Raw genomic sequence first — 144,179 nt, forward strand, 5'->3', positions numbered from 1 at the left:
TGTAGCATGCAGAAATGAGTACATAAAAATTAAAGTGCACAAATAAATTAGAGTCACTTCAACTCATCAAGCCAACAGTTTTTCAAAACTGACAGCATTTGTACAAACTCAATGATTGCAGGTACATCATAGGTTTAAGATAAAGATAAGATTGAGTCACTTATGTAGCACCAACTGATTTATGCTCTGCCTTTCCATTCACTCACTTTCCATGATAGACTTGCAAGTATGACAGTACATGTTTGCTTCTATTCCATAAGGAGAGTTTTACACCACTGTATTTTACCTTGACATCTCACCTGTTACCGTATCTGTACCCAACTGTGACCACTAAACTCTCAATTATTATCTATCAAAACCAAGTTCCATGGATAGCTTGGGTAGCTGTAGCCTTGGAAAGGCTCTTGAGTATTATTCTAGACAATGGGACTCACTGTCTTTGTCCACTAGACAAGCATCAATCCTCCTGCCTTCTCTCCTTTGAGTCTTCTTTTGACCTGAGCCTTAACAATCTCTTCCAACCCATAAAGCAGGCAAGGTGCTGAATCCCAGCATTTTACATTACAGTAACCCATCTCCACTACTCAGATCATCAGTTCTTGACTTTCATGCTGTCCATCCCTGGCCTTCCTTTCCTCACCAATCCTACATACATCTACCCACTCACCTCAGTCTCTGCTCCATTCCTGCTCTCTTGCTCTGACCATGTTGACTACTCTGACACACCTTGACTCAAAATTTCCACTCTACACTAATGCCAGCCACCAATCACTAACAGCTCTCCTTTCTTTCCTTTCAAACAGCCTTTAAGGTTCTGTTTACAATCAGATGTCTCTTTTTCACTCAGAACCAGAATTTATTTTTTCAATAAGTACCTGAATGAACACTAAATATGGACATTTACAAATACTGTATTACTTGCAGTTTTGTGTATGTATTTACTTATATACATTATATGGCCAAAGGTTTGTGGACACCTGGCCACCACACTCATCTGTGCTTTTTAAACATCCCATTCCATATTTAGTCCCCACTTTGCCATTATATTAACCACTGCTCTTCTGGAAAGACTTCCCACTAGATTTTGGAGTGGGTTTCCTCTCATCTCCCAAAAACATGCCAATAGGTGGATTGGCCATGCTAAATCGCCCTAGGTGTGAATGTGTGTATGCATGATGCCCTGCAATGGACTGGCATCCCATCCAGCGTGTATTCCTGCCTCACGCTCAGTGTTCCCAGGACAGGCTTCTAATCCATGGAGACACTGACCAGGATAAAGATAAATTAATGATCTACACTAGCAGGATGTTTTCCAAGTAGGCAGCTAACTACTATTCCAGTCATTCTAAACCCAGGAAGAATCTGTTTTAAATGTTGTTGAAAGGTGATCAGTTCTTGCATGCTGGGTTTTTGAATATTTCAAGAATGCAAATGGCTTACTGTAAAGATGTATAGTGACTTTAGTGCTTTGGTTGACACATGAATCAGCAAGTTAATACGTTAAAAACAATCTAATGCGGTGCTGAGCGTAACAGAATTTAAAAGGATAGACTGTGATTGACTAAATTAGCTCAGCATGTCCTTTTTATCTTACTTCACTGGATCTTTATAGCTGCTTGAATTCTTTGATGCTTACCAACGAATTACAGAACTTCACCCACCTACATGAAATTTGTCAGTAGGACCTAGTTTGTACAACCTGGGCAAATTAGCAGTATCAACTTGCAAGTAAATGGCACATGGTGCTACTGCCACCGTGTGGTCTAAAATCTGTCTCTTTTCACCAGTCATTCCATAACTAATTTCCCACTTGCAATCACAGTGAAGATTTTCTCGTAATGTCCAAAGAAGAATTGTAAGGAAACTCAGCACTTAGTTCTGCAGTAGTTCTGCAGCACTTGTCTTGCTGTCAGCTTCTTTAACAGCTCTGTGCTTGAATTGTATTGTGCCCAACCTAATTTTATGTAAAAATGTCTGCAAAATGAATCAATATATGTGTTTTGCTTTCATTGCCATTTTATCAAATGGCCTCTAGGTCCTTTCATATAACTGTTATAGGGCAATTGATGGGATTTTTTTTTTTTTTTTTTTTTTTTTTGCGTATGACCATTTAAACACAAATAAGGCCACAATTTGATTTCTACACCAAAAAATATGTTGAGCGCATTCACTGACAGTGAAATTTTGTGAAAACACTATACATAATCTAAAACAGAACATCATTCTAAATCTAAAAGTTTTATTACCAAACAACATAACAGTTGAGTGTTTTCCTTGTTGTAACACATTTGATTCAACTAATTTTCTAATTATCAAGCTGAGCATTCTTGTAGTCTTCCACCACTTGTCTGGGTAATTGGTTTATGCCATTGTGTGCAAGTGTTCATTGCGTGTTGGAGCTGAAATATCCAAATACATTTTCAATGACCTATAAAAAAAAAAATACAAAAAAAAAAAAAAAAACATGCTGATATCTAAATTCCATCTTACATGTTTTTTTTTTCTTTTTCATAAAATATGCACTTTTGTAGATACACTTTTCAGTTCTTCAAGCCTTTTAAGTCTCCTGGATTTTAGCAAATCCTTTCAATCATGCAATTGAGAAAATGACATTGTGTTTATGTATCTTGAAGGAATTTGAGCACAGTTTGGAATGTAGGGAGGATTATAGCAGGAAATCAACAGGTTATTTTAAGTTCATATTGGTGTGTGAAGACGGTTTTCTGCATTGTGTGCGTGATCAGAGAGGTCAGGTGGTGAATCATGCTAAGCACGGAACGTTATCATCTTGGGGGTAATGGCACGGATGGTTTTAGTGCCTTGACGTCTATCCTCTCAGAATGTCAAGAATTTTTCTGTTTATCTTTATAGTGTGAGGGGAAATAAATTTTAGACTTTCCCAATTTCCAACATGTGATTTGAATTTGTCCCCTGTATAAACACCTGATGTATTATATTCAAACCTACCCCACTATGCATGACCAAATGATTTGCTGCATAACACATAATGACTAAGACCATGTTTAGTCTAGGTTTTTACTCATATCCTAGGTGTGTTGAACTTGGACAAAAATCCTGTCTTTGGATATTCTGTGGTAGTGGACTCTTCTTCTGTTGAGCTGTTGTCCCTCTGAAGGACTTGACACAGTACAGTAAATAATCAGATGAAACAGAAAGACGGTGTTTATGTGTATTTCCTGGGTATTTAGACTTGTTTATTTTTGGGGGTTTTAAATCAGGTCATTTGCTATTGCCATTGTATTGATGCTGTATTTGTCAATACTGTCACTAATGTGTATGATGGCCACTGTGAAACGCATCCTTCCCCTCCCAGCTGTAGTGAAGATGGCATGGATTAATGTGGATTAGTTACTTGTAGCAAAACAGGCTGTTGTTTTCAGAGTCTGCTTTGTGTTAACTGTCCTTACACTCTTTCTCACACTTCATATTTTATCACATTCCTTGTGAACATCTTGACCTAATCCAAATCAGTCCATTATTTATGGTCTGTGACTGAATTCAGTGTTCCAGATGAGTTTTGACTCAGCACGTCAGGTTTTAAACTGTCATTTATACAGCTGCTATTCAAAACAGGGATGGAATTGTATTATCTTAAAAATCCTGCTCACAATTGGATGTGCAACACAAGCAGTGTTTGGGCTAAACCATTAGCCAAAGGATTCTCAATACTAGATGCGTAAAAAATTCCTAAAATTAAAAATAACATAAACCTATTATGCAGACAGGTGAACTTTATTACACACCCAAACACACTGCACATGTTTTCTGTAAATCAGGCCTTAAATCTTAAGCCTTAAAATCACCCAAAACTTATATCTATAACCCATAAAAACAAATTTTATTGTAAACAAGAAATTGCTTGATGCATCAGTTCATTAAATGGGTGAAGAAGGAACGGAATGCATACATTTTAACTCCCATCAAGAAATCCAATGTTTTTTATTTATTCATTCATTTTCAGTCACCTCTTTATCCTGGTCAGGGTAGCAGTGGATCCAGAGCCTATCCCAGTAACACTGTGTGCAAGTTGCGAGAATTAACCCCTGATGGGACGCTAGTCCATCAAAATGCACTATGTACACAAACAAATGGAAAGTAGGCCACAAACATTCAACAGGGCATCTAAATATATTTAATGTACATAAAATATTTGACATTAAAGACACTTTGTTGCCAAAAGGGGTGGTCAAAATATTTCGTATTGAAACATGATTGATTCTTATATTTGATGATGCATTAGCACCTGCCTGTTAGTCTGTACATTAAAACATGTTATGAAGTTTAACATGACTGTTATTGTATATCCTGTTAATGATTATATGTATCTAATATGCTTTTCCTCACTGTAGTAGACTGGCAACCCATCCAGATTGTATTCCTGTGCCAAGTGTTTCTGGCACAGGCTCTGGTCCAACACATTCCTGACCAGGATAAAACAGTTAAGATGGATGAATGAATTAATGAATAAATGCTTTTCAATAGACAAAATAGACAAAACTGCTAATTAACTATAAAAGGAAAATCTTGCAGTAATGTGTCATGTAAGATGGAGCTTTAGTAAATATGTACATATGATATATTACATGTACTCTGGACCTGTATTTCTGGACCTGTACTGTTTCTGATTAGAGCTAAATGAAGATCAATATTAAAAAACTGCTGTTTAGCCTTCATCCGTCCTAGAATAAAATCGGCTTTGAAGTGTTTATGGAGCCATGTGGGGTCCTTTTGTAATTAAAGAGCTGCTTTCCACATGTGACTTGTTCAATTCAAAACATGTGTTTTGTGCTTATTTTTGTCATTACACTAATTTACAGTGATTGTCTTGGAATGCATAACGTAGCTGTCATGTAGATGCATTTTGCTATCTCCAAAATATCACTTGGCTGAAATGAGACAGCATTACACTCTGAACATGTGCATCCAATCGAGAATGACGTAATGTGTGTGGAATGTGCGGTATTAGTTTTATGGTGACTCTAGTGTCAAGTGAAATGGCAAGCAGGGCGGTGATCAGTGTATGCAACAAGAAGCACTTGTAGCTTCACTTAGAAAAGATGTGCTTTTCTGGAAATAATGCATGGTAGTGTGTTGTCTTGTTCAGTGTCTAAGTTGAGTGACATGAACAACTTCACCTAAACCTCTGTCTATAAATCCGCCCAGAGACACAATTAAAACAATTTATATTCAACTTAAGGTTAATAAAAATATTGCAAAATTCAATTTATATTGTAAGGATACTCTGACTGCACTAGAATACTGGAGTCAAACCACATCAGACAATTAAATTATTTTAATTGTGCTGCATTTGTTTGCGCTTATTCACTTTTTGAAAAATGAAACTTAAACATTTGTGCAGGCCATAAAACAAAATAGCACAATGTTGCTTCTGACTGAACAAACACCACCAATATACCAAGGAACCAGACTATTTTAGGGTGATTGCAAGACTGTGGTGCCATTTATACCTTGTAATTTTAAATTAAACTTATTTTAATTTTTGAAAATTATTTTTAATAATTTCTTAGATTCAAAGATCTAAGTAAGTGCTGTAATTTTTTTAAAAATAAACATTTTTTATATGAAATATACACACAGGTTGTTGTGAAGGACACTTTACCCATCTTTAAAATATCTATTACCTTTACATCCATATTTGTAAATGTATTATGTGTGGGACACAAATGGCACTCCAATTGTGGAATCACTGTCTGCGTTTTTCTGTGTATTTTGTGTGTATAATGACAGATGATACATAATGCAGTATACACAACCAATTTAACAGTTAATAGTGCTGCTTGCCTCACCCCTGAGTTCCATTAGTTTACTGTTGGCACAAATCTTGAGCAGATACCAAACAGACTGGTGGCTGATGGCAAGTTCAGAGTTCCTGTTTTCTTGTGCCAAGTTCTGATACTTTGCACAGCAGGAGAAACACCTTCAGTATTTTTAGCCTGAACATATCATGTATTAATTTGAGATTCTGTGCATCTGATGTTTTGTATCTTCATTTAGTTTTTTTTTTTTTTTTGATGTACTGTTTTGGTTTTCAATTTTAGGCAACAATGCTAACTAATATTCAGTAAATATAATTCATATATTTTCATATTACTATATTCAGTAAAAGCTTTGAATCCACTGTTGTTGCCTTGAATACATGAATAGTTGCAGTTTAGTATTTTGGGAGAAAAATGACAGGCGTCTACAGCTTGAAGCAGTTCAGGCTTGTGCCAGTTGCTTACTTTCAGCCTGAGATGCAGTTGAAGAGATACAGCTTCACTGCCTCAGCTCTCTGCATCTGCAGCCAAGCAATCTGTGACTCCAACAGCCCTGCGTCATGTCTGAGGCATCCGTACACAATGGAGGGGGCATTAGAGGGCTGTAAAAATAGAAAATGAATCATTCAGATTTGCACATCCAAGATGCCAAGTTCTGCAATCCATGTCTTTCCGTAGGATAAATCTGACATCCCTTACTATTTAATTCGGTTTGTTAGAGGTTAGTTAGATCACAAAACAAGTCATTGTGGCACAAGTGGACCTGTTGTGTCTTGCTTGTGTGAAACTCCTTTGCATTATAAGAAACAGAGGAAAGTTGTTTTTTTTTCAGAGAGGCATGTGCAATATCAAAAGTACCTGGCCTACTGTAAAACAAAAGCAATGCTGTAGGTGTTGCTACTGATTTTGATTAAACATCATGCTCAAAACTATTGAATTATATTTTGTATGAAAATCTTGTAGACTTTCATATACACCTTATCCAGCCTGGATGTGCTTTTCAAGCGATGATTCATTCAGGCTTATGCACTCTCCATGGTCACGCCATCAAATATGCACAGACAAACAGAGATGAGAACATGAACAGTGTTAGACTTGCACAATCTTGAACTCAACATGAGCTGGGCAGGTTTCTTAAAATTTTCCACAACAGTGCTGATATTGTTGTATGAGACAAATATGTTGATCTAATCGCTGAAATGGCACTAAATTGATGAACGTAGCAAGCAATAAACAATTTATGATAATAACGACTATTCAAGGGTTGGTAAAAAATCAGGAAGACACGTTAGGCAGTTAGTACATCTGACACGCTACAACATCTCCTCTGGTTTGAATTAGACTTCCATTCCTCAGAGCCCATGGGGTATCTTAAACACAAATTACATGATGCCAGAAATAGTCCTAGGAATGTTATCCGTCTTTAAATCTGTTGCTGAAGTTGTGTGAGGGCATGAGTGATTAAAAGCAATGTCTTCCTTCATTCTGGACTCTATGGGTATACAGCTGGACACTGGATGAGAGGAAAGGGAGAGTCTTAGTATTAGAACACTGCTGGATGTAAATGGCTATGGAAATGCTGGGGTTTAAAAGGATTAAAAGGAGTAAGCAAATCTCAAATGAGATACTTTATTCAAATGAAATTTTTAAATCAGAGAAATAAATACAAAAAATAAGTAAAATATAGTAAATAAGTAAAGTAACCACATACAGACATTTAAGATGCTATTCTAATGGTCTCCAACAGTTAGAATCAAAGAATACATTTTGTAGTTTCTTTTTAATTTGTTCTTTTTGGCATAGTTTTAGTATTTTTACAGATACCATAAGCTTTTTGTGCACCCTGACAAAATGTTGCAGTTTCTGAATTACCCCGATAAAATAAACATTTCCTATATTCTTTATATTCAGATGGAATGGCTGCCTTTCTTTTCATGTTTATCACATATTCTCCACACATGCTGAATTAATTCACAACAGCCCCCTGCAATCTTAGGACATCATTTCTTCACCCGCTGCAATCAAAAAGGTAATTGTAGTTGATTTACATCCATTTTGAGGCAATATTAAAAACACAATTGGAATCTGAGAACAAGCCTGTGGCTGCATGCTATTATGTTTCTCTCTTTTTTTTTTTTTTTTTTTTTTGTTCTGCTAAAGTGATATTTCATTTTATTGATGATACTCATTGTGGGTCATTTTAGGTCTCACTTTGGACGCACGCTAATCTCATTAGCCTTTAGAAGCCCTATAGTCAAGAAGCCCTATAGTCAACACGTAATCTCGTAGTGATACAAATAGTATTATCTTTATTCCCTATTAAAATATAAAGGTTTACAATTTAGTTTCAATAATTATGTCTAAAAAATACACCATCAGGTATATTTTTACTTCCATTTATCTCATTCTCTCTCTCATTCTCTACTTCTTCTTTTTCTTCTTCTTCCACCTCTCCAGACTATTTTGGTGATCCAAGCGACATAAGCTATTCAAGCAATCTGACCCAGATTCAATCAGGTATTCACAGGTAACACCCTTAGATGCAACATATGCTTGATATCCAGCAACCTTATATTACAAAAGAAAACAAATATATAACAGTAAATTGCATTAGATAGTAAAGCCTGAATCCTAATGTTATCAGGAATGTACAATGCCTTGCATATGTTTTCAGCCCCTTTGAACTTTTCCCCATTCATTTATAAATATGTAACATAAAAGCAAACAGCTGTAATTGTATACATTTTCACCCTTATTGCTGGGAAACCCCTAAATTACTAGGTTGCAATTACTTCTGGTGCAACCTGTTGCCATCAGAGGTCCCATAATTAGTTGAATCCACCCGTGTACAAAGAAAGTGTTACATGATCTCAATATAAATACACCTGTTACTGGAAAGCCCCAGAGTTTTTAGAGAAGATACTAAACAAACAGTATCCTGAAGACCAAGGAGCTATCAGAAAAGTCTTTTGAAAGTTGAAATTTGAAACCCAACACTGCTCTTCACCCTGAGAACATCATCCCCACAGTGAAGCATGATGGTAGCAGCATCATATTGAGATTTACCCTTGGTGTCATGGTTGTTTCTCTGTCTGATACCCTCCTTACATGGTCACTGATTTTTGGTCTACAGCCTACTCTACAGTCACATTGGTGCCATATTCTTTTAATTTTTTTTTAAATAATGGATTTAATGATGATCTGTGGGATAGTCAAGTTTTGGGGTTTTTTTTTGTTTTGTTTTGTTTTGTTTTGTTTTGTTTTTTACAACCAAACCCTGATTGATACTTTTCTCCCAGAACTTTCTCCCAGACTTATTTTGATAGCTCCCTAGTGTTCATAATGCTGTTTGTTTAGGTATGTTCTCTAACAAACACACAGGTGGACTCCATTCAACTAATTATGTGACTTCTGATCATAATTGGTTGCACCAGAAATAATTTAGGGGTTTCACAGTAACTGGGGTAAATACATGTTAGCGTTGCAAACACAGCTCCTAATATTTTTATTTATAAATAATTTTGCAACCCAAGGGAGATATGGTAGGGTGGCACAGTGGGTAGCATTGCTAACTCACAGCACCATGGTCCTGGGTTCTGCACTTGGGTTACTGTTTGTGCAGTTTTACATATTCTCCCAGTGTTCACGTAGGTTTGTTCCAGGTTCTTTGGTTTCCTCCCACTGTCAAAAACATGCAAAAAAAAACTGGCTACTCTAAATTGCCCCTAGGTGTGAATGAGTGTATAAATATGTTTGTGGATATGTGTGTGTATGTATGCTTTGTCCTTGCTCAGCACAAAGAGTTTCTATATATCATGTAGATTCATGACATATAATCCCAATTAAGTCCATTTTAATTCCAGGCTGTAACACTACAAAATGTGCAAAAGTTCAGCGAACTCCAGCGAAACAACTTTCCAGCTCTTGAGCCTGATTAGATCATGGTTTGCAATCTCATGCAATATCACAATTGAAATTTTTTAAGAATTCACTCATCAACCTGTAATCTTGTGTTAGAGTTCATGTTGACATCACAGCTTTGCTTTGAATGAATGTTTCCTAATTCTGAACCCATGAATAACATTTTCCTGTTATTCATTTTTTAACCAAAGTATTTTGCATCCTTACAGCAACATCCAGCTCAAGCATGTGTTTTATGCTAACTTCAAGAAGAATATGTAGTTGTGATGCGCTTTGTTTTCTTCCCCTTCAGACCACAAGACTCTTTTTTCACCATTTGATTAATGCTGAGTTAGTGACCCCCCACAGACCACAGAACCAGGCAAAAATGCAAAATATTTTAAACTAGTGCAGCTTCTCTGCTTAAATTGTTTATGGGACAGGATTACATGCTGTAAACACAAGACAAGAGCCAGCAGTGGAAAAGTCCACTATGGAATGCACATTATAGCAACACAAAGGGTTGTTTTGGTTTACAAAGAGACAATTCTCATTTTATAAAATCAGTTATTCATATTGGGGACATAAAATCAGCAGTAGGTCAGTAGGACAAACTGCATGCCTTTGAGATTCCTCTCAGCCACCTCTGGAATAACTTAACTCTGTGTAAAGTTGGTGGTAGAGGCATCATATTTTTGGGTTGTCCATATTTCCGGCTGTATGTCTGTCCATCCATCCGTCTGTCTGTCTGTCTGTCTATGCATCCATACATGATATCTCAAGAATGAGTGGTTGAATGTTTGTAGGATTTAGAAGGAATTATCATTGTAACGAAAAGATTAACTGATTCCGTTTTGGAATTAAGTCAGACAGGGTCAAGGTCACAGTAAGCTTAAATGTTAAATAAAATAGATTTTTCAATAGTTTCCTTCCTGTTTGTTATACATTTACTTACACATTACTTACATGTTTGTGTTCAGAAACTCAGTCCATTTGTCAGTCCGTTGGTAGGAAATTCTTGTTAGTGCAATATTTCAAAAATAAGTAGTTAAATGTTTTGTGTGGACTTATCCTTGCTACCACCAGATGAACTGTTTACATTTAGGCATTGATCCAAACATGGTCAAGATATATTTTAAGGGTATTTGAGGCATACAAATTAGTAGCAAGAAGGACTAGACTAGTTAGCGGTGGTGGCATCCCTTGAGGATGTGGGTGGGAGATGGGCTTTCCTCAGCCTTTGCAGAAAGTAGAGATGATGCTGGGCCTTCTTGGTCATGGTGCTTGTGTTGAGGGACCAGGTGAGGTTCTCTGCCAGGTGAACACCAAGGAATTTGGTGCTCTTGATGATCTCCACTTAGGAGTCGTCGATGTTCAGCAGAGAGTGGTCGCTCCGTGCTCTCCTGAAGTCAACGACCATCTCTTTAGTTTTGTGACATTCAAAGACAGGTTGCTGGCTCTGCACCAGTTCGTTAGCCACTGCACCTCCTTTCTGTATGCTGACTCATCATTCTTGGTGATGAGACCCACCACGGTCATGTCATCTGCGAACTTGATGTGATTTGAACTGTGCATTGCTACACAGTTGTGAGTCAGCAGAGTGAACAGCAGTGGACTGAGCACACAGCCCTGGGGGGCCCCAGTGCTCAGTATGGTGGTGTTGGAGATGCTGTTCCCAATCCAGACTGTCTGAGGTCTCCCAGTCAGGATGTCCAGGATCCTGTTCCAGAGGGAGGTGTTCAGGCCCAGCAGGTTCAGCGTTCTAATCAGATGCTGAGGAATGATTATGTTGAATGCTGAATAGCATTTGAACATATGTGTCCTTTTTGTCAAGTTGACTGAGGGTCAGATGAAGGCTGGTGGTGATGGCGTCAGCTGTTGAGCAGTTGGGATGATACACGAATTGCAGGGGGTCCAGTGAGGCGGGTAGCAGGGTCTTGATGTGCCTCATGACGAGCCTCTCGAGGCATTTCATGATGAAGGAAGTCATTGAGGCAGGACACTGAAGACTTCTTCGGCATGGGGATGATGTTGGTGGCCTTGAAGCACGTTGGAACGACGGCGCTGTTCAGGTGGATGTTGAAGAGGTCAATGAGAACATCCACCAGCTGGTCTGCACCAGTCTGGTCCAGCAGCCTTCTGTGGGTTAACTCTGTGTAGAGCTTTCCTCACATCAGCTGTGGTTAGACACAGCACCTGGTCATTGAGAGGAGGGGTGGTCTTCCTCGCCATCCCATCATTCTGTGCTTCAAACCAAGCATAGAAGTTGTTTTTCCTGGAAGGGAGGCATCACTGTCAGAGGCAGGTGATGTTGTCCTGTAGTTGGTGATGGCCTGGATGTCCTGCCACATGCACCACATATCACCGATGTCCTTGAAGTGGCTGTGGATTCTTTGGGCGTATGCGCACTTTGCCTCTCTGATGGCCCGGAACAGTTTGGCCCTCGCTGTTCTTTGGGCCACCTTGTCGCCTGCTCTGAAATCAGAATCTCGGATCCTCAGCAACACACACACCACTGCAGTCATCCACGGCTTCTGGCTGGAGCGTGTGGTGATGATTTTGGAGACAGTGATGTCATCAATGCATTTGCTGATGTATCTGGTCACTGATGCTGTGTTTTCCTCCAAGTTGGTGAAGTTGCTTCCCTGAACGTCTGCCAGTCAGTGTGCTCAAATCATTAAAGAACAAGTGCATACTTAACAAACTGTGTTCTCTCTCTCTCTCTCTCTCTCTCTGTCATGCTTCACATTACTCTTCCTGCCTGATGAAATGCCTGCCCTTCCAGACCTGCCTGAACCATCTTAATGCTCTACTTCTGTTTGGACTCTCATTCAACGGAGAATCACTCACTGCTGCTGAGGATGGCCCCTCATGGCCAGCCCAAAGTTTGCGGAGAGGTGTGGATGGTACCACACAGTTACCCTAAAGTTGGCTGTGGATGTCCTTACTTGGATAGCCTAAAGACTGCACTTCCTAAAAACAGTTTACACTCAAGTGCTAATCATTGAACAGTGGATAACTTCACTTTGATATCATAGACTAATGAAGTCAAAATGACCCTGATGCCCATGAGTTGTTTGAGTCAGCTTTTGAGTCTGGTTCCTCTCAAGCTTTCTTCCTCATGTTGTTCTCAATTTTTCCTTGCCACTGTTGTCTCCAGCTTGCTCATTATGTAAAAATTTAAATCTATATCCAGATTTCTGTAAAGCTGCTTGGTGACAGTATCCACTGTTAAAAGCACTATATAAATAAATTTAATTTAATTAGAATATTCACAAGTTCCCACCCTTAAAATTCATCCCTATAAAATCCATTCTCTTTTGAGTTCCCTCTAAGCAGCATCATTTGTCACAAACAAACTGAAAAATACATCTGCTTCCTGTCCACAAAGAGGTTTGTTTACAATAAAAAAAAATTGCAGATCAATCATGCAGTGCAATGCCACATGACATTATTCCCCAAGCCTTATATCAAATAGTTTTAGTAATGAACACTAGACTCTTCTAAGTTACTCAGGAACATACACACTGGTTTCAAAAAAAATTGTTGTGGGCTGTCTGCTCCAAATACCAAGGTCACTGGTTGTTTAGAGGTTGAAAATTATTTGTACCTTAAGTATACAAGAAGAGATTTAGATAGAAGATGACAAAGCTGCCCCTTCCATCCAAAGAGTAAGAGCATTTTTCACTCTCATCCCTTCTCTTCCTTCCTTATGAGTATCACAGGATGAGTCATACTTTTTTTGCTTGTTATCTAACACTCAGTGCTCCTTAATGTAGGCTGACACCTGACTCCTTCTGTTTTCTATCCTTAGTGTTTGTTGCTGTAGCACTGTTTCTCATCAGTGTTTATAGGGAATGATTGTAGGCTTGCTCTCCCATCATGTTTAATGGAAAGCACCAGGCCAGGACGCAGCACTAAAGTGAAAACAAAAGGTAGTGTAAGACAGCTTGGCCCTAATCTGTGCTGAGTGTGTCTGCTCAGACAGAACAAGAGGAAGCACCTGTCTGTGGGTAGCAATCACAGCCGTTCTCTGAAGACAGAGAGGGAGGATAGAGGCACAGCACACACAGATCCAAGATGACACAGAGGACAAAGACCTTCTCCCCTTCACCTGATTTAGAAGAATAGTATTACCAACTAAGGGATTTTCCTGCTTACCTTTATTAAGATTGGCAGTAATTCATAGCACACACATTGTTGTGTAGAAGTCAGTAACTTTACAATGAAGAGTTTAAAAAAGCAGTGTGTGGTGATTTCATTGGATTTAGAGCTTAAAAGGCTTAGCAGTCTTCAGAAATGGTTTTATGCACTTTATGTAACCACATAATTAACTTACTTACTACATCATTATTTTGCACATTAAAATGTGGAATAAATAAATATGCATATATACACTCACCATCCACTTTAATAGGAACACCTGTACACCTGCTTGTTTATGCAGTAATCCAATCAGCCAATCATGTTGCAGCAGCACAATGCATAAAACCATGCAAATGCAGGTCAAATGCTCACATCAAACATCAGAATAAGGAAAAAGTGTGATTCGAGTGACTTTATCTGTGGCACAGTTGTTGGTGCAAGATGCGCTGGTTTGAATATTTCAGAAACTACTGATAAGAGAAGTCAGAGAAAAATGGCCAGATTGGTTCAAGCTGCCAGGAAGGATATACAATATATAATGACTCTTTACAAACGTGAGCAGAAAAGCATCTCAGTATGCACAAAATATCGAACCTCATTCAATGTTTTTTTCTCACAAACTTGTGAGAGTACATTTCTGTTTCAAACACTCAATAATATATCATTGTTTGTAAGGTTATATTTGAGAAGGATGCCAGAAGGGCATTGTCAGAGTTCAACAAGACTTCAAGAGACAACTTCATTTTATAATGAAAGCTGTGCTTTATTAACAAAAGCCAATATGAGAAAAATGGTTCAAAATAGGAAAAAGCAAAGCCAAAAACTAGATAAAGATGTCCAAAACTATATGAGAAGCAGAGCCAAAACAGCAATATAAAAGTGGTAGATTAGAGAGGTAAACAACAAGAGATGATAGCAAGTCGAACCAAAACAATATTATAAAAGTGGTAGATCAGAGAGGTAAAAACCAAGAGACGATAGAGTCAAACATGAGAAAAAAGTTGGCTCAGTGTTCAGAGTTCAAAACCCAGCACTTCCAAGCTGCTACAGTTGGGTCCTTCATCATAATGCTTAATCTTCTAATGCTCAGTTGTATCCTCTATTATAAGTTTCTTTGGATAGAGTAAGTCTAATAAAATGTGCAGATGTTAAGGTAAGCCAAAATAAATGAACAAATCAGATAAACGTGATCAGAATTCCATTAAACTTGTAGGAGAGTTTGGCTGTGGTTATAGGACAGAGGATTCTGGGAGTCTGAGTTCAGGGAGATCTGAGTGTTCATGACAGTATCTCTCCCCCAAAGAGTCCAGGCAGGGAGTGGAATGCAACCAGCCATGAAGACAACCATGAAGAGGAACAGGCTTTTTTGGGATGAGTGTGATGGAGATCCCTGACAAGACCTGGGTCAAGCATGTCCTTAGCCAATACCCAACTACCCAACTGATATAAAGAGTTTTAATAGAGACACATGAGAAGGTTTGATACTGAGGTGGTTACACATTACACATCAATGGATTTCTTTCTCCATGCCCTGATGTGCGTATCCCTATACCCATTCTTCTAATCCATTTAACCAGGGACATCAGTGGTAAAGAGTCCCAGGTAACAATGTGTGGTTGGAAATCTAAAAATACACTGAAAAGGTCAAAACAGTTCAGATAGAATGTTCATATACACATAGAACAGTTCATAGAACATATAGAATGTTCATATATAGAACAGTTCATAATAAAATGTTGGCCAATTTTTGCTCAAGGAAAGTATCTAGACCATTGATGATCGTGGCAAACAATTCTTTAAAAAATTCCCCAGTTCTTGGTTTAATCACCCACACTGACCATTCAATTGTGGGTGAACACTAAAGCTGAGACTGATATTGATACCACCCTCAGGTCATGAGCTTGGTTTTGGTGGCCAGAGTACTGCTGGCCAGAGTCATTGGTCTTGATGGACAGAGTCATGGGCCCAGATTATGATCTTATCTCTTTGATGGGGTAGCACAAATGTTTTATTATCAGGACAGTTCTCGTGGATAGGATAGTTCTGAGAGGCTTGAATGATCTTTTCATTAATTTCCCATTGGATAGTATTAGAGAAGTGATAGTTGGGTGGGCTCTGGTAGTGAAGTGCCTTCTGCGTTCTCAGAGGAATATCATCAGGACTTCAGGACATCAGCCTTAGTGTTCTTCTCACCAGGTCTATACAAGATCACGAAGCCGAATTGGTTAAAGAATAAGGACCAGAAAGCTTGATGGGGTTTAATCTCTTGGTATTATTTATGTACTCAGGATTTTTATGATGATGTATGACTAAAAAGAGATGTTAGGCCACTTCTGGACTGTCTGTGCCTTTCTGTGATAAACTCCTCAGAATTGAAGATGCACCCCCAAAAAGGATATATTGTGCATGTGGAATTCACACTTCATTAAAGAAAATATTATTTTCTAAGAGTATCTTAGGGAATAAATCTAAAAAATTTTCAACACGTTTGAACAAATTTGTCAATACATCATTATTCCTTATCTACCAAACCACAGGGTTTGACCAACTATTTGTAGTGACTGGAATTGATATTGACAATAGGGTTTAAATTAGTTGCTTAATTGAATTAGAAAGTGAAAGGTGGGGTGGGAGGTTCACCATCATATAACCAGGCAGAGCTAAAGGGGGGGCATTGAAGGGGTGATTTATGAGATACCAGTCAGAGTCTGGCTATTAGATGGGCAAGTTTCTTCCTGCATGAGGTCTTGTTATCATATATTTCCTGTGTTAAGTCAATTAGGGTATCTACTTTAGCTCTGTGAGAGATAATTTCAAAACAATTGCTAAAAGACAGGTTTATTTCAGCTTTACTATATAATAGATTTTAATTGGGTCAAAAGTTACACTTATACTTGTTAGTATATGGTGGCATTGCCTTTTAATTGCTTAACTTGAATCAAATTCTTGGGGTAGTCTTCCACAAGCTTCTCACAATACTTTGCCAGAATATTTGCTCATTCCTGCTGACAGAACTGAACTAAACTCATTCAGGTTTGTGGGCATCCTTGTTTGAACAGGCCTTTTCAGTTTTGTCCACATATTTTTTTATGAGATTCAGATGAGTTCTTTGTGATTGTGCCACTCCAGTACTTTCACTTCAATGTCTTTCAGCCATTTTTTTACAACTGGGGTTATGCTTAAGTTCATTGTCCTGCTGGAAGACCCAATTGTGGCCAAACTTACTGGCTGATATGTCTTGAGGTTTTGCATCAGTATTTCTAGATACTCCTCATGGTACAGTCTATTTTCCGAAGTGCACCACTAGGTGAGCGTATGGACATTTTCACTATTTAAGCTACAGCTTTGCTAGCATACGAAGAAGTAAATGTTTAGTGGTAATGTATAACCTTACCTGCTGATACTAATTAAAAATGAGTTTATCAGTTACCCATGAATGACTCAGTAGTGTTTGTAAGGAAACATTACAATCATTATGGCCAAAGAGTCCCATTTTTGTTTGAACACTCCTCTAAAATGCTAGGTCTTTGTCCTGGTGATCACCTGCAAACTTCAGTCTGGCTTTTTTATGCTAGTCTCAGAGTAGTGGCTTCTTCCTTGCATGACAGCCATTCAGGCCAAGGTCATGTAGGACTCCCTTAATGGTGGATGTACAGATGCTCAAGGTACCTTCAGTTGTTTGGAAATTGTTCGTAAGGAGGAATTGGACTTATGGAGATCCACCATTTTTTCTGAGGTCTTGGCTGAGTTGCTTGGATTTTCCCATGGTTCAATGAGGATGTGACAGCCTCTGGAAATGAGAGCTCAACCATAGGTACAGTGTCAGGGAAAACAAAGAAGTACAGAACAAGCAATAAAAACAAGATAAAAGATGGTCAATTGTTCAGTTGTAAGAAATGTGGCAATCAACACAGGCCAAAAAAATGTCCAGCTTATGGCATTGTATGCGCAAAGGACAGAATCATTTTGCAAACCATTATTTTTCAAAAACGAAACAAAGCAAATGTGAACAAGAGCATACAGTGGAAGAAGCAGTACTTCGAGACACATTCTTTGTGGGCATGGTAGCTTAGGAAGATCCTAAACAAAGACATATTAAACAGTCCTATGTGAACAGCATTGCTCAGGACAAGTGGGTCACTCCAAATAAATGGAGCTTTGGTTATATTCAAGTTGGACACCGGGGCAAAAGACAATTTAGTATGTGAGTGGGACATGAGGGCAATGAAAATTAAGCCATGTATCAATATGAAATCTGTGTAGCTCAAAGCCTACAATGGACATGACACTGAAACCAAAGGTATGTGCAGACTCAAGGTAAATGTGAAAAAGAAAGAACGTCAGTTTATGTTTGTTGTGGTTCCAGATGGCCACCACTCACTTTTAGAAGACAAAGCATGAGCTTTGCCACTCTCCCATTCACTTATAAGATTCATTTAAAGAAAGATACTCAGCCTACAGAGTGAGTAAATTCTATGGTGGTGTAAAAAAAAAAAAAGCCAGTGGTGATCTTTGCATATGCATGGATCCAAAAGACTTAGGGAAATATCAAAAGAGAATATGATCAGATCCCAACAAGAGATGAAATCACCTGTGAGATTAACATTCAGCACCTTCAATACACCATTGGGCAGATAATCCTCTTTACAGTCGCCTTTCAGAATATGCTCAGCACCCAAAGACATAGATGAAGTGCAGGTTTATGTGTATGATATTGTGCTATGGGGGTCAACATTCGAGCAGCACAATGAAAGGCTCACCAATGTCCTACAGAGGTATGGATGAAGCTGAACAAGGCAAAATGTCAGATTGGTGCAAAGAAAATAATGTTTCTGGGTGATAAGCTGTCAGAAGAAGGTATAGAGCCAGACAAAAATAAGGTACAAGCAATCCTCAACATGCCTAGGCCCACTGACAGATAAGCTGTACTGAGAGGGATAGGGATGATTAATTTCACTGGAAAGTTCATACCAAATCTGTCTTCAGATTTAGAAGATCTGAGAGGGCTGTTAAGATAAGATAAGATAAGATAAGACAAACTTTATTGATCCCACAGTGGGGAAATTCACTTATCACAGCAGCTCACAGACAGTTAAAGTGCAGGAAGAAAGAAAAGGAAGGAAGAAAGAAAAGTTAAAACTATAACTATATATGCACCCTTAGGAATAATAAAAGAAATAAAATTATATAAAATTATATAAAATTTCTAAAAATATTGCACAGATGACTATCACAGTAATGCAGTGTTGTAAGAAATAAAATTATATAAAATTATAAAATATTGCACATTTGAACGATACAGTAATGCGGTGTTGTAAAATCTGACAGCCACTGGTATGAATGACCTGCGGTAGCGCTCCTTCCTACACTGGGGGTGTAGCAGTCTGCTGCCGAAAGAGCTACACAGGGTCTCCACAGTCCTATACAGGGGGTGAGAGGTGTTGTTCATAATAGACGTCAGCTTGGCTAACATCCTCCTCTCACCCACCACCTCCACAGAGTCCAGTGGGCAGCCCGGGACAGAGCTGGCTCTCCTAACCAGCTTGTTCAGTCTCTTCCTGTCCCGCTCTGCACTGCCTCCCACCCAGCAGACTACAGCGTACAGAATTGCGGAGGCCACCACAGTGTCGTAAAATGTCCTTAATAATGTCCTGCACACTCCAAAGGACCCTAGTCTCCTCAGCAGGTGGAGGCGACTCTGGCCCTTCTTGTACAGAGCATCAGTGTTATCCAGCCAGTCCAGTCTATTGTTTAGGTGGACACCTAGGTACTTGAACCTATCCACCAACTCAATGTCCAAGCCCTGGATGGTCACTGGTATGTGGTGCTATGTTCTCACTCTACGGAAGTCAATCACCATCTCCTTTGTCTTACTGGTGTTCAAGTGCAAGTGGTTACACTCACACCAGTCCTTGATGACGTCCCTGTATTCCTGTTCATTCCCATCAGATACACATCCAACAATGGCTGTATCATCTGAGAACTTTTGGAGGTGGCAAGTGTTGGTGTTATAACTGAAGTCCGAGGTGTACAGTGTGAAAAGGAACGGGGAGAGCACCGTGCCCTGTGGAGCCCCGGTGTTGCAGACTACCATCTCAGACACACAGTCACGCAATCTTACATACTGTGATCTGTTGGTAAGGTAGTCAATTGTCCATGCAGCCAGGTGATCATCCACCCCCGACCGCTCCAGTTTCCCACGCAGCAGTTCTGGCTGTATCGTGTTGAAAGCACTGGAGAAGTCAAAGAATATGACTCTCACAGTGCTCCCGGTGGTCTCCAGGTGAGTCAGTGCCCGGTGCAGCAGGTAGATCACTGCGTCGTCCACACCGATGCCAGGCCGATATGCAAACTGCAGTGGGTCGAGCACTGTGCTCACTAAGGAACGGAGGTGACAGAGGATGATCCTCTCCATGGTCTTCATCAGGTGGGAGGTTAAGGCAACAGGTCTGAAGTGGTTCAGCTCCTTGGGGTATGCAGTCTTTGGTACTGGAACCACACAGGAAGTTTTCCACAGGATTGGGACCTTCTCCAGGCTGAGGCTCAGATTAAACATGTACCTGACCACCCCACATAGCTGGTCCGCACAGTCCCTGAGCAGTCTGGGGCTGATTCCATCTGGCCCTGCAGCCTTCCTTGCCTTTATCTTCCTTAGTTCACACTTCACCTGATTCGTTGTTAAGGAGAGGGGGGTGAGGGAAGACTGAGATGAGTGTACAGGGGTGAAAGGTTGTGAAAGACTAGGGGGGGCAGTGAGGGGAAGTGTAGTTAGGTGTAAGTGAGGTGGAGGTGAAGACAGTCCGGAGGGGGGGTGGTTGCTGGTCTGGAGTAGGGTGGAGAGGGAGAGCGCTGGGTGGGAGAGGAAGTGGGAACAGAGTCAAATCTGTTAAAAAACAGATTCAACTCATTTGCCCAGAGCTGATCACCATTTACTGATCCTCTCCCGCCACACTGACCATGCCCTGAGATGTTTTTCAGTCCTCTCCACACATCACGGACATTGTTTTGCGTTAGCCGCTCCTCCAGTTTTCTCCTGTAGCTGTCCTTACACCGTCTCATCCTGTATTTGAGTTCCTTCTGAACTCTCTTAAGCTCCTCTTTGTCCCCTGAAGCACAAGCCCTTTTCTTCTCATTTAGCAGGTCTTTGAGCTCAGTGGTCATCCAGGGTTTGTTATTAGAGAAACACTGTGCCCTCCTGGATGGTACAGTATTCTCCACACAGAAATTTATGTAATCTGTAATGCAGTGGGTGAGACCATCAATGTCCTCGCCATGAGAGCTGCAGAGTGTCTCCCAGTCTGTAGTATCGAAACAGTCTCTCAGTCTCTCACTGGCCTCCTCGGACCAGATCTGCACAGACTTTTTCTGTGGTCGTTCTCTCATCACCTTGGGTGTGTATTCAGGAAGCAGACGGACGAGGTTGTGATCCGAACGGCCCAGTGGGGGTAGGGGAAAGGAAGGAGCTGTATGCGCCCTTTACATTTGCATATAGCAGGTCTAGTGTTTTATTGTCTCTGGTGTGGCATTGAACGTATTGTGTGAATGTGGGAAGAGTGGAAGATAGACAGGCATGGTTGAAGTCACCAGAGATGAGAAGGAGAGACTGCGGGTGCCGAGTCTGAAACTGAGTTACAACACTGTGTAATAGCTCGCATGCAGCGGTGGCATCGGCTGAAGGAGGTACGTACACATTTATTGCGATGACGTGTGAAAACTCCCTCGGAAGATAATATGGCCGAATGCTGACAGCGAGTAACTCAATGTCCTTGGTACAGCGTTGTTCCTTAACACTGATGTGCGCTGGGTTGCACCACTTCTCATTTAAAAACACCGCCAGGCCCCCTCCTTTCTTCTTACTGCTCTCCGCAACTTTCCTGTCCGCCCGTACAGTTTTAAAACCATCCAGAGTTACCAGTGAGTCCGATGTGAGATCAGTCAGCCACGTCTCAGTAAAAAACATAAGACTGCACTCCCGGTATTCTCTCTGCAGCCGGGCTAGCGCTGTTAGCTCATCCATCTTATTGGAGAGGGAGCGGACATTTCCCATGATAATAGATGGTAAACATGGTTTATACCTCCATTTCCTCTCCTTGCGTCTCAGTCCTGCTCTGCAGCCTCTTCTCCTTCTCCGTATCTCTGAAGGAATCTCCGGTTTCTGCTCATAGAGAAGTCCGGCGCGACTTAGAGCTAACAGCTGATCCCGGGTGTAAACAATGGAGCTGTGACTGAAGGGGTCTCCCGAGGCAATTCCAAACAGTCCAAAAAAGAGTACAAGGCATACTGCAAAAGTAGCCAGCTTGGACCCCTTAGTTGTGTAGTTGCATAGGGGTTTGATAAAGTGCATAAAATACAAAAAACATGCCAAGAAACATTATAAGAAACCAAAAAAAGCAGAAAGGAAAGCAGAGCTACTGTGACTGGCTGCCACACGTGCGGCGCCATCTTGGATAATTCCAATGTAAGTGGACAACCAGCCATGAGCAATAATGGCAACAAGTGAAGACCTTTCTAACTACAGCACTTGTACTGATGTTCTGTGACCCATCTAAAAGAACAAAAATATATACTAATGCTTTCAAAGATGGATTAGGTGCAGTTCTACTACAGGCTGAGGGAGAAGACTGGAGGCCAGTTGCGTATACATCAAGGACAATGACAGGAAGGAATATGTCCTTATGCTCAAATAGAAAAGGAGTGCCTAGGTCTAATGTATGGACTTGAGAAATTCCACTGCTACTTGTATGATCTACCAACATTTGTGGTAGAGACAGACCAAAAGCCTATGGTAGCCATCATCAAGAAAAATCTCAGTGAGTTATCTCCAAGAATATAGTGACTTATGATGAACATACAGCTCTATTATCTTGAAATGATCTACACACCAGTGACTTCAAGCAAGTTGGTATCAAGAGCAAAAAGGCACTAGCCCTTAAATACAGCCACAGGTGCACTCACAATTAATGCTAATTATGACAGTAGGCCAGTCAGAAGCTTCTAAAAGTAAATGCATCAATTTCATACATCTTCCAACTTGTTTAAAGAGACAGAAACTTGGTGTATGTAAACTTTTGACCCACTAGAATTTTGATATAGTGAATTAATGCTGAAATAAATTTGTCTCTAATCGATCGTTTTTAATTTACCTCTGATGTGAACAAAGTAGTTGCCCTAATTGACATGCCAAAAGAAATGTATGGCAACATGAAATGTGTGGAGTTGTGAAAAACTGTGATTGAACAAAACTGTGATTAGCCTAGGTGTATGTAAACATTTGGCCTCAACTGTATATACAATGCTGTGAAAATGTATTTGCCCCCTTTTTGATTTCTTCTATTTTTGCATAGTTTTCACACTTATTGATCACTGACTGCAAAGGGTATGCATCCAAGTGTTAAAATTCATCCTTACATTTATAATTATGTTAGTTTGTCCAATTAGTTATGAGCCTGTAAAAATGGAGGGACTATGTAAAAAAAATGGCTGTAATTTCTGAACTTTTAATGCAATATTTTTGTTAATCCCCACATCCTGATTGCTTCATTTCAAATCCATTGTGGTGGTGTACAGAGGTAATGTCCCTGTCCAAATACTTATGGACCCCACTGTAGGTGTACAAGTGTACTGTCTGTAGACATTTATGTGTCTAACAGTGCCTGCTACTAAAGGTCTGCATGACACCTGTACCTCTTGGCATCCCATTTTTGAGGGAGGCTGCATAGATTTCGGGTATGCTACTGCTACTAAATAATACGAACATTGTCTAAACTGAGACTGTAACAAAGAGACACTATACAGCACTGTATAGAGACAAGTGCTGCACTGACACTTCTAACAAAATCAAGTGTGTCATCTGTGGCTGAAAATCCAACATATTCTCATGTTGAGTCAATATTCTTCCAAAGTTCCACAAGCCAAGTTGTAAAACAAGATTACAGTAATGGCTGACTTCCTTTGTATGCAATTCAGTGAAATATCTTTTACTATTTTGTAGTGAGATCTCTACAAAACTGGTGTGAGTTTTGGCTGGTTTTGAATTTGCATTGTGATTTATTAAATTGAATAGGTTGTTTCCCTCAAAATTCACTGCTTCATAGTTAGTGGCCCAATTGGTTGAGATGTACAATAAGTGAAAATTATTATAAATGTGGTGCTCAGCAAATAGATAAATGCTGTTATAGTCTAAATTATTGATTATGTTGTTCTCGTAGTGAAACAAGAATACTCATGATTGAACAGGCATGGATTAATGCTGATGTGAAAGGTTTTATTAATTGTCATTGTTTTTTCATCTGCTCTTGTTCACCACAGTGGATCAATGGTCGGCATATTTTGATTTGGCAAAAATAAAAAAAATAATAAAAAATTTTTTTAAAAAAAAGACACCAGATGCCTTTCCTGACGCAACTCTCCCATTTATATCTGGGCTTAGGACCAGCACTGAGAGTGCACTCCTAGTGGCTGGGTTGGTTCCTTGCCCGGGAATTGACCTCAGGCCACGGCAGCGAGAGTGCAGGATGCTTAGCCGCTAGACCACCAGGGACTGGAAAGGTTTTGTTAATTAAATAGCCTAAATAGCCACATGATGTGTGTATGTGTAAGTTGAGTGTTTGAATATGCATTTATTTGCTTTTGATGTGATTTTATGTTGCACTTATAGCTGGATATCCTGATTGTAAGGCCAAAAGATCTGCCTTTTTGTGCATTAGGAAATGTGTCAATTGTGGAAATGGCACCAGAATATTGTGGCCCAGCTGATATAATAGAACTGAGCAGGGGAACAGCAACCCCAGGGACAACTTCCTCAATTGATACAGGGGCAGGCAAATCTGATTGCCAAAATAAATCTTCTGCATTTTGATGCATACCTCCATTACAGTCATTAATGTCAAGTTAATCAGGGCCTGTTGAGATGCCCAGTGCTGCTCAACTGCTGCCAGCTTTGCCATCTGAAGACTGCTAAGGGGCTTGTTGTCAGTATAAATATTAAACTTGGCCCCTAACAAAATTCCTCCTGGAATTTTTCAGTGATGACTCATTTCAAGCTAAAGAGCTCCAATCTTATCAAACTATAATTTGCCATGTTCCACTCGATGAAGGCATTGACTTGGAATATGCCACTGGCCATTTCTTCTCCTCATATTCCTGGGACAGAACTGCCTCAAGCCCAGTTTGTCTTGTGTCAATTTCTAAGACAAAAGGCTTTGTAAAATCAGCATATGCAGGCAGAGGAGCAGTCACCAACATGTCTTTTAATGTGATAAAACCTCTTTCACCTGTTTCATCCCATTTACCTGCTAGTGTATGCACCCCTGGTTTCTTCTTGCTGTATGCAGGAGAGCAACCAACTTGTGCAATGGGGTAGCATGCTTAGCAACAAATCGATGGTAATAGGATGCAAACCCAAGAAAGGATTAAAGTTTTTTGACTGTTGTAGGACATTTATACTTAGATACTGCACAGACTTTCTCAGAATCAGTTCCCACTCCAGCAGTGAAGATGACACGGCCCAAGAAATGCACTTCAGTCTGAAATAAATGACATTTTTCGAACTTGAACTTTAAATTACGTTGTTGTGGTCTTCCCAATACCCTTTGAAGGTGGTCTAGGTGAGTGTCAAATGTAGGGGAAAGATCACTAGATCCTTTAAAGAGAGTAACAAAGCATGGAAGTGCTTATCCCTGAAAATGCGCTATATAAAACCATTGGAATGTGCTGGGAGCAAGGCTGAACGGCATTTGATTGAATTCAAATTTAAAAAATGGTGTACAAAAGGAAGTCTTTTGCTTGACTTTGGCTGCCATGGGGACCTGGTCATAGTCTCTGGTCAGGTCTTGGAAACAATCTGGCTTTCTTCTATACATGGTAAGGGATAAGTATCTTTTCTTGTCTTTTTTTAATTCAGCTGCTCGTAGTCTACACATAAGCGTATGGTACCATTCTTCTTCAAGACAATCAGAGAGGGGTTACAGCTCACCTGCTCAAACTCCCTCTCCAACAGCTCTTGAATGTGTGGCTTAACCTGCTCATACTGTGAACCTGGAACATGGCAATAATGCTGAAGAACTGCGATATCATCTAACAAGGGAAATTCATGGTGCAGTAAGTCAGTACACCCAAGATCGCCATCACTCTAACTAAACACTACACTACTCTACTGTACCTGTTCTTGTTTGAGTGTCAAAGTAGGCCATGAAAAGCCTGACAAATCAATTAATAAATTGCGACCATCCACTCTCCACTTTCTCTTATCACATCTTATCATCACATCTAACCCCCTGACAATTTGTCTGCAGCTTCATACAGAATAGGCTTCCCAGCACAGTGTGAGGATGGATCCACACCTCTCTAGTTTTGACAATAATAAATGGCACTGAAATCTGTCCACAAAAAGGCTCTAGAAAGTAGAATACCTGCTGGCAGCCTACAATGTACAGGCTTAATTAGGGAATGAATTTTCATTTTTTGGGAAAAAAAAATATTTAACCCCATTTTTTGGGAGCTTAGGGGTCCCTGATATCATATCCATCATAAAATGTGTCGTCGTCCCCCACCCCCCTGAACATTGGTTTGTTGTCTCAGGGCAACAATGTGCTATGAGGGTACTGAAACACCAAGGTTTTCTATATAAATAGAATAAGGACAACAGGTAATATATGTACTAGAAAAAGTTATATTTTGACAAACATTAACCACAAATGGTTCTAAACAATCTCAAACATCAAACAATCAAATAAACAAACTATTACTTATTATAACTAACACCTCTTGTATAATGGTTTCTAACATTTCATTTGTTCATTCTAACATTTCATTTCAACATATAAACCAATGTCCAAATGACTGTGTGTGTGTGTGTGTGTGTGTGTGTGTGTGTTCATGTGGGTTATTGGTGGTTGTTTGAATCAGTGCTTATCTTCTCTAGTGAAAAAAAAATATGCTAAGTATACTTGCAGCCAGACTAATTGTCAGTATACTTTAAGTGTGTTAATGATTAGTTAACTTGAAGTGTGCTATTTTGGAACAACTAATTTTGTGCTAAGTATAGTTTAGTAATTAAATTAGTAATTAGTATAGTAATTAGTAATTAAATTAGTAATTAAATTGTAGTAAAGCATAACTTTAAGTGTATTTAGTGTACTTTTATGTGCTAAATTGGAACAACTTCAAGTATACTTAGTACACTTTAAGTATATGCCTTTGTAAGATAATTTAATGTTTGATTAGTGATATTAAAGTGTACTTTTTTGTATTACAAGTATAATGTTGTAATTAATACAAATTAATTAATGTTGTAATTAATACAAATTAATTAAGAGTGTCTTCAAAACACACAAGCAATATACAATAAATATATTATTTTTGAGTAAAAATATGCTAATACTTCTTGTCAGGGTCATTACAATAAATAACATGTAGCTTCAATAACAGACATCCGTATTTCAACACAGGGGCATGACAACACCGGCCCCCCGGGAATCCTCCCGCTGCTCCCGATTAGCCAATCCAGGCCTGCTACCACCCGTCACTTACCGTGCTCGGCAAGAACTGTTACTGTTGCCGTTGGAAGTAAAACTTTTTGTCGGGTTGTTCACCGAGTTTCTGCCTTTTCTTTTCCCTGAAATCTCCGTCGTACCCTTCTCCAACATCGCGGGCATCTCGAGGCACAGCACCGAACTTTAGCAACGTGCCTCTCTCTCTCCCCCTCTCTCTCTCTCTCTCACTCACTCACACGACTAGCTAGCTAACTAACAGGCTAAGCTAACTGGAGACTGAGATGATGGCTAATTCGCGGCCTCGTTGTCAAAAACAAGAAGTGTGAATAGCAACTTTAAATAATGCACAAATCCCCTCAGACAAGAGCACAAACAGTTAAACATCAACTACCAAGTCTGTAAACTGCAACGCTGCCTTTATAAATAGCTAGCTCTATGAAGTTAGCAATACCAAGCCACCTAAGTTCCCCGAACAATATTAAGTCTATCGGATTGAAATAAGTATACTTTCAATGCATTCTTACAATGGTCATTTTCAGCACACAGTTAAAAATAATACTAAAATATAATTACATAAAGTGCAAATAAATATACTTTAAAAAAAATAAACAAAACTTTCAATTCAAGTATATTTTTGTAAAATATATTTTTAGAAAATATACTAAATTACAATTATTTTAAAGTGTGTTAAAAGTTGTATGGTAAAAATAGGTAAAAGCATGGTGGTAATACACTTTTATATATATTTAAAGTTAGTACAATTTTTTGTTAGTAAATTTGCAATGTACTATTGAAACAGGAAATATATTACAAATACAATAAAGTATACTTTTTTCACTAGGGTTTTTGATCTTCTCCTCTGATCTTCTCTGATTTCCTATTCTGTGTGAAATCTCAGAAAGCAGTTGCTGGTGAATGTAAAACAGAGGTGGACATCACATTTCTGGCACTTGGCTTTTGGTGTACCTTTGCACCCTGGTACCTTGCATCTCCCCTTCTTTTCAACCATAATCATCCAGTGGGCTGTGGCATCCAGGCGCACATCAGGGACTGGAATTGGAGCAGCGGGTCCTTTTCTGCCCACCAGCAATTGTGAAACAGGGACGACCTTTCTTGCGCTCCAGGCTCTTTCCACTTTTGCAAAGGCATTCAGCGATGTATGACTTGAAGGTATACATCTTCATATGTTCATTCTTTCTCATGCCAGTGCCTTCACAATCTCTTCGGTAGAGTAGCCAGGTGGTCATGATGATCATATCCAGTAAGTGGAACACCAGCCGGTGGTACCACTTCTTTGATCTGATTTTGTTCCAGTACAGTGCAATCAGTGAATCAAGCAGATCAACCCCACCCATATTCCTGTTGTATTCTTTCACCACAGCAAGGCAAGGGACTTTGGTGATCATCTTTCACTTGTGATCCCACCTGTCAACCTCAATGACTGGGTGGGCTCCAGCGTAATCACTGAGAAGGGTCACTGAGCGATTATCGTACCACTTTACAACATGCAAAGTGGTTTCTCCAAACATGGCCATCTTCTGTTCAAAAGATCCACGTCCTGCTCTCTTCAGCTCAGCATCACACATTAAGTTGACACCTGGTAGTCTGTTGCCACGAACAGTACCAGTGCAGTGAATTCCCTGCTGAGCCAGTGTAAGCACGAGAGGGACACTGGTAAACCAATTGTCAAAAAAAAGCTTGTAGTTCATTTGCTTGGGTATAGGCTGGGCCAGGCGGAGGACAACGTTGCCACTTGCTCCTACATCTGCTAGCTCGGGGGGTTGTACAACTCTCCTGAGTAGATTTCTATGTTGTGCAGGACACCATCAGAGCCAGCCAAGATGAATATCTTGTAGCCCCATTTCTTTGGGTTTAATGGCAGGTATTGTTTCAGTCTATTTCTTTCCTTGAATGGGACCATCTGCTCATCGACAGCCAGCTTCTCACTCATTGGGATTGACGTCAGTTTTGAGGTTAGATGAGTAACCAGTGGGCGGATCTTGTAGAGTGGATCATCATTATCCTCCTGTCTCTCTTCATTGTTAGTGAAGTGCAGGTATTTTTTGATGGCCTCCCATCTATTCAGTGTCATGGTGTCAGCTACTTGGGAAACTCGGCAGGCTTTGTTCCAAAACATGCGGGTGCCTGGTAAACCAAACAATGACATGTACACCACAATACCCAGGAATTGCTCTAATTCTTTTACATTGAGGTTAAGCGGCTTGTTTGCATCACATTGTATTGCATAAAGATTTGTCTGCTCTACAATAACTTCCAGAATGTCTTCAGAGAAAAACTGCTTGAAGTACTGGAGGGGGGACATGATATTTTCAGATCTTGGAACCAGGCCATGCCATTCTGGGTAAGCAGAGAAGCATGCATTGTGGGGTGTTCTCCACCGGGGTAGGCGTGGAACATTGACCTCTGCTACATCTTCATCCTCAGACTCAGTCTCATTGGCAACAGACAGGCATTCTCCTAAAAAAAGAAAGCCGGAAGCTTGTATGTGTCATACACCCTTCATCATATGACACGTATGCAAACAAACACACACACACCACACATACACACGTACACACATTACTTTGCTGACTGACCTCCCTAACTGACCCCTGACCTCCAAACTGTCTCTCAAACCTGATTCAGGGATCCAGACTTCCTGACTGTCCTCAAGCTCACTCTCCTCATTGTCACTCTCCTCAAACTCACTATCTTCACTGTCAGAGAGAATGACCCTAACTGCTCGATCTTGTTCCTTCCACCCATAAAATGTTCTTGTGTCCATTTCCTGTAAGTATCAGTAGATAGTAAAAACACTGGTGTGACTATCATTGTGTTCAAGTCATGTCAGAAAGATTGTATTTACACACGTGAGTTGAACACACATGAACACCACCACACAGTCATTATTATTTGTGGGAAGCAATGGTGGATGCAAAATGTTTTCAGTCATGATAAATTTATTTCTGAATGCTGATAGTACAATGTAGTTTATATGCATTATGTGTACTGTTAATGAAGAAGAGAGATAAAGTTTGCCAGAAAGCAGTACTCATTTAGACCATTTATGAGCTGATAGGCTTGAATGACCAAACTACTTTTCCCATCATTCTCTATGGCAGAATAATAATAATAATAAATATATCTGCAAGCAGCAATGAAGGGGCCAAGCATGTCAAGGCCACCAAGCAGACAAAATCAAGTACAGTGGATGGATCACTCAAATTCAACATGAGGCAGAGATTCAGGGGAAATTAACATCACAACTCTAGGAGACAGTTAAAAGGTTATAAAAATACACTTCAAAATTTGACCTGTTGGTGGCGCTACAGGGATTCATTGACTCCAAGTTTGGTGGCTGGATACCTTGGACTGTGCTCCAAGAAAATACCAGATTCCACCAACAACCACCACGAAGGGATTCTATGGGCTGCCATAGACTTCCATTGGCAGAAAGTATAATAATAATAATAATAATAATAATAATAATAATAGTGATATTGTCTGGAAAAAAGTGGTCTAACTGCAAAATGTTGCTCTGAGGCAACAAACAAAAAAACACAGTTTTAGTATATAAATAAAAACCAAATAAGTCTTTAAATAATCAAACATATTTTTTTACATAGTAATGAACATGAATATATTTTTTATATAAAGTTATTTCAATTTAAACATGTTAAAAAGTGATATTTACCTTACCAATTGGTGGCACTCTGTCCCATGCAGCTTTGCTTCGTGAAAGGACTGCTCCACCCCCAAACAAAAGGCAACACCCACTTCAGCCCTTCATTTTATTGGATAGACATGTCAGGTGATATCACATATACATATTTTTTAGAAAAAAAATTAAAGGGGTGTTGTAAGGTCCAAAAAGGTAGTTTGTTGCCTGAGGGCAACACCATGCCATAGAGGGATAAGATTGAAAACAGCCATAAATATCTGCTAAAATTTTCAAAATTTTCTCTGGGTCATGTCTTTCACTTGCAGGACAAAATTTTATTTCAGCTTTAGCCTCACTATCTAGTAATCATATATAAATAAAGCCTGTCCCCCAGGGAACATGTGATGGCTCTCCAAGGCCCTACAGACCTCCTTAACCCAATCTCCCTTGTGTTGCGCTTTATTCGAGAACCTGAAGCTTTACCCAAGAACCTTTGGCATTCCCTCTCCCTAGACACATACAGTACACATAGCGGTCAACCTTGGTATTTCGAATTTCCAGAATGGTACTATCACTGGCATTTTCAGTGTTACTAATGCCAGTGCTAACCCATTTAGTTGCCCTTAGTCATCATTCGATAGTTAGTCGTCATTATCGGCTTGTAGCTATTGCACACATTCTGTCAAAGCCCAAAGCTGGTCTTCCATATCAGAAGCAGAAAGAGATATATTAATATGAAAAGAGAAAAACAAAACAACCAAAACAAAAACAATATCACCCAAGAAACAAGTTGACAATAAAAGATACCCTGCAGACTTCTCCAGAGGCTTGGTTCTGGGCGGGTCTTCAGATAACAGCCACTGTTTTTTTTTTGTTTTTTTTTTTTTTGCTTTTTTATCTCTTCTAACCTTTTTTTTCTTTACTAACTTTTAGAGGGCCACCAATCCACCACAGCTAACAGATAATGCCCTCAGTGCAAGTAATGCTGCTACAGTCTTTATTATTAATTATTAATTACGTTGTGCTTTTCTCATAGTGGAACAGGAGCACTCATGGTAAAACAAAGCACACAGGAAAGTACTGAGGCTGATGCAATTGAAAGGTTATTTAATAAATGGCCTAAATAGCCAAACCAGTTGTTCACGAATAAGGCTGAACTCTGGAATTCAGTGGTCACTTGGTATAGTCAGAGCCAGGATGCCGTCGAATGCACTCGAAAACACAACTCTGAATCTGAAGAAAGAATATGTGATATCACCAACATGACAAGAAATGCATGAGAAACTCAACCCTTTAGATGTGACTCTGGATTAAACTCAAATTCAGTCACACATCACACCTTCTGCCTTCCTTGTTTTCTCTTTTATTGATTGATTTAGACTAAAATTTCCTTTCACATTAAACTTAAATCACCAACTACAACCACTTGTTTTAAAAATAAACTTGGGATATAAAATTGCCCGCACATGCACAGCCACTCGAATACCAAATGAGGCCAACATGATAGTTTCCCAATTTGCGTGAGACTATGTTTCAGTGGCAGCTGCCTTAAAGGCACTCTCTACTGCATCTTTTGGTCACCAGCTGCTGCGAACTATTTTGTCTGTCAGATGGAATGATACTGATTTTATTTTCCATGAAAGCATCCAGACCAGTTTAGTCACAGGCATGCACAGTTTTCTTCACATAATATGCACTGGTATAATACAATCAGCAACCCATTCCTACTTTTTTCCATTGTGCATAAAACTGCAACTCTATGAAATACCAATGTTCTTTGTGCATTGACACTGGCATATGCTTTCAATGCACCAAACCACAGAAGTGAATTATTGCTGTCTTTCATGAGCAGCCAAACTGCCACAAAATGAAAGTACAGGAGTAAATGTTTATATTGTATGTTGTTTATGCGTACTTTTAGTTTTTGGTTTTTACTTACTGAAGTGTTTAACTGATTTGTACGGAATAAGGAAACTTCCATGTGTTTTTAAGTGATGCAGGTGTACTGTAACAAAGGAATTCACATAAATAACAATAATAACATTCCAGGGACAGTTTGAATAAAGCCTCTGCTGTAAGATAAAGCCAATCTTCATCCGTTAGGTCGTGTTTGACTGTTCACATTCTCCAAATATTAATCCCAGTATGGCACTCCATTTATGTGTCATATAATCACACTTCTAATAGTGTCCTGTGGTTCTCTTATGCTCTGCCCTGATCTGTTCCATTCAGACACCACAAGTTACTAAAAATAATCTAGCTTGAAACAAAACATATGTGTTCAGTTGTGTAAGTGTACACACTGTAATTGAAAACATGATGTAGAGTAGGAGAGAGCGGCTGTCATTTGCCATTACAAATGTGGCCTTTAGGTTCTGCTCAGCGGTGACGTGGAACAAAAGTTGTTATGAAGGTATGATAGCAAGACCCGTAGAATGTGAAGAATGTAATGCACTTTGGGATAATGCATTATAAATAAGGATATTTTTCCACATTTGTTTGTTGTGAATAGAGGAGCTGATTAATGTAATTGTTCTATATCTACAGCGAACAAACACCGAAAACCTGCATATACGTGTGTGTGTGTGTGTGTGTGTGTGTGTGTGTTCAGCATTTGGCAGAAGCTTCAGTGTGTGGTGTTTTCAAAGATCTGCACAGCCTCTTACAATTCTCTTTATACAGAATCTCTTTTCACCTTATATTTTGAATTTAATGGTTAAAGCGACATATGTGTTCACAAATGTGTGAACAAATATACAAATGTGTTCACAACCAATGGTTTTAATCATTATGCAGTTCAGATATATTGTTTTTTTTTTTTATATAATGCTCTAGTATTATATGTAATGTGTTCAATATACAATCATCTGTCTCTCACAATTGTCTTCAGGCACAAACAGGTCTAACTGTAAAGTGTTCACCAATATGTTTATTATATTTCATTATTTTTTATTACTTTGTTGAATTCCATCTTTTACATAATAATAAAGTCACAGTAATGAATAATGCTGTATATAATAATCAAACCTTTTTTCAGAAATTCAATCATAAAAAGTGCTCAGCATATTATACCTTTTTCATAAAACCTACTATTGCAGATTTTGAAGTATGCTTTATCTCAGTATTATTATTAAATAAAGAGTCTCTGATTAGCACAAAGGTACAAAATTGTACTTTGTCTGCTCTTTGAAAAGTTTGTGAAAACACCTATTTAAACATGATTAAATGGCTGTGCATCAGTGCATCATCATACATCAGTAATGCGTCATATGATACAGTGTGTGCTGATTTGTAAAGTGAATGCTATCTGCTGATTCCAGTTGAAATGTGGTTAATGCTAAAAATGTGTGATTTTATAAGAGCGTGATACAAGAGTTATTGCTTTTGCAGGAACATTTTATTGGTTAAATTATGCTATCCACATGGCGAATCCCCTACAATTTTTCTAGGAATTAAACTTTATGAGAATATGTCAGTGATCTTCTTTTATTATACTAATCTTTTTTTCAGACTACACAAATTTTGTGCTTTGCACTACATGCACAGTTTTTGCTCTACGGCCATGTTTAGAATGTTGTGAATGTTGTATGATTTAATTCTGAAAAAATATATATATACATATATATATATTCCAATACATGAGGACTGTGATGTAATATTATGTTATATATTGCACATTACAGACTACATAAAGCTGGCTTTATCTGGCCCTATTCTGTCAGTATAAGAATGATCAATAACATGATTGATTCTTTTTTAACAAAAAGACTTGAATGATTTTTGTGATATTACCTGTAAATGTTTTGTATTAAACACATAATAAGGTCACAGCGACCTTGACCAGGATAAAGGTGAGCGAATGAATAAATGAATGTATTGTTTTTGTAAGCTTTTTTAGAATGGCTTTACTGTCTATGTTTTAATCAGCTCCACACTAGACATTGAGGGTTATCTGTGAGGTTGTGGAAGAGAGCAGTTTTTCAGCTGCCCCATGGCACTGCAGGAGTAGGATTTTTAAAAAATGCAGTGGCTGGCTTTGTATGTTACCCCTTTCCCTCCCCAGCTGATAGCTGTCATGTGATAGAGTAAAACTAGTAATTTCCTCAATTAATAGAAAAAGCTACTGAGCTCTTTTTCCCTTGTGGGACAAGTGGCAGTTAACCAAGCATTTCCTCATCAACTATCATTTTCAGAACCTTACACATTACATTAAACTCTTAGACAAAGTGTTTTAGATGCCAGTTCACTTGGCTAATTTAGCACATTTTCAGGTTATGTATGTAACCATAATTCTAAACTATATGGAGGACCTACAGGACACCTTGTTCACTTTAAAGGATAAGAATACCCAGAGAACAAATGTGGCCTAGCAGGGATATTTTATAGGCTGCCTATGTGAGGTCAGTGTCCTGAGGTGGTGACATTGATATTTGCATTCAGCAAGGAATCAAGCAAAGTATAATACTCCACTAGTTCTGAAGGAAACCACCCAGGTGGTCCTCCACTCACAGATCCGCGTGTGCATACAGAGTTTTCTATTCTCTTATTTCACTGGGCCAATTTTAAACATTCATTAATAAACTTATTATGAAGTTTGTAATTCTTCTCTTACTTTCAGTCTCTTATGGCATTAATTCAATTAAACTAAATTCATTTCATGTTTTGAGACCATGCCATAAACCAGTAAATGAAATGAGTAACCATGTAGGAATATTTAATTTGATCTCAATGCTTTAGTGTTTTCTTAAGACATATAGTACCCAGTGCTTTACTAGAAGCTCTGGTATGAGTTTCCATAAAAGCAGTGAAGCACAAAGAACATTGTTAAATGGTAGAACAAGCATCACAGTGAACACTCTCTGTACCATTTAAAATTATCACAACTTTATGATTCTTTCACAAATCTGGGTGCTGATCATTTGAAAAAAAAAAAAAAAACAGGACTTGTGAGTCCACTCAATAAATAGCACCATGGACAGGGTCTATGACTGTTCACTATATATTATTTTGAATGAGAATGAGAATAAAGACGTATTCTGAGATAATGTTAAAACTCAGTTATAAGAACTACTATTTGATATGTACTAGAGAGCTGCCTTTGGAATTTACTTGGGGTACAAACTGAGAGAAGATATGTATCAGAGCCACATGAAGAGTCTCTCATAAATCAAAAACACAGGGTGAAATCTTTCATGAGTATAAAGATGCTATGACATTTTCTGGCTCATTTATAAATCTCACATTTTTTCTCTCTTTCTGCCTCTCCGTTTCTCACTCTATCTGAACAAAACAGTGCAAATCTGCACCAGATTTTACAAATATTGGTTTATGATTTGGAGCTCTGTACTACAGCAAAGGGAGATGATATTTCTCAAACAGGTCATAAAAACAAGCCCAAAATAGCAAGCTATGATAAGATGCTTATAGTATTACTCACAGACTTCTTCACAATCAAGACACAACACAAACCAGACCTGAACCACATTTCAAGATGATTTCAACACATTATCATCATTACAACTGGCCAATTGCGGAACAGGGGATGAGGGTATAATTTCCTTTTCAACAGTAACACATTTCCAGTTAGTACAAAGCAGAATGGAAGCAGTCCACTTTACAGTGAGCAGGTCCTTATTAGATCACCTCAGGCTAATTAATATTTGTTTCTTAGTCTAACCAAAGATAAAACTTGCATAAACTAAGACACGCTTTCAGCAAGCAAAGTACCAACACTGAACAGCTGTATACAAAGTAGCAAGCTAGAAAAAAATCTAACTTTAATGTACTAACTTAAGGTATTTATTGTTCTGCTTTTTTCATCATTTTCGCATTGTGTTGAAAGCTGTTTCAAATCACATCACTTTCTTGGCAGGTTCTGCATCTGAAGTTGATGGTCATGTGGACATAAACCCTTTGCTTCCAAATAGTCATCTAACCAACTTAACTTCATAAAGCAACAGGGATTCCACCAAGGGGAACTGGAAATGGAAAAGGCACATTACTAAAGAGTATTATAATAGCATTTTGTAGTGACTCCCCTCAGTGTCTTTCCTCATGTGGCTGCGAGAACAATTTCTCTATGAAATGTCACTGAAAACACTGTATGCCACAAACACATAAAAGCAAAGATAGTTAGAGCAATTGGCATTGTAGTAGAGGCATTGTTTTGATTACAAACTCATAAAGTAGCAAGCACAGAGAAAACATTCAATTTTTGCTGCACATGAATTTATTCTATTTGTAACAAATAAATGGCACCAAATATTTAATGGGCTGAGATTTATAATTGTTGTAAAATACTGTAGGTCCATTTCTTTTTGTGACAATTCAAAGAAATAGTTTGTGAAGGATGTTCTTGCACTATCATACTCTATCCTCTTTACTGGGGCACATGCTGTGCCCAGAATTCTATTGTCCCCCAGTGAAACCTGTGAAAATAAAGTAGTGAACATTTATCTCAGTTTTGCATCTGCTCAGCTCCAACCAGCGCAAACCAGCATATTCCAGAACTGCTCGAATCACCGCTCTGTCTATGTGTGCATCTGGCCGAGACCACTCCAATACAACAGCACCCCCTCATATATCACTCAGAATTCCGGCTCCGTTGCAAACATGCAATAGTGAGAGGGATAGATGAGTTCTTGTTAGGAGTGTAACTCAATGCAACTATCTGTATCTGTTTAGTGCTCCAAATATCTGCATCTGCTCTAAATTTTTAAAACCTAGTCAGCTTTAAACACTAATTATGAACCCTACCACTGTGTCCCCCGAAAGAATGTAAAACACTGAATAGATAGATAGATAGATAGATAGATAGATAGATAGATCACTTTATTCATCCCAGAAGGAAAGCAGCAGCAATCCAAAAAGTAGAGTGTGTGAGCAAGAGTATTCAAATAATAATAATTTAAAAAAAAAAAACATACTCAGTAAAAAAAATTATAAAATATAGTATAGAATATAAAGTGAATATAGACTTATATACGCAAGTCCTCTGAGTGAATGTGAATGTGTCAGTGCAATACTGGAGCATAAACCCAAGGAAAGATGAATGTGTAATGAAGTGTAAGTGTAATGAATGGGGCAAATGGAGCAAAACAGCAGGTATGGAACCACGGATGTTCAGCAAAGTAGCTGTGATCAACAGAGTGTCCACAGTTGTACAGTTGTACAGTGCAATAATATGATAACTAGCATCAGTGCTGTGATCAGAATGCAACCCAGTGCATTGTACATATGCTACATTTTTTGCACTGGGTTGCATTCTGCTTACTGCACTGATGCTACTCATCATGCTACTCAGCTTATCCTAGGAATAGGCTGTTATAATGATGTCCCATACAATAATGCACAATACTGTCCAGGCACAGTGATAAATTGTTGTACAGGGTATTTGCTGTTGGTAAAAACCGTACTGTTTCTTGCTGCAGTGGACCTGAATGAGTTTTTTACTTAAGGTGCTCTGCTGTTTGACCACTAGGGCCTGGAGCAGAAGGGATACATTGTCCAGGATGGATAATAGTTTGAAGACAGGACTTGCAACATCTGACTCGTAGGAGATCTTGCAAAAAAGAACATCTTGCAGCAAACTTTGAAGGACCTGAGCCTTCTCAGAAAATAGAGTCTACTCATCCCTTTATTGTACACAGCCTCCGTGTTGACATTCCAGTCTAGACTGATGTCTGAAGTGAACACCAATGTATTTGTAGGTTTCATCCAGCTCAATATCCTGTCACATGATTTTTATCAGCCTGGGTGTGGTCTTTTTCCTCCTAAAATCGATCAATATCTCCTTGGTCTTTGCCACATTAAGGAGTAAGATGGCTCCTCCCACACCACTCAACAAAGCTGTTTACCAGGTGTCTATACTCAGCTTCCTTCCATCCCTAATGCACCCGACCACCACAGAGTTGTCAGAGAATTTCTGCAGGTAACAGAGATTTGGCTTGTAATGGAAGTCAGTTGTGTACAGGGTGAAAAGGAATGGGGATAGCACAGTTCCCTGTGATGCTCCAGTGCTGCTGATTTTTGTTTGTATTGTCCCAGGATATATTCTAACAAATGCTCATTCCAAATAATGTATCTGTATTCAGTTACATCCCTAGTTCTTATAGTTCTATATGTTTAGATTGATACTCTGTAGTATAATATTGTTTACTAAAGTATAATGAACTCATAAAAACTCAGAAGTATTACAGAATACTTTGTGCCAAATCAACAGGGTAACGAAAGGAGAGGAAAGGGAGCATGAAAAAAGCAGAACATTAAATGATAAAGAATTATGCTTCAGGTTAAAGCATTGCGATTCACTCAAATGAAGTTCCTGGAATATTTTGAAAGTGGTGCTGTGTCACGGTGTTATGGGCACCAGCAAACCATTTGGGGGGAAAAAGCTGTGCCTTTTTACACAGGATGACTCAGAATTCACTGAAGCATTAATAAAAGACCAGAAATAGAAACCCTGACTTTCCACTTTGCAAAGGCCAAATTAATAAAAGGTTTCTACAGAAAAACAAAAATCAGGCTACTAATGTTCAGAAGTTGAGAAACAGAAACCCCAGGCTCAAAGTTTAAAAGGTTGAGGATCGGTTCCAAGTTTAAATAAAACACATCTAATAAGGTGTTTTCATTAAGCTTTGGGAGGAAAATTTTGATCTACACTATATGGCCAAAAGTATGTGGACACTTGATCATCACACCCATATGTGGGCCTTCCCCGAACTGTTGCCCCAAAAGTTGGAAGCAGAGAAATTTCTAGAATGCCTTAGTATATTGTAGCATAAAGATCTCCCTTCACTTTAACTAAGAGGCCTAGCCCAAACCTGTTCCAGTATGACAATGCCCCTGTGCACAAAGGGAGGTCCATTAAGACATGGTTTGCCATGGTTGGTATGAAAGAATTCAAGTGGCCTGCAAAAAGCCCTGACCTCAACCACACCCCATACTTTCTCACCTGATCAGTGGTCAGTTACTACCTTACTAACGCTCTTGTGGCTGAATGGGAGAATCTAGTGGGAAACCTGAAGAGTAGAGATTATTATAACAGAAAAGGGGAGACTAAATCTGGAATGGGATGTTCAACAAGCACATATGAATGTGATGGTCAGATGTCCACATACTTTTGGCCATATAGTGTATATGAATAAGGAATATTTTGGACTATGTCACCAAGAAAATTATTTTAGTACAAAGAACATTAAATGAGTGTGTTACAGTTTTCTTTTTGATATGATTAGACAACATTATGGGAGTCAAAATTTAAAAAAAAAATGCTCCAGTTTAGCTAACCTATTTATATTACATTTTTTAATTTACAGGAACCAAAAATATTTACTTGAACTGAAAAACAAGTGTGATTTGAGTAAATGCAATTTATTTTTGCATACAAACAAAATGTATGTAAGGGGAATTTACTTGGGTGTTTTAATGATACATTGCTTTAGTAAAAATATGAGTCTGTAATGAGTCTATAGTCCACCATGAAATTAAATGTGAGCACATAGCACCAGTGAAGTTTTACTATGTAAACTCTTGCACTTGAGTAGTCTAGAAATGTGCATACTTGCACTGTACCCTGTCTCTGTCATGCTGTTCTGTATTAGACTTCATTTGTCCTAGCTTATACGCATTCCTGTCTGGTCTTATGAACCCTGAGGGCTCAGAACATTCACATAAGGATGATGAGTCAGACATCCTCACACCTTACATCCTGTGCTTTACTGAACTAGAGCACTTTTACCCCAGTACTATTAAGTGCTTGTAACAGACAAATTCGGTTAACCTTCTTTTTATCTCTTGCTCTCTGTGTTTCTCTTTTGTGCTATTTTCAGGTGGTTTATAACGGATGCTGATAAACAATGTGCTGATTGAGCTCCAAAGCTGTGTGCCAGACAAGACCCCTCTCAGCCAGAGGAATTCTATGGAGACCCAGATTGCAGAGAGTTGGCAAGGGAGACATGAGATCCATGGGGGGTGGTTAACATTTTTTGCTGAGGCACTGGTGTTTTATATTTGCTCATTTCCACACATTCCTTAGTGTTAGAGGAGGAACAGGGATGAGGAAGGACTGCAGCTAATAAAATCCTTCCCCCTTATTAACACGCACACCATTCTTCAGAGATCCACCCTGTCTCACTCATGTTAGGTTTCCACAGGACTGATGAAGCAGAGGCAGATTGATTAGCATTAGGGCTGTAGTGCACTTTTTTCTCATTATGAAACCCTTCCTCTGCCCTATTTTTGTCAGTCTCACCAGCACCCTTAAATAAACTATTAGAAAGGTCAGACTGGTCACTGAACATATTTATAACCAAAGAGAACAATTGAAACAGGGTGGGTTTGATATCCTGCAGGTTTTCCTTTAAAAAATGGCTCAGATTTGTAAAACATGAGGTATCGGAACACCAAGGGAGAGGTGATCCAGCAAGTGAACATGGAGGGAAAAGGTTCCCAAAAACCTTTTCCAAAACCTGAGTGTAGTACAGTAGTGTATAGTGGAATGCCATCATAGACCTAGGGCCAATATTGTAGGTATGATGACTGCAGAACAATGAGGGATAGAAACTATACCATTTCAGCCACAGGACTAGAGGAGCCGAATGAACATTTCCTATGTGTTAAGCTTCGCATTGTGTTCAACCTCACAACAAACATTTTCGTTTCAGAACAGTAGGTCTTACAAAAGTACATTATGCCATTTAAACAACGTAACACGAATATAACAGAATAATTGATATCAATGAAAAAATCTTAGCTAATTATCCAAATTACTTTTGCTTATTTCTACAGGAAGATACCAATTGGTCATAATGTAAATGAGGTGACACAGAAAAAGTGTTTCATTTAAATTATTTTATTATTAATACTTTACTCAATTTTATTTTTACTAAAAGAAAAAAAGCTGCACATGTGCCTGATCCACGTAAATAAGTTCCAGAATGCAGGCCCTTCAAATCCGAGAGGTGCCAGATCCTAGGTCATTTTGAGCTTGGCATGTTCATGCTACAAAGTGGGGAAGAACATGAATGCCTCTATGACATTGTGTGTTTTGTTAGCAACAATCTAATCAGCTCACATTAGTGATCATATTTACTTACTCAAAACTGCAAACTGTTTGCTCAGTGTTATAGATTTAATTAGTGTGCATATGATTGTTCTAAAGTAAATACTAGTATAAACTCATTTAAAGTACCAAAGTAATATTTTATTTGCTGTTGAAGTGTGAGCAGACATTTTGACATTATGTCATATGCAGAATTTGCAGTTGAAGACATCTTTCCAGGAAGGACTTTCAAGCTGAGGAGACGTTTTCTTCGTTTTTTTCCAAGATGGAGGTCGGAAATTCAGAGATACAAGCTTTAGTCAAACACAACATTGGTTCTTGTTAGGGAGTAGTGAGCCGATGTGGCAAAATGACTACACCTTTCTGGTCCTTAGCTATCTATATGTGACACCACCACATAAAGTTGATTTTTTTCACAGCTTGTTATATCCCGTGGTCATAAAATCACTTTAAATTAAGTGAAACAACTCTTAGCATCCTAACTATTCATTGCCCAGATGTTTATGAGAGGGAGACACTGTTTGTTTCAGCTGCACTCAGACAGGAAATGCCAACTCAAGGAGATCAAGTGTTTGTGTGTGTGTGTGTGTGTGTGTGTGTGTGTTTCAGTCACAAATTGCAGCAATTAATCCATTCTGTCGTTGGCAGAGGCGTCTTTAATACTGCACCACATTCCATAGGCGTTCAAATTTAGGACATTGCTCCTCAGAGGCACCAGCTAACCCCTCACACACCACAGCTGTGTAACCCGTCTGTGCAACAGCGTGGAGCGCCCTATTTTTACAGTACGACGTCCACAACTCAGCGATGGATTCCAGATCAGGAATTGAATGCATTTCTGTTTCACATCATTTCTCTGGAATGTTGTGCTGGTGCACAAGGCCCCAAGCGGAGCCGATGAATTCAAGGGAGTTTTGAAGGAGAAATGATGGGATGCAGGCGCTGCTGGGGAGCGGGGTGCATCCGGAGCGCCGTGCGAGCCCTGCCGTTAATGACCCTCCATCAGGTTGCGTAAAGAGCTAGCTTAGCTCAGCTGGAACACTGTGCATCTGGTGCACACATTTCAGCCTCTCCGCACTCTGTCACTCACGCACTGTCCACATAGCTGCGTGATTATTTGTTGTTGTATAAATAATTGTTTTTGAGGGTCAGTGAAAGGAAATTTCAGAGGGTGATTTCCAAGCCCAATGTGTTCTAAATTAGAAGAGAGTTACGTGAACTTTCAGATGAAAAAATATAGTGATTAATGCATTCATTAATAGCCTACCTACAATGTGGAACAGTGTGTGTTTTTTTCTATTATTCTGCTGTTTGTTAATGAGTAGGCCACAGTGCTTTTGGACATACATCAAAGAAGCACTTTTTTCGGAATGTACAGAATCTTCCATTTACATCACCGTTGACGTCTTTGGCCTTTGCTATGCAATCAACCAATTGCAACCTTGACATTGTTGCATGAAATAGATGTGGATTTTGTTATTCGTCTAATTGCATGATTTGTGGCTTGATACACGATGAACTCTAAACTAGTTAAAAACACACAAGAGTGCCAAAAATCAGGTCATGACGTACCCTCTGTTGTGTTAACCTCTAAGTGTTATGATTATAAGTTGTGTACTACTTGTTTTGACCAGTCTAGTAGACTGTAAATCAAGGGAACAATACCAACCAATTTTAAACACTATAATATATTTTGTGACTCTAACTGCATCATGAATATTTATACAACAGCGCTGTGGAATTCTCGATTCTGATTGGTCAAAAGGTGATTAATTTTCTATAACTGCAGCTATGAATGTAGTTCTGGCTATAAGGCAAATCACAGGTTTATATTAATCATTCTAATATGTCATCATTTTTTAAAATGACAATTAATCCTCAGGGACTTGCATGACAAAGTATAACTGCCCATAAAGACATGTGTAATCATTGATATGATGAAGTTTTCTGTTTTTCTTTGCATATTTGGAAGGAGTCTTCAGTGTCAGTGCTTTTTAACAGTCTGAAGTAGCTGTAATTTTAGATTCTCTGACACAGGAGGGTCTTCAGGACAGAGGATTTTGTGATTTGCAGTTTCTCAGCAAAATTACAAACTGCAGTTTGCGGTCTTATTAACAACCGGACAAAGTGAGGGTACTATTATTTATAGCTGTTATAACGTAAGTGGTAATAAGTACTGACTTGTCTCATAGAGGTTCCATAACATTAAACATAAACAAATAAAAAGTATAATGTGTTGTTCATACAGTAAATAACAAATTGCAGTTGTTTTTAAACTGCTGTGGTATAAAGGAATCAAACACTTCATGTTGTTATTGGAAAATAATCCACCTTGCGGTACAGTTTCACATCCAGCCCTATCACACTACCCTGACACTGATTATTTTTCTGTAACAGCATGCAACTTGTTTTATTCCTTATTTACTAAATGTGCACTCTTTGATAGACTGGCATCCCATTGTTCCCAGGCTCAGATCCCTTGAAGAACACTTATTTCTAAGGATGTACATATGTAGCCCATTTGAGATGTATTTGGAAATGATGAAATAGATAATATAAATACATGAGATTTATTAATAAACCCACACCCATTCTTAAATCTAGTTCTTCTGGTGTGCGATTTTAATTTATTTAATATAAATGCTCCATCACCTTAGAGCATCTTCCACAACACATATGTGCAAACTATTTGTTTATTCATAATTGTATGACATTTCACCTATTTCAATCTGAACATCAAATTTAATTTCCTCATGTTATCTTAGAAATTAACCTCAATCTGTATTTGCTCTCCAAGGTTGTGAGTCTAAATGTGTGTTGATTGTATTTAGATTTGGAGCATTTTAGTCTCTAATAGACACAATGTGTTTATGGAAAATATGAGTGTAAGAGGAATGCAGTCATGTTTTTGAAGTACAATGGCAAGGTGTGAGATGTCCAACTATTAGCAGCTCTCACTCTCACTTGATTAGTAACACATTTATTCACGCTTACACACTAACCCCAAGTTTAAAGGTTGTTAGAGTTTCAACAATCTAAGCCATAAATCATGTATTTAGAGCAGGTCTCAAGAGAGCTAGAAAAGTGGGGGAAAAAAACATAAATAAATAAATTTTAAAAATTCCAAGAACAGCTATAAGTAACAGGTGTTTTTCACAGCTTGCCATAAATGTCATTAACAAATACCGTAAACACATGATAAACATGACAGACACTGAAAAATTACACCATTAAATTATTTCTGCAAGTGAATTACAAGAGCTTACTTTTTCTTCATGTGGGCAATGGTTATATCTTTAAGCTGTTTCAATATCTATTCTGCAAAAATTTAATTCTAATATGATCCCAATGTAATATGATCCAAAATGTAAAATACTGAAAATTGTAAAATTTCTTTTGCATTCTGCCAATATTAATAATACAATTTTATATTCATTGCCATTCTACGTGCACCAGAACCTCTTCTCTCACTGGTGTATGGAGACATCTGCTGGTAGTAATTGCAATATCCTTGGAGAGTGGTTTTAAAACTAATCATTTAATCACGAAACACTTAGTAAAAAGGTACATGCAGGGCACTAGAGCTGCAAGAGCAGAGCTGGGAAACTGTGCTTTACACCAAATATGCACGTTAGAGGTCTTTACTGCAAAACAAATTAGTTAAATAGTAATAATTAGTTGCAAAATTCTAATAGCTATAATAACCAGTATTACAGGCTACAGTGGTGCTACATTTAATCTATAACTCCTCAGAACTAATGATTTCAGACACTTAAACATAACGTAACGTTTTATTCTAATTTTCAATAAATCTTCATAAAGAAAAAAAAGGTCTCAAGTCTGAACTTTATGTTAGTTTGATACAAACATGCAGAATACTGTTTGTGACAAAAAGAAAATTCAAAGACATTGATATCTTGTAAAACTTTCAATTATAGAACTACTCTGGTGTTATAACAGCTTAATACTGTAGCCATGTCTCCATAAACAAAACTGAATCTATAATGTATTTTGTTTGTGTCAGTGTTGTTAAAAAAAATGCCATTCTACACAAAGTACAAAAACATATTTCTACACAGTACTTCATTCATCCCTTCAATGCATTTTGCTGTTCATGGTGCCCCAATTCCATTTTAACAATACTAAGTTAGGTCACAAAAACTGATAAGGTTACAGGTTAGATATTTTTTTTAGATGTTTTTGACATTACTTGGTGAATGACAGTTTTTTCCACTTTAAATTGAACAATCTTTGACATTTTATTTATTTCTGTGCAAAATCTGTCACCACTTTGGCAGAAAATACAACTAAATCAACATATCCATGGAGAATATTGTACTTTATAAAAACAAGAATATAAATCCCTTCAAAAGAGCCACAAAAGTGACACAATGCCCTGCAATGTTACAGTATGACTGGAGTGATAACAGATACAGCGAAATTAGAGTCTACTACACAGTCACACAAGGTGTTTCAAAGGTCCGTTTGAGTGGAACGCAGCCCACTTGGCCAGTGTTTCCCCATTCAGTAGTGGTTAAGAATGCTTTGCAGTAACGCAGGCAGAACAGCAATGCCTTACTGAGTCTGAGCAGGCCTGTTTTTCTTCTCCTGCCAGTCCTTCTCTCTCAGACTCAGTTCTGTTTCTGTGAAGGCTGCAGGACCCCAGTTGGTGATCTTCTGAGGGCCTTTTGGGCCTGAACAAACAAAACAAACACACACACACATGCAAATAAGAAGGCAATGTGTGAACATTCAAGAAATACCATGTGGAACTGAAGAAAAACACACCAGGGCATGGATTAAAGAAGAGTACAGAAAAGGAAAGAAGAAAGGTGGCGTTATAATAAAAATTAAATACTTTAGAGGTACAGTAAGGGTCGCAAGGTGAGAAAAATACAGATCATTACCTGGCTGTATAAGACGTATGAGTCCCTCATGTTGGGCCACCTTGTCTTTCCAGCTTTTTGTGTTATTAGCAGCATCCTCCAGTTTCTTCATTACTTCCTGTTCATTAGGACACACAGGATCAAAGCAGTCTAAAGTCAGACATTTAACTAGATCAGGCCACTTGAGGGCGTTCTACACCAAAAATAAAGATAATACCTTAAGACAATGCAGATGTTCTGAGACTGAAATTCCACAACTGACTTCAAATGTATTGAATGTTATCAAAGACTTGATCTACAAACAAGCTACTGTTTCATTTCAACACATTTCATCATCCAAGCAGAACTGTCAGGAACAGGAACAGGAAAAATGTTGGCAGGGGAATCATTGCCACTCTGTATAACCTGGGATAACTGCAAGTGATGGTATTTTATAGCGATGTCCCTTGATCCTCAGGCTCTGAGGCTCACACTTTACTGTAGCATTGTATCAGTGCTTGATTTGTTCTGCCATAAACATGTGACCAGACAAGTCCAAAGCTTTGTTTCCACACACAACCATGTGACTGCTTTGGAAACTGATTACAAAGAAACACAAACATAGCTTGTGTTTTGTGTTTTAAGAAAGTGAATTAGAGGTATAGAGAATTTTCTCTCATATCAACTCGTATCAGCATACCAACAAACTCATATCAACAAAGGAATATCTGCACTTCATCACTGTGACCACCAGGTTCCACTAGCCTGCACCTTGTTGTGTTAACTTTTCTACAAAAGAGTAGGGAGGAAAGCGTTGTTGCTTCAGAAAGCACAATTTTGCCATCACTGATATTTAACAGGTGATCAGCATAAGATTTTTAAAATCATACAGTGCCTGCCTGGACTAAAGATTGAGAAGACAGTAGTCCATAGATTTTTAAATATGTAGAAGGATAAACCACTGGAGCAATCAGTATAAAACAGTGAGTGAGCCAATAAAATGAAATAGCATGCTAGTAAACTCTAGGAGCCAACTAGCTCCTTGTCCAAGGAACAGTGCAGGAATATTACATGAATTTTCATCTCATGTCTATGTGCATACCATTCTGCCCCTTTAAACAACAATACTACTAATGATGTCAAAAAGGTGTGACACTGTACTAAGTAAACGGACAAAACAACGATAGGGACAGATAAAAACTTGTGCAGCACCTCATACTGCTCCAGTGCGCTCTGCCTCTCTGTCTCCAGCCTCTGTAGCTGCTGCATGGCGTCCTCCAGCGCACTCTCCTTTTCCAGTCGTGCTTTCTCCAGCTCCTCCTTCTCGGCCTTCGTCTGAGAGATAGCCTGCTGTTGCTGCAGGTGGATCTGCTCCAGCTCTGAGCGCTTTGCTGCCTCCTCCTCCAGCAATCTGCATCACACATGCCACACACAGACCTGCTTTAGGGTCTACTAGGTTTATTGTTTTGCTTTTGTTCTGCAAAGTCTGGCTTTAAATCACATGAGTGAACCTATTCATCTGTACCTTGTTCAAAAGCTTAGAAAATGCTAGCTGTGGGTAGCAGGTAATTCTGAGAAAACTTCTGATAAATATTATTCCGGTAACCAATAAAATCCCAGAAAACAGTTAAGATTTTAGCATGAATTTAAGGAAATCTATGGAAATTACTATACATGGACTACATTATGTTTTAGGAAATAAAGTTTAAAGTTTTTACACATGGCAAACCTTTTCAAAGGTTGATTCATAATTAAAACTTTTATTGGTTCCATGTATGAAAAGAGTTGAAAACCAAAATTAAATTTCTGCGAACAATTTTGATGTATTCAATTTATACTTAAGGCTTTTAGAGCCATTATTTTGCTCTGTACAAAATTGGGCTTCATCAACTGTGCATATGCATATCATACACACACATACACACAATTAAGCTTCATAAATGTGCATGTATGTCAGTGGGATAGGGCCCTGAAGTCCTGAACTGTTCAGGACAAACAAGGGACTCTTGAACAACTATCAGTAAACAAAAAAACACAGCTGTGGATCATTCAGGTAACAACACAGTATTAAGAATCAAGGGTATGTAAACTTTTGAACGGGGTCATTTTTATAAATTCAACTATTATTTTCTCTTGTGGACTATATGTAAACATCTTTTATGTGAAATATCTTATTCAGGTCAGCACTAAATAAACAATAACATGCATTTTGTATGATCCCTCTTATTTTGGTAAAATAATAAACATTTTGCAGATTCTGAAAGGGGAATGTAAACTTTTGACCTCAACTGTACATTAAATATATGAACAGTGTTGTTTGCCAACCTGTGAAATCTGAAGAGACAGATTCTGGTTGAATATATATTAGCACATGAGTGCAGGGGGAAAAAAACAAATAAAAAAGATTTGTGCCCCAGTGTTTTAAAATATTCCTTCTGTCACATTCTTAAAATGTATAATAAAACTAGGCTGTAGTGGGGTCTGGTAAAGTGCTGAGCTGGTAATAAGTCAGCACAAAGGCAGGAAGACAAGAAGTCTGTGCAGGTCAGACTGGGAACAGCCAGAAATCGCAGGATTCTACCTCACATCACTGTCTCTGTTACTTTCCCCTCCACTGAAAAGGACTGTGTATAATCTGTACTGGTGCTTAACATCACTATTCAAAGTTCTTTATTGGCGTGTCTTAGTATTTGCTTACTTGGGTGTGTATTTCTGAGGCAAATAGCACAAATTAATTGATACTTGATTAAAAATTCATTGTATGAAAGAGACATTTACAAGTATGTTATTTTTAAGGAATGGGAGATCACATCTCTTTCACTGGGATTGATAATAAGATATCCATACAGGATTTGTGTCTCTATGTGTCTATGTGACAATAACATCACCCAGTAATAAATTATGATAAATTATGATAAAACTTGCATCCAGACAGCAATTAGACGGATTAGAATGAGGGAATTTTTTCAGGCTTGTTTTTTGCTATATGTTTTTGTTACACAAGTCTGCTTTGGACAATGTCCATTATTAAAAGCGCTATTTTTAAAAGCGAATTGAATTGAACAAGATCATATGTTTTATGCGGGTTATCGGTTTGAACATAAAGAACATATTTTGTCTATGGATACACTCATTAGGCAACCAAAATACAGTGAATAGCAACAACTTTTTCCCAAAACAAGAAGCAGCATCTAGAGGGGACTAAAATTAAAAGGACATCGCCGAGGTTGTCCAAAAAAAAAAAAAAAAAAAAAAGTACATTTGGTGTGTAATTTTCTCAAGGGAGTGGGGAAAAAAACACCTACATGACTGATCTGGAATTAAATAAAACCACAGAGTAGCACCTGCAAATGATGGTATTGCCCCAGGTCCCCATGCAAAGAGGACTCATGACTGAAGAGAGAGCTAAAAAAAAACTGACACTGTGAAAGAAAATGTGTCTGATAGTTTATATACATTATAGTGTGCTAGCTACACATAGGGATTGTTTGTGTGGTATTGGACCTAATCAACAGAAAGAAGACAACATACATTTGCCCAATACGCTCTGATTTGAATAGTTGCACCTATTCAAATCTTCAGATCTTCACACCCATACTACCCTATCTGTGTATAAATTGTGTGTGGTGTGGATACCTGGCCTGCAGTTTGCGAACAGTCTCTTCATCCTGCCTGGCCTGCCTCTCTTCCTCCAGTGCTTCCTCCAGACGATGGTACATATCCTCCAGCTCCCGGACACGCTGCAGATACTGCTCTAGCTCACTGGACTTTTGCGCCACCTGCTCCTCCATCTGCAGCCTCACCTAATACATGCACATAAATGTTACTACAGTTTACCTGCTAAAAACATTCAGCTGTTGAAGGTCTAGTTCGAAATAACTGACCTCATGATGAACAGATACTGTTCTAGAACTTCAGCACAAGTTTGTAATGCTTTTACAGTTAGTTTTCATAGCAGTTTATCTATTTCTGTAATCTTTCCTACTTTCAATCCATATAGAGTTTGGAATTTATTTTCTTATATTGCGCACCAACAGATAATTGTGTGGACAACTTAGTAAAGCCATAAGATACTAACTTGAGGTAATGAAAATATAATGTGTGTGCAGGATATAGTTTTTGTTAATTCGATGTGCTCTGCTATAAAGAAAACATGCTCACATTTTGAAGGATAAACTGACTGAGCACTCATCGGTTAAGCTTATGGCTCACTTTAAGCAATGCCTCCGATTAAGATGCTGTCTATTCCAAAAAATGTGTTCATTGACTTACAAGGGACAATACTATTACTTAATTAATAGTGTCATATTTATGTATTTAATATTGGCCTATATTTAATATAAGTGTCTCAGACAGTGTCACTACTCGCTCTAGCCCACATCACGCAAGCTCTGAGACACACCTTTGCAAACTCCACCCCATGTGTGTAACTCCTGTGTAACTTGAATAGTGCTTAATTCTGTATTAATGTATAAATACCGTTGTGTGCAACTTCAGTAAAAAAAAAATCTTCACTATCTGTAAGTAAGTCTGAATATGACCCAAAGTGTGTAGGTAATTGTACAGTTAGACAATGTTTTTTTTTTTTTTTTTTGCTTTGAACTTGATTTTTTTTTTTTTTTTTTTTTTGCTTTGCACATTGAATTTGAAACAAATCCGTGTCTGTCAGATGAAACACAATTGACTTTAATATGGGGATATTTACATCTTGAACTACATATGAATCTACGAACTACATATGTGAACTACATATGAATCTCCATTTCAGGGGCCAAGTATTTGACGGATGATTTTGGTTTGTTTTCTGGGAAGTGTCCAAAACAAACTTTGCGAGACCCTAAGTGGTCATCACATTTCAATACAGTATGACTGTAGCTGTTCATCAAACAAAGAGGAGGGGGGAGTTAGTAAACAGCACAGACAGGAACTCCCACCATTTTCCACCCCCATCCATTCACACCTCAATACTGGCTAATAGCTGCGGAGGAGGGTGGGCTTCTGGGATATTTCAGCTTCAGAGAGAGACTTTTGTAAACTGTAGCACTCTGAGCTTGACTAAAAGAGAATATTTTTATTTTCCCCTATTATCTATTTTTAAAATGTAGTTGTTTGTTAAGTTACAATGTAATCTACGTCCCTAAATACTGATTCCAGTAGAAAAAGCTCCATTAATCTGACTTGAAAGAGAAAATTGGCTCCAACCAGCCAACTTGCTAAACTAGTAGAGGAAATAAACACTCCATCATATTATTCACTGCAGTCAAGGTTTGTGCATTTGGATTTCCTTATTTAAACCACAGGTTTTCAACAGAGTTCAGATTGGGTGACTGTGTTTTGTTAAACAATTCTGCAAATATATTTAGTTCATCATCTTGTTAAATGCTTTAGCTATAGCCAAGCAAAATTTCAAATGTGCCAGAAACTTTTTCTTATGGCCCAAATTTTGGTATTTTTAACTTCTTGTGTATTTTCATATCCATTACTTGACATGTGCATGTCAGCAATCATCCGTCTCTTTTGTGCTGTAGCGTGTCTTTGTTTTTAAACACAGTAATATATAACAAAGGGATTTTGTATGTGTGAAACATCATATTTATACCCTAGGTTAACTTATTCTTTAGGGGTGTCAATAATTTTGGCACAAATAAATTTTAAAAAACTATTATTTTTAGAACAAATATAAATAGTTTTTCCTATTGTTTGAATGGGAAATTTGAATTATTGTATGTAATGTGTATATTATATTACATTCATTTTTAGTCATTTTTAGGAATAATTTTATTTACTAGTTTCCATAAAACTGCCGTGATTCACCCAATGTAAATCTGTGTTTTAATCTGATACTCATTGTGTGTGTATGTATGTGTGCATGTGAGTGAGGGTGTGAGTGCCTGTGTTTCTGGGCTGTTGCTGTTATTAATCAGATCTGCATGGCTGTGTGTGCTTCCACATTTCAGAGAATAACAGTAGAAAAGAGAAGTTACGCTTAAATTAACTTCCTAAACTTTTGCAAATATAGCTGAAAGTAGCTGAAGTCACCGCAGTTCGCAACTGCTCATTTATGCACACCTCTCTATTAGGGTGTGCCAATAGACAAAGTACAGTCCTAGACTAAGAAGGGGCTTTTTCATTGGGGAATTTCCAGTAACACGGTTTTTAGCAAAACTAGGCCATAGCCAGACAATAAAATGAGCAGCAGTGAAAAGACTGAAGATGAAGTATAATGTGATGTGGTTATTCCACTTTAGCTCCATTCAGCTGTGTGAATACTAATATTATGGTGTAAAAATTAGTAAAAAACCATTTTCTCCTTCTCTACTTCAGCTCCATTCAGCTGTGTGAATACTAATATTATGGTGTAAGAATTAGTAAAAAAACCATTTTCTCCTTCTCCATTTCAGCTCTGTAAAGGTCCTCCAATTGGTTCTGGGTCTGCAGACGCCTATGTTCCTCCTCAGCTGCCGTGGCTGCTGCCTCCTCCAGTTTCTGGCCAACATTGACAGATAATGACAAACATGTTTAATTCATCTCGTTATTAAGGTGATAGGAATACAAGAGATGCAATTTTAATATTAAATATAATCAATGTTTTTATAAGTCACACTGCATAAGATGATAAAATAAGTGAAACATGTAAACATAAGTAAGGAATAAAATACGACAGTGCATATTGTTATAGGAAAATGGTAGTATAAATGTTATTAATCCACAGCACTGTGAACTCTGTGCTGACCTGCACTCTGACCCCAACTTCCTAACAAGCTGGGATACGTGAAGAAAAGAATTTCACTGTGCCGTAATGTATATGTGACAAATAAAGGCTTCTTCTTCTAGTGTTTCTATACTAACAACTTACACAGGGAGCTGCATGACAGATGCTCCACATAAATAGAACATGTACTTTTTGATATGGTGTTTATTTAGCATTTATAGTCTCAGGTGTCAGCGTTCCATAACAGTCACATATAAAGCTGTTTCTTTTCGTTTCTGTCGTGGAATGTTTTCAGGACAAAGGACTATGCGTTTTGTGGTTAAGATGCATTTTTGTCTTATTAACTTCAAAAAGACAAAAAGAGGAGGATGGTGACAGAGCAACTGTTTATAGCTGCTAGAACATAAGTCATAACAGGAACTAACATTTTGTGGACGATCCATAATATTAAATGTAATCATTTAATCATTGAGTGGAGAAAAAGGATGTCATTCTTTAATAAATAAAAAAAAAAAGGTTAGTGTTGGCAAACTGCTGCAGTACATGTAGAATAAAATATGTAGAATGGTGTTATTGGAATTAACTCTGGGCTAGTAACAGTACCATCATTGATTATTTTCCTGTAAAATCACACCCTGTAGTGTTTTATTCCTTACATAATAGACTGCTTTCCATTCTTCATGTCCTTGTCATTGGAACATTGAAGTCAAGTTGTTTTGGTTAAATATGCAGACTGATTTTGAATTAACCCCTTAAACTCCCAGGATCCGTTGTGAGGTCAAGACTTGCATCACACTTATGTATCTATATTCTGTTCCTCACCCCCAGTTTATATCAGCATGAGTACTGGTTTTTAAAACTGTAGTGATATTCAAAGACACAATATGTGTAAGTGCTATTATCTTCTATGCAGAAGGGTAGAAGGGTAAGACTCTAGCAATATACTTTTATACAAGGGCTGGGATATGGTTGTTATAAATTTGTATTATGTCTTGTATACAATTTGGCAGGCTGATAGGAGCTCCCCCAATGAATTTCTTAAATTACCATCCAGGCTTTTAACTCAGTGTTTTTCTCTACAGTAAAAATATAAATCATGACCTCAGATGCACTCTATGTATTGGAATTACTATGAGTACAGATTGTATCTTTTATATTGCTGAAAAAGGACACTGTAATATGCTTATCTTGTTTACGTAAGTGTCAAGTAAGTAAGTCGACAATCTGCTATCTTACAAGTACCGGCAATTAAGAAAGGCACCCCAGCAGTTTGCTCCTAAGAGATGATCATTAGACCTTTACAAATCATAAAGCACAACAGTGATGGGCATTAAAAGTGGGCAGGGGAAAACCACAACAGTAATAAACCAGCATGCAACAGACAGCTTGGCCAGCAATAAATCCCAACACAGTAGGTCTTCTCACTAAACCAGACAGACACAACCCAACCCAAGATAGTTTATTTCCACAGAGTTTTTCCTGTTAAATTGACCACTCTTTTGTGCAAGTGTTAAAAAAAACACATCTGCAAAGCTGTAACTCCACTACTGCTTGTTCTGCCGCAGTATACAGTAAGCAGGACACATTATCTATCAATAACACTTAACAGTTCAAGATATTGTACAATCATATAGCCACTATAACCACATCTGTTCTTTAATTTAGTGTTACTTTTCGAACTGCAACAATCGAAGCTATGCTCAGTAACACCATTCAACTTAATGCAGCTGTCACTACTTTCTCACCTCTCATTATTCACGAGCACGTGTCAGGGTGAGACTCGTCCTGCCAGTGCCATTTGCAGTATCTCAGGGTAGTGTGAGATATCTCAGGTGGGACAGCTGAGATACAAGGCAGGTACTGTGTATCAGAATGAGCTCTGCAGGCATGCATTGAGCCTGGATAGCTCTCTCCTAGTACACTTATTGTTCTGATCTCTGTAAGGGGCAAGTGGGGCAGGCAGTAGAGATCAATGGCAAATTGTTCTCCATTCACACTATAGCCCAGTGCCAGACAAAGGGAACTTGTTATCAGAGTAAGTCACACTGTCTGCACAGTAGCAGTCTACTAGAATTCTTAAATGTTATGTAATGCTGCTAGCATGTATATAAGCTAACATGGTTCAGATGAATAACAATAACATTGTACAGTCATTTATTACAGCTCTAGTGATTAGGTATTAACTTCACCCTGCAAATCCATGAGCAAAATTTAGTTCACTTGCCAGTGAACCAAGAGATAACAAAAGAATTTGCTACCATTGCCCAAATAATAATCTATGACCTACTTTGGGCCTTGCACATTTTGCTAACCTAAAACCCACACATAACAGCTTACCTAATGTACTAGCTCTTCATTTTGACTGGAAAATACAGTCAGAATAACAAGAGCTACCAGAAACATTGGTTAAGTAGAGTTAATATTTTTTTCTTCCTCTACACCCACAATTAACCCTTTCTCATGCCCTCTCTCTTGTACATCAAGTCTTCTTCAGGTCTCTCTCGTACATCAAGTCTCTCTTGTACATCAAGTCTTCTACTTCTTCTTCTATATCAAGACTCAACAATTCTTCTTAATGCTTAAGCTTGTTTTGTGTAAATGTTTAGCGAGTTTATTCAAGTAAGAATAAATGAAGGAGTGAAAAACGCAGTTAGATTCATACTCAAATCTGACTGGATGAACAATATACCTGACAAAAGTGCCTAAGGGTGGTACATGTATTGCATCATGAATGAAAGTGCCCTACTTCAGAGACAGCAACCAGTATCTAAAACAGGAACAACCACTTTCTTGCGCATATTCACCAGACAGTAATGTATAATTTCAACAGAAACTCTCAGTGGTTTACTAGTGCATTTACATGCACACTAAAATTCCAATCAATATCTGACTTTGGTAGTTACTAGACCTTTCAAATGGTCATGTAAATAGTGTAATATAATACTTTAAACAGATAAAAGACATTATAACATTTCAAGGGATCAAATAAACACACTCGGATTTTAGCCCAATAATCATATTATTCAGTGCATGTATGCCATTAACTTGCAAAGTCAGATGTACTTCCAAACAACAAACAAGAAATATATATGGTCATATTCAACAAGTAGAACTTGACACCAATAGAGTTGACGGGGATGCCTCAGACACAAATCTAGTCTCTCTTGTTACTAATTTGTATGCCTGAAATACCCTTAAAATATACTTCAAGCAGGAAATAATCTATTGTAGAAAAAACTATTTCAGACATTTGACTTTGCTGTGACCTTGATCGAATCTGTTCATCTGCTGCTTACAGTGATAATTCTACATAAATCATACAAACTTTCAACCACTTTTTTTTGAGATTTCTTGCTAACAACAATCTCAGGCAGATGGGTACATGGACAGTCAACCCGAAAACATAATGCTTCCACCATTCAGTGGTGGAGGCATAATAAAATAGTTTAACTACTTACAAGCTACGAGCTCACCACACTACTAGAGTTATCTAATTTATCTAGTTATCTAGTAGTTATCAGATTATGTTGTATATGTAAATACACTCATAGTCACTTCCATTTGTTATTCACTAATTTAACTAAAACCTTGAAACCTTCAACAATTCTTTAGAGCCTCTTCAGCATAAGTGTGTTCCGTATTTAGCTATACATGAGCTTAAATCCGATTAGGCTCAGTCCGTGGTTTTACTCTCTCAAGAGAGATGTACATTGTGTTTAGAGATGTTTGTGTCTTGAAGGTGGGTGTGGGAAGGAAGTGTTTGGAAGGATGTGTTTCACTTGCTTACTTAATAGGATTTATAATGAGAGAGGCTTACAGACCTTTCTCATGGCCTCAAGCTCTCTCTGCTTGTTCTCGTTGGCTGTCTGGAGTTCTTTCATCCTAAGCTCCAACTGTTCCTGCTCAGCTTGCTGCTTCTGCCGCAGCTCTCGCCGCTTTTGCCGAGCTTCATGATGTGGTGCTGGACGGCCTATCTTCAGCAGAGAGATACATGTCTGTATGGCTGAGAGTCAAAGAGAAAAGAGAAAAGGCAGAAAAGAGAATATTATGTACATTATATAATATTGCTGATATATTGTAATATTATTTATATAAAGTAATGAAGCAAAGTTTACAAGCATCAATATCAGTGGTAGTTTCTATATGCATAATTAGAGTAACTTGTTCATTTTCCAACCTTGGATCCATTCCTGTTTCTTCTTTTTATCAGAGGCACTGATCTCATAACTCTTGTCTGAGCACTTGACAAAGAAAAGGCATTTCTTCCCCTCCTTATCTGGTAAAGACTGAAGAAATGGCAGGGAAGTGATTCATCACATCATGCCGGAAATGGAAGGAAATTGAGTACATAACATACAGGAATTATATCAACATACTGCAGCAGCTTCATCACCCATGCACTCTTTCACATTCAACTTTATTAAAATAATAAGTGGCTGGATAAACTTAAAATGAGGTTTATATTGGTGTTATCACTTTGTGGTAAGGTTAGATTTAAGTTAATGATAAACCAAAAAAGTTACCTTTAGGCTTAAGGCCAGTACTCAAATATTAGGTAATCATCTATTTAAATAAAGTTGTAATCTATATCTGCATTACCAAACCATCTACAGAGTGCTACTGAAATAAGGAGATTCCTGAGTTTCTAGGCTACCATAACGCAAGACACAGGATTGTTTTAGAAATATATTGCTTGCCTCAACACAGCAGTTTCCATCCAGCAGTATGTCTCCTTTTTTCTCTGCTAGATCTTCACTCACATAGTATGCGATTGAATTGGGGCGGAGCAGAAACCACCGCTCAGTCCAGTTTTTCCGTTTGTGGCCTTTTTTCATCATATAACCCTAAAAATAGAGTAGATTTTACCTAACCATCAGTGGGTTCCACTTTGAAAGTGGCAGTCAACTATAAAGAGCATGGGCAATTTTGTGTTACTTTGTAATTCTGTATCTAGTCTCTGTCTGTGGTGGTGCATCTGGCCTTGGCAATGGTCTCTTCCCCCTCTTCTGTGCATACAAATTTAAAACCAAAAGAGAAAACACCACTGGTATCAGAGAGTTCCATTGATACCACCTGCATTTTCCAAAACATACTCACACAGCAGTCACTGCACACCATGCAGAGAGTTGTGCAGGAACTACATGGTCAGCGCATAGCTTAAAACACAGTAGCTCAAGTTAAATAAACAAATCAATTCCTCAAAGACCACCCTAGATGCACCATACCAGACATCACAGACTCATGATGTACATGAACCATATCTGTGTGGCTGAGACCTGTTTCAACACATCCAATATGAGCTCCTGGAAGACCTCACTGATGCCCATGGAGAGGGTCTGGCGGTCCATCCCTTTGCTGAAGTGGCCCATGCCGACCAGCTCGATTAGCTCCCACACATTCAGGCACTGCTGTTTGAAGCTCAGCTGCATCTTGTAGTCCTCAAACTTCTCCTCGATCCAGCTACCTCCCATCGCCTCTGTCAACTTACGCAGAAAATACTCAATCTGTGGGACAAAATACAAAGGATGAAGGTTACTCATGAAATTCAGCCCATGAATATTAAAAAATAATAAGTGATATTCTATATAGCAGTATTTAATACTGCAATATTTAATACAAGATACATCAAACTTTCACTGTTTTATAATGTTTGTTAAATTAATTGTATTAATGCAGGCAAGGATTCAGAGAAACAAATTCACAAAGATTATTAAAAATAATACAGTCACAAGTCTATGACACTGCATTCCACTTAATCAAAATAACAATGGCAACACAGAGAACAACTCAGTCATAACGTACATCCTGGTGAGTATTACAGGAAGCTGAGTAGTTCCTTTTTTGTTACTGGTACTTCTTTATTATAATGGCCTACATATACACATCACTATTGCCTTTAATATCATGTCACTAAAAGAGGATTAAGAGGAAATAATTAAATGTATTACATCAGTGAATTAACATTAACATGAGTGTTAATTTGTCTTGAGAGGAATAAGAGGCAGCAGAGTTAGTGCTATAGAAAAATAGACCATAGCAACAGTTGAATAATGGTAATGTTAGCCTATGAGTGTGGGGGACTAGAAAGTTAGCTACTTAAAATAATGATCTTACTATTTTCATCTTATTTAGTTATGACTAAAAAAAACTTACATCTACAAGCCTCTGTTTTTACTCACTAGTGTCTATGGTATAAATACATGAAAACTTCCAATACAACAACAAAATGAACTTTATGGAGGAAATCCACTACATGTCATGGTGTTCTTCACTTTCACCATGTCCAATTTTTTTTAAATATCAGGACACTTCTAATTCATTGGTTTTTATCTCTTACATATCAACAACATTTCCAAACATGCTGGCTGTACATATTGTTAGGAGGTCAACTTTTTTTTTTTTCTTCAGTGGTTACAGAGACTAAATACTGTTTCCACACAGTCACACAGTAGTATGTGTCTTACCTCCTCTGTGACTATGACCAAGGGGTACCGGTCCTCAGAGAGAAAGTTAAATATGCACCAGATCTTAAATGCGTCATCATCAGAGATGAGTAAGTGATTTCTGTTGAGGTTTTTCCTGGCACACAGCGTCCAGCACATCCTGTTAAAGTCCACTCGATCAAAGTTGTCCTGTACCTGAAGTGAGTGACGGAGAGATAGAGAGAGCGCAACAGACACACAGACCAGAAAATCTATTACAAAAAACTGAAATGGTGATTGGAACACACAGTTCTGCATGCTTTCTCCTGGCACAGGATCAGTGTTCCCAGGGCTACCTCTGGAACACTAGCCAAAGCTGCTGATAATAAGGAGCCATCCAGTGCCTAATTCACACAAGCTCCTACTGGGAAGCAGGACAGCTCCAAGCAGGACAGCCAAGCAAACATCCTCAATTCAAACAATCCATTTGATGGAATACTGAGAGCTAATAAACATTTTTATTTAGAAGCCAGTTGCTCTTTTTCTTTCACTGCTAATGTTACCTATTGAAAAACAAACTAGCACAGAAGTAAGCATTTAAAAACTCACTCATGACTACTTCATCCTCAACCAACTCACAATTTGTTTAATTTTCCCAACCAGAGCAGTCAAGTTGCCACAGATTACTGCAAATGAGAAACACCAACTAAGAAACTAGGCAATCTGTAAATGAGTGTGAGTGTGTTTGTGTGTGGTGCCTTATAATGAACTCTGTGTATTCCTGCCTTGTGTCTGGCATTCCCAGTATACGATTTGGATCCATTGCACCCCTGACCACTATAAGGCAGGTACTGAAGATGAATGAATTGAGTTACATTTTTTTAGTATATCCAAATGTTTAAGCACAAAATGTCTAGTATTGCATGTTATTCATTTAATATATTAATTCTTCACGTATTTCAACGAAAGATGTCAATAATGTTTGGCTGTTGTTTTAGCTGCCCATTAGAGGGTGGTACAGTGGGTAGCATTGCCGCCTCACAGCTCCAGGGTTCCTGGTTTAGTCTTGAGCTTCGGTTACAGTCTGTGTAGAGTTTTGCATGTTCTCCCACTTTTTTGTGGGTTTCCTCTGGCTTCTCCAGTTTCCTCCCACCTCATAAAAATGCTGGCAGATGAACTGGCTATACTAACCCCAAAGTGTGAATGAGTGTGTAAATTGGTATGTAAATGTTTGTTCGTGCACATGGTGGTTTTAGATGGATTGGCATCCCATCCAGAGTGTGTTCCTGCCTTCTGTTTAGTGTTCCCTGGATAGGTTCCAGATAAACCACAACCCTGACCAGGAAAAAGCGTGTACTGAATATGAATGAATAAATGAATGTACCTTTAAACGTCACATGAAGGGCCTAATCCCTATTTCCACTACACTGCAGTTATATAGTTCTGGTGACCTGTCTGTAAGTGTGTGGGATAGAACAACTGAATGAGAAGGATGCCAATAATGCATTCAACATTCATTTATTTTTATTCATCTTGGAGGATATCCCAGGAAAACTAGATGCAAGGCAGGAATACACTCTGGAAAGGACACACACTACTTGCTGCGCCACCATGCTATCCCTGTATAGTTTTATTTCTTACATGATGGCTTAATAAACTTAGTTTAAATAATTGTACCTGTACAGGAATGTGCCAACGCAGGATTGAAAATATCCTTTTCTATGGCAATTTATCAATTCTAATCTACTCCTATTTCTAAAACCACTTCTTCACTACAGCTTTGCTGCGAAATTTCCACTTTCCCCAAATTCCCCACCTACAAACAATAAAAAACACCAAAAACACCCCATCAGTTCGCAACTCCTCAACTTGGTGCAGTCTTCTCAATTACCATTCCCTTCCCTGTTTGTGGAGTAACGTCAAATTAACATGACTGTGCAAACTGTGTACCCTTCTCTACTTTTAAATTAGTTTATAGAAATATTGGCTATAGATCAGTTAAAATACAGACACTGTACCTATAACATTGACCATAATAATTGCTGTTTTGAGAAAATAAACATCAGCTTTAGAGTTATCACTAATGATAGCCAGCGAGCTTGTTGCTAAAGCTACCTCACTATTGCCCGCTAGCTAGCTTGATTCTTGAGCTACTCGTTATTGTTTGCTGTTGTTGCTGTACTGCAATTTCAGTCAACATGTTGCCTGTTAGAAGTTAGAACAAAACCAATAGCCACTCAGGTCTGTAACCGTAAAAGTGCAGTTAAAGTAGTTTTATATGAGCTTTACATCTGACAGAGCAAACAAAAGACGTTTTTTTGTGGAGGCGTCCATGTTTTTCCCACTTTTTTCCATGAGGTGGGAATTGCCACTTGCAAGTCACCATGAACACAGCAATATCTGAAGGTAGTAAATGGTGTTGGAGTGCTTTGCAGGGCAGATTATGACTCACTGTGCCACAAATGTGTCCTTGGGGTTTACAAGAAAAATTCTACAGTAGTACAGAACGATATCTGTGCAAAAACATGTAAATGTGCAGACAGTATTTTTGAGTCAGTCTATTGTTATTTATAGCTGTTATACTGGTCAAAACAACCTTAGCTGTCGAATAACATGCATGCACAAATGCTGTCTCACCATAATCCACCAATGTACAGCTGGATTTGTAAGACAGTTTGTTTTGAAAGAGTAGCTCTTTTTTTTTTTTTTTGCAAAAGTATGCACTAGTTTACGTCACAGACACCTCCCATTTAGTTTTGTGCACTGTGGGACTACACAATAGGAGCCTTGTGGAGGCCTGAACGGTCACGACTGCTGCTGAGCTGCAGAGAAAACTGGGCATTTGCATTCTACAGAGCTGAGAGGCAGTGAGATTTGTAAACAGGGCTTATCACCAGAAGCAGGCATAAGACACACTTCCACAATTCCATCCTCAATCTTACATCTGGAAAAGGGTTTTCATGTTCATGCTATATAGCAAAATCCTTCACAAAATACCCCTTTTATTAACACTGAAATAGATATTTATTATAATTCATACTTACTTAAATGATAATTAAGCACAACTGCAAAGACTATATAGAATAAACTACATACAGCCATATTGATAAAAGTTATATCAAGTTGATCATTTTTATGTGATTGTATAAACTGGGTCAAATTGTTAAAAAAAAAAAAAAAAAAAAAAAAAAAAGATGGTACACATGGTACCAGTGGTTTTTAAGAGAGCTGCTCTATTTTGGTCTTGCATTTGTATAGCAATCCTGCTCTTTTGTTCACCCTCTGACATCACGGTACTTCATTAACAATGCATTTCAGGATCTGAGACAAATGTTGTAGTGGAAGAAGTACTCTGTTTCACATCTGACCTACAAAACAGAAAACTACACTAGGACAGCACTTTTGTTAGACCAAGAAATCCACCACATGCACTGACAGCACTCATGTGCTGAAACCTGAAGTCATCTGTGCTTATTCAATAGTGTGTATGTCAGAAGAAGTTCATACACAGTCCATGCAGAGAAAGAGAGAGAGAGAGAGAGAGAAGCATTTCACTAGCTGCCACAGCTAAACACAGCTTTCTATCCAAAGTACTAAACGCACCATCCAGTGTTTGAGACCTTGCTTTTTATAACGAGTGTTTAAATTATAAAACACTACTTGCACACTGTGAAAGCAGGCACTTTACTCAATCACAAAAAATCACAAAACAGTCCAGAGGTGAGTTTTCTGACTAAAATCTGGTTCTACACAAACATTGTGACATTGTCTCAAACTAATACAGTAGAATGTGTAACTTATGTGGCTCTAGAGTGGCAGACTGTAGAGTGGACAAGAAGCTGACTCAGTAAAAAAAAATTATATAATATATATATATATATATATATATATATATATATATATATATATATATATAATATAAAAAGTGAGAGAGAAAGAAAGAAAGAAAGTGGTGAGTCACTTGGTACAATCAAACTATAGATAGCACTTGGCAGTGAGTCAAGCTGGCGTTCAAGGAAAAGGGAAAGGCGGATCTCAAAAGGAGTGAAAAAAATTGGTTGTGGATGGTGAAACACTACCACACATTTACAAACTAAAGAAATACCCTGTGAGTTCGTAAACTGAGCAATGGCTTAAAATGACTAATGTGGCACCTAATTAATGCACATTAACCTCTTAGACTGCCAGAATTCACCAACACCAAGCATATATTTCCTATTAGTTCCACTATAGTTACCAAATAATCCATTGTAGTTACTAAGTAATATGCTTGAAGATTACTGACTGGATATTAAGCCTGGAGTTTAAGGTTAAACATAGTTTAGACTATTGTAAATCAAAAGTTTATCTTAAGAAAGTTTAAGATGTGAAAACTCAGCACTGTCTAACGCTCAATTCATTTTCTTGGATCCCACAATAAGACGTGTGTGTTGTGAAATATAGTTCTTCCTTATTCTGCTTCCTCTTTCACAAAGATGGAAGAAACAACCATTACTGCTTCGAAAAGCCATTCAAAATGACTACCCCATATAGATATGTCATGCTTCAAACTTAATCAAACTTAATTTCTTCATAATTACTCATAAGGTCTGACTCATAAGGAAAGACTAGAAGATACTACAGCATACCTAAGCGTCCAGCAAACAAACCTTCTGTAGCATTCAAGTGTTGCAGTTCATACACCCACAGCCCATCTAAATGGCAGTGGAATGTTAAGTGTCACTCACAACAACCATCATCGCCTCTCGTGAGGTCTTCCATAGATTGCATTGTTACACTTTCAGCAACAAAACTACCGATACTGTGCACAAGGAGCTCACCTTGTCCAGGATGAATTTGTTCAGGTAGGGCATGTATCCCTGATTGGAGACCGGTCCCTCATCATCATCTCTGAAGTGCTCCTCCAGAGCCACTGGATCATGAGGAATCTTCATCACAGTGCACAGGCTATGGGATAGCACCTGAAAGTCATGATAAAATAAAAACCTGTGACTTTATATGTATGGTGATATAGCTTACTTTATACAATCACTTAGCATTAAGTCCTACCTTTTTTTATTTTTACATGATTTAATGATTATGAGTGATGTCTGGTCATGATATTGAATGGGGCTAAAAAATTCTACTACATATCAATAACTCAGTATTATTATCATGAAACCATTAGATATGGTGCCTTATAACACCAGGTCTTATCGTAGACATAAACTATTTTACACACACACAAGTCTGTAATCATGCCGTGTCTTTTCCAAATAGTAAGCATGGTAAACAGAAAAGCTGTGCTTGCCAGTAGCCAGCTCTTTTGTTCAAACCTTACAGTTCTTTCGTCCTTTCGTGTAATCTGTACTTTGATTGGACAATGTATGCTTAGTCTATGTATTTCTACTTCCTCCAAAGGCATTTTGAAAATGACTGAGAAAGTCATCCACCTTGTTTATGTTTATTACACTCACAATTGTATTTCATGTCCACCATGGAAGTTTTCTGGGTGTATCAATGAAGCAGGCTTAAATAAATGAACCCCAACAAATAAATTAGACCAAATGAAAAAAACTCTAAGGGGTATTTCACTCTGTGTAATCCCTTAACACAACAGTCAAAAGTAGACTGTGTGAAACTACGGTCTGGGCTAGAACGAAATCAGCCCTAGCCTATATTTAATACAGTTCTTCATGTTTCTACTTATGACAACATTATTTTTATGTATCTTTTCCTTCAAAGAGATGCCTAGTGGCAGAGGCATAAAAATTATATTATGATACTCTTTTCTGGGTTTATTATAAATATCACAAGTAGTTGTAAAATACCAAATATATGTTCAAGAAAAAAGAGACTAGTCAGTGTGAGCCTCATAACAACAACCAGTAGTGTTACACTGGCATTTTAAAACTCGGCAAATATTCGTCTTTTTTTTTTTTCCCCCCTTTTCGCATTTTTGAAATATATTATAGCAGAACTGATCAATGTATGAAAAACCTGGCTGTTGTTCAGCAGCTCATTTTTAGCCAAAGACAGCTCGTGCAGAAAAAACTTTTCACAGACTTTCTTAGATTTTTTTTATTTAATTTACACTCCTTGGTTTCATTATTAAAGTGACAACATGGCTTGTTAAAAAAAAGTCAACAATGAAAAAATAATTTTCAAAGATAATTAGACAGAGAAGGGTGAGTTTATTCTCTGGCTTAAGTACAAAACAAAAGATATCTCATCAGTTCAGAGTCTATGGCACTAGTTAAAAACACCAGAGCAAAACAAAACATCACCATTTTGGACTGATGCGTCTTATTATAGTTATGAACTATCACTAATGGTTAAGCATTAAAAGGTAACTTGTCACCATTTAGTCATGTTACTTGCTTATCGGGACCCTTCGTAAGCAAAGAATTCTTCATAGATGAACTTTGACAAATTTTGTTCAAATACCTGCTCTATAGTAGTAAAAAATAGTATATGAACTGAATGCCTGCTATGTAATTATCTTATTTAGGTGTTTTAACCAATTGTTTGTTTCTTCCGTTCCTTGATATTTTAATATTTTAGTTTATTTAGGTTTTTTAAATTATTTAAACAAACAGTATCTTAATCTAACATTAATTTGCATAAATTTCATCACTAACCTAAGCAAAGTTAAATATCATCATAGATTTTCTTCAGGATCTATTTAAGCAGATCACACAGACCGAAACACAAGGAATGAAAGTTTTAAAAGAATGTTTCACTTTTTTTTTTTTTTTTTTTTTGCTGGGAGTGGGGGTGTGGGTCCAGTCTGTTCTCACAGCATCAACACAACTTTAGTGTTCCACCCCAAAAACCACAGTATTACACAAAACATTATACTACACCTAACATTTTCAGACAGTAGCAGGTAGGCCAGGATTTTCTAGACTACCTGTGTGAGTGTTTCTGTACTGGTATTTGCAATAAGCAGCACGGTATGATAGCAAATGAATGATGACTGAATTACCAGTCATTTCTTAGCCTACGTAACATTTCCCCTTTAACAGTAACGTAAAGCTCTTAAACCACACAGGCTATTAATGGCGTTTCAATACATGACATCGAGCTGCTGGATAAGACAGAAGAAAACCACAGCAAAAAATATACCTGCTTAGAGTTTAACACACATCAGTTCACTAGTAGTGTGAGTCCAGTGTCTCTGGTTCAAACACACTCAACTGTTTTTTTTTTTGTTTGTTTTTGTTTTTCTCCATGTTAGAAAGTCGGCTGTAGCAACCTAAAATATTTGTATAAGTTACAGTCTTTCTTATGTCTTAAAATAACATCTGAGAGAAGAGAAAACATAGCAGACATTTAGGTCGTTAGAGAAATACGTGATTTAATAGTTAAACCTAGGAGATAGTGCAAAGTTAGATGCTACAAAATCATACCTTTAACTGAGACTTTGACACTTTCCCACTTTTGTCCAAATCCAGCGCTGTGAAGGCATGCCATATCGACTTTAGAAGTTCGTCTCTTAGTCCCATTTCGAGAGGTACAGCCCGGCTGAAGCTCGACGCACTTCTGCTCTGCTCTGAACACAAGCTTCCTCTCACACGGGCCGAGCGGGAGTCACGTGACTGTGAGCGCCACGGCACGCTGAAGGACTCAGCCCAGTGCTCAGTCACAGCAGCAGCCCAAAGTGCCTCAGCTCTCAAAGTGCTCACAGCATACATTAAAACCATACCATATTTCACCTTTGCTACTTTATGATTACTGCTGAGCTATGAACAGCGTACTATTTATACAAAATCCACCTGGATCCACTTATCAATATTCATAATTATAATTTATATGTGATCTTCACTGGTCCAAAAGATTTATGTCATTAAAAATCTGAGCTGATTTTTGATTAAAACTTCTTTCACTGGTCTACTTTCACTTTGGTTAACATTTCCTACATTACTCAGAGTGCTGGTGGACTGCCCACTGATAGCAGTGCCACTGGGATTTAGCCTTTCTTCATGCTAAACTAAAGAGACTGATGCAGCAGCGCTTTAGTCCTTTAGTCCTTCAGTCAGGCCAGCTCTCTCTGGACTGAGAGCTCATCTATACACTCTGCTCAAACAGACCTTCATGCCAATACCACTGTCAACTTTGTCAGCTTGGCAACTAGTAGATCACTAGTAGAAGTAGCTCACTAACTAACCGAGCCACGTATCTGCTGTACATGAACTCAGCTGTCACATACAGTAGCTGCACTGCATTCTGGGAGTCCAGAGTTTGTTGTCTGCACTAATTTTATGTTGGATTTCTAATTTATGATGCATTGCTGAAAATGGTATGTTTTTAGGAGCTAACAATGATTGCGTTTACATGCACATCAATATTCCAATATTAATCGGAATATTCTGATTAATGTTGAGTCATGTAAATGCCGCAATCCGATTGCCCGATTCAGATTAAGACAATATTCTGATTCCCCATATTCTGATTCCCACCGCTGGAATATGCATGTTTTAATTGGAAATTTGTTGCATGTAAACACCTTATTCAGAATGCTTAGCTTAACAGATGCTTATCTGACCCTTTCCATTTCGAGGCGGTGTTGTCAGGCATTTCTGATGGTGAGAGCTGTTAGAGTCCTAATTAAAATAGTGTGAAAAAGTAGTAATAAAACTATTAACTGTGCATACTCTACAACCAATGGCAGCATCTTGAATCTCCTGGAAAATAACAACGGGAAAGGAAAAGCATGTGTAGATTGGCATACTTACAACAACCATGTATGCAGGAATATTCTGATACCTGTATGCATATAAATATCGTATTCGGAATATGGCTGCAACCCGAATATAGACCTTAAACAGAATTTAATGTGCATGTAAATGTATCAGTGAAACCTGACCTTTATCCCTTATTGTACTTGTGCTATCAATGTCCCGCTGTGACATCAGCGTGGTACACAACCATTAACTTCTCACAGGAATAATGAAAATACAGAACTAACTAAAGCATTAGCACCAGAAGCACTAAGCAAGAAACAAATAGCTGAATATAAAAATATGTAATATGTTTCAGAGTGACGATTACCTTTAATCAGGAATAGTTAACTGGTTAGATGAAAACAATAGCTGACCAATATATTGCTAAATTCACTAAGGTTGAACCTGACTGACAGATTAAATGCTACTTTACACAGTGTGATCACAGTGGTCTACGTTTTAGTTTGATTATCTCATAGTTATATAAACATGCAGTTTTATTTTATTCTTTCATTTAGATTTATTATTATTGTTGTATTCATTTTCCTTTATTTAAAATTATTATTATTATTTGTTGTAGTAGTAGTAGGGATCTGGGATGCATCTGTGCAGTGTCCTTGGTACCCTGAAAGGCACTTCTAAATAAAATGCTATTATTGTATATTACTATAGTGCTTTATTGTGTCACATTGCACAAGATAATGCCAGTAACATCTGGATCAAATTCTGTGGCAGAATATATGTGATGTGTTCACATGTACTGCATCTTTTTCCTACATTTTTCATCTGCATACAATGCTGATTACACGTAACAGAGGTGGAATAATGAGAATAACCAATTCACAGTCTCAGTAATTCAATTCAAATAAAGTCATTTATAGGCTAGAGAGCAATCAAGGACGTGGGAAGCGGGGGTACTGCAGCAGCCCTGACTTTCAGGAATTCTTTAACTACAAATGCAGCTGCAAGTGCTAAAATAATAATTAAACAGTAACAATAATTAGTTAAGCTATCACACATACACATTGTTAAAAAGGTTGGGAATTAAAGTTTTAGCTAATTATTTTTTGAATGAAATTTTAATATAATTAGAGAGATCTACTAATGTTATCAGTTAATCAGTTTAACAGGTTATTTGGTTTAAATTTTCACTATGCCTTGCTGCTTCTTATAGCCTAATTTGTAACTGAGAAGATGTATGCTAAATTGAAGGGAAAATAAAGAATTTTATTATTATTCAAGTTGTTGTACTACAGATGACAAATAAGGCTTCTTCCAGGTACCAGGCACAAAGCTGTGGCCTCAAATGGATGGACAATGTAAATGCCTAAACAGCCGCTCAGGATGACCTGCCGCCCTCCTCCGGCTGAGGAGGAAGTTGTGCATGTTGCACCTTTTCTGCAATTCATTTATTCTAATCACTTTAGAGTTTAGAACAAATAAATGGCAATTAGCTCAAAAACATTAACTGAAAAGAGAAAATGTTTGAACAAAACTTTAGCAGAAGAGGTCAGTCTGCTTTCAAAGGAATGTTAGACTCTCATGTTAATTTTCAGAGGAAGGATATGTGCAATTTATGTGGGAGGTGGTCAACATCAACAAGCTTCTGTAGACCCAAGCAACACTGGAAGTCTCATAGGGCACTATATTGCCTCTTCAAATTACTGACAAAAACACTAAACACTAAATATATAATTATCCCATAACATCCTGGCATTCTCATGATTACCCAAACCAAAAGCAAATAAACTTATAATTTTCAAAAATTAACATGGTAGTGAATTTGCAATGGCCATGATATATAATCTTTGGCATAATCCATGTCAACATTAGGAAATATATGAGAGTGAATCAAAAGAAAACATTATTTTGGGTTGATTATTGCAAATAGGTGCCACAAAATTGTATCATTTTTCTACAAAATCCCCATTTTGGTCAGCACAAGAAAAAAAATTATTCAGTTCTAATTTGTCACACTTTTAAGCTTTTCAATTGACTCACCGCCATACTTTCTTCAATGCAAAGTCCCAATAAATAATTCCACATAAATATTACTTTAACTACTACTTAAACTCCTATATTCCTCACCATTGTAACACACTTATTTTATTTTGATTTCACTGTAGTTACTGAATATTATGCTTAATTTGGAGGTAAAATAAGGACACTTCATTACTTCATTATAATAAAATCTGAGAAATAATCACGTAGTTGGACTGTTGCCTGAAATACATTTGTATAAAATAAGAACAGTAGAGCTTTGGCCTGAGATTTGCAGATGTCCAGTACTCCAGGCACTACCACTGTTTGTGTGCAAGCTGCAAGACTGTACCCATGAGCAATCCGCATTGACAAAAACACACCAATGATGTGTTGATCTAGTTTATTAAAAGAACATATTTACAAAAAAAACAAGGCGATGTTCTATGGTACAAGATCTAAGAGGGAAACCAAAGAGTACCCTAAAAATAGTACAGTGGCAATACAGACAAATAGGATGATGGCTTGTTAACTGATAACGTAAAGCTAAAAAAGGGTTTTTTTTGCAATTGTTTTAATGCTACAAACAGGACTGAGGCTGAAGTGGAAGTCTTTTGATTTCAGTCTAAGCAAATATTTCAACTGGTGATATGAATTTAGCTTAAGTTGCAGTTTCTAAATGTAACCAAATCCCATGTACACATGATCAATTCAACACCATTTCTAAATGAAAAACCAAATGCATACATGTGATTTCTGTAAAGAACTCTACATAACCTGAAAGGAAATTATATTGAAAAGTCTGTATAGCAAAAGAGATCAATGATTAAGGCAGGGGGAAAAAGAATAATGATAAAAATGTATATCAAATATTCCAACCACAACTGGAAATGGACAAACATGAATAGCAGCAGGCTTTCTGGCGAGCTCCCCATTGCCTCCAAAGTGCTCAGTTTAATGGTAATCGACACATAGGGCCCAACCTTCATTGCTCGACATAAGGCATTTTACAGGCAGTAAGGTGCACAAGTCTCAGATCTGGAACATTCACACATGAGGTCTCTATAGAGGTTCATAGTTACCCCATGACCAACAAGCAGACCTTCCTCTGTGAAAGTTGGAGAAGAGATAAGGAAAACAAAACAATAAGGAAGTTCTCTACCTTAAGAAATATCTACAGAAGAAATATGCAAAACTGAAATTCTGCAAAGGGAACTTGACCATGCAATAAAAAGCAGTCTATGGCCAGTACAAACTGACAGAGATGTTTAACTGAGATTTTCAATTACTATGAAAAGTATGGTTTTCTTCCATTCAAAACCATCTCGCTTGTATCAGAACAGTGTAAGCACAAACAGTCATGAGACAATGCAAGCTGTCCAACCAGTAATAGACAAAAGAGCATCCATGTGAAATCTGTGATACAGCATCAATGTTCCTCCCAATGGAGGGACACTCTTCTCTGTCAAATTTATTTAATTTCAGTTCAGTAAATGGTGAGGCTGAGAGAGCGATTCATCTTTTTCCCAATAAGCCGAGAGCTTCTGGAACTAGACTGGATTGTGGAACGTGTCAGGACTCTGTCTGTGGACAGAACTCTCTCCTCTGCTGCAGCTTTGGCAAGCTGGGCTTTTTTCAGCTCCCTGAGACAAAAAAGAACAAGAAATTTTTATTTAAATTTTATTTGTAATTCAAAAAGACTGAATTGAAATTATTATCAATTATTATTCACATTACAGTTAACCATGTAAAGTATTTCTTCTAGGCACTACGAAGCAATAAATAAGCTTAACAGCTAACATCAAATGAAAAGTGGTGGTTAGCTGTTATTCAGGTTTTAAGAACAACTGAATCAAAAGCGAGAGCTCAAATGACCTTGTACTCATTTGCCCTCGTGAGGCTTACATACATAGCCAACTCACAAAAACTGAATGAGGCATCTGTCTGTATCAAACAAGTCCTGTTAAAACTAAGCAGTTTATTGCAACAAATCACATACTTTTGGAGCAGGGCATTCTTGAATCTCTCTGCATTAAGTTCCACACGCAACTGATCAGCATTCATCCTGGAGGCGGTCAGCAGAACAGGGTGCTTGATGAGGTCAGAGGTCGATGGCCGGCGTGTGGGGTCAGGATGAATCATAAGCTGTAAGAAATTATTTAAAAAAAAAAATTTATTTAGTGAAGTAACTATAAAACTACCATTTTAAAAATAAACAACCAGTTTAGATAATTTTTACCAACCTTTAATAGGCTTAAAAATTCTTGAGAGAGCACTTGTGGGATATGGGGTAGGATTCCCTGTCGGATTTTGTGCCATTGTTCCCCATTGGTTGGCAGAGGCTCAGCCCCAGATGCACTGACAACAGTCAGAGCCAAAGCAAAGATATCTGCCTTCGTCAGGTTACTATAGTCCTGAAAGGAACAGCAGCATACTCAGAATATCAGTCAGACTGAACACACTACCATCCACCAGTTCAAAAACATCATAATCTATGTGCAATGCTTTTAATGGCTCAGTTAACTAAAAATCTATATAACTGAAATAAGCCATTCAAGGACTTAACCAAGTAAAATTTTTTGAGTTAACTGATGCATTTTATAGCCAAATGTTTGTGGGCAAATGACCATCACATCCATACATGCGCCTTCCACAAACTAATGTCACAACGTGTAGAGTACACAACTGTATAGGATGCCTTTGTATGCTGTGGCATTACGATTTCCCTTCACAGGAATTAAGTGAGCTAGCACAAACTGGTTCCAGCATGACAATGCCCCTGTGCACAAATTGAGGTCCATGAAGGCACTCATTTGCCAATGTTGGTGTAGAAAAACTCAAGTGCCCTGCACAAAGCCCTGCCCTCAATCTCACTTAAGACAGCTAAGATGAACTGGAACACTGACTGTGCCCCAGGCCTCCCCACCTGACATCAGTGCCTGACTTCCCTAACACTCTTGTGGCTGAATGTGCAAATTTCTACTGCCACGGTCCAAAATCTACTGGAAAGCCTTCCCAGAAGAGTGGAGGTTATTATAACAGCAAAGGGGCAACTAAATCTGGAACAGGACGTTCAAAAACCACATATGGGACTGATGGTCAGGTGTCCACAAACGTATGGCCATATAGTGCACTTCAACAACATTAGACCTCCAAATGAATTGAAATAACATGAGACAGTGTTAGCCTATGAGCGAAAAAGTTTACATCACTGCTTAAATACAAAGCCTACCTCCAAATGACCTCTACAGAAATTTTGCTATGAAAGAAAAACATTGTTTTACCTCCTGAAGAACCTCATTAGCCAGGTATCTACTGTCACCCTCCTCAACTTGTGGATTGGTCACCCTGGTCACATGGCCTAGGTCACCTAATAAATAGAGGCTGTCAGTTAATTTGCAATTTAACAGAATTGTATATCACATATAAATGGTGTAGTCAGTGTGTGTATACCGATTTTGTATATCACATTAGTGCTGGGTCCATCCTCCTCATCTTCAAACTCCTCAACGCTCACTGCAGACTTCCTTGAAATAAATATGTTACCTGAAACAAATACATAAAATACAAACAATTTTAAATCCATTGTCACAACAATGGTTCTACACTTCAGAGTGTCAACATTTATATAAATAGAATGCATTAAATGCAATACTACTTAGGACTTCCAATGCCACTTCTTAAGTCATTTTTATAAAATGCAATAATAAATGTAGGAAAGAAAAAAAATACGAAAACATACTGAAGACACATTACTGAGATGCATCTCAGACAAAGCTTTTACAGAGTAATTCGCAGTACTGAAAGTACAGTTTTCCCCATATCGCCATGACTCTCTGTATACTGGCTCAAACAGGCAGTTAACACAAGCCTCTATTCACATGCCCCTTTCTCACACAGCCATGTATTATGTAGGGTGCATGACATGATGGCAAACATTTTTTAAACATAAAAAAAATTAGAATGGGAAAAACAAAGTAGCCTATAAAAGTCTAAAATATGACACCATGTGAATTCTACTTTAGAACAACATGTTATTCTGCAAAAACAACAAACTGCAAATTATCCATTAATCTCAAAGTATCCTATGAAAACAACTCACTTGGCTTAATGTCCATGTGCACAAGCGCTGTTGAGTGGATGTACTTGAGCCCGCGGGAGACTTGCAGCAACAAGTCCTTCAGTTCCAGCTCAGACAGAAAGTGCATACGTCTGTAGTTCTCTGCAATAACATCAGACAAGGTGCCGCCATTGCAGTACTCATTCTGGATCAGCATGTGGTCGTCCTCGGCCCAAGCAGAATAATATCTGACCACATGAGGGTGCTGTCCAAGAACTGCATGTGCATAGACCTCACGAAGTGCATTTTGCCTGTGGTTGGTTGCATAAATTTATAATAATTAAATTAAAATTTAAAAAAGGGGCACATTAAGTTTCTCAATTTAATAAAAGATGTACAATTTATGAATTCAATTTTATTTGTATATTCATTTTAACAATAGACATTCTCACAAAGCAACTTTAGGGAGCACAGTATGGACAAAAATAGCGATAAAAAGAAAATGGGCTTTGTTTGAAGATACAGTGTGTATTATGTAGTTGATATCAGTCATTATTACTTACTCATCCACAGATCCTGCCAAAGGCTTCTTGGAACGCTTGATTGCATAGATGCAGCCATCTAGTCTTTTCACACATTTGTACACTGAGCCAAACTGTCCAGAACCAATCTTCTCTAGTTCATGGAACTCTGATGCATATCTGGACATCATGTTACTCTCCATCATTGTAATTCTCTGTAGAGAACGGGGTTTTATAAGAATTAGAATCAAAACGTTACCACAACCAACACTTACAATACAGTGTTTTTTGTTTACATGAGATGAGCAGCAAGAGCTTTGTTTCCAACGAGAAAAGAGAAGAATAATGGAGTCATAAAATGCCCTAACACACTACTGTCTAAACTGTAAAAATATCTACCTTTGAAGGTGGAATAATCTCCTCCTCAGTCTCAGCATCGCTCGCCTCCATATCCTCTCCACAGGAGCTGCAACACAATGGGAGAAGAGGAGTCATTATTGCACATCAGACACCAGAGGGCAGCAGAGAGGCGTTTGGGGGTGGGTAGGGGGGAAGCACATGGCGTGGTGGAGGAGTGTACATGAGGATTTGGTTTCTTGCCAATGTGTTGACGCGCAACCTGGGCAGTAAACGGATTTAACGAACCTCAGTGCAATCTGAACATTAAATATATGGCATGTAAAAGGTTTAAGGCCAAAAGTTTTTTTAAACCTCAAAAGTTAACCCAAAACAACCATCGCCTTTAGAACCAAGTCAAAGAGCTTACTCATTCCAGTGAGAGCGCTTTCTATTGTTTCTTTGTTGAGTTGATGACTGGACGACCACTGAGTCGGGGGTGAAGGGGTTAATGTTGACCAGAGGTGTTTGGTTTCGCCTTCCGTCGAGACTCGCCTTTCCTTTGGAATCCACATTCTTAAAAAGCGCCACTCTTCTGCTCGACGAGGCTGAAGTCCTGGCTCTGGAGAGCAAACTCTGCACAGTGGAGACGAGGCATTAAAAATAAATAATAGTGAAATATGCAAAGAATATATTCTTTTTTTTGTAAATACACACACACACACACAAAAAAAACACTTCTGGAAATACACAGACTGATTCTACAGGTTAAAAGACACGTGCATTACAAGTATTAAAGTGCAAGCAAAACATGGACACAGCTCTGAGCCGCCGCTGTATTCAGACATTAAATACACTGCATATGAAACATGACATAACCTGCACAGTGATAACGGGGTCACTGAGCTCTAAAGCCTATCACCTGGAGGGAGAAACTGTAGTTGGAATAGCTCTCATTATTATGTTTGCCATGCCACATTTTGCACTTTCTCAAAATAAAAACCACTCGAATACTAGCATACTTTAATCTCAGTGTTTCAGTGGTGATAAGTCAGTTTTAAACGCAGGTGAGGATAAGAAGTGTAGCACGAACCTTCGGGGTGTGTGGAGTATCGAACAGCCGCAGTTTTCTGAAGGTTTTATGGGGTGGTGTATCAGGACAGTCAGGAACGGGAGAGCTCGAGCCCTCCACATCGTCCTGAATGCACGGCCTCTCCGGTGAGCTGTCGTAAGCGCGAGGACTTTTTCTCGGCGACGGAGAGTTTTTCCTACAAAAGTTCATTTTGAGCTGAGACGGAGAGCCGAAGCCTTCCTCGTCCCAGGACTCGGCGTCGTCGTCTTCTCTGGTGCGGCTCAGAGGGCTGCTGTTCAGCTCGTCGGGTCTCTTATCCGTGCTGTTTCGCCGCAGGGATACCGGAGAATCCAGCTCGGTAAAGCCGGACTCAGCCCCGGTGCTGCTGTTGGCCTCCTCAATACTGTCCTCTTCGCCATCGCTGGTTGAAAACTGCAATTTCTGGCGAATTGGTCGAAGGTTTGGAGAAAAGTCTGCGTGCCGTCGGCAGCCGAAACTCATTTTCTCGGCCAGCAGAAACTCTCTACTGAGAGTTATACAAACCCACTAAAGACGCAGACGCTGGCGTAAAATTACGCTAACGTTATTCTCAATAAATTAACCAAGTCAAATGGCTAAAGAAAAGAAATTTAAGAAGCTAAGCACATCTAGCAAACACGAACTACTTAACTTTAGCTAACGGGAGACTCTGAGCTCCCCGTAGAGACGAAACGACGCCTAGAACCAGCTAGCCACTCTGCTAAACACAACTTCCCTTAGACTTGTCACTTTAATAAAATAGCAGTCCCGCTTGTCTTCCGCCGTTTGACTGGCGACAATATAGTCCAAAGGCAACTCCAATATCCACACAACCGAGTTAGACAAGCTCTTACCGACTAATAAGTTGACTTGTTACCACGAAGCACCAAAGCGGCCAAGTTTGAAAAAAAAATGGCTTCTTCTCCTCCGAGTCTCCCAAGTCCCCAGATAAGTCAGTGCACTAAAGACGAAATCTGATGTTCACGAAAGACAGTGCGACGTTAAAAGATAAAAATCAAAAACCAACAAAACGCAAAGCCTTCAAAATTATACCGATTAAAGACAATTTTGTTTACGAAAGTAGTTTGAATGGCGAACTCCTGGAACTACTCCTCCCACCTACAACAAGCGTGGTCAAAGTCTTCCCGCGACCGTTGGTCAAATGACTCACCGCCGACCAATCAGAGCGCACCTCCAAGTTTGAATGATGGGCGGCTCCAGAACGTCGACGTCATCGCGGGTGCTTTTTGCAACCTGGCCGGAGATGGCGCTAGTCCCGACTCGCTAGTCCGCGCTTTGATCTCTCTAATCTCATTCCTTTCAGTTGATCACAGGCCCGACTTTGTAATGGAAATTTCAGTTTGGGTTCATACTTTTCACTTTCACAAAATTTCACTTAGTTAAAAAGTAGCAATTAATGTAATACATCTGCAACCTTATAATTGCTCGTTGATAAAACAAAAGGTCGTTTAAAACAGGTCTGTATGTTTGGTTAAAAAAATATATATATATATAGCTTCAGACTGTTTTCGTTTTTTCGGGCACACATCGAAACCCACATGGCTGATCTAGCTAATTCACAGGTCCCCAAACCTGGTGCTGGAGTGTTCTCCTTTGCTTAGCCCTTGCTGAGTTGAAGGACAGGGAGTACTCTAGGACCAGAGTTGGTAACCTGTGCTGAAGATAAACCTGTAATTGCTGGTGCTGAGATCATAGTTCATCTATGCCCATGCAGTGTATTGGTTGCTGTCTGATGATGGACTTTTTTCAACCCAGCAGTGACAGTTTTTTTTTAAACATTCCAGCAAAGCTGTTGCACCAGATACACTTGTAACAGCAGCACACGCACAAACACTACCATGTCAGCGCCACTGCTGTGCTAAAAATAGTAATCTCTGCCCAAATAATAATTGGATCCTTTCCATATATAGGAAGTGTTGCATAGAAAAAGCTGGACTACAACCAGTAATTACATACCTACATGGAAGGTCCATAAAATGGCCAAGGCAGGTGTAAATGGAATGTTGTTCAATTTTCATTTATTAAGATCCTAAAAAGTCAAGTATTTCAATAGAAGAATCAAATAAATATTTACAGCAAAAACTCCAGTTTCAAAACATTGTTATGTACATAAATCCACACAAAAATATATTCAGTCCTCTTCAAACAGAGCAATCATGATGCTATCAAATTTTTTTGGATACTTGACTTTCTCAGTTGTTCACTGCAAGCACATGCACGAACATCCGGCACACACACATGGTGATTTTGCTTAATTGAAGGTCATGCTTTAATCATCTAGGCCTGGGGTTTCTCCTTGTTGAATGCGTGATGCGATTCTGATGGCCTCCTCCAGCGAAGGCTGATCGCTGAGCTACAAAACAAAAGCAACAGAGAAATACAATGCAATGTTTTCTTACAGAACATATTAAATCAATTTACATAATATTTTTTGGGTATCTAACAATGCACTAGCAAGAAATGATTCATGCAAATTCATTAATCTTTTATATAGGATGAATGGAAAACAACATGTTTGAGTGATTTCAGGTTGTTACAGCTTTTAATCTGTTTTGCAGTTTCAAAATAATTATCCCATTCACACCTTATGCCCTGTAATTACTTGAAAATGTACCTACTTCACCTTAATGCCTATTTTAGTCTGTAGTAGGGCTCTCTAATCAGATGTAATCGACAAGTGAGCTGAATGTGACAAGTGAGCTGAGATGAATTGTTTGATGATTAGACATTAAATGAGTGTATTAAACCCCAATCAACAGAAAGAAGTGATAATCAGGTCCAAATAAGGAATTAATCAGGACAGAGAAATTGGATGATATTGCTATTTTCAGCTTGAGTGAAGAGAAAATCCAACTGTATAGTTCTAGTGTAGTCATGAAAGTCCTAAACATTCTGGGCATTTTAAACGTTAACATAAAATAATAAATTGGTAGGAAATAATCAGTTATAAAGCCACACAGGAACTCTATCTGAGAAAATATTAAGTGGTTCAGTTAAACCCAATCTGCTTTCCACACCCTTATACCATAAATCCCACTGTCTTCATCTGATCAAACAAAGGATCTGGGTAATTCATCAGCTCCACCCCAAACAGGATTTTGTTTGGGCTAAAATCCTAACATTGCTTGCTTAAAGGCTTAGTATACACTATTTTAACTTGGTGAACTCTGTTTGTTTTTATGTACCTGCACAGCAATGTGTGTGCCGTTAGAGGTAGCCAGCAGAGTAACTGGATGTGGGCTGGTGGATACCACCGGCCGCTGCTGCTGTTCATGCACCAGCTCTCCGTCCTCAGTCTGGAACACGGACAGATCTGGCGTCACAATTGCCACCTACAACACAAATAAGAACCAAGACACATCAGCAAACACACAGGACAAAGCACATTTTAGCCGAGCGCTTAGTTCAGTTGAATGAATGTAAATACAGATAAAACCTTTTGCAAAAGAATAAATTACTTGAAAGAATTTGAACCAATACCTGTCCTTCTGTGCCATCTGCAGAAACCATGGTGACAGAATGACCTTCTCCGGAGGAAAGCATTGCCTCATGGGCAGGGATGGTTATAGTTGTTCCTTCTTGTGTTACCATCGTTATTGTGCCACTCATTGCTTGAACGTCTGCCTGAGAAAAAACCTGAATGGACAGTGGAAGTATTAGTTATTCATATTTTCTATGCACTACATTGTCAGGTACAATGTAACCAATTTTGCTAGGCCACTGCCAGTATTAATCTAATGAACAAAATTAGACAAAATTTTCAGTTTTCTAAAATTTCATTAGTGATCCGAAAACAAGATTTAAAAAATACATGACAAGACCAAGACACTTAGTTTCAACATATTAACCTGCCCCCCGCCCCCCCCAAAAACTGGGAGTGTAATGATACACTCGAATCACAATTTGATTCAGTTCATGACATTTGCTTCATGATTCGAGTTAATCTGTATACTTAACAAAATTTTAATGAAGAAAAATTCTAAATGAAAACACTCCTTTTTTTATTTCTAAATCATAAACAGTGAAAAAAATGTAGTTGTTGTCTGTATAAAAATAAATATGAAAAAAATGTTACTAAGTTCACCATAACTTAAAAATAAACAAATAAGTAAATTTATAAATTCTACCAAAAATTTGATTAGATAAACAAAGCCTCCGACCTTAGCTGCTCCATAGCAGCGCCTGAGGCTTCCACAACCTCTTTATCAGGCACAATTGCAGTGTTAACAATAAACAGTAAACAGTAAAATGTTTACTTCAAATGCAGAGATGTAACACAGACAAACCAATCTGACAGAGACAGACAGAAAGTGACAGAGAGAGACATAGAAAGATAGTATGTTTGTTACTATCATTATCACTGCTGTTATTATTAGTATTTTTGTCGCTATTATTAATGTTAATTTCTGTTCTCTAACCTCCATTCCTCTATATAAGCTTTGGCAATGCCAATAAAGTCATGCAAATAAAGCTAATTGAATTTAATTAAACTGAAATAAAAGAGAGAGAGAGAGAGAAGAATGGCAGGAAAATAAACTACTGACAGAAGAACTGGTAAAACCTTTTCCTTTCCTATTACTGCTTAATTGTTTGTGAGTTTATTGCTAGCTAGTAACTTCCCATTCCCCATTCAACTACAAATAAACACATTTATTACTCAAGGTATTTTCAATCTGTAGAATAGCACAGACAAAAACTTAATTCTAAGTGATATAAATTCCTTGTTGTCACACTTTGAGAGCCAAATTTGAGGTTATTTGAATTTTAAAGAAACTGAAACATTTATTTAACACACACATTCATAAGAACAATATCTGAGTAAATGCAGAACTACAAACAATATGACTGTAATGTACATATTACTTTTATTTTAAACTGTCCTGACCTGCTGTGTGCCGTCCTGAGAGATGAGTGCTACGTGCTGCTGACTCATGATCTCTGTTCCTGCTGAAACCTGCTCTGATCCTCCATCCTCTTCCACCACAGCAGGGGTAAATGTTAATGCAGGGTCATCAATGGCCTCTGAACAAGATATAAATACAGAGTCAAGTCTGGTGTGAAAAAGCAATATAGCAGAAACAACTTGTTCACAACTAGGGTTATTACAGTTTCATGGTTAGTCACAAAATGTTGATTAAAATGCATTTCCTCTATTACTGTCTACCCTGTTTGTTGTTTGTTTTTTACCCAATCAAGTACTCAAGTAGTTCTCATCTCTTCTGTGCACAGCTGTGACTGCACAAACAATATGCAGTCCAGTCCCTCTGAACTCGCCCTAAACCATACTACAGCAACCTCAGTTTCTGCATGCAGTGGACATGATGCACTGAAAGCCTTTTTCTGTGTAATCCACTACGTTACATTGCTACCTCTACCGCCCCCTCCTAGAATGTTTATAACTTTATCTTACACAAAGGTTATCAAACGCACAGAAGAACATGGTATTGCTGACCTGAATTAAACCAAACAACTATTTATTTTTAGCTAATGAGAACTGCACTGCTGCACACTCTTTTTTGGCTTGTCACGCTGTCTTTCCTCACTTCCACTCTCTTATTCAGCATATAACGACAATCTGATAAATATTGACAATGTTAGAGATTTTACGTAAAAGTCATTCTCAAAACTATCTTTCTGAAAAAGAAGAACAGTTAGGGGATTTGATATTTTTGTGGACAGAGACACTTTCATATAAAGATTTTGTAATAAAGTCTTCCTTTAATTGTCACCAGCAGCTTGTGTGTTTTTAAATGGCCGATTAATACCGTGACACCATGAAACCATGATGTTTTAGACTAGGTCATCAAAATTTCAAACCATGACATTCCTATTCACAAAAGTCTGCAAGAATTAAAAACAGCTCCAACTTAGGGAACTGACCAGGGCTAGTGAAATCAATCACCAATATGATCATCTCAGAGCTTTAAGAGGTTCTATACATTTTCATTTCTGTTTTGCACTGACCTGTAGGTGGCTCAAAGTAGGCCTCCTGCTCCTCCTCAATGGGCTCGGTGTCATTGTGTGCCGTGCGTTTGTGCATGGCTAACGTGGAGATCTGCTTGTAGGTCTTCCCACAGTGGTTGCAGTTGTAGGGCTTGCAGGGAGTATGGACCACATGGTGTTTGTAGAGACTGGAGTATTCAGTAAAGCGCTTATCACAGCCAGGCACAGTGCACACATATGGCTTCTCACCTACAGGTGCAAGCAAAATTTACTTTATTATTTATATATTTATAATATTATAATTTATTATTTATAATTATTGCAGTTTTAGCTATCAAATACTCTTTATTAGGATGTGGTAGAAAAATGTCAGTACCTGTGTGGATCCTCATGTGGTTTTTGTAGTTGGTGGCGCTGGCAAAAGCTCTTCCACAGTTGGGTTCAGAGCAGTAGTACGGCCGCTCACCAGTGTGTGTTCGGATGTGAACCTTTCGAATATTTGAGGTGGTGAAAGATCTCCCACAACCTTCAAATGGGCACTTGAAAGGCTTCTCCCCTACAAGTACAAGCATGCAGGAATCTTAAACACTTTTACAACATAAAAAATGTCATTATTGGATAACCACTGTTGAAAATGATATTCACTGGCTTAGGCAGTACACTGTCTACAGATAACGCACCAGTGTGTGTTCGCGTGTGTTTTTGTAGGTCTCCAGATGTCTTGAAAGACTTAAGGCAGTTGAGCTCCTGGCAGCGGTATGGTTTTTCACCAGTGTGTGTTCGAACATGACTTTTTAGGCCATATCCTGTTAGTTAACATAAAACCAGTATGACTAATTGTACAGAAAAATAACGAAACACATTAAGGTGCATCTGGATATGATACAGTACCTGTCGCAAACTTTTTTCCACATCCGAGATGATCGCATATGTAAGGTTTATCCCCAGTATGTGATCGTTCATGTACCTTTTCAAGAGAAACAAATGACACATTAACTTTAAGTCACAGTTATCACCAGATAATTAAGTAAACACATCAATATATTAAATAAAACGTTAAATAAAACAGCTGTTCTTGCTTTACTTTTGCTACACTCTAAGCAAACAGTCATAAAGCTTTACTTTTAAATGATGTGCTGTTGTGTAGAGTTTTCCACAGCCCTCATGTTCACAGCGAAAGGCCTTTTCCCCAATATGCTGCACTCTTGGAGACCTGCCCTCCTGACCCTGGAGTACAATCTGAATACACAGAACACACCAGTCACACAAAAAACACATCATATGTGATTCACAAGGTCCAGGGAAAACTGTAAACCGTGGCAAAACTGATCAGAAATAATACAGAAAACTGCACCTGCATATGCACACTGCCATCAGCGTCGCCTCTACTAAGCAGCCCTGTGCCACATTCTGTTCCCTCCATCTGAAAGAGCGGTTCAGGTATATTAGAACTGCTTCAAAATTTTAGCAGTGACTTCATTTTAATACCATAGCAGACATTCTTATTGTGGCCTGAGTGTTTTTTTTGTTTGTTTGTTTATTTGTTTTTGGTGAGAGGTGTAATTGTAACCTTGGCAGAATACTGTTCCAGCACACTGATGGTGTCAGGGTCAATAGTGCCCTCAGCTTGCAGGTCTGCCACTGTGCCATCAGCCTGAATAGCCAGAATGGTGCTCGACTGGGGCATGTGCTGGATGTAGGCAGTCGTGCCATCCTCCAACTGGACAGCCTGTAATCCACCCTGATCATATGTTTCTGAAAATAATTATATACACATTTGTTATATATTATTATTACAGACTTTAGTCAAAGGACACCTTCACATATGCAGTATTTCCATCTGTTTGGGCAAATGTAAACGATTGGGTGCACCTGTAATTCAATTACAGTGAGATCATGATTTGACCCAAGTGTATAATAGGTTTGCATAATGCAAACCGAATACCAGAAGATAGATCAGAAGTGCTACACATGTATAATGAATTCTGTATATCTGAATCAAAGAGCAAAGTAAGAAATATTGAAATGTACTAATGTTTCTAAATTACTCATTTTGATTTAGGACTGGTTCCAAGGTCTACATTTTTGGTTGAGTTCCGTCATTTTTACGTGTGTTTGCAAAAGGTTTGTTTACATTTTCCATAGACAAATTTCTGACTAGTGACTGAAAATCGTTTTTTAGCCCCACACTTTCCCGTACTTCTGTCAGCTCAAAGCAGGCCAAATAAAATTCCAAACAAAGTATCAGTTTCACTCTGATTCAGATTTGGGAAAAAAAAGTAAGATTCATAAATGACAAAGCATCCTTTAAATAAAAAAAAAAAAAAAAAAAAAAAAAAAAAGTACTATATTTGTCATTAATTGTTACACAAAACAGTAACTGCTGCGATAGATGTACCTTTGGGTGCATGAATGTATGCCGTTGTCCCATCCTCTAGTTGCACAGTTTGGCCATCCTCTAGTCTTAGACCTTCTCCACCTGAAAGTTATATGAATGTTAAGAGATACATCTTGAGTCATTAAGGAGATGTAAGGTATGCATATGTTACATAATAAATGAATCATAAAGGAAGCACACATAAGTAAATAACCTGAATTAATTTTAGGCCTGTGCAAGGTACCTGCTTTCGGCATTGGGAGGTGCTGCACATACGCCGCAGATCCATCCTCCAACTGGATCACCTGTCCTTCCATTATCTTGTTATCTTAAAAATAAAATGAAATCAATAAAAACATAAGATACCTCTCACTTCTAGGAATATTTTCCTAGAACTGTAATACGCATATTGCATTCCGTGAATTAACTGAAATTCACACATTAGCACGAGTTGATGTTATCCCATTTCTCTACCTTTAGGACTGTGTTGTATGTATGCAGTGGAGCCATCTACCAGAGTCACTGCCTGCAAACTCACTGTATCCATTGCCTCAATGTGGTCACTGTCTGCAAAGCAAAAGTTGCGAGTTACAGATCTGTGCAGGAATGAACGAGGTTAACACACATAAAAGGAAACATACTTTAAAAAAAAAAAACAATGTTGGCCCACCTGCAACTGTCACAGCCTCAGTGAGGCAAAGGGTGACCTGCTGTGGGTCACCCTCAACACTTTGGAACTCCATGCTCTGGGTGTCCCGATTCACCTGGGCCAAGAGCATGGTCTACCTGTGAAAAGCATCCAATCAACAATTTTACATTTGTAGGTTGAAATAATGTTTGACAAACAACAAAAAGTTGTTCATGGTTTAAAGTTTTGCTTGCGTCCATTTTTAATCGCAAGTTAGTTATGATCAGCAAGGTTGTAAGGGCAACGCAGTGTACATTGGGAATTCCATTTAAAAGCAACTTTTACTCATACTAAATGTGCACAGTATCTGTAATTGACACAGTGGCATGGTGAGACGCTTTGCCGCCTCGTAGCACCAGGGTTGGGTTACTGTTTGGGGGGAGTTTCACATACTCTCTCCATATCCACATGAGTTTCCTCCCACTGTTCAAAAACATGCAAGTGGGCAGTCTGGCTATCCTAACTTGCCCATAGGTGTGAATGAGTTTGTGATTTTTAAAATAAATCAATGAGAAATATTTAAACAGTAGAAATATTGACCATTCTACAAAAATATGAAGTATGGTTTTGACTAAGGTTCTAAACTGATGTTGCATCCAGTAACACCGGTCTATCTGATGGAAATGAGAACTTAAGAGTAATGTAGTGTTTTTGTTTGTTTTTTTAATCTAAACATGTCATCTTAATTTAAGGCTTATGACCAAGAATCCAGTCAGATGACCTTAAAAAAAAAAAAAAGGCATTCAGCCGTGAAAAGCATCTAGGCAAATACTTCAAGAAGCCAATACCTGTACTTAAGATTTTGAAATGACTTTCGATTTTAGAAAATGTCAACCTAAAGTATGTATTCTCTCAGAGGAGCTGCTACACCAAGTCAAATGTCATTACAAAGCTTTCATCGAGTTAAATATGTATAATTATCCTAAAACATACCCAAATTAAAGTCTTCATTAAAATTTTGTAAGCATGGAGACTGTATTAACGCCGAGTACGCGCCTTTCCTAGCTAGCTAACCACTTTAGCCTAGCTATGCGAAACTTCATCCTGCTAAGCCTCTTTGCCTAGATAACCCAGGCCTAGCGTGAAAGAATGCGCTGCACCAATAATTTTAGAAAAGAAAGACATTCATTAAGATGTCTTTTTTTGCGTTAAATGTGCAGAAAGCTACTCAAGCAATTAGCAAAACATACCCCGCTAGCTACCTAGCTAATTAGTTACCGGCTAGCTATGCTAGTTTGACATGTTAGCAAATATGCTAAAACGCCCAGGTTTTAGATTTATTTAACATTTGCACGAAGCTTACGTTAGATTCGGTGTTGTGCTAGTTTGTTATCCAAAACAATACATTTAAGTGTTACAATTAATAAAGTTTAAAATGTTATACGGCTATAAAAGAGAGATGCTGTAAGCAAGCGCTAGCTCCGTTAACTTGAAGAAACACAACAGGAAGGTTAACAACGTTGTAACCGATAAGAACACCGTGTCCAATTGCCTCTAATAAATAAAACATTGTTTCCCGATGCATCTGAATTGTTTTTATTGAAAACAGGCTTCCTCCGGAACTTCCACGACATTTCCATCAGCTCCTTCTCCCGCTCTGCAGTGACTGAGGAAATAAGGCACACTGGGTAAAAACACATTTATATACTAACCTCCAAAAATTTTCCAACAATCCCTTCGTTCGACCGCCATGCATCAGGGCAGGAAACGCTCTGCAGAGACCACAACCCCGGAACATGAATAACCGCGTGATGCCTGTCAATGGGCGGGATGTAGTATGACAAGGAGCTCGTTTGATAGGCTCTTAAACACACAGAGCCGTTACTCTCGCGTTTCGATTTGCTAGAAATGTTTTAACGCCTTAATATCAGAGAGTATTCAGAGTCAGGGGCACCATGATAACGCCATTCTGCTCTGTCTCTCGTATTGTTTAGCGAATAATAAACACGAGTATTATCTAGGTACGGAAGGAGAATATATTTTTATTTTCCGACGAGTGCGGGAGGCTAATTCTGAACGCTTTTGCGTTTGCAGGTGTGAAATGTCCTGGTAATGCTTGGTGAACACAAAAAGTTGTTCATGTTTTAAGTGCGTGTCCGCGGCCATTTTGAATTGCATGTTGGTCATAAGCAGTGAGGTTGTATGGGCAATGCAGTGCACACGGGGAATTCCGTGTACAAGGTGTTTACTTGTATTAAATGTGTACAATATATGTAACTCTATTTTTTAAATAAGTGAATGCTTCAAATTTATAGTAGGCAAACAACCACCCACTAAATATTTGAATATTTGTCGTAATCTTAATAAAAACATTCTGCAGCGACATGAAGTGACAAATAATATTATAAATTGATGTTACTTCGAGTAACTTAGGCCTGTATTCTGATAGAAAATAATTTTTTGTGGAATTAGAAAACTAATTTTTTTTTTCAGCTTTTAACTAAAGGTGCCATTTTGATTTACGGCTTATGACCTGCTAATCACATGTACTATATGCCCAGAAGTATGTGGAAGCCTGACCATCACACGCATATGCGCTTGTTGAACATCCCAGGTGGCTAGTGTTTAGCACTGTTGCTTCGCACCTCCAGGGTTGGGGGCTCGAACCCCACCTCCACCCTGTGTGTTCAGAGCTTGCGTGTTCTCCCCGTGCTTCTTCCGGGTACTCCGGTTTCTTCCCCAAGTCCAAAGACGTGTTGTTGTTTGGCATTTCCAAATTGTCCGTAGTGTGTGAGTGTGTGTACGATTGAGCCCTGCTATGGGTTGGCACCATGTCCAGGCTACACCATGACCCCGTGTAGGAGGTACAGAAGATGGATGGATGAATGTCCCAGTCCAAAACCATGGTCTTTAATATGGAATTGGTCCCCAGTTTGCTGCTATAGCAGCCTCCAATCTTTTGGGAAGTATTTATACTAGATTTTGGAATGTTGCTGTGGAAATTTGTGGGATTTCATTTAGCTGCAAGAGCATTAGTGAGCTCATGCACTAATGTCTGATAAGAAGGCCTGGTGCGCAGTCGGCATTCCAAATCATCCCAGTGGTGTTCAGTGGGGTTGATGTCAGGGCTCTGTGCAGGCCATTCATTTTTTTTCCACACCAATCTTGCTAAACCATGTTTTATGGACCTCACTTTGTGCATAAGGGCACTATCATGCTGGAACAGGTTTGGGCCAGACCCATTAAATCTAGTGACAGGAAGCTATACAAAGACATTCAAATGGACAAGTATGTGCTTCTAACTTTGGAGCAACAATTTGGGGAAAGCCCACATGTAGTGAGGTGTCCACATACTTTTGGCCATATAGTATATAAAGTTATTGACCGAACTCTTGCTTAATGAGGTCCAGTTAGAACAGCCACCTCTAAAAAAAAAGGTCTATCATTCAAAGCCTAGCTTACTGCCTTAATGTTGATATCCATCTAGTGGAGTGATATAGATCACAACATTGGGAGTTCAGGAGGAGGTTCTGCAGGAATGGTAGCTTCCTGTGTACCATAAATTTTGAGCAGGCTGTAAAAAGTGTTCACAAAACAGACAACTATTGTTAAGTTTATTAATTTCTTTGTGTACATTGCATTGATGGAATACGCCAACATACAGATGCCAAAATCTGTAGCAATATGTGTGATTGCTGCAGACAATTATTTTGACTCATTTCCCTGCACTTAGGCTATAACAGAAATAGAATAGAATTGAACATATGTTTACTCCACATTGACTTGTAAATGTAATGTGGCCACATTATATGAACTTAAAATCTACAAAAATTACCTTGAGCAATAAAGGTCTTAGGACTGGAAAAACATGAGAGAATATCTTTCCAATGGTATTATGTCATTTTGTCCAACATTTCAGTGCTGGTCCAAAAGTAAATGTAAAAAGTTACTGACACTTTCCAAAGTTGGGGCAAAGTTATTAGCCCCATATCTTAAAGAAGCAAATAATTTGGATTTAGAGCTTAATTTTGTTTACTGTCAGAATTCAACAATTGTCCTATGACTTACATTACAAGTAAGGTTTGACGTAAACAATTTTCCCCCCTTTTTTAATCAATACAGGAAAATGTAAAAAAAAAAAAAAAAAAAAAAATCTGTCTGTGGTAAGTACACTACGGATGTGGTGTATAAAGATTAGATTGAAAAAAATACTATTTCTTTAAAGCCTCTGGCCACACGATTTCACGTGTTAAAACTTTGTGATACTAAAGATCTGTTATTAAATAACGTATATATCCTGAACTACAATTTAAATTATAACTAAGAATTGTCAGACAGTATATTGATGGACAGTCCTAGGGCTAGAAAAGCATGTAAGTATGACAGCGTTGTGCTTCCACAGCACTTTTTTTTTTTTTTTTTTTTTAACATGCAAGTCGTGAAAGTTGCATGATGTGTTGGTGTATTTTGTACATGGTGGTCACAGAAAACAGCAAAAATAACGTAAGATTGCATCTTGTGTGCACCATGCTGCTACTTCCCCCTTTCAGTGAGTTTGAAAAGCTACACTGATAAGCAGAACATGGCACTGCAGCAGGTGATGCTCGGCAAAATCAGATTAACTTGTATTTTGTCTTCATTGTCCCAGCATAAGCAATGACTATTATAAAAATGTTTTAATTAGATAAAAATTCAGCTTGCCTATCTTTTTATGGTAATAGGTGTCAATTATAGTGCAGCCACCTAGAACTACTCGTTACAACACAAACTACTACACTAAATGGGTGTATTTTATGCAATTTTGCTCACACTCGGGCACAAAGTGGCTGATTGAGCAAAAAGAAGTCACTTCAGTTTCTGTGGTTGGGGTGAAAAGGGAGCTGATGTAAGCAGATGAATAATTCTGATTGGTATTTTGGTAGGCTTGTCACATTTACCTTTATGCTGATTAACAGTTTTGACCTAATTATTTAAAATAAAATCATAGACTGACTAAATATAATAAAACTGACTTGACTATTAAAAATGAAATATTAATATTTACATTAATATTAATATTTGCTAAGCATAGTTTTGGACTGTCTGGGAAATATTAACTAACAATCCTTAGTACTTTCAATCTAAGTTCTAGAAACCAGCCATATATACTATATCACACATTTGGGAAAGTCATTCTGGTATATAGTCCATAGTATCTAATTATTAATAAACATGAATAATATCCATGTACTTTTCTAATTGTCCAGCCAAATGTCTTACCAATGAGATATAAAAATAGCAATCCACAGCCCTCCACTGTGTGCCTAAATGGATTATTTTCGTATAATAGCACGGCTTGAGGTGTGTTATTCCACTTATACCACAGTGAATTATGATTACAATTTTTTTTTTATTAATGAGTGACACATTATGCTTTTTTATAACACCGCTTGTGTTGATGCATGCTACCATACTGCATTAACAGCAGAATAAAATGATGTATCAAATCATGTTTAGCTCTGTCAACTTGTCAGATATGGTAAATGCTCTGTGTTGAATGTGTTAGCTGAATGTTGAAAAATCAGCAAGGAAGACAGATTGTTGACATCACATAGAATGTGGATTTACTATTTTTCCTTGAATCACCTGATTGCTTCTTCTGCTCTTGTGTAGTAAGGGCTCTCCAGAAAAGAGGATAATTGCAGAGTCCCAGTTCCATTATTGGGCTCTGTACAAAGCTGGATACTCTGGTACTAAATAACAAATCAAAAAGTAGTTATGATTGCCTTGGACAGTTTGTAGCCTTGGTTAATTTATTCTAATATATTTTCACAAAACATCACCTGGTCTTTTTCCAGTCTTCAACTGTCCAGGTATGGTGAGTCTTTGCCCACTGAAGACTCAGATTCCTGTTCTTGGCTGACTGGAGTGGAAGCCAGAGTGGTCTTCTGCTGCTGTAACCCCTCAAGTTTTGATGTGTTGTCCATTCTTCAATGCTTTTCTGCTCACCACAGTTGTAAATAGTGGTTATCTTAGTTACCATAACCTTCCTCTTAGCTCAAAACAGTCTGCCCATTCTCTTCTGACCTCTCTCAACAACACTCTCTCGATTGTTTTGTTTTGTTTTGTTTTTTGCACCATTCTGTGTAAAATGTGTGTTGTGAAAATTAACTGAAGAGCTTGACCCGCACGTATCTGCATGATTTTATGCATTGCTCTGCTGCCACGTGATTGGCTGATTGGATAATTGCATGAATGAGCAGGTGTATACTGTACATCATTTTTGTGTCATTATAGCAATATATATGTGATGTGTATATGGATATACAGCTATAGCTTTATGTCACTGAGCAGTTTAAGCTTTTGCAGCTTTACTCTTTGCTGTAAATACTGTAAGCCTCTTTAAGCCACTTAAAGTACCATCCTAACACTAAATATAAGTTGTAACTGTAATATATGTCCATTCGTGTAGATTATTTAGAATGCTGTCTATTGTTGCATGCATGGAAAAGTAAGAATTTCACTGCATGTTGCACACTGCAGCCTACGTTTGTTCACATGACAATAAAAACCTGAACGTGACCGGTAGTTTGGGGACGTGGTTTTGTTAGCATAGAGAGACAGTGCTTATCAGCAGATCGGCGCTGTGCTTGGAGTGGGGGAGGAATAAACGGTGTTTGTATAAATGGCGGGCGCGCGCGCAGAGACGCGGACAGAAGCGCGAGCGTCATGGACCTGAGTGAGGCGACGGCTTTACGGCAGCAGCGCAGCATTAAACAGACTAATCGGTTTTTACGCAAGGATTCCGCCGACTTGCTGCCATTAGATGGCCTCAAGAAACTCGGAACGTCTAAAGAAGGGGTGAGTTGTGTAGGCTCTCTGAATAAAATCATTTTAACTGGACACACACTGCAGGGAAACTATGGTGTAGCTACAAATGTGGTATAACCCAAGGTCTTTAACCGACCCGGGCATTAAGCAGATATAGTGCCATTAAAGTGTTTGGATGTTTGCGAGGTTTTAGAGGCGTGTTAGTTGCGTCTAGCAACACAATGACGTCACTGATCGGTCCTGGGGATTCCCTGTTTGTAATGCACCCATTGCGTCATCTTAAACAGTGGCTACAATAATAAGAGATGTGTTTGAACGAATTTGGGTTGTTTGACGCACAGCTTCTGGACCTAGTAAGTTGGATTGCTCGTTGTTTAATCAACCCTGAACACTGTGTTGACCATTTAACCCGAATTTTGGTCCCTATGTACCAGAATGCAAGGTTAATTTTAGCTTATGTTAAGGATAGTATTATTGTGTTTCCTTTTAGTAACCCCTGTAAAATGGTACTGCAATAAATAATGCAGATCATACATACAATAAACAATCATGGAAGGTTGAGTATGTACTTCTGTGGTTCTACAACTGAGTGGTGGACCAGCAGTTTCTATGACTGGAGTTTTCTTCTACATTTGCTTGTTTCCTTGACAGCTATCAAAAGCAAAGTCATGACCTCACACGACTTTGTGGCATATAAAAGGACATCACGCTCGTCCTCTGGCCATTCTAGACAACCCAAGTGACCCAGGTGATGCTGGCGATCCTCCACTAAGTCATAGACATACAGTGTTCACTCATTCATTTATTCATCTTTATTAACTGCTTTATCCTATTCAGGGATGTGATGAATCCAAAGCCTATTCTGGGAACACTGCCAGTCCGTCGCAGGGCAACATATGCACACATTCACAAAATCATTCATTTTTAGAAGTAAACTAGCATAGCCATCAACATAGGCATGTTTTTCGGAGGTGGGAGGAAACTGGGGAACCCAGAGAAAACCTGTATACACACAGGGAGAATATGCTCTGAAACTCCACACAGACAGTAACCCAAGCTCAGGATTGAATAGGGGACACTGGTACTGTGAGACGGCAACACTATAGGCTGTACCACCTTACCACCCATACATACATCATCTCACATGCATATTGGGCATACTTAACCTAAAGATGTTGATAAACGTCATTAATTTTCACCTGCAATGCTAGCTATCTTAACAACCAAACAGGAAGATTTAGCTAAGCTAACACTAACTGGGGAAAATTATAATTATAAAGATTCCCCTAGGTCATGCAACAGTATTTTGCTGTTGGTATCTTTATAGAAACCTTTATTTTATTAGAAAAATTTGCCCTTTTGCCACTGAATCAGAAGCACTGTTGATGTTAAGATTAAGAAAAAAACGCAATTGGTTTACAGAGTGAACCCAGCCACCAGGTAGAAACACCATATTCTGTAAACACCTGCAGTGGTGATAGAGATCTGCGCTGTCTTCAATGTCACTGAAACTAAACCAGTCACTCACACTGGATTTTGTGCAAATGGGTTACAGAAAAACTACCCACTGTACAAATACCCTAAGAAAATGACTCAGTGTTGTGATTGTCTGTTGCCATTGAATTAATGAACATGAAATTTTGCATGATTCAGTAAGTTAATTACTTGATGTAGGACTTTTGCTGTCTATACATATAAGTTACATATACATCAGGTTCATTATTAAATGGAAATATACTTCTAGTCTGAATGTTTTTTTCAGCAACCACACAACATTCTCCAGAGGAGGCTGCTGGAGGCCACTTTATCACGGAACAGACTGAACAACCGCAACGTGAAACCATCACGCAGTCATATGGTTCAAAGCCACAGTGTGCACAGCGACACTCAAGCGGATGAGACTGACCTCATTCAAGTCATGTGTCAGGTGAACAAAACACACTATGGTCAAGGTTGATAGTTTTTCCTAAGTATACCCCAGACAAGGCATGTTTGGCAAACCTCCTCATTCTTTCCTTTCTTTCCAACTCTGCTTAGTGCTTTGGGATGGATATGATGGTTACAATTGACACAGGCTGTACCCTAAATCTGATATCATCAGTCAGCGTAGAGAAACTTGGGTAAGTATAAATTATAATATGAATAATACTTTTTTTTAATGTGTACATGCATCATTTAATGCACACTGATTACTTGATCCTAAGTTATCTGATCCATTATATTATATTATATTATATTATATTATATTATATTATATTATATTATATTATATTATATTATATTATATTATATTATATTATATAACATATTATATGATAATAATCTGATCTAATTTTTATATAATGGTTAATGACCTTGCCAAGCTTCAAAAGAGGCTCTGTGTCTGTCTTTGAAATTGTGAACCTCTTAAACCATCATCAGTTCCAGACTTATTATCCCATAATCATATGCATTAAGATGAGTAACTGAATAATAAGCTGGTCATGTAAGGGTTTAAACAGTGATAGCAATCAGGGCTCAAATTACGTTAAATTGGTCCTACAGCTTTAAGGCACAGATCATCAGCAACAAAAATGAAGATCATTTAGGGCCACTCCAGCACAACCTCCAAACCATAGGACACCTCAAGCTGAGTTTGGTCATTGGGCAAACAGAAATAGATCTTTTATTTACTGTTGTGGGTAAGTGCATGATAACACTGTTCTTAAGTATTGCTAAGATTCAAACAATTAAACTCAAACCATAAATGAAGTGTATGTTTTTGTAGAAAACAACAGAATGTTTATATCATTGGGCACAAAGACGCTCAAGTTTCTAAAGGTAAAATCTCTCTGTTAAGCCTTGGCAATACAAGACAACATGCTCACAACAGGGTTTAATATAATTTAAATGCATTATGTAATATGTGCCCTTTTACAGTGTGTTATTGATACTGAAAAGCAGATGCTGGTTCTTGGAAATTCTATACGGGAGCAAGTCCATTTTGTTGGAAAACATGAAAATGAAGGTTAGAATAATTTGTGGCATTTCTAACTAAGTTATTTGAGATCTTTCCTACTATGCTTACTGATATCTGATTTTCTAATTTCTTTTCAACATTTCAGTCTCAATGGAATAAGAGGAATATACAAATATCTACATTCTTATCTCATCTCTCAAAGACGTATCTGCAAAGGAAATTAGTTTAAAGGGCCTGGGGCCATTACTGGAATCCATCAAGCCTGTGGGCTATCTTTATCACGTATCCCTTTTTCCACTTCCTCTGTGCAGAGCTCATTATGAGATGATTATTCTAGCAGGGCATTGCTGAATTATAAATAAACAGCAAGTGTCATTTCTACATCCACACTTTAATGAGCTGTATGTGTGTCACTAATTTATGAGTGTAGATTTAGGTTTTAGCCTTAGTAATAAAAGGATTGTAATCATGGATATACAAACAAGACGTTTTGAATGAGCATATCTGCATAATATTATGTATTGCACCATTGCCACATGATTGGCTGACTGGATAATTGCATGATTGAGCAGGTGTATAGATGTTCCTAATAAAGTGGTTGGTTAGTCTATATATCGATACAATACCTATGTACAGACATCATATATAGCAATTTGTTTCTATTAAGTAAAGCATTATTTTTGAAACCCTACATGTCAAATTGTGCAATGACTTTAGCTAAGAATTCTTAGCTCATGAGCTATAACACTACAGTTTAGCATTATCACATGCACCACACATATTATTTAGGTAAATGTCACTAATAGCAAAAGCGTTCACAAAAGTATTTCGTATAAGAATATTTTCCTAGAAAGCTTTGTAATGACATCCTGTCATAGACTATTTTGTCAAGTGTATGCTTTAATTAAATAAAAGTTAAGGATTTTAAACACATTGGTTTTTTGTCTGTTAGCTCTGTGTTTATTATTTGGAAAAAGCTTAGACTGTTCTTAATGTTTGTGATCATATGTTTGAAAAATGGATATTAATCTTCTTAGTTTTCTGTAATTTTACCCAAACAAACTAGGTGTTAAAGGTGCAATAGTCTATATTTTTATTTCTTATTAGTACTGTTAATGTGGAAAAATATGTATAAAGTATAAAAAAATAATGGTTTAGGCAAACTCAAGGAGTAAAAAAAAAAATCATTCAAATCTTATTCAAGTCCATGTATTGAACATTTAGAGACCTAATTTTGCACCTTTAAATCCTCTATGCAAAAATACCAAAGCAAAAAGCAATTAATCAGTGAAAGCACTATTTCCTTTTTCCATTTTTTATAACAAATTATTGAGTTTTTTTTTGTGTTTGACACAGGCTCATATATTCTGCCCTTCTGGTGTGTGACAGATCACACTGACACGCAGCATGAAGCCAGTTTGCCTTTAGGACCTTTAAATAACAGCTACAATCAGGCCTCCTCTCAGAATATTGTTTAATTGAGCAACAATACTGTGCTAAGAACTTATACTCTGATTAATATATATTGGGTAATAATTCAGAGTTGTGACTTATATGATGCATCATAAATGAAATAGGATCATCATGTGGTGCTGTAGTGGCATGCTTTGTGCTGTGTCACCACTAGATGGGCTCAATGTCACCCTTTATTAGCCAGTGCCTCACTATAGCAACCATATTACACAACAACAAAGTCCAGGGGACTGCAAACTGGGGGAATATATGGACTTTCTCAGGAATTCATAAAGGTATGCTCCTTTTTCTTCTCTTTGTAATGGGTACAGTCTTTTCAAAGTGTTCTTGTGAAAAGTGTGTGTGATTTCAGGCACTACAAATATTTTGTTAATGGAAATAGCAATTTTTTAATTAATTGCAGCCCTCTGTTGCAGAATGACAACAGCTTCCATATATCAGCTCTCTGATAGTCAAAGTGTCATCCCTGTGCTGCTTGGGAAGGACAGGAATGTCACCTATATACTGGACACTTCCGAGGCTATGGCTGCAATTCTGGGGACAGTGAAAAATCTGATTATTCAAAGTCTGCTTACCAAGGCTTCTCTCAGAAACTCCCTCTTTAACATCATCACCTTTTCATATAAGGTGTCTTATCTTCACATACTTACAGTGTTTCACAAATTCTCTCTATATATACAGTGGGGTAGTCCAAAAGTCTGAGAACACACTGAAAATCTGGGATTTTTTTTTTTCATTTAAAATTGGAAATAATTTTTCTATCAGAATTTTGACATATTTAAAACAAAGAAAGGTCCCTATATAAATGTAAGCAAATTAGTTATATTGACCATGTTAACTGCCTTGTACAAAAGGTCAGATTTTCCTCATGCCTAATCTAAGCATGTGTTCAGATGACATGCCAGTGGAGTTGATCTAAAATGGATCATGAGTTGTTGTCAATAATATTATTTGTATTGAAAATTGTTGTATTCAATTAGAAAAGAATGCAAAATAGAAGCATTTTCCCTAGTCTCAGACATTTGGACCCTACAGTATATATATCAAGCATTTGGCCTTTGTGGGCAATATGAATAAAATACATGACTCTTAGATGAAGCAGTACTTAACACATTATCTAACCATACTTATATGTATCTCCCTAGATAACATCATTGTCTGAGCACATGATTCCTTGTGCTCCCGATACAGTATACCAGGCCCTCAGCTGGATCCATACTCTCAGGACAAGCCCTGGAAATGATCTTCTTACAGCACTCATGACAGCATTTTCTGATCCTGCCTGTCAGTCTGTCCACCTAGTGATGAACAGCCTACCAGACAACCCAGAGAAATGCCTGAATGCTCTATCTGCCTTTACAGCACGCCCTGTGCATACATTTCATATATCAGAAAAGCAGGATTTGGACAGGGACATTTTGGATTTTCTAAAATGTTTAACCTCTGCCACTAAAGGAAGTTGTTACAGGCTGTCTCTAAACTCTAATGCTGAGCAGGTGAACCCTTCGGTCAGTGGTAGGATAGGAACGTTCAAAAACATCACCCATTGTAGGTTATATACATTTATACCACAGCACTGTTGATTTCTCAAATCTGATTGGTCACATCAGCTCTGACAATAGTGTCAGCTATATTTCAAATGATAGGTTCTAATATGTTATGGTGTCTATAGTAACAGCTCATTTACAGGGACTTGTATGGCTGATGCTCTACAGACTCTAAGGCTCATTACACACAGATTGAAAACGTGTTATTTAACAAAGAAAAACATATAATCATTGATATGGTGAAGGTTTCTGTGAGGAGATTTTTTATTTAAAATTTATGAAAGGAGTCTCCAGCTTCAGGGATTTTTAACAGTAAGTTTTCCAGGACAGTGGAGTCTCCATTTTTTCCTGCTTTTGTCTTATTAACATCAAGAAAGAGAAAAAAGAGAGGCTGGCGAGGGAATGACTGTTTTATATCTTATAACTTGTCTCACTGATGTTCCAAATTTAAATTTAAACATTTAATAGTTGGCAAATTGCTGTGGTATAGGAGGAATTAAACACTTCAGAATGTGCTGTTATTGGAATCATCACACCACCCCATCCCTGATCATTTTTCTGCAACAGTACAACCTGTCATGTTTTATTCCTTGCAAATTCCAGTGTTTGTCTTAGAGCAAGTTTAAGATATCCTAAATTCTGTGCATCATTATTAAAATGTTTTCATTAATAACAGGTAGCCCTGTTGCACTCATCAGAACACCAGATTCAACATCTGTCATGCTCAGAGGACAGATGTCGGGTCTCATACGACAAACCTTTTCACGCAGTCTGCATCTCACCATACTGGTATGCTCTCTAAAGTCCAGAAGATTCGGGGGTAAGGGGTTCCAACAAGTATTAACATATAAGCACCAGGGGATTCAAGTAAAGAGGAAAAATCGATTTCTTCTTCCAGGTGTTCCATAGGAAATCCCTTTACTGTGACACCGTGTGTTCTAAGGAAGGTAGCAAGAGGTGCTGAGTTCTTTCCAGGTTGCCGTGTGTTAGCAAGAAGAGAGGTAGATGGATTCTACTACTTGGGGACAATTGTACACCAGCTACAGGTAAAACAAAGGTTCTAAAGGTGCTGCAAATTACTTTTCAATACCTGTAAGTGTCATGTGTGATCACAACATAAAGGTTTTGTTTACCCAAGGACAGGGGAGGACTCTTTATGGTGACATTTGATAAGCGTTTGCCCAAAGATGACACCATGGTGGAAATGGTATCACCTCAGTTGACATGCCAACCTGACATGGTGAATATAACTCAGGCACATGAGCACAGTATAGTACCAGGAGACACAGTATTAGCTCCCTGGGAACCTCAGATGAGCAAATATGGTCCTGGCAGAGTTGTTTCAGGCATGGAAGTAAGAGATCCACTGAAGGGTAAGGCCAAGGTTTGAGTAGGTCCAAATAGGTGTTTTAATCGAACTACTCAAACCATTTTCCCCAGTGGGATAACAGTGGTTATTTTGTTTCAGGTGGAGTGGGAGATGGACTAGAGGTGCTGTTTTGGAATGGAATCAGATTGCATGTTCCAAAAAACCTGGCTGTGTGGATACCTGCTTCTCACCATGAGCGAATAATCAGGGAACTCCAGGCTAATGTGTTCAGACCAGGCTGCTTAAGCCACAGCCAGTGTAGTCACATTAGCTGGTCACCAGCCTGCTGCATAAATCACACACATCACTGTCTTTCAACAACTCCCTCAATGTGCCTTTGCCCAATCAAGGGCTGTCCCCTCTCTAATCGATACCTTCTCATGGACAATCAATGGAAGGAGCAGGAGATTAAACCTGACCAAGTAAAGGAACTGACAACTTCTCAGGAGATGAAGACTGATTTATCTTCTTCAGACTCAAGCGAAGATGAGGAAGAAGTTGCAAATGAAAAGTTCAATTCCGCAAGGTTAGATCTGGTGAGCCGCTCAGTGAACACAGAGATATCGTGCCTGAAAAAGGCCCATACTGAGCCACAGAGTAGACCCGCCTGGAGATACTGGAGAAGAGGATCCCCAGAGCCACACCACAAAAAACCAGGTAACTGCCTCACTAATCACAGGCTATCTCTGGTTTCATCACACATAAAACACACACATCCACATCATTTCTGCTAAGGTCATTGTCTTTCAATGTTAAAACCTTTCACTGTTGTTTGTACACAATTATATATTTAAATATAATTTAATTATGGTTTTTCTTTTGAATTATGTTTTTTCTTAGGGCAAGTAGTTAAGCCTCCAAATTCAGGTTATTCTTGCCTTGGAATAAGCAGTGATTCTGGATATTCCTCATCCAGTTTTGCAACCACAAATCACAGTTCATTATTTGAAATGGTTCCCCATTCGGTGAGAAGAGGTATAACAGTAAGAGAGGTATTTGGCTTGACTGTACGAAAACCACTTTCTGAAACACCATCTCCATTGGCTTTTGCAGTAAAGAAATTTCAGCTGAACCAAGATCATAAATCTGCTTAATTTGCTCAATGAGAAAAAAGCCTGAGAAAAAATAAAAACATTTGATATGACATTTGGACAAGCTGCATATGAGATTTAGTATGGATGTAACTATTGATTATGTTTTTTGAATATTCTTTAAATAATAAAATGATAAAGATAACAAATAATAAAATGATATCAAATTTCTAATGACTAATCATTTTTATTTACATGTTTTGTCACCAGCTGGTGACTATCTTGCATGTTAATGGTTGTTTTGTGATATACATGGTAAATGATTAATGACAAATCATGGGAATAAATGATATTTGTACCATAGCATGTGCTAAACTCCAAGTCTTGGTAAACAATGCTAGGATGCTGCTCTAGAGAGCAAGCTAGCACAGGCTGATTTACTTGTATTCAATTTTAGACTCTCAGCAATGTTATCTTGTGACCAGCACACAGCTCATTTGCATTTAGTGACACCCACAAAACTCCATAAAAGGTAAAGCTCAGAGAAGGCTGGAAACACAAAATGAACAGTGAAAGAAAAAACAGAAAGGTTGAGGTGGAAGTTATTTTCACTCACTTCTATGCCAGTAGAAAATATTTAGCAGTGTAAGAGCAACTTAAAGGTCTATCTAGGCCTTAAGACCTAGAGAAAATTACAGAAAAGTGAATTAGGTGTGAATGAAATAAGCTGAAAAGAAAATGGTGTGATATGAAAAGGGAGGAGAGAAAAAGATTTTCACTGTATCCAGGTGATCACGGACACCAAGTATTTCACACAGGGAAACCACCATTTTAAAATTATTTTAATTGTCTTGGTTGATGTCTGACCCATGCTGATGCCCTACTTCTGGTTGGAGTTCTCATCGGTTGAGTTCGCTCACTGCTGCTGGGGGTGGCCCCATATGGACTGCCTGAAGAACTGTTTGGATTGCTGGGGATGGCGCCACCTGGGGCTGTGGAGATGGCATGGGGATCACATATGGGGAGCTGTACTGTAATGGCTTTGGGGCTGTGGTTGCCACGAGCAGCTTCGTACTCAGGACTCCATCAGTGGACAGTGGATAGATTTTAACCAGCCGGACTTCTTGCGAAAACTGTGATGAATTTATTGGTTGCACAATTGCACTATTTGTCCTTATCGTACACAATAATAGAAGGGATTTATTTATAATCGTACTATCCGTTGCACCCAGATGAGGATGGGTTCCCTTTTGAGCCTGGTTCCTCTCAAGGTTTCTTCCTCATATCACCTCGGGGAGTTTTTCCTTGCCACCGTCGCCACTGGCTTGCTCATTAGGGATAAATTCAAATATTTACAATATATTTTTTGAATCCATTTATTTCTGTAAAGCTGCTTTGTGACAATGTCCATTGTTGAATGGATAAAATTGAATTGATGTGCTGCAAGTGTTGCGCAGTGTTAAAAGAAGATGCTGTGGCAAATGGAACTGATTTGCAAGCCAGTTTTCATCCTCTGAAAAAATAAACATCCTTTCCCTCATAAGCGAAACCTTCCGTCAGCTGAGGCATTTGCTTACAGCTTACAGCTATGCAGAGACAGGCCCATCCTCTGTTTATACGGCAACTTCTTTTGTTATAACTGAATGATTAATTTATGGATTTGTGTTGGCTCACCATCTTTATTTTTCATGTTCTTTAATTACTGTCAATAATTTAAAACAACTGGGTTTCACTAATTTTTGTACAATGGTATTCTTAGCCCTGGACCTAGTGAACTAGCATGGGGATGTGTTTTTAATAGAGACCACAAAGCACTTCTGCAAGTCGCTCTGGATAAGGGCGTCTGCTAAATGCTGTAAACGTAATAATACACTATGTTCCATATATACAAAAATAATTTATTGAATATATGTTGCAGCCCTAATATTTAGTAATGGACTATCAAGCTGCTGTGAATTGAAAGAGAAAATGTATCTCTTGCAATAACTTGCAGCAAAATACTGTTGAAATCTAAAAAAAAATAATGTGTTTATTTCAGCACCAAAAGTTCACAAAATAAGGCAAAATTTGTATTGCACATTATTTGATCATAACTGTTAAAATTCAGTACTGCTAATGAAAATACCCTGAGTAGTACATGTACACATTACATTAAGTGCAACAAAGAGCTTAAATTCAGTTATGAAGAATTTCATTTTCAGTTTTTGTGCAACATTTTGTCAAGCCCTGAGGACAGTAGCTTGAGGTCAGAGGTTGAACGTGAGTCTCATGCTCTCCCCTGCATTGATGTGCACCACTCGGGTCTGTGGGCCGGCATCCTGCATTGCTGCTGTGATGGCGTAAGTGCCCGGAGACACTTCAATCAAGAAATCCTCTGGCTCGGATAAACCCTTCAATAACATTGAAACAGGGCATTTAAAGTTATCATTTCATAAGGCTTCCCCAAATCTGATTGTAAGTCAAATTAAGGTTTTTTTTTTTTTTATATACAGTGAGCAAAGTAAGTATTCAGACACTTTTGTTTTTGTTATTTAATATACTCCCAGTGCATACTGTATATCCTTTTCAAGTTTACACACATAATGTCTTTTCATTCTGTATGACAGATATGAACAACAAAGTATATATTCATATATAAAAAAAATGGACATCCCTGTCCGTACAATTGGCCTGATAATATGCAGGTGGAACGAACGTTCACAGAACCACAACTAATCATCCCCAAACATGTGTGCCACGCACGATTTCATAATGCACTCTCACACTAATGATAAGGAAAGTAACAGAAAAGCCAGCAGTTGCTGAAAAAGAGTTGCAGGTCGACCTGAAAGCAGCAGGAACTACAGTTACACAGAGAACAATAAGCAATGAACTTCACCTCAATCATCTCTGTTCCTACATCCCACACAAAACTCCTCTGCTAAAAACGAAGTACAGAGATGTGTGTGTGTGTGTGTGTCTAAAAGCATTTAGACAAATCAGAACTCTTTTGGAACAGTCAAAAATAAAACAAAAATAGAACTGGCCATAATTCAGGTCATCATGTTTGGAATTACCGTAGATTGTTGGTTATGCTTTTCAATATACATCTTTTTGTTAATATTTGAAAGTATAAAATCAGAAAACATTGTGTGTGTACATTTGAAGTGGATATATGAACTGGAAGTATATTAAATAACAAAAACAAAAGTGTCTGAATACTTATTTCCCCTCACTACATGTGGGAATTGCTTACAGTGTAATGAGCTCTTTTGGAGGTTAAGGTAGTGGTTTGAATTTGCCTTGAAGTCTGTAGATGCTGCTTAGCGTGAAAGCGACACACATGGGTTCGCTCTTGATCACGAAGCTCTGCTGCACTTGCAGACCTGTAAACCCTCTGTGGGGAAAACACATGCTCAGCAAGTCTGCTAGCAGAAGGGCAGAATGAATAAAGAGAAATTATTAGAATTAGGCTGTACCTTGCATTGATTGCTGGTTTCAGACATGCATTCCACTATTTTTGCAAAAGCACTATCCAAGGTCATATGGGCAGCAGGGTGTTCCAGAACCTTTTGAATAAACAACAAAATTCAATTTAATTATTGTTGTTGCTGTCATTGTAAATACAGGCTTCTCATGTGCATGTACAGAATATTTTTTCCCATGTGAAGAAAGTTGGATTCAGAGCAAAGGTTCACTACAGAAGTTGATTGATTATCAGTGGCTCTTGGGCAGTTCTCTCACAAAATTCTGGTTAAGAGAACAGAACCTTAACCGCTGACAGAGCAAATAAAATCCCACGAGCAAAACCTACATTTCTGAACAAAATATTTTAATAATCCACTGTAATAATCCATAAGTCTACTGATGCCCTGGGCCCTCAACCCAGCTCAGGACAAGTCACCAAGTATTACCCCATAATGGCAGGACTTTCTGCTGAGCTACCATTGCTCTGAAGATACTGTATAGCTCAAATCTATTTCTTTCTTTCTTTTTTTTTTTTTTTTAGATCATTAAAGCACTTCTCATTTGTTTGCTATGTATGACTTAAGTAGTTAAGGCCAACAAACAGTTTAAAACACCATGATGCAAACACTTATCGGACTCCATGAAAAATAACCAAATAAAACAGGGGTGTCCAATCTTAGACACCATGAACCACAGGTTTTCTTTCTGACCAATCATGAGCCACACCTGATAGTCAAGATGAAAGGCTGAGATGAACTGGTGGAATTAGGTGTGGCTCTTGTTTGGTTGGAACAAAACCCTGCAGCAGCCACAGTGGCCATTTGCAGATAAGTTTGGACACCCCTGGAATAAACCAAATAAATATTAGTTATGGGCAGCAGAGTGGCACAGCAGGTAGCATCTCCATGGTCCCCGGTTCGATCCTGAGCTCGAGTTACTGACTGTGTGGAGTTTTGTGTGTTCTTGTGTCCATGTATTCGTGTCGGTTTCTAGACAAATAGTATACAAAATACAAAACAAAATCATGCAGGTAGTCAGACTGGCTACACTATATTTCCATAGGTGTGAATGAGTGAACGTGTGTGTGCACAGTGCCCCATCCAGGGTGTATTTCCTCCTTGTGCCCAGTATTCCTGGGATAGGCTCCTGATCCACCACATCCCTGAACAGGATAAAGTGGTTACCAAATATAGATAGATAGATAGATAGATAGATAGATAGATGCATGAATGGAGGGATGGATGGATGAATGAATGAATATTGGTTATTTCTCTTTAAAAAGTTGCATTTTCTGTAATTTGTGCAGCACACTGACAACAGGAAACGTCTAAATGGTGTATGCATTCCATTTTAAAGGCCTTCCAGTTTTAAAAGTCTGTACCTCTGTGTGTTTCTCAGTGCCAGAATCATCTCGGTGAGATGTCCCTACACTCTTCCAGGTTTCCGATCTTCTTTTGGCTCTCTGCAACACCTCAAGTCCGAGTTTAGACGAACGATCCAGTGAAGACTCCAGCCAACACCGACCTGCCATGATCGCTCTGCGCCTGATCAGAGTGCACGCGCACGAGAGGGCTAAATTAATAAACATCACGCGCACAAACACGGCTCATTCACATCACAGTGCACCTGCTAGAAGTTTCAGCCTGCGTCACAATCAGTTCTAAACTGAATACTATGAGAACTTCGAGCATCACTAGTGCAGGGGTGTGCAGCGTGCACGCAGCAGTGCAAACCATTCACTGGCATTGACGTTAATCAAGTCTGCAGAGCATTTTCACAATCGAGCCATGCAAGGCGAAACTTCTAAAGGTTCAAACTTACAACACGAGATGTTTTCCTGTTGTTTCTAGTTCCTGTGAACAGTCACCGCTGTCCCGACATTGCTGTTACAGGAGAATCATTAGTTCAGATCTGCTGGGCGTGTAAATGAAAGTAAAGGGTGAACTTTTTCTTCCTCTCCCAAGTGTTGCTGGGAAATGTAGTCCATTTATCTGTTATGGGGGAAAACGTAACCTAACAGAAGACATGCAATAATTATGTTTTTACATTATAAAAAATTTGTCAAGATTCTCAGCCGTTTTTTAAACATGGGCAATATTTATCTACAATTTATCTACACCATTATATCTATTTGTCAGAAAGCTAACCGGTGTAGCCTGTTTTGTCCAACACGGCAACACAATCACCTGCAGTCAGAGAATTTGTCGCCCCCTGCTGGTTAATGTTTAGATTTTATGTATATTTTATATATAGTGTATATTTTATATTATATATATATACATATGGGTTGGGAGTTTGATTCCTGCCTCCACCCAGTGTGCATGGAGTTTGCATGTTCTCCCCGTTCTTTGGGGTATCCTCCGGGTACTCTGGTTTCCTCCCCAAGTCCTGCGATGGACTGGCACCCCGTCCAGGATGCCCCCCGCCTTGTGCCCCAAGTCCCATGGGATAGGCTCCAGCCTACCCTGTGACCCTGTGTAGGATAAGCGGTACAGAAAATGGATGGATGGATGGATGGATGGACATACCTTGCTGCAGCGTAAATTCAGTACTGCTCCTGGTGTAGCCCTTCATTACATTTTTAGTTCTCCTGCTGTAACAAGTGTAACAAGTTTCAGTGAGTTTTATCATGCTCATGATGACCTTTGCACCGTCTCCTGTGGTGCACCTCCAACCACCAGTGAGAGAGCTGAGATTCATAAAAGATTTGTTTCTTTTCATTTTAGTTGAACATTCCAGTGTTTAAAAAAAAAAAAAGGTTTTAAGCAATGTTTGCCTGTTAACTGATTCATTAAGACATTTATGAAACATGCTTTTCAGCCCTTTTTTCAGTCTTTCAGAGAACTGAGGTAATTTTTTATTATTAACAACCTAATCTTAGTGAATATAGTCTGCGGAAACTGAGGCCTGCTGGCTGACAATCTTTTATATAATTAATCCATATGATTGACATTAATCTCTTGTGCTTTGTAATAGTCGTTCATCTGATGTTGAAAAACATTTTTACCATGACTTTTAATGTCTGAGGTTAACATTTGACATGCAAAAATACATTAAGGATGACTGACAATGATATAATATGCAGGTTCATTCTGGTGGGTCAAAACAAGTGTAAAACTTTGTGTTAAAATTTGCATAAAACAAATATCCATCAGCTAATTGAGTTTTCCCTTGTTTTCTGGATTTTCTATCTTGTTTTGTCTTTTTCTTCTCTTTTTTTATGTTAAAGTTGCTTAGTGTGGGATTTTGGAATACTATAAGATGTTGTAGTTTGCTATAATGGAATTGGTGCTGTGTGTTCTATAGATTAGGTTAGATATAGGTTCAGTGGTCTCTGATGTGTAAACTTTTCTTTGAACCATATTTTAGGTGGGACTCTCTCTCTCTCTCTCTCTCTCTTTGCCCCTGCTCAAAAAGATTAGATGGGGCATGAAATTTGGATGGCTGGTAGTGAATGTTGATAAAAGGGGTTCTGAATACATGGACATTTGATGAGGTACATAATATTTCTTTAATCTGAGATAATATTTCTTTTCCTGGCTGAGATGCATATTAGAGTATTGTTTGTCCTGTAGTATTGAAACCTGAATTGGAACCTAGGTTGTTGTTGTTTTTTTTCTCAAAAAGTATAGCACTAGTATAGCAGTACTATCATCAGTTAAGTCATAACACAAAAGCACTGTAATTTTGCTTGGAATGATATTATATACCAAACATTTAAATGGCACAATTCTAGATCATAAAGGAGTGAAGCATACCCACAGGGGATGTCTGAAGTTTTTGTCCTGTATTACTTAAATCTGATTCACATGAAATCATGGCCTTACATTTTAGATGTATATTTATAATGTCATTGTCTACTGCCTTTTTTACTGTTGCGTTAAGTTACCAGAATTAAACAAAGAATTAATTTTGTGTGTCTGTCTTTAAAAACAGCTTTTTTTATATAAGGCTCCACAGCCCATCTCTATTTAAAATGGGCGTGTTTGGTAATTTGGGTAGGATCCCTGGTTCGCATTTGATAGGTAAGTTTGTTCAGTCATACACTGCCAATATTCAAATACCTTGAGAGAGATTATGTGGCAAAGAGAGATTGAACATGATACATGAATTAAAAACAGAAGAAGACACAAGGAGTGCACTAAAGTCAAATTTTTTACACTGCAGTATAAGGTCAGTACACATTACTTATTGGTATTGTTTTCAATTTTCTTTTCTTATCATTGCTTCAAATGGATAAATAGTTTCAAAAAAATTAAAAAGGCAACAGTGATTTTCTGCATTTGATTTATTGCATTGGTAATGCATTGTTACATGATAACTGAAAGCTGCTTTCTACATCCAGAATGAAAAAATATTTTAAAAATAGAAACTATTTTTTGCACTTAATTTATACTAGTGCTTGTTAACATGCTCTGCATTGTTAAATGAAAACTGAAACCTGTTTTCTACATCCAGAATGCTCAACATGGAATACACCATGCCAAATGAAAGCAATGAAACAACCATATCTCTTTCCAACAATTCCTTTCAAAACAATGTTTCATCTGTGTCATGGAATTCTCTCTCTCTTGGTGAGATTATAACTCAGTGTAACAGAAGTGGGACTACCCCACTGCGTGTACCCATCCAGATCCTTATCCTTGTACTTGCTCTTCCAGCAAACACAGCACTGCTCTGGCTGCTGGTAAAGAACAGAAAGACTCTGTCACCCTCTGAGGTTTTAGGTCTCAATATGGCTGTGCTTGGTGTGCTGTTTTGCCTCAGTCTTCCTTTGGATATAGTAATTTCAACAAAGGATCGCTCAGGACTACCCCTACGCATCTCACAGTCCTTTGCCATCCTCAGTTACTTCGGCTGCCCACTCCTGCTGACCAGTATGTGCTTGGAGCGTTATGTGGCTGTGGCACACCCTGTGCTCTTCATGAGCCTGGGGAAGTGGGAATATCGTGCTGCATGTTCAGCCGTCATCTGGTTTCTCACCTGCATCATGGCAGCAGTCAATTTTGTCTACACCCTCGCCAACACGGCAGTTGTCTTATCCATCATTCTTAATGTGCTGTTTTTTGTAATGGTGGCGTGTCTGTTAGGCATTGTGTGTGTGCTGCGTAAAAAGGTCCCAGGTGAAGGGGACCAAAATAATTCGGTTGTAAAGAAACGAGCTCTAAAGAATGTTGTAGTAGTATTGGTGCCCTCAACTATGACCTATTTCCCACTGCTAGGTCTGGCCCCTTTTCTAGTTATAATCCAAATATACTCACAGAAAGGCATAAATACCCTTATCTGTATTGGTTTGTTGATGTTCAGTATTCTCCCCAATTTTGGAGTCTGTATTGGGCCCATGTTCTACATGGCCCGGCTAAGGCAAACGCTCTGTGGCAGGAATAATGAATCGAGAGACACAAGAAAGACCACTACAGACCAGAGAAACTAAACTACTGAAGTCATGTATGATTTATCTGAAGACTGTTCTACATAAGCTGTTTCTTGTAATTGGTGTAGTTGTTGCTGTTGTTGTTGTTGTTGTTGTTATAGCAGTAATGAGAGGAGGACATGCAGCACTTATGGGTTCCTGATCTTAGATGCCTATAAAAATAAAATTGATATACACGACACAAATATTTTACTATAGAGTAAGCAACATGTACTGAATGGACTATAACATCACTTGGCATATGTGATATCTGTCTGCATGCTAAAAAGCCACATATCTGTTAATCACCCGGCATTTCTTGATTGTCATGGACAGCTGTAACTACTTAGTCCATATAATGTCCAGATATTCATTTTTCTTCAGTATCTCCTTTTATCCTGGGCAGGACCACAGTTGATCTGGAGCTTGTCCCAGGAACACTGGGCAGGAAGTGGGAATAGAGCGCTAGTCCATCTCAAGTGTCCATATATACAATGCAAAATTTTGAATTATGGACCTTTATCATTCCTAAAATAACACAATAAAAAAAGACCATTGTTGACATTAGTATCTCGTAATTGTTATGCCTTTTGTCTTAGTACTCCTGACAAAAAAATGCTGAATGTGTTTTTGTTTGTTTATTCTGAATTCTGAATTTAAAATGTAAAAATAATATAATCTAATCTAAAGTATAACATTATAAACCTAAGATATGTTGTATATGTGTTTTACTCTTCTTGTAGTTGATTTTTCTACTCTTTTTATTTAACCAAATAAATGACATTAGAATTAAAACATATTACATTTTACTGCACATTTTTTGAGATACTGAAATCATTCAGTCCACACTGCCCAAAAATTCTGGCCATGGCTTTTGTTTTACACATCTGCTCTACACTTCTGCTATAGATTTATTGTAAAAACTTGTGTACCAAACAAGGAATGTCTGTGCATTTGTGTAATGTTAACATATTGTTAATCAAAGTAGAAACAACAGATTTATGATAACGCAAGACATAATAATGATACAAAAGTTGATATATAAGTTCAAAGTTGGTATAAATGACTTAAGCACTGGCTTGGTGATTTGCAAATATGTTGATATCTTCTGAGCTTCAGCTACAGTACTCTGCTTATTATTGTTATGTAACTTGTGATGGATTAGAAGTGATTTGAGACAGTGTCTCTTAACTTAATTATTTGATTTGGACCCCTATCTTATTAAGGTTTGTCAAACTAAAAATAGCAAAACTTATGAACTTGAAAAAAGCATATCAGTCACAAGCTTTCAAAATAGTTAATACAAAGACAAATATTTTCCCATCAAAATACAGCATAAATCTATTGCAGACCAACCCCACCAGGCTTATCCATTTATATACACATGCACAAAAACAAATTTTCCAACATGACGATTAATCTTAACAGTGCTTGTTTAGAACCATGCCTACTTAGATTGTGCTGTTTTCAACAAAAAAAAAATCATACACCAAATAACACATTATATAACAGTTAGTTCTGGTCCACTAATTTGATTGAAGAAGCAGTGTTCTAAGACTGCAGATATTTAGTATAACAGCACTGATACATTAGTCTGTGTTTAAAAAAAAAAAAAAAAGTAGCTACAGGAACAGACACATAGCTAGGTGAAACCAAAAAGAATATAACACAATCTGCAGTTTCCACATGCCAGGAGCCAAAGAAATATTATCTGGCTATCTCCTGCTGCATAAAATATTACAGGGAGGGAGTATGGGCTGGTTGTTGCTTTAAAAGTTTTTAAGCACATTGTTTGTTAGCTGATTCATTAAGGGCTTGATGAACTTTACAACATGCTTTCAGCCCCTTTTCAGGCTTTTAGAGAACTGAGGTCATTTTTATTAGTAACAACTGAATCTTGAACATAGCCTCCAGAAATTATGCCAGCTACACAATATGGCCAAAAGTTTGTGGACACCTGATCATCACATGTATGGTTCTTCCCCAAACTGTTGTCACAAAGTTGGAAGCACAAAATTGTATAGGATGTCTTTGTATGCTGTAGCATTACAGTTTCCCTTCACCGAAACTAAGGGGGCCAAACATGTTCCAGCATGACAATGCCCCTGTGCACAAAGTGAGGTCCATGAACACATGATTTGCCCAGGTTGGAGAGGAAGAAGTCAAGTGGCCTGCACAGAGCCCTGACCTCAACCCCACTGAACACCTTTGGAATGAACTGGTATGCCAACCGCACCCCAGGCCTCCTTGCCTCACATCAGTGCCCAACCTCACTAATGCTCCTGTGGCTGAATGCCAAATCCCCAAAGCAATGCTCTAAAATCTTGTGAAAAGAAGAGTTGAGGTTACAGCAAAGGGGGGACTAAATCTGGAATGGGATTTTCAAAAATCACATATGGGTCTGATGGTCAGGGGTCCACAAACTTTTGGCCGTATAGTGTAGCTGACCATATTTTTTTTTAATCATGAATGCATATGATTTATATTAATCTCTTGTGCTTTGGAATAGTCGTTAATCTGCTGATCAAAACATATTTACTACGACTCTTTATGTCGGAGGTTAATATTTGACATGCAAACATACTTTACAGATGACTGACAATGATTAGCATATAATACGCAGGTTCATCCTGGTAGGTCATGTGTTTTAAAGTTAATTTTGCTTAGTGCTTAAATATCTTAGTGTTCTGAGGTTAAAGCTTGGTGTGGGATTTAAAATAATATAAGATGTATTGTAGCTAAAATCTATTGTAATCTATTGTATCTTGCTATCATGTATTTGGTGCTATTGATTTTATAGATTCAGTGCTATAGGTTCAGTTTCTCTGAAGTGTAGATTTTCTTAGAAATTATGAATCACATTTTTGTGGGACACATTTTCTTTGAACCCTATTTTAGCTGGGATCCTCTTTTATTCACCTCTGCCTAGATGGGGCATGAATGTTGTTGGATGACTTGCAGTGAATGCTGACAAACGGGACTCTGAATAGATTAACGTTTGATGACTGATCTAATATGTCTTTAAATAGGTGCTATTCCCACAGTAAGGACTTTTCCTGGCTGGGAGGGGTATTACATTATTGTTTGTCCTTGCTGCAAAAGTGAAATCTGAAATCGAACTTGGAGAAGAATTAATTAAAAGGCAATATCTCTTGGTATGATGTTATATACCAAACATTTGAGTGTCACAATTACAGACCATAAATAAGAAGTGAAGCATACCCACAGGGAATTTCTGAAATATTTATCCTATATTTTTTAAAGCTGATTCACAAGAAATTATTTCCTGACATTTATTTATATGTTTTTTCTTTGCCTTTTGTTATTGGGGCCATTAGTTGCTCCTAAGTTACCCAAACTAAGCAAATAGTCATTTTGCATGTCTATCAAAAAAAAAAAAACAGCTGTTTTGTTTTGTATGATGCTACATTTGAAGTATAAATAATAGTCATGCTATGGGAAGCTCCAAAACCCATCTCTATTTAAAATGGGAGGAGCTTGGTAATATACATAGAATGTCTGGATGGTATTTGATAGGTAAGTTTGTTCAGTCTTCCATTCCCAATATTCAAATACCTTGCAGAGAGATCCTGTGGCAAAGAGAGATTGAACTCTATACATGAAATAGAAACAGAAGGAGACACAAGGAGTGCACATCAGTCAAATTTGTTCATGGCAATATAAGGTCAGTACAGATTACTTAACACTTTTCATTATTGGTTTCAATTTTCTTTTACATACAATTTCTTCAAATGTTTTAAAAAAACAGAAACTATTTTTTGCACTTAATTTATATTAGTGCTTGTTAACATGCTCTGCATTGTTAAATGAAAACTGAAACCTGTTTTCTGCATCCAGAATGCTCAACATGGAATACACCATGCCAAATGAAAGCAATGAAACAACCATATCTCTTTCCAACAGTTCCTTTCAAAACAATGTTTCATCTGTGTCATGGAATTCTCTCTCTCTTGGTGAGATTATAACTCAGTGTAACAGAAGTGGGACTACCCCACTGCGTGTACCCATCCTGATCCTTATCCTTGTACTTGCCCTTCCAGCAAACACAGCACTGCTCTGGCTGCTGGTAAAGAACAGAAAGACTCTGTCACCCTCTGAGGTTTTAGGTCTCAATATGGCTGTGCTCGGTGTGCTGTTTTGCCTCAGTCTTCCTTTGGATATAGTAATTTCAACAAAGGATCGCTCAGGACTACCCCTGCGCATCTCACAGTCCTTTGCCATCCTCAGTTACTTCGGCTGCCCACTCCTGCTGACCAGTATGTGCTTGGAGCGTTATGTGGCTGTGGCACACCCTGTGCTCTTCATGAGCCTGGGGAAGTGGGAATATCGTGCTGCATGTTCAGCCGTCATCTGGTTTCTCACCTGCATCATGGCAGCAGTCAATTTTGTCTACACCCTCGCCAACACGGCAGTTGTCTTATCCATCATTGTTAATGTATTGTTTTTTGTAATGGTGGCCTGTCTGTTAGGCATTGTGTGTGTGCTGCGTAAAAAGGTCCCAGGTGAAGGGGACCAAAATAATTCGGTTGTAAAGAAGCGAGCTCTAAAGAATGTTGTAGTAGTATTGGTGCCCTCAACTATGACCTATTTCCCACTGCTAGGTCTGGCCCCTTTTCTGTTGATAATCCAAATATACTCACAGAAAGGCATAAATACCCTTATCTGTATTGGTTTGTTGATGTTCAGTATTATCCCCAATTTTGGAGTCTGCATTGGGCCCATGTTCTACATGGCCCGGCTAAGGCAAACGCTCTGTGGCAGGAATAATGAATCGAGAGACACAAGAAAGACCACTACAGACCAGAGAAACTAAACTACTGAAGTCATGTATGATTTATCTGAAGACTGTTCTACATAAGCTGTTTCTTGTAATTGGTGTCGTTGTTGCTGTTGTTGTTGTTGTTGTTGTTGTTGTTATAGCAGTAATGAGAGGAGGACATGCAGAACTTATGGGTTCCTGAGCTTAAACGCCTATAAAAATAAAATTGATATACACGACACAAATATTTTACTATAGAGTAAGCAACATGTACTGAATGGACTATAACATTAATGAAGCTATGAGAGAGGGGAAAAGCCTTTTCTACTATGAGTGAGATTACACAAGTTACCACCTATTCAGATTAAGATATACAGAATATTAAGTCAGGTGAGCATTACTTGGCAAAACATCACTTGGCATATGTGATATCTGTCTGCATGCTAAAAAGCCACATATCTGTTAATCACCGGCATTTCTTGATTGTCATGGACAGCTGTAACTACTTAGTCCATATAATGTCCAGATATTCATTTTTCTTCAGTATCTCCTTTTATCCTGGGCAGGACCACAGTTGATCTGGAGCTTGTCCCAGGAACACTGGGCAGGAAGTGGGAATAGAGCGCTAGTCCATCTCAAGTGTCCATATATACAATGCAAAATTTTGAATTATGGACCTTTATCATTCCTAAAATAACACAATAAAAAAGACCATTGTTGACATTAGTATCTCGTAATTGTTATGCTTTGTGTCTTAGTACTGCTGACAAAAAAATGCTGAATGTGTTTTTAAGTACTTTTGCTTGCCCTGCATTAGATTTTTTGACAGTTATTTTACCAACATACAGTGATTGTGTGTTTTTGTTTGTTTGTTTGTTTATTCTGAATTCTGAATTTAAAATGTAAAAGTAATATAATCTAATCTAAAGTATAACATTATAAACCTAAGATATGTTGTATATGTGTTTTATTCTTCTTGTAGTTGATTCTACTCTTTTTATTTAACCAAATAAATGACATTAGAATTAAAACATATTACATTTTACTGCACATTTTTTTGAGATACTGTCTGTCTAACAAGCCACCCAAATAAAATCATTCAGTCCACACTGCCCAAAAATTCTGGCCATGGCTTTTGTTTTACACATCTGCTCTACACTTCTGCTATAGATTTATTGTAAAAACTTGTGTACCAAACAAGGAATGTCTGTGCATTTGTGTAATGTTAACATATTGTTAATCAAAGTAGAAACAACAGATTTATGATAACGCAAGACATAATAATAATGATACAAAAGTTAATATATAAGTTCAAAGTTGGTATAAATGACTTAAGCACTGGCTTGGTGATTTGCAAATATGTTGATATCTTCTGAGCTTCAGCTACAGTACTCTGCTTATTATTGTTATGTAACTTGTGATGGATTAGAAGTGATTTGAGACAGTGTCTCTTAACTTAATTATTTGATTTGGACCCCTATCTTATTAAGGTTTGTCAAACTAAAAATAGCAAAACTTATGAACTTGAAAAAAATCATATCCCAAATCAGTCACTAGCTTTCAAAATAGTTAATACAAAGACAAATATTTTCCCATCAAAATACAGCATAAATCTATTGCAGACCAACCCCACCAGGCTTATCCATTTATATACACACGCACAAAAACAAATTTTCCAACGTGACGATTAATCTTAACAGTGCTTGTTTAGAACCATGCCTATTTAGATTGTGCTGTTTTTAACAAAAAAAAATCATACACCAAATAACACATTATATAACAGTTAGTTCTGGTCCACTAATTTGATTGAAGAAGCAGTGTTCTAAGACTGCAGATATTTAGTATAACAGCACTGATACATTAGTCTGTGTTTAAAAAAAAAAAAAAAGTAGCTACAGGAACAGACACATAGCTAGGTGAAACCAAAAAGAATATAACACAATCTGCAGTTTCCACATGCCAGGAGCCAAAGAAATATTATCTGGCTATCTCCTGCTGCATAAAATATTACAGGGAGGGAGTATGGGCTGGTTGTTGCTTCACTGCAGCATTGATCACCTCACTGACCTGAAGACACACTTCCAGGGTACCACATTCACCATGAAGAGAGAGTTGGGTGAGTCTAAGGATAATATTACATATAGGTTTTGTACCCTTATAGATGATAGATGGAACAAAGTTAGAAAAAAACCTACACGTCTATTCTTTCACGGGGACCAGAATTTCTACCTCAACAGCCTTGTCTTCAACATGGTGGTACAATCTCCTGCATTCATACACTTTGTCACCCCCTGCTGGTTGGTAACTGCCCTTTCAACAGAAGAAGTACACTCACCGTCCACTTTATTAGGAACACCTCTACACCTGCACATTCATTATCCGATCAATCATATAGCAGCTGTGCAATGCATAAACTCATGCAGAGATGGATCAAAAGTTTCAGTTAATGTTCACATCAAACATCAAAAAATGAGATCTCAGTAACTTTGACCATGGCATGGTTGTTGGTGCCAGACATGTTGGTCGTAGAATTTCAGAAACTGTTGATCTTCTTCGTATTTTCATACACAACAGTCTCTAGAGCTTACAAAGACCAGATAGCATTTTTCCAATTGTCAGCTGTCCAGTTTATCTTAAGCAGTGCACACTGTAGCCTCAGCTTCCTGTTCCTGGCTGATAGGCGTGGAACCTGATGCAGTCTTCTGCTGTTGTAGCTCATCCGCATCAAGAATTTACGTGTTGAGCATTCTAATATGCTTTTCTGTAAGAGTTATTATTTGAGTTACTGTGGCTTAGAGTACTGTAAATGCAAAAGAAAATGTGTATAAGGTTGAGTTTAGCATGTGTGCAGGTGTTGGTTGCGTGTGAGTGTGTGGAAGTTCCTCAAGCTCTCGGTGCATCAGTCAACCCCATTACACTCATGATGACCTTTGCATCGTCTACTGTGGAGCAGCTCACTCCTACAAAACCTCCAACCACCAATGAAACATCTCAAACTTGTAAAAGATTTGTTTCTTTACATTTTAGTTAAGCACACAGAAAAATTTAAAAGTTTTTAAGCACATTGTTTGTTAGCTGATTAATTCAGAGCTTGATGAAATTTACAACATGCTTCCAGCCCTTTTTCAGTCTTTTAGAAAAGTAACGTCATTTTTATTAGTAACAACTGAATCTTGAACATAGCCTCCAGAAATTATGCCAGCTACACAATATGGCCAAAAGTTTGTGGACACCTGACCATCACATGTGTGGTTCTTTATCAGACTGTTGTCACAAAGTTGGAAGCACAAAATTGTATAGGATGTCTTTGTATGCTGTAGCATTACAGTTTCCCTTCACCGAAACTAAGGGGGCCAAACATGTTCCAGCATGACAATGCCCCTGTGCACAAAGTGAGGTGCCCAGGTTGATTTGCCCAGGTTGGAGAGGAAGAAGTCAAGTGGCCTGCACAGAGCCCTGACCTCAACCCCACTGAACACCTTTGGAATGAACTGGTATGCCAACCGCACCCCAGGCCTCCTTGCCTCACATCAGTGCCCAACCTCACTAATGCTCCTGTGGCTGAATGCCAAATCCCCAAAGCAATGCTCTAAAATCTTGTGAAAAGAAGAGTTGAGGTTACAGCAAAGGGGGGACTAAATCTGGAATGGGATGTTTAAAAAAATCACATATGGGTCTGATGGTCAGGGGTCCACAAACTTTTGGCCGTATAGTGTAGCTGACCATATTTTTTTTTAATCATGAATGCATATGATTTACATTAATCTCTTGTGCTTTGGAATAGTCGTTAATCTGCTGATCAAAACATATTTACTACGACTCTTTATGTCTGAGGTTACTATTTGACATGCAAACATACTTTACAGATGACTGACAATGATTAGCATATAATATGCAGGTTCATCCTGGTAGGTCATGTGTTTTAAAGTTAATTTTGCTTAGTGCTTAAATATCTTAGTGTTCTGAGGTTAAAGCTTGGTGTGGGATTTAAAATAATATAAGATGTATTGTAGCTAAAATCTATTGTAATCTATTGTATCTTGCTATCATGTATTTGGTGCTATTGATTTTATAGATTCAGTGCTATAGGTTCAGTTTCTCTGAAGTGTAGATTTTCTTAGAAATTATGAATCACATTTTTGTGGGACACATTTTCTTTGAACCCTATTTTAGCTGGGATCCTCTTTTATTCACCTCTGCCTAGATGGGGCATGAATGTTGTTGGATGACTTGCAGTGAATGCTGACAAACGGGACTCTGAACAGATTAACATTTGATGACTGATCTAATATGTCTTTAAATAGGTGCTATTCCCACAGTGAGGTGTATTACAGTATTGTTTATCCTTGCTGCAAAAGTGAAATCTGAAATCGAACTTGGAGAAGAATTAATTAAGAGGCGATTTCTCTTGGTATGATGTTATATACCAAACGTGGGGCCATTAGTTGCTCCTAAGTTACCCAAATTAAGCAAATAGTCATTTTGCATGTCTTTTAAAAAAAAACAAAAAACAGCTGTTTTGTTTTTTATGATGCTACATTTGAAGTATAAATAATAGTCACACTATGCGAGGCTCCACAGCCCATCTCTGTTTAAAATGGGAGGAGCTTGGTAATATACATAGAATGTCTGGATGGTATTTGATAGGTAAGTTTGTTCAGTCTTCCATTCCCAATATTCAAATACCTTGCAGAGAGATTCTGTGGCAAAGAGAGATTGAACTCTATACATGAAATAGAAACAGAAGGAGACACAAGGAGTGCACATCAGTCAAATTTGTTCATGGCAATATAAGGTCAGTACAGATTACTTAACACTTATCATTATTGGTTTCAATTTTCTTTTACATACAATTTCTTCAAATGTTTTAAAAAACAGAAACTATTTTTTTGCACTTAACTTATTAATTAACTTGTTAACATGCTCTGCATTGTTAAATGATAACCAAAACCTGTTTTCTACATCCAGAATGCTCAACATGGAATACACCATGCCAAATGAAAGCAATGAAACAACCATATCTCTTTCCAACAATTCCTTTCAAAACAATGTTTCATCTGTCTCATGGAATTCTCTCTCTCTTGGTGAGATTATAACTCAGTGTAACAGAAGTGGGATTGTCCCACTGCGTGTACCCATCCTGATCCTTATCCTTGTACTTGCCCTTCCAGCAAACACAGCACTGCTCTGGCTGCTGGTAAAGAACAGAAAGACTCTGTCACCCTCTGAGGTTTTAGGTCTCAATATGGCTGTGCTTGGTGTGCTGTTTTGCCTCAGTCTTCCTTTGGATATAGTAATTTCAACAAAGGATCGCTCAGGACTACCCCTACGCATCTCACAGACCTTTGCCATCCTCAGTTACTTCAGCTGCCCACTCCTGCTGACCAGTATGTGCTTGGAGCGCTATGTGGCTGTGGCACACCCTGTGCTCTTCATGAGCCTGGGGAAGTGGGAATATCGTGCTGCATGTTCAGCCATCATCTGGTTTCTCACCTGCATCATGGCAGCAGTCACTTTTGTCTACACCCTCGCCAACACGGCAGTTGTCGTATCCATCATTCTTAATGTATTGTTTTTTGTAATGGTGGCCTGTCTGTTAGGCATTGTGTGTGTGCTGCGTAAAAAGGTCCCAGGTGAAGGGGACCAAAATAATTCGGTTGTAAAGAAACGAGCTCTAAAGAATGTTGTAGTAGTATTGGTGCCCTCAACTATGACCTATTTCCCACTGCTAGGTCTGGCCCCTTTTCTAGTTATAATCCAAATATACTCACAGAAAGGCATAAATACCCTTATCTGTACTTTTCTTTTGATGTTTGGTATTCTCCCCAATTTTGGAGTCTGCATTGGGCCCATGTTCTACATGGCCCGGCTAAGGCAAATGCTCAGTGGCAGGAATAATGAATCGAGAGACACAAGAAAGACCACTACAGACCAGAGAAACTAAACTACTGAAGTCATGTATGATTTATCTGAAGACTGTGCTACATAAGCTGTTTCTTGTAATTGGTGTAGTTGTTGCTGTTGTTGTTGTTGTTGTTGTTATAGCAGTAATGAGAGGAGGACATGCAGCACTTATGGGTTCCTGAGCTTAAACGCCTATAAAAATAAAATTGATATACACGACACAAATATTTTACTATAGAGTAAGCAACATGTACTGAATGGACTATAACATTAATGAAGCTATGAGAGGGGAAAAGCCTTTTCTACTATGAGTGAGATTACACAAGTTACCACCTATTCAGATTAGGATATACAGAATATTAAGTCAGGTGAGCATTACTTGGCAAAACATCACTTGGCATATGTGATATCTGTCTGCATGCTAAAAAGCCACATATCTGTTAATCACCGGCATTTCTTGATTGTCATGGACAGCTGTAACTACTTTGTCCATATAATGTCCAGATATTCATTTTTCTTCAGTATCTCCTTTTATCCTGGGCAGGACCACAGTTGATCTGGAGCTTGTCCCAGGAACACTGGGCAGGAAGTGGGAATAGAGCGCTAGTCCATCTCAAGTGTCCATATATGCAATGCAAAATTTTTTTATTATAGACCTATATAACTCCTATAATAAAACAATAAAAAGGACCATTGTTGCCATTAGTATCTGGTAATTGTTATGCCTGTTGTCTTAGTACTGCTGACAAAAAATGCTGAATGGGTTTTTAAGTACTTTTGCTTGCCCTGCATTAGATTTTTTGACAGTTACTTTACCAACATACAGTGAGTGTGTTCTTGTTTGTTTGTTTTGATGTTTGCCTACTTCTGAATAAATTAATGTCAATAAAAATAATATAAAATTGTTTGTTGTCTATGTGTTTTATTCTTGTGGTTGATTTTGGTTACCCTAATTATTAATTAACATTATTATCAATTAACATCTTAATTAACTATGCCTGAAAGCAGAATATTTACATTGTGCCTTGTTAAATAATCATATATCTGGTACAGCAAACAACACATTATACAACAGTTAGTTCTGGTCCACTAATTTGATTGAAGAAGCAGTGTTCTAAGAGTGCATATATTCAGTATAACAGCACTGATACATTTGACTGTTTGTTAAAAAAAAAAAAAAAAAAAAGTAGCTACAGGAACAGACACATAGCTAGGTGAAACCAAAAAGAATATAACACAATCTGCAGTTTCCACGTGCCAGGAGCCAAAGAAATATTATCTGGCTATCTCCTGCTGCATAAAATATTACAGGGAGGGAGTATAGGCTGGTTGTTGCTTTACTGCAGCATTGATCACCTCACTGACCTGAAGACACACTTTCAGGGTCCCACAGTCACCATGAAGAGAGAGTTGGGTGAGTCTAAGGATAATATTACATATAGGTTTTGTACCCTTATAGATGATAGATGGAACAAAGTTAGAAAAAAACCTACACGTCTATTCTTTCACGGGGACCAGAATTCCTAGCTATAGCCCTGTCTTCAACATGGTGGTACAATCTCCTGCATTCATACACTTTGTCACCCCCTGCTGGTTGGTAACTGCCCTTTCAACAGAAGAAGTACACTCACCGTCCACTTTATTAGGAACACCTCTACACCTGCACATTCATTATCCGATCAATCATATAGCAGCTGTGCAATGCATAAACTCATGCAGAGATGGATCAAACGTTTCAGTTAATGTTCACATCAAACATCAAAAAATGAGATCTCAGTAACTCTGACCATGGCATGGTTGTTGGTGCCAGACATGTTGGTCGTAGAATTTCAGAAACTGTTGATCTTCTTCGTATTTTCATACACAACAGTCTCTAGAGCTTACAAAGACCAGATAGCATTTTTCCAATTGTCAGCTGTCCAGTTTATCTTAAGCAGTGCACACTGTAGCCTCAGCTTCCTGTTCCTGGCTGATAGGCGTGGAACCTGATGCAGTCTTCTGCTGTTGTAGCTCATCCGCATCAAGAATTTACGTGTTGAGCATTCTAATATGCTTTTCTGTAAGAGTTATTATTTGAGTTACTGTGGCTTAGAGTACTGTAAATGCAAAAGAAAATGTGTATAAGGTTGAGTTTAGCATGTGTGCAGGTGTTGGTTGCGTGTGAGTGTGTGGAAGTTCCTCAAGCTCTCGGTGCATCAGTCAACCCCATTACACTCATGATGACCTTTGCATCGTCTACTGTGGAGCAGCTCACTCCTACAAAACCTCCAACCACCAATGAAACATCTCAAACTTGTAAAAGATTTGTTTCTTTACATTTTAGTTAAGCACACAGATTTAAAAGTTTTTAAGCACATTGTTTGTTAGCTGATTAATTCAGAGCTTGATGAAATTTACAACATGCTTCCAGCCCTTTTTCAGTCTTTTAGAAAAGTAACATCATTTTTATTAGTAACTGAATCTTGAATATAGCCTAGCTTGTCTGCTAGCTGGCCACTTTTGTATGATCAAGGTATATTAATTGACATTTATCTCCTGTCCTTGATAATAGTCATTAATCTGATGATGAAACCATTTTTACTATGACGCTTAATGTCTGAGGTTAACATTTGACATGCAAATATACCTTACAGATGTAATGATAATGATTAGCATATAACACGCAGATTCATCCTGCCGGGTCATGTGTGTTAATCTCTTCAAAGGAGCATAAAAAAATAAATGAATAAAAACAGTATAAAAAAAACCAAGTACTTGTCAGTTAATTGTGCTTAGTTCTTAGAGCTTAAATATCTTAGTATTTTGAAGTTAAAGCATAGTGCGGGATTTGAAATAATCTACGCTATTGTAGCTTGCTATCATTTATTTGGTGCTATTGAGTCAGTGCTATAGGTGTAAAAATTTCTAAAGAGCTTTAAGCCATATTTTTGGTGGGGCATCTTTCACTTCTTTTTAACATAAAAAAACCTTCAATTTTCTTCTAACAATCAAATTACTACAATTATTTAGTCAAGTCATAGCCCATTAGCACTGTAATTTTGCTTGGCATGATATTATATAGAACATTTGAGTGTCACAATTCCAGACCATAAAGATGGAGTGAAGCATAACCATGGGAAATGTCTGAAATGTTTGTCCTGTATTATGTAAAGCTGATTTGCAAGAAATTATGGCCTTAAATTTATTTAATAGTGTTTTTGTCTATTCTTTGTTTATTGGTGCCATTAGTTGCTCATATTTTACCTGAATAAAGCAAATAGTTACTTTTCCATGTCTGTCTTTAACATAACAACTGTTAATTTTTTTTAATAATGCTAAATTATAGGTATAAAATAATAGTCATGCTATGGGAAGCTCCAAAACCCATCTCTATTTAAAATGGGAGGAGCTTGGTAATATACATAGAATGTCTGGATGGTATTTGATAGGTAAGTTTGTTCAGTCTTCCATTCCCAATATTCAAATACCTTGCAGAGAGATCCTGTGGCAAGGAGAGACTGAACTCTATACATGAAATAGAAACAGAAGGAGACACAAGGAGTGCACATCAGTCAAATTTGTTCATGGCAATATAAGGTCAGTACAGATTACTTAACACTTATCATTATTGGTTTCAATTTTCTTTTACATACAATTTCTTCAAATGTTTTAAAAAACAGAAACTATTTTTTTGCACTTAACTTATACTAGTGCTTGTTAACATGCTCTGCATTATTAAATGATAACCAAAACCTGTTTTCTACATCCAGAATGCTCAACATGGAATACACCATGGAAAATGTGGCTGTGCTTGGTGTGCTGTTTTGCCTCAGTCTTCCATTGGACATAGTAATTTCAACAAAGGATCGCTCAGGACTGCTCTTGCACATCTCACAGACCTTTGCCGTCCTCAGTTACTTCGGCTGCCTACTCCTGCTGACCAGTATGTGCTTGGAGCATTACGTGGCTGTGGCACACCCTGTGCTCTTCATGAGCCTGGGGAAGTGGGAGTATCATGCTGCATGTTACCCTTAACATGATGTTAGTCCATCATAGGGTAACAGGTGTCTGTAAATGAAGTGTAAAATGTACAAATATGGACCTGTATAATTCCCATATTAACAACAATTTAAAAAATACTGTTTTTGTTGGCATTTGTGTATAGGAATTGGTATCTCTATTGTCTTAGTCCTGCTGAAAAAAAAGCCCAAGATGCTTTTTGCCTGCTCTGCACTGGATTTTAGATTTTGGATTTTAGACCTTAATCATATGCTGGAGGCTGAAATGAGTGCATTTTTTGTAATAATTTTGAAGAATGTACATCTTTGTTAAATAACAGCATGTTTTTTCAATCCACCAAGAGTCAAAGTCAAAAGTTTCAGTTAATATTCACATCAAATATTAGAATGGGGAAAAATGTGATCTCAGTGGCTTGACCGTGGAATGAATGTTGATGCCAGATGGGCTGGTCTGAGTATTTTGGAAACTGCTGCTGGAAATGGAGAAATGCTTCTAACTTTGCGCATCATCATACATACATGACTACAAAGGTAAGAAAATAGCTAATGATATAAACGAACATCCAAGCAAATACTGTATCTAATGTTAACCCAAACAGTTCACTGTAAAGTAGCTTGTGTTACAACGTGTTACCAACAGGATGTCTTCAGTTGATACTGAATACCACCCATGATATTGGTTCCTAGACATATACATTAAATTATTGTGCTATTTTCTTTGAAAATTTACCACAAAGGTCTGTTCTTTTTCTTTCTGTTTTTTTTTCCCACAATAACCTGTATGCTTTAAAGGTAAATATTGCTAATACATTTTAGCCATGTTATCAGCATATGAAAGTGATACTATGCTTACCATTGTCTCCTGAGATCAGTCAAGAATAGTTATGGTTTTTTATTATAGCTCTTAGAGCTCCTCTTGCTTTTATAGTATGGTATGTAATTTTCAGACTTATTGAAGCATGTTAAACGGTTCTCAAGATTCAAGTGTTAATGAAAACCTCCTTACAATACATCTATTGTGAATTGGAATGTGTTTGCCAGGGCCTAGGAGATAGTATTATCTGTGTGCTGACCTTGGGTTAGCAGCCTGGGTAAGATGTTTTAAGTAAGCACTTTTGTGGTATGTAGTGGAGTTGAGGACTGAACACTGAAGAGACAACACCTGTGTATGTACATGAAGCTTCAATAAAACTATTCTTCTTCTCCAGGTTTGTGCCTGCTTGCATGTTTTGTTTTGTGCCTGCTTTATTAAGAAGAAAACCAGAGAATTACTTCACAATCCATCATCACTCTGAACTGGAATGCTGTGGAAGCTTAAACAGCAATTAAATTTTGTAAAAGCTGTGCATAGAGGAACACACCACTAATTTGTAAACTCAAGTAGTTTTTCACAAAACAGCTTATGTACTTTTACTTTTACTCAACTATATTATTACTACCGTAGCAGTACTTTTACTCAAGTCAGTGTGTTTTGTACTCTTTCCCCCCACTGCTTGTTGATTAGGAGAAGGGCCAGAGTGGTTCGCGCTGACAGGAGGGCTATGGTAACTCAAATAACCCCTTTTTACAACTGTAGTGAGTAGAAAAGCATTTCAGAATGCACAACATGCTGAACCTTGATGGATTAAACAGCAGAAAATGACAGGGGGTTCCATTCCAAAACAGTTTTACCATGACTCTTAATGTCTGAGGTTAACATTTGACATGCAAAAATACTTTAAAGATGAGTGCCAATGATTAGCATGTAAAAATGCAGTTTCACCCTGGTGGGTCATGTGTGTTATGATGAGTTTTCAAAGAAGACTAAAAAAAATTTACACTAAAATTTGTGTTAAAATGAGTACTAGGCAGTTAATTGTGAGTACTAGGCAGTTAATTAATCTCTCTGATACACCAACTGGCCTTCTTGTAGGGACATCTGACGCACCTTAACATCACTTGAGCAGGCATGTTGCTTTGCGGCCTTCTGAAGGCGAGCTCGGGCAGTGTTAAAAATCTTTTCCAAATTATCTCGATGGTCTGCCATCCAATAGAAATTCGTTTGACCATAATCATCTAATCCTAACATAAAATCTACAGGTAAATGTGGTTCTTGTCCAAACATCAGGACATAAGGACAGTAACCCATAGACTGATGTGCCGTGGTGTTATATGCAAAAACGACCTGCAACAAATGAGACAGCCAATCTCTTTTTTTCCTCAGCAGGGAGGGTGCGCAGCAGGTCATGCATGGTTCTACTGAACCGCTCACACTGACCATTCCCCTGTGGCCAATATGGTGTAGTATAAGTCTTAGTAATACCATAAATTTTGCAAAGTTCTTGAATCAAGCGGCTCTCAAAGCACCTTCCCTGATCTGAATGTAACTGTCGCTGGACACCAAACAAATAGAACCACCATTCTAGTAGTACCCGAGCCACTGTCTCAGCAGTCTGGTCTTTAGTAGGGATTGCATGGGTAAATTTTGGAAACACATTTGTCATAATTAACACATTTTCTGTTCCACTGGATGATGGCTCCAACAGTGTGAAATCAATAGCCAAAATATCTAGTGGTCTATAAGCTACCCAATGCCCCATGAAAATACGCACCTTCTGTCTAACTACCCTCGACAGAGTACAGCGCTGACATTTCCTACACCAATACTCAACATAGCTGTACATACCTGGCCAATAGCACCGAGCGCTTACTAATCTTACGGTTCACTCCATCCCCTGATGACCATGGTCATCATGAAGGCAGGTGTAGACCTCTTCCCTAAGGGTAGACGGTAACACCACCTGTCAAACTTCCTTATGACTTTCTTGTGGCCAAACTCGTCAGTACAAGACACTGTGTACCTTCTCTAGCTTCTCCCACTGAAGAACTATCTCTAAGGCCTCTGGTCGTTCAAGGGTGCGTTCTTGTGATGTTGCTGGCCGCCTACGGTCCCAGTAAACCATGAACCTTCCTATAACCGGATCGGCTTCCTGCAACACAAGTTCTCCTTCAACGGTCTAGGAAAGACAGATATACTGTTAACCACTGATACCTGCCCATGATCAGGAACAGATTGCCATATCTGTTCAGGCACCACTGCAGTTGAAGCCAGCCCCACTAAAGGGACGAAGCTTTGTCTAGACAAAGCATCAGCATTACCATTATTGTGTCTGGGCTTATATTTTATGTCCAAGTCAAACTCTGCGAGTTGTACATTTATTGCCCAGCAAATACTCCCTGCAGTGGAAACTACATGTCCCAAGTAACGTACTTCTGAGTAAAAAAAAACCAACATTTATTCAGCTTAACTTTTAAATTTTGCTGTCTTAAACGACTCAGGATCAGTTCCAATCACTGCAAATGCTGTTCTACTGTGGTTGAAAAAATAATCACATCATCACTGCCTAGGGCAGTAGGGACTGAAAACTGAAAGGTTGAAAGGTGCTTGGCCCATTGCAAAGGGCATCTGAAGAAATTCAAAGAGTCCAAATGGAGTACAGAAGGCAGTCTTGGGGCGATCCACTTCAGCCACTGGCACTTGATTATAGCCACTTGCTAAATCCAATGTTGAAAACCATCTCGCCCCAGTCAGTTCATCTAAGGACTCCTCAATCCTGGGAAGAGGATAAGCATCCTTCAGAGTCTTCGCATTTAACTGGCCATAATCCACACACAATCTCAAGGAGCCATCCTTTTTCTTCACCAGCACAATCAGGGATGCATATGGGCTACAACTCTCCATAATAACATGGCTGTCCAGCAACTGCTTAATGTGGGCTGACTAGGGGGAATTCGGCGATGGCACTGATGCACCGGGACATCATTCAACAAAGGAATTTGATGCTCTATTAATGTAGTACAACCCAAGTCACCATCATCCTTAGCAAAAACATCCTGATAATTATACAAGAGGTGCTTAACCACTTCTCTTTCTGATTCTGCAAGCCCCAGTAACTCAACCCTTTCCAACTCACTGTGGCTTGAAATAGAAGCTGACATCTGGCACTGAATAACCATTTCACTTGCAAAACCATTACCTTGCAAATTTTCTTCAAAGGAAATTTCTCGGTCAGACTGATTAACCACCTCAGCGCTAACCAAACTACCCAACTTAGCTTTTGCAGGTAAATATACAGTCTCTGTGCTGACATTGTAGACTGTAACAATGCGGGAGAAATCAAAATTCCCACAGGTAATCCACCACTACCATCACCACCCAGGGGTTCCTGTAGAGTGACTACATTGAAACACTATTGGGGCAGTAAGCTGTAACTAACCTCATTGTTCAAGTTGGAATCTGCACTGGATGCTTACATTGCACTTGTACATGACCAATGAAACTAGGACAAGAAGGATCACTGGTTCTCTGGCACTGTAACAATGCCTCCTTCCAGCCTGATTCTGACTGCTTAACCTGTAGAGCTGAAATTAAGGCTGAACCATGTTCTTCAAATAAATCATTATAACACTGCCCTATTATATTCATACCCAACAGGCCAGGAACCAGTTCTTTCTTTTTGGACAGGTCACTGGATTCTGGGCCTTTCACCGCCAATACATCCTGTTTAGATAGAATATGTCCCAACACGTTAACATCAATTTCAAAGTATCCCACGTAGGGGATGTCCAAACCATTTGCAGATTTTAGCTGAAGTCAACCACACTTTTTTAAAACATCTGGTACTAGCTGTCGAAAATGTTGATCAAAAAAAAGACTCCGTTATAATGGTTACCTTTGTCCCAGTATCCAGCAAACATGAAACAGGAACACCTAGCTGGCCTAGAGCCAGACTCCACAGGCCATGGTTGTCTACAATATTAGGCAATATGACCCAGTTTATTACAGCATAAACACCTTTGAGAAGTATTTTGTCTCATCAAAGAGACAGAGGATTCATTACTCAAGGGTTTAAGATCATCAAGATGCTTAGGAATCTCATTCATTCATTCATTCATTAGGAATCTTCATTAGGAATCTCAGAGATTCATTATGCATCTGTGATTCAATTACTCTACCCTGAGCAACATTGCACCACGATTGAGCAGCAGAAGGATTAACTTCCCTCTTCCCTTCCTCATTCCATCTTATGTCTTCGCTTCGAACATCAAGTAAGGTACAGCGTGGAGTTTGTCTTACAAAACGTTTGAGTTCATGTTTAAGCGCTACATCTTTAACATGTTCCACAAACTGATCATGGAGAACTTGGTCAGCATCTGGAACACCATCTGGACAATTTGTAAGGATAGAGTCCATCAAGGACATATGTGCATGAGAAAATTCAATAAGGGATTTGCCCTCTCTTTGTTTTCAATCATAAAACGCTTTCTGCAACTGCACAAATGTTTGTTTTGCAACATACATATTTCTTAACACCTTAAATATAAGTTCAGGGGTTTCTCGTTCAGCTGCCGGTTGGAGTTTAATCTCCATTCTGGCTTCTCCTCCCAAATGATCTAGCAGGAATGCCACCCTTTCTCGTACAGTCCAACTCCCATCCCCAGTGCAGGCCTCCACCTCCTCAATCCAGTCTTCAATGCTCAAATTAGAGTCCAAGTCCCCGAAGAACCGTCAACACTTCCACTCCTGAGGAACATACATCACCCTGCTAAAAGGCATAGGAGATGGTGCATTAGGGTTGGATACAGGTTGGTTAAGAGAGTCACGGCTAGATGCAGAATGTTCTCTCATTAATCGTTCGTTTGCAGCCTGTAGAATACGTATCTGCTCCCGCAACTCTGTCAACTCCTGCTCCATTTTACCTCCTTGAGAGTGTTATTGACTTGGCTAGATGTTGTGAAGGGGTTTTTCTTCAGCAAGGAATGAATTGTGCATTCATCCACTTTAGTTGTCGTATGTGGTCTTCCAGGCCTTTTGGTGTTGCTGAGCTTGCCAGTGCATTCCTTCTTTTTAAGAATGTACCAATTTGTTGATTTGGCCACTCCTAAAGTTTATGCTATCTCTCTGATAGGTCTGTTGATGGCCTCTTTGGAATGCATATTGAAACAGGTTCCCATGAACATGTACCAACTGCAAATTCAACGCTTGGAATCAACTCCAGACCTTTTATCTCCTTAATTTGTCATGAAATAACGTGGACACAGGCCACACTTGGCCATGAAACTGCTTATCAGTCAATTGCCCAATTACTTTTGAGCCTGTGAAAATGGAGGGACTCTGTAAAAAATGGCTGTAATTCCTAAACAGTTTTTTTTTTTACACAATATACAGTACAATATTAACAATATTTTTGTTTAAGCCCTTCATTTCAAATCCATTGTGGTGGTGTAAAGAGGCAAAATTATGAATATTGTGTCATTGTCCAAATACTTATGGACCTGACTGTGAAATCAATCAGTCCAAGCTGGCCAAAAATTCTGACTACACCCTTTGTTGTACACGTCTGCTATAGGTTTCTTGTGAAAACATGTAAACCAAACAATGAATGTCTGTGCATATCCCTTTTAGTACCCTTTTAGTGCTCAGTGACAGCATGCCTAACTTGCTAATGGCCAATCAAGGACACCCGTGCTAAAACCTGTAAAGCCAAAACTCCATCCATACATTTGGCAAGGAAAAATGGCTGTAATTCCTACCTGTAGAACCCCCTGGTGGTAACCAGGCTGTGGGGTGCACAATGCACGCTATAAGGGAAAACCAGAGTAATAATCAAATTTAGTCGCCCACCAATCACCTGCGGCTAACTGAAAACCATCAAATTTACAGACAAGTAATACAACAGCTAGTATACCTCAATATATCAATTGCCCACCCAAATAAGAAACATACACAAGCAACACAGATCATAAAAAAAGACAAGTGTTAGCTGACGAATAGCTAAACATGCTAAACAGCAAGTATGCTAATAAACTAAACCTGCTAAATAGCAAAGTATGCTTTTAAGCTAAACAGCCGTGGTTGTGTTGAAAGGCCCCTGTGTGTTTGCATTGACTGAGACGCCGTCTTAAATCTCAGTGACGACATTCCATCCTGGAATCACCTGATGCCAAACTGCGGTCTCACCCAATGCAAAACACTCGTGGCAGAAAGCACATCAGCATGCACCGTAGTAAGGTTTTCCCAAAATGCACCACACAGCAAGAAAGACAGTTCAAGAAGAAAGCTAAACGCAGAGCATAGTACTAACATTATATACTATCACTGTCCACTTTATTAGGAACACCTGTACACCTGCACATTCATGCAATTATCTAATCAGCCAATCATAAGGCAGCAGTGCAATGCATAAAATCATGCAGATACAGGTCAAGTGATGTTTCAAGTGATGTTGATCAGAATGGGGAAAAAATGTGATGTCAGTGATTTTAATCATGGCATGATTGTCGGTGCCAGGCGGATGGGTTTAGTATTTCTATAACTGCTGATCTCCTGGGATTTTCATGCACAGCAGTCTCTCATTCTGTTTACTCAGAATGGTGCAATAAAGAACATCCAGTGAGCGGCAGCTCTATGGGCAAAAACGCCTTTTTGATGACAAAGGTCAATGGAGAATGGGTAGACTGGTTCAAACTGACAGAAAGGCTGCAGTAACTCAAGTAACCACTCTGTACAATTATGGTGAGCAGAAAAGCATCTTATAATGCACAACACTTCATACCTTGAGGCAGATGGGCTACAACAGGCCTTGTATCAACAGTCCAGGTTAGTGGAGGAGGTGTAATGGCATGGGGAATGTTTTCACGGCACACTTTGGGCCTGTAAATACCAATCAATCATCACTTGAATGCCACAGCCTATTTAAGTATTGTTGCTGACCATTTGCCTTCATGGCCACAATTTACCCATCGTCTAATGGCTAATTACAGCATGATAGTGCACCATTTCATGAAGCAAAAGTCATCTCAAACTGGTTTCATGAACATGACAATGAGTTCAATGTTCTTCAGTGGCCTTCCCAGACACTGGGTCTGAATCAAATAGCACACCTTTGGGATGTAGAACGGGAGATACGCAGCATGAAAGTGCACCTGAAAAATCTGCAGGAATTGTGTGATGCAATCATGTCAACATGGACCAGAATCCCAAAGGAATGTTTCCAACATCTTGTGGGATTCATGCCATGAAGAATTGAGGCTGTTTTGAGAGCAAAGGGAGGACCTACCCAGTTTTAGTATAGTGTTCCTAATAAAGTGCTCAGTGACTGTATACAGCATGCTTAACACGCTAAAGGCCAATCAAGGACACTCGTGCTAAAAGCTCTAAAGCCGAAACTCCGCCCATACATTTGGCAAGGAAAAATGGCTGTAATTCCTAAAAAAATTCTGACTACAGACTTTGTTGTACATATCTGCTATAGATTTCTTGTAAAAACATGTGAACGAAACAATGAATGTCTGTGCATTTGTGTCAGTGTAACATATTTTTAAACATATTTTTATTTAAAGTAGAAACAAAAGATTTATGACATGATTATAGACATGATAATAATACAAACAGATAGAGAATTCTGATGAATTCTGCAAGATTTTACCAGTACAATCAAGGTGCAGGAAGGTGAGTGAGAGGGCAGAGAGAACCCCCTGGTGGTAACCAGGCTGTGGGGTGCACAATGCACGCTATAAGGGAAAAACAGAGTAATAATCAAATTTAGTCGCCCACCAATCACCTGCGGCTAACTGAAAACCATCAAATTTACAGACAAGTAATACAACAGCTAGTATACCTCTCTATATCAATTGCCCACCCAAATAAGAAACATACACAAGCAACACAGATCATAAAAAAAGACAAGTGTTAGCTGACTAGTAGCTAAACATGCTAAACAGCAAGTATGCTAATAAACTAAACCTGCTAAATAGCAAAGTATGCTATTAAGCTAAACATGCAGGTATGCAAAACTGCTAATAAGCTAAACATGGATGCAGGCAAAACAGCCATGGTTGTGGTGAAAGGGCTCTGTGTGTTTGCATTGATTGAGACGCTGTCTTAAATCTCAGTGACGACATTCCATCCCGGAACCAACTGATGCCAAACTGTGGTCTCACCCAATGCAAAACACTCGTGGCAGAAAGCACATCAGCATGCACCGTAGTAAGGTTTTCCCAAAATGCACAACACAGCAAGAAAGACATTGCAAGCAGGATGCTAAATGCAGAGCATAGTACTAACGCTACATGCAATCACTGTCCACTTTATTAGGAACATCTGTACACCTGCACATTCATGCAATTATCTAATCAGCCAATCATAAGGCAGCAGTACAATGCATAAAATAATTGTTAATGATTGTTAGTGCCAGACGGGCTGGCTTGAGTATTTCTATAACTGCTGATCTCCTGGGATTTTCCTTCACAACAGTCTTTAGAGTTTACTCAGAATGGTGCTATAAAGAAAAAACATCCAGAGAGCGGCAGTTCTGAGGACAGAAACGCCTTGTCGATGGCAGAGGTCAACGGAGAATAGCCAGACTGGTTCAGACTGACAGACAGGCTATAGTATAACCAGATAACCACTCTACAATTGTGGTGAGCAGAAAAGAGTCTCAGAATGCACAACATTTCAAAACTTGAGGCAGATGGGCTACAACAGCAGAACACCAAGAGCAGAAAGCTGAGGCTGCAGTGCGCACAGGCTCACCAAAACTGGACAGTTGAAGACTGGAAAAATGTAGCCTGTTCTGATGAATCTCGATTTCTGCTGAGGCACGCAGATAGTAGGGTCAGAATTTGGTACCAACAGCATGAATCCATGGACCCAACCTGCCTTGTGTCAATAGTCCAGGCTTGTGGAGGTGGTGTAATGGTCTGGGGAATGTTTTCATGGCACACTTTGGGCCTGTTAATACCAATCAATCACTTGAATGCCACAGCCTATTTAAGTATTGCTGCTGACCATGTGCATCACTTCTTGGCTACAATTTACCCATCTTCTAATGGCTAATTACAGCATGATAATGCACCATTTCATGAAGCAAAAGTCATCTCAAACTGGTTTCATGAACATGACAATGAGTTCAATGTTCTTCAGTGGCCTTCCCAGTCACCGAATCTGAATCAAATAGCACACCTTTGGGATGTAGTAGAATGGGAGATTCGCAGCATGAAAGTGCACCTGAAAAATCTGCAGGAATTGCGTGATGCAATCATGTCGTCATGGACCAGAATCCCAAAGGAATGTTTCCAACATCTTGTGGGATTCATGCCATGAAGAATTGAGGCAGTTTTGAGAGCAAAGGAAGGACCTACCCAGTATTAGTATAGTGTTCCTAATAAAGTGCTCAGTGACAGCATGCCTAACTTGCTAATGGCCAATCAAGGACACTCGTGCTAAAACCTCTAAAGCCAAAACTCCGTCCATACATTTGGCAAGGAAAAATGGCTGTAATTCCTACACATCTGCTATAGGTTTCTGGTAAAAACAAGTGAACGAAACAATGAATGTCTGTGCAGAGAGAACCCCCTGGTGGTAACCAGGCTGTGGAGTGCACAAAGCACGCTATAAGGGAAAAACAGAGTAATAATCAAATTTAGTCGCCCACCAATCACCTGCGGCTAACTGAAAACCATCAAATTTACAGACAAGTAATACAACAGCTAGTATACCTCACTATATCAATTGCCCACCCAAATAAGAAACATACACAAGCAACACAGATCACAAAAAAAGACAAGTGTTAGCTGACTAGTAGCTAAACATGCTAAACAGCATGTATGCTAATAAACTAAACCTGCTAAATAGCAAAGTATGCTATTAAGCTAAACATGCAGGTATGCAAAACTGCTAATAAGCTAAACATGCATGTAGGCAAAACAGCCGTGTTTGTGTTGAAAGGCCCCTGTGTGTTTGCATTGACTGAGACGCCGTCTTACATCTCAGTGACGACATTCCATCCCGGAACCAACTGATGCCAAACTGTGGTCTCACCCAATGCAAAACACTCGTGGCAGAAAGCACATCAGCATGCACCGTAGTAAAGTTTTCCCAAAATGCACCACACAACAAGAAAGACAGTGCAAGAAGAAAGCTAAACGCAGAGCATAGTACTAACGCTACATGCAATCACTGTCCACTTTATTAGGAACATCTGTACACCTGCACATTCATGCAATTATCTAATCAGCCAATCATAAGGCAGCAGTGCAATGCATAAAATCATGCAGATACAGGTCAAGTGATGTTTCAAGTGATGTTCACATCAACCATCAGAATGGGGAAAAAATGTGATGTCAGTGATTTTAATCATGGCATGATTGTCGGTGCCAGGCGGATATTTCTATAACTGCTGATCTCCTGGGATTTTCATGAATAGCAGTCTCTAGAGTTTGTCTGACCATTTGCCTTCATGGCCATAATTTACCCATCTTCTAATGGCTAATTACAGCATGATAGTGCACCATTTCATGAAGCAAAAGTCATCTCAAACTGGTTTCATGAACATGACAATGAGATCAGTGTTCTTCAGTGGCCTTCCCAGACACTGGATCTGAATAAATATAACACACCTTTGGGATGTAGTAGAATGGGAGATTCGCAGCATGAAAGTGCACCTGAAAAATCTGCAGGAATTGTGTGATGCAATCATGTCAACATGAACCAGAATCCCAAAATAACGTTTCCAACATCTTGTGGGATCCATGCCATGAAGAATTGTGGCTGTTTTGAGAGCAAAGGGAGGACCTACCTAGTATTAGTATAACATTCCTAATAAAGTGCTCAGTGACTGTATACAGCATGCTTAACACGCTAAAGGCCAATCAAGGTCACTCTCGCTAAAACCTCTAAAGCTGAAATGCCGCCCATACATTTGGCAAGGAAAAATGGCGAAAAAGCAGCAGAAGATAATTTCAGATTAGTCAAAGTAGAAGTAATACAGTATGTCAGAGTTAGGTCCTCTGTAATTCCAGGCAAGACATGGGATTTTAACACTGACACTGTGCAGTTAGTGGTTGTTTAAGCTATTTCTTCCACATGCACTGACTAGGCCTATGCGATTACAGTTAGCCAACAATAGAACTAAATCAATTAAAATCGAGTGGAAACATGGTTAACTTGTTTACACTGCTTTGCTTTGAGCTATTCGGACTGATTTGTTAGTTTTTTTGTGTGTGTGTGTGTGTGTGTGTGTGTGTGTTGGGGAATGAAGGGGCAAAAGCTTAGTGAGTGTTCGGAGTAACACCGATTGTCAGCCTTCAGATGCTGAATGCCAAATGAATGAATGAATGAATGAATGAATGAATGAATGAACCTCGCACCTCCAGGGCTGGGGGTTCAATTCCCGACTTCACCCTGTCTGTGCGGAGTTCTCCCTGTGTTTTGGGGGTTTCCTCAGGGTACTCCTGTTTCCTCCACCAGTCCAAAAACATGCATTGTAGGCTGACTGGCATCTCTAAATTGTCCGTAGTGTGTGAATGGGCGTGTGAGTGAGTGTGTGTGTGACTGCCCTGCGATAGCATGGCACCCTGTCCAGGCTGTCCACTGCCTTGTGCCCCGAGTCCCCTGGGATAGGCTCCAGGCTCCCTGCAACCCTGTGTAGGATAAGCGGTACAGAAAATGGATGGATGAATAAATAAGTGACGTCACACTTTTACTTTCAGTTGACAGCCCCTTTGCTTCAAGCATCTTCCTCTCAGAAAATAAAGTGATTATTCCTATAGATGTCATTAACCAATCTAGATCTGTTATAGTTACAACTGGCCTACTTAATACCCAATATGTGTGTGTGTGTGTGTGTGTGTAAAGGGATTGTCTGGTGTCCTCACTCTATTTTTGTTGTTTTTATCTGTAAGAAGACAAATATTTACCATAACACGTCATAATTCTTCTTATGGATCACTGTTTTGGGTTGGTAGCTTGTTCGAAGTTTTTAATTACAGATAAAACAGTGATCCATAAGAAGAATTATGACGTGTTATGGTAAATATTTGTCTTCTTATGGATCACTGTTTTGGGTTGGTAAGAAGACAAATATTTACCATAACACGTCATAATTCTTCCAACCGTGCCTTTATAATATGTATTCTACAGAATGTATAAAAAGTTTTTTAAAAGTAATCTGAATAAGTTGCCCTTATGAAGTAGTGGAACTGAACACGTTATTGATTACATTTAAAGAGAGAGTATTGAGTATTCAGCCATGGACACTTTAGTTTCACTTGTAATTTTGCAGTACCATGCTATACAGCACATGCGGAACAAGCAGGGTACCGCCCACTGTGCTGCAAGATGGTACGGCGGTCAGTTTTGGGGCAGGTGTATATATACGGTATATATGAGCTGTAGAGTTATAGTGAATATTTATAGTGAGCTGTGGGCGTTGTGAGCGGTTATTCGGTTGGAAACCGTCAACCTGATCCGGCAAACCTGACGCCAACTTTTGTGCTTGTGGTCACGCGCCGGTTGCATTAGTGAGGGGTGAGTGCTTTACCGTTTTCAGTCGTTGCTACAAAAAAAACAAACAAAAACAAAAACAAAAACAAACAAACAACAAATAAAAAAAAAAGCGCGCTTGTTAGTCTTTGCGAAGAAGGCGATACCATGAAAAATTAACTGACCTCAATTTGAAAGTGAAACTAGATTAAAGTTCAGCGGTGCAGAATGCAAATCATTTCCCTAAATTTAAACAAACCTATGTAATGTCTAGCTGTAATACAGACCCAGGACTGATCTCTGTCTCAAATTGCGGGCTGAATAATCCAAACAGTCTAAACTGTGCGACTATGAGACTATTGTCGTGGCAAAAACTTCTTCAATTCAAAATAAAAAGGACTTCCAAAGACAAGGGGTTCTGGAAGTCAAAAATCAATAGACTTTATTGAGTCAAACAACAAAGCCGAGATGGTCTGCAGAGCATCTGATTTATATAGTCGTGGCCCATGCTTTTATACAATTCTAAAACAATGATCTCATCAGATGGAGTTTTCTCTTTTTTCTTTTAATCACACACCTGCCTCACGCCCCAATTATTTCACTGTCCCCTTATCTTAGTTTTAACCGTGGCAAGAGTTCAGTCAGTTTATTTTTTTAAAAACAACATTAGCCTTCAACACTAGCTTTCATCTTAAAAAACACCACCTACAAGGTCACACCAGTTTATTCTCACAGAAATATCCTTGTAGGATCATAGGCATAAAGTCACCCTTCTAAATGTACTAGAAACGGTACAGTGTAGTTTATAAGTGAAGCTCTGAAAGTTAAGTACTTGCTTGAATACATGTGGCGATTTAAGGTCACTTTTCAATACTGTTGCGTAGATACTGACTGACATAATACTAATTGACAAATGATATTGATATAGATAACAGGAAAATTCTTCCATACTATCTGTTTGTGTGTTTTAGAGAACGTCAGGGTTTCCTGTGGGAAAGATGGAGACCATGTCAGCTGACGACCCGTTCATTACCGAGTATCAGCTTCTGGAGAGTTATCATAAAAAAAGAAAGTCAAGATCAATCGCAAAGCCCAGACACCCAATCGTCCTACAGGGTTGGTCAGGCAAATACCAGCAACCAATAGTCAACCGCTGTGAACAGGTGTCTGCAGGGAAACGGGTTCCTGCTTCTGCAGAGGCTGGTAAGACAGCTGGCCAAGCATTGAGCACAGAAGCTTATCTGAGATGGTGAACACTGCTTAAATCCTGTTTTAATGTTATATCCTTAAAGAACCAGAGGCATTTGCTCAAGTGGCTGATAAACTGACTCACATTGTAGACAGCGCACCTCCTGCTCAGGATCAAGTAGTAACAGACTGTGGTGGGTTTGTTTACCTGCAAGTCTCCTCCTAGCTTTCATATTTCTGAGAATGTAATGCTATACAGTATGTAAATGGACTGATCTTTTATTTGTGCCTATTGTCTAAGATCAGGTGTCATCCAGCGGCTTGTAGAGTTATTGAAAGAATATGGGGATCAAGTGAATGAAAAGGTAAGCAACTGGGGAAAAAAAACCAAGCGGAGTACACACAATTCAGGTAGTAGTAAAAAAAAAATCAACACATTAGCATGTTCTACTCCTCTTTAACTTTTTCTTGACTTAGATTCAGAAGGACAAGGAACTTTTAAGCTATCTCCAAGGCCTCTTCTCCTACAACCTTTTTGAAGAACTGGCCTCAGCCTTCATTCACAGCATGGTGACCCCAGGCAAGCAGAGGGAAGAGGATATTGATCAGAAAATGAAGATTGCTTGGACCTTTGAGATGACCAGCAGGCTGAGTGCCTTGGACCTGCAGCCTATGAACAGAGCAATGGGATTCGGGGCCCAGTATGTGCACCAGCATTTTGCACCATGGATTCAGCAACATGGTGGCTGGGTAAGGGCTGGATCATGCACAGTAACCTATAGTTAGAACATAGAGCACATAAATACTATTAAATATAGTACATAATTTTAGTGTGTCATAGGAATGCTGTTATATATAATTATGAATGGCATTACAATCAGTCTCTTTCCATTCCTACTACAGGAGAATGCTTTTAAAAGTGATGAAGATGATGAGGTGCAGTGAAAAAGCCCTGCCTACTTTTCCCAATAGAGAAACATCATGTTGTCCACAACTAACCTCCTGAATAAACAACTTTGCAATGCCCAAATGAAAGATCCCTGGATTTTTTCTGATAACCTTTGAATTTCACAGAAATGTAACAATGGTTTGCCTCACTGTTTATTTTTGTATTTTTGTTAATCATATATCATATCATATGTTTAATATTCAATTTCAGTTAGTGCTTTACCCTGGGCGGGGCCGTGGTGGATCCCAGGAACATTGAGCATGAGGCAGGAATACACGCTGGATGGGACAATAGTCCTATGCAGGACACCATGCACATACACATTGACATACTCCTTTAGACCTAGGGGCAATTTAAAGTCAGCAGTCCACATGCCTATATGTTTTTGTGAGGTGGGAAACAAACAAACAAATAAACAAACAAACAAACAAACAAAAAACTTAGAGAACTCACATATCTAATATAATAGCTGTCTTAAAACTTTAAATACGATAGTTTTGTATTTTCCAACATTTTGACAATAGTGAAGTGCCAAGGTTGCTGAAAATATATTCAGTGACAGAAAAGAATAAAAAAACTAAGACAGACAACTAAAAAACATAAAATATATACTTTATTAAACAAGCATCTAATACATCTACTTTATCAGCTGCAAATATAACCAGTACTACTAAGCACTACCCAGACACTATCCAGACATAGGGACTATAGTCACTCCAACATTTAGCAATTTCATTCATGAATATTCTATACAGATTATATATATATATATATATATATATATATATATATTTCGATTATTTTAGGCACAATACTATTAACATTCGTCTTAGCCTGAGTGCTACAACCTAAGATGCAAATAAAATACACACTGATTTATGATTACCATATCTTAACTCTCATTTCAGGCTTATACGGAGACACAGAGGGGTAACACATTTAATACTAGACTCTTTATGGTAATATATTGGATAGATTTATTTTCATTGCCCAATTGTTTTCTTCAGTCAAAAGCAACAAAACAGTTCCATATGATTCAATGATAATGTACCAGCATTCATTCCATATCATTCATCGTGTTGTGACTTTAGACTGTCAGAGGGTCTGTGAAGCAGACTGTGCTGCTAATTGACTAGAACAAAGTGGGGTATATTTCTGCCTTAGCATCTGGAATCATCCATCTCAAACTTCCTGTTTGCTCTCTCATAATGAAGTTGGACCTGGTCAGGAACTTGGGCAATTGAATTACAGAATACTATGATTAGCAAATTACAATCAGCAACCACAAACGGATGCATCCTGTAGCTTCTGCAGCAATGGCAGTCATGCACATATGAATAACTGACTATGAAAGCTGGCAAATACATGAAGACACCAGACAGGAAGACCAAGCTCTGTTTGACTTTGGGTTCAGGTTATACATTAAACACCTTTAGCCACTAGGTAATGTAATTGCAGTTTGGTTTTTTTGTTCAAAGCAGAAAAAAGTGTGGCTAAAACTAATTTGTGTGCTTCTAGATGCCCAGGTACTTGTTCATTTTCCCCAGTGCATCACAGACTGTGGTGAGGTCACTGCGGAGGTCCTGCACCACATTCTCAATGCTCCTGGTGTCCTTCAGCAGGTCAATACTCTGGGTGTATGGGTTATAGTAGACAGAGAAGGGCCTCTTGATCGTTTTGGCAAAGTCCCTGTGGAGAGAATAACTCTTGCTTCATATCAAAACAGTCAATACTTCCTAATTCATTAAATCTCCTAATAAATTTATGAATTTATAAATTATACTGATGTTTCATGAATGACATTACCTCATCTTTTCTTTGGCCTCTTCAAAACTCTCTGAGACAAAGTAAACATCTTGGAAAGTTGTGATGAGGCACTCCTGGTAGCATGTGGTTTTGGGATCAAACTGCTTCACTACAGCTTTGTCTGATAATGCATGCTGTGAATTCATGGAGGGCAGTTAAGTAAAGTCCTTCCTGTTTCATTGTATTGTAAAAATAAAGAAATGTCTGTACCCTTAGCTCTCCAATTGAAGAAAGCAGTCCTGCTCCATAGGCTCTCAACTGGCCATCTTGTTTGCAAAGACCAAACTCAATGGTGAAGAAATAGCACTGTCAAAAATAAATATATTTAAAAAATAATATGTAAGATGCATACATATAAGAACACTAAATAACACATAACAGGAATGTATTGCTAATATGAACCTGTTACACCATAACAACATAATGTTGAGGAAGAAAGTTTCTTACTAGCTGTACTTTAAATATTCCAAGCTAAACTTCCCACACTCAGCAGAAAGCACTGCCAGTTCTATTCAATTTAATGCAAATGTGCCACCATAGGTCAGATATGAAAGTGAAATGATGGTTAAATGCCACCACCAGCCCCTGTGACCTTCTTACGCTGGTATAATCGCTGCATTATACTGAGAGACTGTCAATCAATTAGGCAGTGTGACATTTGAAGACACACCTACACTGTGAAATGAAAGTTGGTTTCAGTCTGACTTACTGTAGCCAACTTCTGCACGTCTTCGTCCGAAGCCCCAAGAGAGGCTAGGCCAATTTCCTGTGAGAACTGAGCAAACTTGGGATCTGCTAAGAGTGGGACATGACCCAGAAGCTCATGGCAAGTGTCCCTGAGAATCAGTGTTAATAACATAATTAGAAATTAAAAATTTGTACTAAAAGCAATTGTTGATGCATTTGGATGTACAATGTCATGTATGACACGGGAAATAGCCATGTTCTAAGACAGTACTCACGGCTCTGGTGTGTAGAGTGGGTCAGTGCTGTGGCGTACATACTGAGTGCAGTTGAACACTCGATATGCCAGACCAGCCAGGAAGTCTCTAGGTGACAGATAACCTGCTACAGGTCGCACTGTGAACCCTGACCTCTCTACAAATATCAATAGCAAATATCTGGAATCAATAAAAATCAGCCTGGCCTCCATCACTTTCACATATAGATGCCAAGAAGAAGATGCCATTAGGATTTACTAACCAAAATCCATACTCTAAAAATAGTTGGCTTAAAAATAACCCAGTTTGTCTCAATTTGCATTCCCAGCACTGGGTCTAATATGCACTAACCCAGGAGACTAGGTTTATTTCTACCCCAACTTGTGGGTAAAATGACTACATTGCTGAGCTGTAGACACCCAAGTTGTTAAGGTTACAGTGTGTGTTGCGTGAGCAGCTTTGTTTTTCATATCAGCACAAAAGAAGCTTTCAGGTGGCATTTTTGCTCTACAGAACACCTAGTGTGAAAGCAGCCTTTCTCAACAAAAAACTTATGTTGCAGCCCAAAAATTAATGTCAATTTATTACATTCCAACTTTTCCTCTCAAATAATGTTAGCTAGCGTAGTTTATGTTATAGCCTACATAATGTCTAGAGGAAAAATCTAATTCTGAAAGGTTCAGCTAAATTATAAATTTAAATATAAACTTAAATGTGAACAAAATTACATTTCTTGCAGTGGCAGCTGATTTATTTATTTTTTTTTTTTTTACTTCAGACTTTTTCTGGCTGCTGCTGTGGAGGCACGGTGGAAAATTCTAGAAAATGAATGCTGATGCCGTTTCCCTTCAGGGCCGCATCCCCAAACCAGTTTCCAGTTATCAACCCAATCTGGGTCATGTCAACCCAACTACCTGATCCAACAAGCTAACCCCAACAACTGAGTTGTAAAAATAAACCAACATTTGTGCATAATGACACAAATAAGGGGGAATTGTAGTCATGAACCTATTTACCTCTTAGGAAGAGAGAGACATCCTCCAGCTGGGGAATATTGTCCTCACGGTATCCACAATGTTTTGTGAGCAATGGGAGGTTTTTCATGTACTCGCGGCAGGCATGGGTGGGATAAAGTTTAGTGAGCTCCCGGAACACCACTCCCCAAGTCTTCACCTCTTCTGGTGTGTACTCAATGCGTGGGATGGGTTGGCCACTGTAAATTGAATTCATAAACCATATTCATATTCATGTAAACTATGTTTGAACCAATTTGAGAACTTTTACTAACAGTTACTAACAATTTGTAGTTCATTGCGACTTCTACAAAGTACTTCCTCCTCTGCCTATAGATGTTGTCTTTAAATCCCTGAAAAATACAATGCATGAAAGAGATTTGTTTTTCATTAGAGGGGCTTCATTATTGAATCAAGACAATACTTTCTTCCTAAGTATCTTAAACTCGGTTCACTTACCGGATGATCGGCGTCCAGCTCTGAGCCATACATGAGCACTCTGTGTGAGCACTGGTCCAATTCAGAGAT

The 144,179-nt window shown here is 38.4% G+C and overlaps 8 protein-coding genes across 12 annotated transcripts in view; 3 read left to right on the forward strand and 5 right to left on the reverse strand.

Annotated features, from left to right (window-relative positions):
• Positions 1–45,579: 45,579 nt before the first annotated feature.
• Positions 45,580–67,609, reverse strand: swap70b (switching B cell complex subunit SWAP70b). The gene is made up of 12 exons (XM_026927106.3): positions 67,451–67,609; positions 64,880–65,020; positions 60,102–60,275; positions 58,914–59,141; positions 58,335–58,481; positions 57,815–57,923; positions 57,459–57,640; positions 53,304–53,411; positions 50,562–50,728; positions 48,138–48,336; positions 46,968–47,064; positions 45,580–46,754 (listed from the first exon to the last, which is right to left on the reverse strand). The coding sequence occupies exons 1-12, from the start codon at positions 67,544–67,546 to the stop codon at positions 46,636–46,638; spliced, it is 1,767 nt and encodes a 588-aa protein (XP_026782907.1). The 5' UTR covers positions 67,547–67,609; the 3' UTR covers positions 45,580–46,635.
• A 3,521-nt stretch (positions 67,610–71,130) lies between these two features.
• Positions 71,131–78,631, reverse strand: wee1 (WEE1 G2 checkpoint kinase). The gene is made up of 10 exons (XM_026927777.3): positions 76,755–78,631; positions 76,092–76,297; positions 75,725–75,791; positions 75,368–75,540; positions 74,847–75,115; positions 74,198–74,290; positions 74,029–74,114; positions 72,988–73,158; positions 72,744–72,889; positions 71,131–72,387 (listed from the first exon to the last, which is right to left on the reverse strand). The coding sequence occupies exons 1-10, from the start codon at positions 77,232–77,234 to the stop codon at positions 72,231–72,233; spliced, it is 1,848 nt and encodes a 615-aa protein (XP_026783578.1). The 5' UTR covers positions 77,235–78,631; the 3' UTR covers positions 71,131–72,230.
• Positions 78,632–78,773: 142 nt separating this feature from the next.
• Positions 78,774–87,548, reverse strand: znf143b (zinc finger protein 143b). 2 transcript variants are annotated; one of them, XM_026927480.3, is made up of 16 exons: positions 87,433–87,548; positions 85,763–85,878; positions 85,567–85,659; positions 85,337–85,420; positions 85,114–85,194; positions 84,286–84,470; positions 84,070–84,138; positions 83,838–83,954; positions 83,607–83,682; positions 83,396–83,521; positions 83,092–83,271; positions 82,737–82,964; positions 81,658–81,794; positions 80,253–80,408; positions 79,958–80,104; positions 78,774–79,125 (listed from the first exon to the last, which is right to left on the reverse strand). In XM_026927480.3, exons 2-16 carry the CDS (start codon positions 85,869–85,871, stop codon positions 79,042–79,044), a joined length of 1,872 nt encoding a protein of 623 aa, XP_026783281.2. In that variant the 5' UTR covers positions 85,872–85,878; positions 87,433–87,548; the 3' UTR covers positions 78,774–79,041. The 2 variants fall into 2 exon arrangements, with proteins under 2 accessions (XP_026783281.2, XP_053090848.1); XM_053234873.1 differs by having other exon boundaries at positions 85,307–85,420; positions 87,433–87,544.
• A 148-nt stretch (positions 87,549–87,696) lies between these two features.
• Positions 87,697–96,422, forward strand: LOC113534366 (nuclear receptor-interacting protein 3). 3 transcript variants are annotated; one of them, XM_026927087.3, is made up of 7 exons: positions 87,697–92,560; positions 94,293–94,457; positions 94,568–94,650; positions 95,075–95,211; positions 95,283–95,350; positions 95,450–95,537; positions 95,635–96,422. In XM_026927087.3, exons 1-7 carry the CDS (start codon positions 92,429–92,431, stop codon positions 95,646–95,648), a joined length of 687 nt encoding a protein of 228 aa, XP_026782888.3. In that variant the 5' UTR covers positions 87,697–92,428; the 3' UTR covers positions 95,649–96,422. The 3 variants fall into 3 exon arrangements, with proteins under 3 accessions (XP_026782888.3, XP_034161025.2, XP_026782889.3); XM_026927088.3 differs by having other exon boundaries at positions 92,193–92,560; positions 95,298–95,350; XM_034305134.2 differs by lacking the exons at positions 95,075–95,211; positions 95,283–95,350.
• A 110-nt stretch (positions 96,423–96,532) lies between these two features.
• c6h11orf16 (chromosome 6 C11orf16 homolog) lies at positions 96,533–101,569 on the forward strand. The gene is made up of 8 exons (XM_026927508.3): positions 96,533–97,237; positions 97,379–97,589; positions 98,108–98,470; positions 99,186–99,298; positions 99,408–99,555; positions 99,648–99,882; positions 99,978–100,535; positions 100,719–101,569. Exons 2-8 carry the CDS (start codon positions 97,380–97,382, stop codon positions 100,970–100,972), a joined length of 1,881 nt encoding a protein of 626 aa, XP_026783309.3. The 5' UTR covers positions 96,533–97,237; position 97,379; the 3' UTR covers positions 100,973–101,569.
• Positions 101,570–102,912: 1,343 nt separating this feature from the next.
• akip1 (A kinase (PRKA) interacting protein 1) lies at positions 102,913–106,330 on the reverse strand. The gene is made up of 5 exons (XM_026927498.3): positions 106,178–106,330; positions 105,738–105,900; positions 104,368–104,457; positions 104,145–104,285; positions 102,913–103,299 (listed from the first exon to the last, which is right to left on the reverse strand). Exons 2-5 carry the CDS (start codon positions 105,885–105,887, stop codon positions 103,156–103,158), a joined length of 525 nt encoding a protein of 174 aa, XP_026783299.1. The 5' UTR covers positions 105,888–105,900; positions 106,178–106,330; the 3' UTR covers positions 102,913–103,155.
• Positions 106,331–137,576: 31,246 nt separating this feature from the next.
• Positions 137,577–139,990, forward strand: si:ch211-218c6.8 (apoptosis facilitator Bcl-2-like protein 14). The gene is made up of 6 exons (XM_026927543.3): positions 137,577–137,799; positions 138,726–138,957; positions 139,047–139,136; positions 139,249–139,307; positions 139,420–139,692; positions 139,846–139,990. The coding sequence occupies exons 2-6, from the start codon at positions 138,753–138,755 to the stop codon at positions 139,885–139,887; spliced, it is 669 nt and encodes a 222-aa protein (XP_026783344.1). The 5' UTR covers positions 137,577–137,799; positions 138,726–138,752; the 3' UTR covers positions 139,888–139,990.
• Positions 139,991–140,522: 532 nt separating this feature from the next.
• tph2 (tryptophan hydroxylase 2 (tryptophan 5-monooxygenase)) overlaps positions 140,523–144,179 on the reverse strand; it is a 5,059-nt gene continuing 1,402 nt past the window's right edge. For both annotated transcript variants that reach the window (XM_026926946.2, XM_026926945.2), the window contains exons 4-11: positions 144,111–144,179; positions 143,937–144,004; positions 143,655–143,851; positions 142,660–142,795; positions 142,407–142,533; positions 141,908–142,003; positions 141,698–141,831; positions 140,523–141,580 (exon numbers count right to left, since the gene is read on the reverse strand). The exon at positions 144,111–144,179 is cut by the window's right edge. In XM_026926946.2, the coding sequence (XP_026782747.1) occupies positions 141,406–141,580; positions 141,698–141,831; positions 141,908–142,003; positions 142,407–142,533; positions 142,660–142,795; positions 143,655–143,851; positions 143,937–144,004; positions 144,111–144,179 (1,002 nt within the window). In that variant the 3' untranslated portion in view covers positions 140,523–141,405. The remainder of the gene's footprint in view (positions 141,581–141,697; positions 141,832–141,907; positions 142,004–142,406; positions 142,534–142,659; positions 142,796–143,654; positions 143,852–143,936; positions 144,005–144,110) is intronic.

This window comes from Pangasianodon hypophthalmus, chromosome 6 (assembly GCF_027358585.1).
Source record: "Pangasianodon hypophthalmus isolate fPanHyp1 chromosome 6, fPanHyp1.pri, whole genome shotgun sequence".
NCBI lineage: Eukaryota > Metazoa > Chordata > Actinopteri > Siluriformes > Pangasiidae > Pangasianodon > Pangasianodon hypophthalmus.

Coding starts and splice junctions, on each gene's coding strand:
- swap70b (XM_026927106.3), bottom strand. CDS start 67,546: ATGGGACTAAGAGACGAACTTCTAAAGTCGATATGGCATGCCTTCACA. Junction 53,412..57,458: donor AGCTTGAGGCCATGAGAAAG/GTCTGTAAGCCT, acceptor AATGTTGGCCAG/AAACTGGAGGAGGCAGCAGC. Junction 48,337..50,561: donor GTTCGCAAACTGCAGGCCAG/GTATCCACACCA, acceptor TGTGTGATGCAG/ATTGCTGGAGGAGGAGGCAG.
- wee1 (XM_026927777.3), bottom strand. CDS start 77,234: ATGAGTTTCGGCTGCCGACGGCACGCAGACTTTTCTCCAAACCTTCGA. Junction 75,541..75,724: donor AGATTATTCCACCTTCAAAG/GTAGATATTTTT, acceptor CGTTCTCTACAG/AGAATTACAATGATGGAGAG. Junction 74,291..74,846: donor GCACATGGACATTAAGCCAA/GTGAGTTGTTTT, acceptor TATTTGTTTCAG/GTAACATATTTATTTCAAGG.
- znf143b (XM_053234873.1), bottom strand. CDS start 85,871: ATGCTCTTGGCCCAGGTGAATCGGGACACCCAGAGCATGGAGTTCCAA. Junction 83,522..83,606: donor TGGAAAAAAGTTTGCGACAG/GTACTGTATCAT, acceptor GTTAACTAACAG/GATATGGCCTAAAAAGTCAT. Junction 83,272..83,395: donor ACACACGCGAACACACACTG/GTGCGTTATCTG, acceptor TTGTACTTGTAG/GGGAGAAGCCTTTCAAGTGC.
- LOC113534366 (XM_026927087.3), top strand. CDS start 92,429: ATGGACCTGAGTGAGGCGACGGCTTTACGGCAGCAGCGCAGCATTAAA. Junction 94,458..94,567: donor TCATTCAAGTCATGTGTCAG/GTGAACAAAACA, acceptor AACTCTGCTTAG/TGCTTTGGGATGGATATGAT. Junction 95,212..95,282: donor TCTTTTATTTACTGTTGTGG/GTAAGTGCATGA, acceptor CCATAAATGAAG/TGTATGTTTTTGTAGAAAAC.
- c6h11orf16 (XM_026927508.3), top strand. CDS start 97,380: ATGACAACAGCTTCCATATATCAGCTCTCTGATAGTCAAAGTGTCATC. Junction 99,299..99,407: donor GTCTGCATCTCACCATACTG/GTATGCTCTCTA, acceptor TTCTTCTTCCAG/GTGTTCCATAGGAAATCCCT. Junction 99,556..99,647: donor CAATTGTACACCAGCTACAG/GTAAAACAAAGG, acceptor TGTTTACCCAAG/GACAGGGGAGGACTCTTTAT.
- akip1 (XM_026927498.3), bottom strand. CDS start 105,887: ATGGCAGGTCGGTGTTGGCTGGAGTCTTCACTGGATCGTTCGTCTAAA. Junction 104,458..105,737: donor GCACTGAGAAACACACAGAG/GTACAGACTTTT, acceptor TTTATTCAAAAG/GTTCTGGAACACCCTGCTGC. Junction 103,300..104,144: donor CCAAAAGAGCTCATTACACT/GTAAGCAATTCC, acceptor ATGTTATTGAAG/GGTTTATCCGAGCCAGAGGA.
- si:ch211-218c6.8 (XM_026927543.3), top strand. CDS start 138,753: ATGGAGACCATGTCAGCTGACGACCCGTTCATTACCGAGTATCAGCTT. Junction 138,958..139,046: donor TCCTGCTTCTGCAGAGGCTG/GTAAGACAGCTG, acceptor ATATCCTTAAAG/AACCAGAGGCATTTGCTCAA. Junction 139,308..139,419: donor GGGATCAAGTGAATGAAAAG/GTAAGCAACTGG, acceptor TTCTTGACTTAG/ATTCAGAAGGACAAGGAACT.